At 36.5% G+C, this 144,179-nt stretch overlaps 3 protein-coding genes and 4 long non-coding RNA genes across 18 annotated transcripts in view; 2 read left to right on the top strand and 5 right to left on the bottom strand.

Annotated features, from left to right (window-relative positions):
* Window positions 1–18,047, bottom strand: part of LOC114317368 (protein EMSY-LIKE 3) — an 18,653-nt gene extending 606 nt beyond the window's left edge. Inside the window, exons 1-7 of the mRNA XM_028264069.2 lie at window positions 17,036–18,047; window positions 15,397–15,587; window positions 15,126–15,235; window positions 13,564–13,756; window positions 1,347–1,577; window positions 157–231; window positions 1–30 (exon numbers count right to left, since the gene is read on the bottom strand). The exon at window positions 1–30 is cut by the window's left edge and continues 28 nt beyond it. Of these exons, the coding sequence (XP_028119870.2) occupies window positions 1–30; window positions 157–231; window positions 1,347–1,577; window positions 13,564–13,756; window positions 15,126–15,235; window positions 15,397–15,587; window positions 17,036–17,069 (864 nt within the window). The 5' untranslated portion in view covers window positions 17,070–18,047. The remainder of the gene's footprint in view (window positions 31–156; window positions 232–1,346; window positions 1,578–13,563; window positions 13,757–15,125; window positions 15,236–15,396; window positions 15,588–17,035) is intronic.
* A 10,339-nt stretch (window positions 18,048–28,386) lies between these two features.
* Window positions 28,387–34,136, bottom strand: LOC145801274 (uncharacterized). 11 transcript variants are annotated; one of them, XR_014342495.1, is made up of 10 exons: window positions 34,018–34,134; window positions 33,534–33,676; window positions 33,377–33,448; window positions 32,270–32,312; window positions 30,671–30,746; window positions 30,456–30,528; window positions 30,226–30,297; window positions 29,860–29,999; window positions 29,618–29,664; window positions 28,387–28,771 (listed from the first exon to the last, which is right to left on the bottom strand). XR_014342495.1 is itself a non-coding variant. In XM_082892120.1 (9 exons), exons 1-8 carry the CDS (start codon window positions 34,109–34,111, stop codon window positions 28,978–28,980), a joined length of 594 nt encoding a protein of 197 aa, XP_082748246.1. In that variant the 5' UTR covers window positions 34,112–34,135; the 3' UTR covers window positions 28,387–28,771; window positions 28,937–28,977. The 11 variants fall into 11 exon arrangements, 3 of the variants coding, with proteins under 3 accessions (XP_082748246.1, XP_082748248.1, XP_082748247.1); XR_014342492.1 differs by lacking the exon at window positions 29,618–29,664 and adding an exon at window positions 28,937–29,617; XR_014342499.1 differs by lacking the exon at window positions 29,618–29,664 and having other exon boundaries at window positions 29,860–29,931; window positions 34,018–34,136.
* Window positions 34,137–45,889: 11,753 nt separating this feature from the next.
* LOC145801275 (uncharacterized) lies at window positions 45,890–48,398 on the top strand. The gene is made up of 2 exons (XR_014342504.1): window positions 45,890–47,189; window positions 48,175–48,398. It is a non-coding gene; the product is annotated as an uncharacterized LOC145801275 (long non-coding RNA).
* A 6,988-nt stretch (window positions 48,399–55,386) lies between these two features.
* LOC114317370 (uncharacterized) lies at window positions 55,387–77,878 on the bottom strand. Of its 2 annotated transcripts, none has more exons than XR_014342502.1 (5): window positions 76,818–77,878; window positions 75,740–75,782; window positions 72,531–73,092; window positions 56,407–65,120; window positions 55,387–56,310 (listed from the first exon to the last, which is right to left on the bottom strand). It is a non-coding gene; the product is annotated as an uncharacterized LOC114317370 (long non-coding RNA). The 2 variants fall into 2 exon arrangements; XR_014342503.1 differs by having other exon boundaries at window positions 72,796–73,092.
* Window positions 64,560–75,208, top strand: LOC114317371 (uncharacterized). The gene is made up of 4 exons (XR_003648557.2): window positions 64,560–64,699; window positions 74,160–74,563; window positions 74,640–74,738; window positions 74,835–75,208. It is a non-coding gene; the product is annotated as an uncharacterized LOC114317371 (long non-coding RNA).
* On the bottom strand, window positions 65,499–72,476 carry LOC145801276 (uncharacterized). The gene is made up of 2 exons (XR_014342505.1): window positions 72,436–72,476; window positions 65,499–65,903 (listed from the first exon to the last, which is right to left on the bottom strand). It is a non-coding gene; the product is annotated as an uncharacterized LOC145801276 (long non-coding RNA).
* Window positions 77,879–84,892: 7,014 nt separating the features above from the next.
* On the bottom strand, window positions 84,893–142,601 carry LOC114317367 (uncharacterized). Its single transcript, XM_028264068.2, has 10 exons — window positions 140,552–142,601; window positions 138,394–138,619; window positions 138,126–138,283; window positions 137,865–138,010; window positions 128,977–129,039; window positions 128,788–128,880; window positions 100,005–100,166; window positions 99,745–99,836; window positions 88,233–88,417; window positions 84,893–85,419 (listed from the first exon to the last, which is right to left on the bottom strand). Exons 1-10 carry the CDS (start codon window positions 140,652–140,654, stop codon window positions 85,097–85,099), a joined length of 1,551 nt encoding a protein of 516 aa, XP_028119869.2. The 5' UTR covers window positions 140,655–142,601; the 3' UTR covers window positions 84,893–85,096.
* Between the last annotated feature and the right edge of the window lie 1,578 nt (window positions 142,602–144,179).

Raw genomic sequence — 144,179 nt, 5'->3', positions numbered from 1 at the left:
AAGCACTTCAAGGATTGCTACCTCGTGCTCCTAGTAGATTAGAAGTTCACAAAGCAGTTCTACCATTAATATATGACAATCCAGACATGAACTGTTGTAACTTTGCCAAGAACAACGTAGTATAAGCAATGCTACGGAAGTGGGAGCAGCAAGTACCATGAGGATTGCCTTCGCCTTCTCCACTTGAACAGGGTCAGGATTGACTTCCCTTCCACAGATCATACTCTCAACCTGCAATAGGGATTAAAAAACTAATAAAGATGAAACTCATGAGAATCTACACTTGTTTTATAAACCAAAAACCTAGTTGAATTGAAATATCAAGATTCTTCCTTGGATCACCATAACTTAGAAAACTTTAGGTAAAATCCATTAAATAGGTATAGTACATGCGATTGAAACCCCAAGGCCCTATTTAATAAGCAGTTTGGAGGAGGGCTTGGAGGCACGATTGGGATTGATAATACCACAGGCCCATGTGGGCCCTGCATGTTTTTTGTTGTCCCCTAATAATGCATTTGATTGGGGGGAAAAAAGAGTGAGATTGGTAGTACCATCGTATTACTAATCACCCCATTCAATGGTAAAAAATAATCCTCCTCTTACCCCATGTTATATCCTATCCTAATCAATGTACGAGTACTCCCATGGTATATATAATCTTATCCCCTATCGTACATATTTACCAATCCTGACTTCAATCCCACAGTATTACCAATCCCAAACAGTGCCAGAAAATCTAGTGTGTATCAAACATTGCCTAAAGGTTGTGGTCAGTGCACAAGGTTCCCACTTCTACAGCAGTGTAAGAGATGAGCTCCCACTTCTACAGCAGTGTAAGAGATGATGAAGGCAGCCTTCTCTCCACTTCACAAAGAGGCTGACCCCATGACTCGAACCCACGCCACAACACTAGGGAAAAAGAGCATTGCCATTGCGCCAAGTCATAACCTCTACATTCCAATATTTTTTTGGGTGGGTTACATTCCAATATTAGTTATTGCAAATAACTAGATTTAAAAAATAAAATAAATAAATAAATAAAAAATCCTACATCAACATCGCCGATGAAAAAAGTATTATTTGCGATGGCAAATTAACCCAACACACCCCAAACAAAATTGTTTCTTTCAATATCTTTTGCAACAGCATTTTGTTGTGGCTAAAACTAGCATTTGCCATCACAAAAAATGGCAACGGCAACTTTGTCATCGCAAAATGTTTTTGCCATCCCAGCATTTTTTACCCCCCATTTGCAATTGGCATGTTGTTGCAAATACTTTTTTTGACGACATGTTGCCAATGCAAAAAATCATTTTTTTAGTTGTGAGCTTATCTTGCTGCACCTTATGCAGAAGCTTATTTGTTGCACGGATCTTAATTATATCAGATGTTTTTTGGAGATTGTCAACATCAGCAACATAAAAGCCCATCTTTGATTGAGGTTTCACTGGCCCTCTATTTTTGCTTGCAGATGGGGCCATAACATCAGGAACAACTGCTTTCATCGGCTGCCCTGCATTGCCGGTGGAGTAAGTAAGCAATCCTCCAATACTTTGACCATTCCTGTACTGTGCCTGGATAAATTCGATAAACTTTCAGCACTGTATAAAAACATAAATATTACAAATACATAGATGACACAAATATACTCATTTACGTTCCAAACCCTAGTGAAGCAATTAGAAAAACTAAAAGGACTACATGAAATTCTTAGTGTTATTGAAATACAATTGACTAGGTGGCACTACAGCACAGGTCCAAAAGATCTGCCTGTTTTCAGTTTCATTCAAAAAATAAAGAAGTGCACCCCACTAGCAAAGAGTGCAATTCACCAACAATTAGAAACCAAGTCATGCTAAAGTAACAAATTTATTTTCATAAAAAAATGGCCCACAGTTTCCATTTCTTAGGCAACCAACACAAAACCAAAATTTCAGGGTTTCCACAAAACATCAAAACTGATGTAGCAAGAACTTCTTCAGATTGTCCTAAAAAACTAGAAGGGCAAATTAATATGTTGATTTGTTTCATGAGAAAGAGATAGAGGCAATGAGAGAAAGAGAAGAACATAGGAAAAGAAAGAGAATTCAAAAAAAAGAAAAGAAATGAAGATTAAAATAAATCAATAAATAAATAAGGAGAAGGATAGACGGAAAGATAGAGAGGAGAGAAAGAGAAGAGGGGAGAGAGAGAAAGAGAGATCGCATGGCCCCTACAACTATTCAACTTTTATACGTCTTCAGAGTTATTCCTTTTTCCACAGCAGGCCATTTTTTAGGCCTTATAATCCCGAACAAGTAATTACTATACAAGGCTAGCCCTACCCAATATTATTATACCAGCAGAAGCCACAAGATTCACCCCCAAAACCCTAAAAATACAAAAAAAAACAAAGAAGTATAATAACATAATTAGAAAATGATTTTGATGGCTCAATTGAAAATTATAATTTCAATCTTGCATCAACTTGGTTGCATCAAAAACAATTGAAACACACCCAATAGTGAGTTGTTTCGAAATCTATCAAGATTACCTTAACAAAAGTTATTTCTACTATCCTTTTTTCTTTTTGTGGATAACTTTGTAAACCTTATTTGGTTGGAGCTTGTTGGAGAGTTTGATATGCATTATTTGACCCTTTTCCTAACAACTCAAGCATTTGGAACTAGTAGCTATCTAATATGGTAACAAAGCTCAGGCTAAGTGAGGTCTTGGATTCAAGTTTCTTTGTCTATATTTGTCCCCATTTCCATTATGTTTCTCTCTATGTTTGGATGATTGCATCTCCATGTGCAAGACAGACTTGCACATGAGAAACGGTGCTGGAGAGTTTGATATGCATTGTTGGGCCCTTGACTATAACAACTTAAGCTTTTGGAGCTAATGGTAATCTAACAGAATCTAATGCACATTTAGAATAATATACACTTAAAATGGAATCCAAAAGCAAAGCAATTCTCAAATTGAGAGAGAGAAGACAAATGCCCCAATTAGGAAAACTTATTCAATGCTCCTGGAGCGCCACGTGTTCATACTCTTTTACTAATCATCATACACTATGCCCCCTATGTTCCTCAATCACTCGACACAAAATCATAGGCCCTACCTTCTCCAGCAATCACGACACCTTGGAGCACCACATGGCCATGCTCCAGGAGCACCCAATAACCACTCCCCTATTAAGGGCTAGAGAGAGAAACCAACCTCTACTCCAATCACAATGTATATTCTTTACTCAAAAGCTAAGTACAATAGTATTAAATCACCTATTTATAGACTACAAGTCTACAACTAAACTACAACTAATAGGCCACCTAATCAAACACTTAAGATATTTATTCTACTACATCAGTACTCCCCCTCTTGAAGAAACTTGACCTCAAGTTTAAGAAGCCACTATGTGAACTCAATGTAACATCACTTTTGTAGTCATAGGTAAGGAAGAGGTGCTGCATTTCCTTGCTCAACACAAACATGGTCCTCACAATTCATTCGTCTATGAATACATCGACCTGCTTCCTTGGTTAAACAACCATAGGTGCAACTGACAACTCCAGTCATGTCCATACCCTCTTGCTAAAGCTTGGATAGACTCTCATTGTCCCATGCCTTTTCACCTCTGACTTGCAGAATGGTGCACAAGAGTACTCTTCCTGTTGAAACGAGACCACTAGGCTGGCAAATGATATCTTCCAAAAACAAGGCTGAAGGATGTAACAAATTGACAGGATTGACTTTAAACCCACTAGACAAGAATGACTTGAGAGAAACTGATCACGAGCTGGACTCACTCCTTTCTTCCTTTCTTCCTTCGAACACAATGGCTAATTGAGCATCACAACAAGCAACCCCACATGACTCAAAACAACTTCCTAAAGAGGCATGAAAGGTGTACCAAAGATAAGCTTCAAATAAACTCTTTGAAGCTTTCAAAGATTTCAATGTCGGCTTGTAATGCAACAAGTCATCCACTCCTTTGTTTCAACTCATCTCTTTGATTATGAGTTTGATTTGAATTAGCATCATTGCTCCTTCCAATTGAGAGATTCATCTCTGTTCTTCACCTAAATTCGCAGCGAAAGATCTGTCTCAGAGACAAGGTTATAGGCCAATCTGCAGCAAACTGATTCACAGTACACTAACACAATGCATTCAACAAGACTTCAGAATAGTGTGACAAAAGCACCTTCAATGCAGTACGAAGCAGAGCAGTCCAACCAACAGAATATTCGAATTAACAGACTCAAGAAATAACAGCAAAATTAAATCTCGCACAATATCGAAATGTTGGCAAACCCAGTCCTCAATCAAAGACAGGCACTAACAGCTCACAATACCAAGAATCCAAGAACAGATCTAGGTCAAAGCTCAATCTATGAAGTTGAATCCATATCACAAAACCAAATCGCGAAACCGAGTCCAATAGTAGAAGACAATTCACAAACACGTTGAGAAATCGAAGTGAAATCTAAAGAACCAGAATCGCGACTGTAACTAGGGTTTCGAATTGCAGTTTGGATTTCAAATCGAGTTTCAGATCTCACCTAGGATCTTCAGATTGAGTTCAAATCTTCAACTTGGTCTCAGATCGAGTTTGGGTCTTCAACCTGGATGTCAATTCAAGTTTGGATCTTGACAAAGAAACTATCGAATCGAGGTCGCAACTCAACTATGGCGTTAGATCAAGGTCAATCTAGAGTCACGATGCTTCTAGAGCTGGTATTCTCAGGTCACGAATTAGATTCACAAAATCGAAATAGCAAAACTAAACCTAGGTCGAAATCAGATCACGATGTCGATTCACAAAAGCTGGCAATGGAATCGAAGTCAACAAGAGATCTATTAAGCTCTGCGAAGTATCTGAGGCACTGAATCTAAGTCAATCTCAGACTAGAGTCACAATCGCAACAAGTCTTGAATCAAATTCGGGGTATTTGATCGACACAGACGTAAGGAAAATTAGGGCTTGTGTTGCTGCAAATTACCAACCAGGTTTAAGCTACGAACTGAGTGAACTCAATTCATGCAATCATCACATGAATAGGAACAAAGAATCTGAACTGAGGCTCTGATACCAACTAATGCAATACAAATGCAAATCAATGATCAAATTGAGAGAGAGAGAGAGAGAGACAGAAGACAAATGCCCCAATTAGGAGTAAAACCATCCAATCATAATGTATATTCTTTCATAAAAAACTAAGTACAATTATTAAATCACCTATTTAAAGACTACAACTAAACTACAACTGGATAGGTCATCTAATCACACATTTATTCTACTACATCACTTTTGTTTGACAACATTAAGTTAATGATTTGTGGTCCACATTGACATTTACTTCCAGATTATACGCTTGAGCAATTCATGTGAAAAGGGTCGTGTAGCATGTTTAGTGGTCTAATTATATAACATTTCTATCAATTTTGATTTTATTTGCAAACATTTCCATGCATTTCCAAACTTGTAGCCTTTTGCGATGTGTTTCCAAAATATTTCCATTTCCTAGCTGAATGAACCAACACACTGAAATGAAGTTTTGATCCCAGTCATCAAGCTTCAACTTGACTCTATGAAGATGTGAATGTCTTCCTCATTTAACCCTAAATTAGGAGATTGAGACCTGCCATCTAAAGTATCTACCCCCAAGCACAAAGTAAGCCTTTAGTCTAGCAACAGACAAGGCTCCTTAACTGTGTTTGGATCATAGATTTAGATAGTGAAAGGACAAAACAAGAGAATTGGAAAAAAAAAAAATGTTAAAACCTACCATCACCTACTATACCTACCACCACCTACTACCACCTACTACACACCTACCACTACCACCTACTACCACCTACTCCACTACATCTCCTATATAAGGAGCCCCTCACCATTTGTAATTAATAACATACAACAATCAATAATACAATCATTTCTCTTTATACATTAAATTTCTACATGGTATCAGAGCAAGGTTAAAGATCTTGGTGTTCTCGGTGTTCTCCGCCTTCCAGCGGGCGGTAACCTTGCCTTGACCGCCCGCCGGATCTCAACCAATTGGAACCTCCATCAACTCCAGCAAGAGGCTCACAGGAAATGATCCATACCAACAACATCATAGCAACTCTCGTCATGATCGTCACGATCTGAACGGCTTTGATCCTCTGCATCAGACATGATCCCTCTCCCTCATGGCCATGGCAGCTACATTTACACACAGCAGCAGCTCCTATCACACAACTCACAGTTTTATAGAGACAGAAAAAGAGAGCGAAATGGCATCATCACCCACAATGGAGTCACTGATTCTGCACCTCCACGACATCTCCGCCGTGAAGTTCGGCAACTTCAAACTGAAATCCAGCATCTCCTCCCCAATCTACATCCATCTCCACCTCCTCCAAAATCCCCATGCTCATGCGCCGCAAAGAAATCCAAGACTACGGCACTTCCAAACGCCATCGAAGGCTCCTTCTCCCCCGGCCAGATCTGCCTCGTTGTTGAAGATCTCGTCACCAGCGGCGCCTCCGTCCTCGAAACCGCTGCTCCTCTCCGCGCCGCCAGGATCAAGGTCACCGACGTTGTCGTCCTGATCGATCACGACCAAGGCGGGAGCGACAACCTCGCCGACAATGGTATCGCGCTTCCTGCAATGGGTGTGATGATACGGAACTGCAAATACATCCCATCGCCGTTGATATGTTGCCGGCGGCGGATCAGCAGGTGAAATCGTTGCAGACTGTTAAGGATGTGCTTAAGTTGGAGAAGGAGATGTGGGATAGGTTTTATGCTACTGGCTTCTGGAGAAGTCCTTCTCAGAGACACAATCCTTAAAATAAAATAAAATAAAGTAAATAAATAACTACTGTTTTCAAACAAAAACAAAAAACAATCTCGAGCAAATACATGGTGGTAACTTTCCTTTTCCTTTTTTTTTTTATTCGTTTTCTTATTATTATCATCCTCATCATCATGTACCCCACTTTCTCTCTCTCATTTTTTCACTTTCCCACCCACCGGGCACATGCTTTCGCCATTAATATATTCTTATTATTATTATTAAAAAAAAAAAAAAAAAAAAAAACACCCATTGCAGGTTTTCACAAAACTGTGGACCAAGAAACCCACGTGAACCACTCTCTTTTTCCCTCACTCTCTCGTTTTGATTTCACATATATTCTTATTGTTTCTTTATCTTTTTTTATTTATTTTTCTTTCACTTTATTTTTAATCTTTTTTTCATTATTATTTCTTTGAAAAAAAAAAAAAAAAACAGACGAAGCAGACGACCTGCACACCAAACTCATTTTATTCATGTCGAGGCTCACCCCGATCACCATTTTACACCAAAAATAAAAAAATAAAAAATAAAAAATAAAAAAAAAAACCAACCAACAACCCATACCAAAACAACCACATCCACAGGCGGGATTTTTCTTCTCTACTCTGCCGTCGGTCTCTTCTTCTTGCCTCCGTCTTGGGAGGCCCTTGACGGTGTTGCCTCCGTGTTTCCCACTCCACTGGGCACGATCACTACTCCCTGTTCCTCCACTGCAGCATATGGCGGACCTCCAAATCGGAACATAACGGTGGCCTTCCGCTTCAGCTCCTTATTTTCCGCCTTTAGCAGACTTATCTCTACTCGCGCATCCTTATACATGCGTTGGAGCAGAGCCAGCTGGGCGTTTAACTGCTGCACCTCATTTGTCCTACTTTGCAGCCGGTGCGACAGGTTTGTGACCGCCGTCATGGTCTCCACACATGACTTCAAAGTATACTGATTGGCCTCAATATCAGTTTGCACCGCCATTTTTTGCTCCACCGACCGCATCGGAAAGTTCAACGGAGCAAAACCAGAGGCGCTTGGTTGAGGTTCACTGGCCACCGCACCAGTTATCTCTCTTGTTGACTCGTTGAGGTCGGGAAAGAGAGTGAGCAGACCACGGGACGAAGAGGCCATATTCTGGGTAGCTAAACGGGAAGACGAGGCCATGTTATGGGTTGCTGAGTGTTTCAGAGAAGGGTTGGTTACAGAGTGTTTACAGAGTGTTTCAAGATTTGCAGCTCTTAGCGACAAGCTCTCAGAGAACGAAGAGGTTTCAACTGGTTTGTTATGCTTCCAAGCCTCAGCCTCAGCCTCCGCTTCGGTTTATAAAGACCATGATGAAGAGGCAGACACGCGCATCATGCGCCGCTCGGCGCTAGACGACAACATGGGCGCGCCTTTTGATGGCACGCCTTTTGATGACACGCCTTTTTATAGATTGGGCACGCCTTTTGATGGCACGCCTTTTGATAGATTGGGCACACCTTTTGAGGGTGCGACTTTTTAAGGGGTCCGACAAGACTCTGTAAACTGTCCCGACATTGATTCCGGTTAGCTCCTTCATGGGTCCGACAAGACTCAGTAAACTGTCCCGACATTGATTCCGGTTAGCTCCTTCATGGGTCCGACAAGACTCTGTAAACTGTCCCGACATTGATTCCGATTAGTTTCTACAAGGGTCCAGCAAGACTCCGTAAATTGTCACAACAACTGTCACAACATTGTCTGCTACAACGGTCCGACATGACCCCATAAACTGTCTTTGTTAGAATTTACCATCACCTACCACACACTCACCTACTCCTCACCTACCACCACCTAACATACATCTATATAATCAATCAAGTGTAACAGAATCAAACAATCAATCAGATATCAATCAATAACACAATCAATTTTATCCATTGAATTTTAACATGGTATCAGAGCAGGTTTAAGAATCTAGTATTTTTCGCTTCCCCGGCGGGCGGCAACCTCACCTTAGCCGCCCGCCGGACCTCAACCTAGTCTGCTTGCAGCAGCTCTCCAAGTATCAACCAAGTTTTTCCAGACCCATCCTCCACACAGACCACAGACCAGCAAGACTCTGTAAACTGTCCGACATTGATTCCGGTTAGCTCCTTTATGGGTCCGACAAGACTCTGTAAACTGTCCCGACATTGATTCCGGTTAGTTTCTACAAGGGTCCAGCAAGACTCCGTAAACTGTCACAACAACTGTCACAGCATTGTCTTCTACAACGGTCCGACATGACCCCATAAACTGTCTTCTACAACGGTCCGACATGACCCCATAAACTGTCTTCTACATCGGTCTGACACCGCCATCCAGTGTCCTCTACACCGTTATGACACCACCATTCAGTGTCTTCACCAATGGTCTGACACGACCATACAGTGTCTCCTATCCTTTTTTATTTTTATGTATTTTCTTGTTTATTTTTATGTATTTTCTTGTTTTGTTCCTCTCTTCAAACTCAAGTTGGTTAGTTTCTATCCTCCTTGAGTTTGCGGGGGGCTGTTAGAATTTACCATCACCTACCACACACTTACCATCACCTACCACACACTCACCTACTCCTCACCTACCACCACCTAACATACATCTATATAATCAATCAAGTGTAACAGAATCAAACAATCAATCAGATATCAATCAATAACACAATCAATTTTATCCATTGAATTTTAACAGTCTTCTACATCGGTCCAACACGAGCCAGTGTCTTCTACATCAGTCTGCCATAACCATACAGTCTTCTACAACGGTCTGACCCGACCATACAGTGTCTCCTATCCATTTTTTATTTTTTAGATTATTTTCTTGTTTTGTTACTCTCTCCAAACTCAAGTTGGTTAGTTCCTATCCCCCTTGAGTTTGCGGGGGGCTGTTAAAACCTACTATCACCTACTCCACCTACTACACCTACCACCACCTACTACACACCTACCACTACCACCTACTCCACTACATCTCCTATATAAGGAGCCCCTCACCATTTGTAATTAATAACATACAACAATCAATAATACAATCATTTCTCTTTATACATTAAATTTCTACAAAAAACTAAAATAAAAAATTAACTTCTATTTCATTCACATTTCCCTCACTTTTTCCTTTTCCTTTCCCTTTCTACATTCTTTCACAAATCCATAATCCAAACACAACCTTAGAGAACCACCTAAGTTTAAAATGGAAATGTGGAAAATATAAGATCATGTTTGTCATGTCCCTTGATCTTACAACAAAACACAACCTTAGCACGCAATATAAATTTCAATACAACAAATAGTAAAAGAATAATAATAAATTAAACCAAGTTAATTTTAAAAAATAAAAATAAAGGAACAAATCGCAAGAACCAATAAACTATCAATATTGCACCAGACACCATACTACGGGGGTGTTTGATAACCTATTTTAGCACTTAAAATTGAATGTATTAAGTGATAATCAATCAAACTTGTTTGATAACCATAATTGATATTACTTAAAATTTAAGTGCCTATCAAAATGTAAACTAAAATTAAAAAAAATTTAAATCATATGAAACTTACTTAATTCTAACCAAATTTATATATACTAAACATAAGTATCAATATACACTATTATAAACTCACTACCACCACCACCATCACCATCACCTTCACTACTGCTACCACCACTATGCCACAGCCACTACCACCATCACCGCTACTATTACCACCGCCGCCGCCGCCGCCATGTCACCGCCGCCATAACTACCACCACTACCACCACACCATCGCTATTGGTACCACCACTGCCACCACCATTAACACTACCACTACCGCTACCACCACCATCATACCACAACACCAACACCAACACCAACACCACCACCACCACCACCACCACCACTACCGCCATCACAATATAAAAATTGAAATATAGAATTTGAAAATAACAAATTTTAAATTTGATATCATACATACAAACAACTTATTTTTAGTTCAGCAGTTAAATTTTTATCAAACAACTTTTCAACTTAAAAAATTCAACATTCAATTTTTAAAACTTAATTTTCAGTCTTTAGTCTTCAGTTTTACCAAACACCAAGTCTAACTCAACTCATAGGTTTTAGTAATAAAATTTATCAGCCCCAAATAAAATTCAATGGTGTAAATGGACTAGTATTGTGGTTAGAATACCAAAAAAGATAAGATCAAAAGTAACAACCCTTTTCTCTTTAATACAAATCTAATATTCTTAAGATCCAAAATTGAATCTCTTGTCCGTGTCCGAATTCACCCAAAAAAAAAAAAAAAAAGAATCTCTTGTCCGTGGAAATCACCATTCCTAGTCAATATTCCAAATTTAAAATGCTGATTTTACAAACAAAACTTGGGTCTCCATTGATAATACAAAGTTTACTACTTCATACATTAAATTATAGGCCATCTCACATGTATAACATAAAAACCATGATAGAAAACGGAGCCTTCAATAATGAGTCTTTGACCATTTCCCTACTAAGTAGCACAATCAACAGGTAGATTTTGGTTCTTTTTTTCTTTTAAAGAAAAATAAAAATAAATTAGATTTAACCTATTATCAAAGGTAAGCTATTGATCATTAAAGGATGAAAATTCATGTTCAAGCCAGATTATAGACCATGCAAGGACACTATCCACACACACACACCAAAGAAGAAGAAGAAGAAGAAGAAGAAGAAGAAGAAAGAAAGAGAGAGAAGACTAAACTAGAATACTTGGCATTTATGAAGATGGGTGCAAGTGTAAATGATTTGCAATCAATGGACCATCTCCCACATAATATCAAGCCATTTGGGCTTATTTAGGAATATTTAACAATTTAATTTTTTTATTCAAATTATTTCATTCCCTCAAAAGCCATGTTTGACCTATTCGGGTATTAAAGAATTGGCATTATTTTGCAAGGCCAACTATCGTTCTTGGTCAACCAATGTTCTCTGACCAACTTCAATAAATTATACAAATGAATTATTTTTTCTTTTGTAATAAATTCAATGGGTGAACCCTTTTTTAAATGAATTTTGTACATGAAACCCATGAAATTTTTGTTCTAAAATTTTTTTCTTAAATAATTGATGAATTTTTTGGGTAAATGAAACAGCATTTTGGCCAACCATGTTTGACCAGCATTTTGGCCATCCATGTCATTTGGCATTTGGATGTCATTGGCTATCCGAGCTAATAATTACAGGGCATGTAATCCTCTTTGATCTAGTTCGACAAACAAACATGGCCTAAGGCCATATTATACACTCACAGCATTTTGACTGGGAAAAGAATAAAAACTATTCAATATTTTAGTAATTTTGCAAAAACAAATGTCTCAAATAAAATCAATACATTAGCAAATGGTCCACTGAGGCAGATTGCTAGGTGTGGACTTGATACAATCCTAACCTTTGGCAATATTTGCATATAGTAGTCGTCCTAAGAGACACACCCACATTCTTGAACTTGACAGCCAATATTCTACCTAGAAGAAAATATAATTTACTATATCAATATAAGGATACATAATGGTTACTCTACCATGTATTCTTGGGGACTTGCTTTTTACAACGTTAAAATTGGCATAACCTTGGATGATGCTCTTCATCACTAGAGAAATCAATATTCAAGGTTGGCACTTATCACTAGGGAAAATCCATCTCTTGTTTATGTCTAGGACTCTAGGAACATATGGTTATCAGTCTAAATGTGTAAAATGTCTACAAGCACGTATAGTCCTGTCTTGAACGGTAGTTAAGTTCATTGTGCTATGATGGTGCCCTAAATAAAAGACCCATATAGCAAGTTTTAAACATCTTCCTATGCTATGATCACAAGTCATATCATCATATGAAACTTATCATGAAAAAATAAAATAAAAATATCATCATACTGCAACACCAAGATGAGACGTTAACTGTAGGGTCAATGATTTGTTCCCATGTATCCAGCAATAAGAATTAGTTCAGATGCTATAATTCCATGAAACGTAAACCTAAATCTAGACACATGGCCCCTTTTTTTTTTTGCTTACATCATCTTATAAAAAACAAATGAAATATTTGTGAAAGAAACAACATTTGCTTACATCATCTCATAAATAGGTTCTTCTTGGGAATAGACAACACATCTTATGCTTCATATTTTGGTTGGATAAGAATCTACAACGCACTAGAACGCTTCACATTATGATATCTTTTTTATTTTTCAATTCAAAAGCTATATGTCACTAGCAACTGATAGGAGCAATATTTGAAAAGGGAATGATATAATTGACAAAAGGAAATTTTATTCCGCTTAAACTAACACCATGCTTTTTCAGAGAAACTAGATCTATGCACAATTTAACAGCAAATTCAAGAAGTTCGTAACTCCCACCCCACCCCACTCCACTATTTACTCGTTTGTAAAGCATACACACCCCATTGTCGTTTGTTATGGTAATGGGGAGCTCCACTTCTTCTTCTTCTTCTTTTATTTTTAAATTTAAGACGATATGGAAAACTGACTAATTTTTAATAGTATTACTTCATACTTGCCTACCATCCAGGATCCTATACATATATTGTGTGCCACAAATCTATTAAAAAGTTTCCACTAAATGCTGTGCTATATGCTCATATTTTGGAATGTTAAGCTAATCTAGCCAGTGTACCTTGTATATATAGTAAATTTGACCAAGAAAATTTAAGTAAACAGATGCATATTGCATTCCATCTTGAGCTTCTGCTCTCTCTACTTACTGGAAATGAAGAAGGATTAGCAGCTGAAGTAGGTTGACTATGAGACACATATCTCTGTAACATTGAAACATCAGGATGGGAAGTCATCGATATTTTGTGAGAAGCATTGCTCATAGAACTAGGAACAAAGCCAGGAGCATCCATTCTACTGGAAGACAATTCTTGGGCATGGCAGGTGCTTTTTCGCCATTCCCTATTGCAAGTAATAAATCGTCCATGTGTTCAGTCATAATAACTAAATAATCAGTTAAACAAACACAAACACACAAATGCAGGTGAACAATACAATTATACAATAAAATTTCTCTTTTCTGTTGCTAATCAAAAAAATATATATATATACAATTATATAATTCAATATGCAAATGAATATTGCAAATTAGGTCTGTTCATGGTATCTGCGAACCCACCAAAACCGTCCAGCCCAAACCGACCAGTAAAAGTACAGATGGTTTCAAACAGACAGGTGTCGGCTGTGGTTTTGTTCTGTGAGATTTGGCGGTTCTGCAGTCAGTGGTGGGTAACTGGTTTTTATATTCAACCAACCTGATCTGATCTAAAAAAATATTAGTTATATATTTAAATCTCGTGCTGTCATACGTTTTTGACTCTCGGAAAGGCAAATATACATTTAAATCTTCTGGTCGGACTCATTTTTGGTTTTTGGAAAGGCATTAATTTGACTCCATGTAATTGACATAAAAGCTGTGTATCTGTTTCTCATAAACACACACTCTCTCTATCTCTCTCATAAAAATAATGTGCATCTATCTATTTCCCATAAAATCACTCTCATAAATAAAAAATTAACAGAAGACTAAGAGACTTCTCTGTATTTACTCTTGGGCTTATCTCTCTTTTCGAAATTTCTTGTCTTTCATCTTTGTATCTATTTCCCATACTCTCTCTCTCTCTCTCTCTCTCTCTCTCTCTCATCAAAATAATGTGTATCTATCTGTTTCCCATAAACTCTCTCTCATAAATAAAAAATTAACAAAAGACTAGGAGACTTCTGTATTCACTCTTGGCCTATCCTCTATTTCCCTTCAAAATTTCTTATCTTTGCGTCTCTCTCTCTCTCTCCCTTCTCCTTACCGATGGCGGTTATCGACAACGTGTCGATGATGAGCGCTAGCGATGGGAGAGATAGTGAGGGCAGTGCTGGCGGCAATGAGCAATAGAGAGGGTTGTGGCATTTGGTGACATGGTATCCCCTCTTTCCTTTCCCTTTTCCCATTTTATTTCCTTCTCTCTCTCTCTCTCTCAGATATGTATGAGTTTAAGTTATTGTGAATTTTGAATTTCATTTCCCCCATATTTTTCTTCCACTGTTTTTCTCTAGCAAATCTTTAAAATTAACCGATCTGACTGCTAAACCGCGTGCTTGTTCTAGGTTGATTTCGATGATGACCAGTTGGCAACAGTTGAGTGATTTCCCAACCTGATCGTGTCAGTTCAATTGACGGATTAAGAGTGAACCCGAGCCGAACAAACCCATGAACACCCCTATTGCAAATAATGACTATATATAACTTTGTCTATAAAAATAGAACTATGACCACCTTATCATTCTGGCAAACTCATCTGACTGAATCTCAGTGAGGAGCTTTCGGTGTTCCTGATCTGTAACATTTAGCTCTCTACGCAGCTCAGTAATCAGCCCCTCTTTGCCCTGTAATAATGTGCAACTATTACTTTGGCAATTCTGTTAGCATCCATAAAAGGTTATGTTCACACGTAAGAGACAAAATAACCATACAGTTGAAGAGCTAAAAGTAATACTATTAAAAAGTTTGAATGCAAAACAAGCAGATCAATGTTAAAAAAGCATACCCAAGAAAGAACATCAGATTGAGCCATGAAAGCCCTCAAGACAGCAGTGTATGCCTCTTTCTCGATACACTGAATTCTAGACCTCACAACCACAGCATCAGTTCCATATGATTCTGTTAGCGGAGGCATCCTTGGAGCACCGACCCGCAAAGAATTATCAATACTTTGAATTGGAATATTTGAGTGAGACCCTGTACAACACCAAAATTTGTAAGTGCCTACAATTATTTAAGCAACAGAAACATAAATAATTAAATAGACTAACAACAAACAGACTCACTCGCTAGGCAAGTTAGTGAGTGGCCTAAGGCCCCGATTTGATAAGGGGCCCCATTTTTGTATGTAATCTAGATGAATTGCTGCTATAATAGGCCTGCAATGTGTTTGTGCAGACGGTTGGATGACATGGGACAATAAAGTATGGGTAAATTACACTTTTAATTTTCATAGTTTGATCTAAATTTCACTTTGATTCTTATTATTTAAGTTGACCAATTTGGTTTCAACACATCAAATTTAATTTTAATTTAGTCATTTTGTTCAAGTTAGTAGTTAAAATTAATGATTTTGAGGCACTTGTTAATCTCCTAAAGTTTATATAGAAAAAATTAACAAAAATTTGGTCTAGATTCATTTCCAAATACATGCATTGCTTATAGAATATTATTAACAGCATCACTCACATTAAATTGTGCAGAAAGAAAATTTTCAAAATTAAAATTAGCAAAAATCTTACCTAAAATTTGCTATGTCACAAGAAAAAATAATTGGATTAGGCATAATATCAATTGAAAAGGATATACTTGAAACACTCCGAATTAGTAATTGGTTCACATGAACTTCAGAAAGCAACATTAGCATTATAATAAAGTAAAAGATATAAAACATTCAAAACTTCAAACCCAAATAATACCAAAGTGGTTTTCTTATTATTTAAAAGCTCTCTTTATACATACATACAGAGGCATATACAGATACATATACATATACATATACATATATATATATATATAGAAATACACATATATAACCCTAACTAGCTTTCATTTCATACCGTTTCTGCTTTTGCAACCCTTTCTTTACGCTGTGTTTGGTTGAGAGACTTGGGAAGGGAAAAGGAAACGACAGGTAAAATGTGAATAAAATATACTACATTTTATCTAGTTTCACATACATTTTCCCTTTTCCTTTTCAAATCCTTTCCCAAATCCCTAATCTTTTTAAATTTCTTTCCAAATCTCCAACCAAACACAGACTTACACTGTGTTTGGTTGGGAGATTTAGAAAAGGAAAAGGCATGTAAAACTAGGTCAAATATAAGTATGTTTTATTCATATTTCAAATCCTCCTCAAATCCCTCTACCAAACACAGAATTAGGGTTTTTTTATTTCCCAAGCTTCTATATGAAATATACATATACAAAGGAAATTCTCTCTGCTTACAAGTCGTTCTCTCTAGCTTACAGAAGAACGTTTAAAAAAGCTCTCAACTCACTCTCACTCTCACTCTCTCACTCTCATTCCAAACCATGTTTTTATCAGGTAAGAATTGCAAGAGACGAAGGAAAAAGATTTGAAGAAATGAAAAGAAAAACAAAGAGATAAAAAATGGAATAAAATAACGAGTAAGCATTTTTACCAATGCAGCGGTGGTGGTGACAGGTGTAGTCCATGTTCACTGACCTCTTTTCCTGGGAAACTCAAACAAGGAGAGAAAGAAAGAAAAGAAAGGCAGCAAAAACAAAACCCTGTTGTTGCCTCACCCTCCCAATGGTACCACACCTCACAATCAAATATAATTTCAATGAATTTAAAAAATAAGACAAATTATACTTTATCCTCTCAACTAATTTTTTATTTTACTGTTTCAAACTAAAAATTAATATAATATACTTTTTTTCATCTTTTAAAAATTCTCAATTAAACTTTTATGTCTCAATTTTGTTAACATAAAAGGCCAAAAATGTGTATGTATTGTGCACATGTTATATTTAAAACAAATTTTTAAAGTGCACATTATATCTATATTTTCTATCTATTTTGTTAACAAAATTGAAACATAAGAATTAGATTAAAACTTTCAAAAAATGAAGAAGGTACATTGTATTAATTTTTAGTTTAAGAGGGTAAAATGAAAAACGATAATAATTAAGGGGATAAAGTGTAATTTGCCTTTTAAAATAAAGGTCCCTCTCTAGTGAAGTTTAAATGGTTTCTGAAATTATTTAGCCCTCTTTTGGGATGAGCTTTTTTAGTTCCACTTTTTAACTATTTAACTATTTTTGTGAGAATCTGTATTTAATTATTCTTATAAATGTATTATATACTATGAACAATAAATGTAATCTTATCCAAACTACTTAATAAAATCAATATTGAGTAAATTAGGTAAAAACTATTCCAATTTAAATCACAAATAAAAATATTACTAAGGGCTGGTTTGGTATAGCCTAAAAAAGACAAAAACTCAAAAAGTTATTCAAAAATTAAAAAGCTATCATTATTCACAAAAAAAAATTAAAAAATCAATTTTCTAAACAAAAGTACAACTTTGATATCATCTATGTGCAGCTGCTATGCTGCGTTTGTTGACAATAATGAAATGATTGGGTGTAATTTTAGGAATTGGGATCCTCCCCTTGAGTCCCCTCCTTAATTCCCTCCTTGCAGGGGCCTTCGGGTCCACTTTGAGTCCCAGTTTTGATAATCCGAACCGTTAATATTTTTAGATTTATTCAGTATATCATACCTGTAAAAAATCAAATTGATCGAATATCATAAAGTATGTGTTCGGAAAATTGTTTATTAAAAAATAGTTTGTAGTCCCAATTTTCTGAACGCATACTTTCTGATATCCGATCAACTTGATTTTTTACAGGTATAATATACTGAATAAATCTAAAAATATGAACGGTTCGGATTATCAAAACTGGGCCTCAAAGTAGACCCGAAGGCCCCTGCAAGGAGGGAATTAAGGAGGGGGCTCAAGGAGGGGATCTGGACTCGTAATTTTAGATGGTTGTTGTTCGGCTTGTGGGGGCCATCACGGGTCCCGTTTTGATAATCTGAAGCGTTCAATGTGTAGAACTCGTCGAGTACTATATGCCTGTAAAAAATCACATTGATCGGATATTGATAACTACATGATCAAATCAGTTATGTACAACAAATGGATGGTGTTATAATTAACGATTGAAAAAAAATAAATCTAATCAAATAGCTATCGATATCCGATCAACGTGATTTTTTAGAGACATATAGTACTCGACGAATTTTACACATTGCACGGTTCAGATTATCAAAATGGGACCCGTGATGACCCCCACGGGCCGAACAAAACCGTCCAGTGCAATGTCCGAAAAGTAGGGGTGCAACTCGGGCGGGTTCAACCCGAGCAACCCGAGCCCAGCCCGAGTTTTTTTAGGGCTTGGGCAACTATATCTTGTAATCTGGACGGGCTTGGACAGATTTTTGATGCCCGAATTGCAATTCGGGCCGGGCTTGGGCAGAACCAATGGCCAACCCGAGCAACCCGAACCCGAATTGAATTTAATATATTATATAAATTATATAATATATAATATATACATAATTTAATAAATTATATAATATATATAAATTAAGTAAAAGAGTTAGTCTTAATTTTTATTTATTTATTTATTTTTTTGTTAGTCTTCTATTAAGTAAAAGAGTTAGTCTTAATTTTTATTTTTTATTTTTTATTTTTTTTTGGTTAGTCTTCTACCATTAGATTAGCATCTTTTATGTCTACCCTTAGATCTACCTACAGGTTTCTGGACTCGGACAATTCGGGCAATTCGGGCAATTCGGGCTAACCCGAGTTCAAAATACAAAGCTTGGGTCGGGCTTGGACAGCAATGCTCGGGTTCATGGTCGGGCTTGGGCGGGCTTGGGCACTGCCAAATACAATTCGGGTCGGGCTTGGGCAGACCCCCAACCCGACCGAACCCGCCCGAGTTGCACCCCTACCGAAAAGTAGCCAATAATTTCTTACTCCCATTTCACTTGTGCATTGTACGGTTGTGGCCCACACCTCTTCAATTTTCTCCTACACACTTCTTCATACAATTTTTTAATACACATTTTTCCATAAAAAATCAAAAAGTTAACCCAAATATCGATATTTTTTTTCTCAACTTTTTAGTCCAAAAAGACAAAAAGTGTACTTATTTAAGACACCCCTGTTGGAACAATCTTCTGTGTAAATGAAATAAATAAAAACAAAGCCAAACAAAATAAAATAAAACTTACAGAATTTATTTTGTTGAACCGAATTTAAAAATTAAAAGACCAAGTCGAGTGTGCGACACTCTGTCCTTAAGACAGATTCGCCCCGCTACGGTGTTTACGGTTATGTGGCGTCTATCTCCCAGGATACAATGATCTTAACCAATTTGTAGTAGCACTCCAAAACAAATTATTCGGCGAACAAAACCTGTGTTCTGACTCTCTGAATATTTATTCCTAAAATTATATATGAAGAATAATGCACTAAAAGAAAATGGACAGCAAAATGACAAAATTTCAGACTCAATGTTTTTTCCGGATATAGACTACTGGAAAAGTGAGATGTGTATATAGCCCACTTGGTGACCTTTTAAACATACCCGAACAGGTATTTATTTGAAAAGAAAAGGTGCACCACTATATCAAACAAGGTTTGACCGTTGCAAAAAATTTAAACAATTTGGAAAAAGTTCCGTTAGTGGAAATTTGAAAAGTTTGCCCGTTAGTGCAACTTGTTCCAAACTGATGAATCTTTATTAATTAAACTATATGGAATATATATATATATATATATTAAACTATTTGAATATATATATATATATATATATTAAACTATTTGAATAGTTTAATAAATAATGAAAGAGGTATAAATTTTAAGAAATCATTTAGGAACTTAAAATTTGAATTTAGAATTAAATTAAATTCTCACAATTATAAACTTTTAGGAAACCACTTAGGAACCCAAAATTTAAATTTAAAATTAAATTAAATTCCCACAATAATTTTTATTGAAAAAATTCAAAAGAATTTTTATCTAAAAAATTAATGTTAGACCTGAAAACGACGTCAACTCCCCATTCACTCATAAATGGTTTTGACGTACCATCTTCACCGTGTGACTTGCCACGCGACAATGAACACTGACGTTTGGGACCCACTCAAATTTGGGCTCAAAAAATATGCTTATATTAAACCATTTTTCCAACAATCCCCCACATGAATGGAATTTGACGGAGAGAAAATGTAACAACATGATCTATTACAGAGAGTACATAAATTGAAAATATTCTGCAAAGGATAGGTAGCTTTTGGCTTTGAACCTTCCCTTGTGAGATACTATCGGATTTACTAGCTAACCAGTGAACATAATGTCTTGAACTGTTCAGCCGTTTGTGTAAACCAAGACAATAAAACTCACACAGTATATTCTCAGACATAGTTTAGTTCTCACTATTGTGTTCATTTTGGCCCTAAACAACCTGGTCTTTCATGAGTGCTCTAAAGACTTGTAGCCTTTCACAAATCTTATAGAACCGGCCCAGTTCACACTCACATAGGTGATTCTTATGAAGAGTATCCTGCTATACTCCACTGGGTTAACCTAGGTATAAGAATCATTAAAAGTTTTACTTATCCTAAAATGCTGCAGACATCACTATTTCATCATAGAAATGGGTAGGAGTTAGACTCCCCAGTGATCCTTCTGAGTCATTCACAACTCGGTTGTCCTTTTGAACCTAGATCTTGGGATCTCCAGACAACTAAGTTGGGTTGCCGTTGTGGTAACTCTTATTTAATAGGCTTAAGTCTCATTCCTCTCGATGAATTCTTAACTAACTCTCTTGTTAACCCTTTGGTTAGTGGATCCGCTATGTTGTCTTTAGACTTAACATATTCTATGGAAATAATTCCATTAAAGAGTAGTTGTCTCACGGTGTTATGTCGACGACGAATGTGTCATGACTTACCGTTATACATATGACTCTGTGCTCTACCTATAGCTGATTGACTATCACAATGTATGCATATAGCAGACACCGGTTTTGGCCATATTGGAATATCTTCAAGGAAGTAGCGAAGCCATTCTGCCTCTTCCCCTGCTTTGTCTAAGGCTATGAATTCAGATTCCATAGTAGACCTAGCAATACAAGTCTGTTTGGAAGATTTCCAAGATACAGTCGCCCCACCAAGAGTAAAGACATACCCACTGGTGGACTTCGAGTCTCTAGTATCCGATATCCAATTTGCATCACAGTATCCTTCAAGTACTGCTGGATATCTAGTATAATTTAGCCCAATGTTATGAGTGAATCGGAGATATCTTAGAACCCTTATAATTGCTTTCCAGTGTTCTACTCCTGGATTACTCGTATATCTACTTAATTTACTTACTGCTTAAGCTATATCCGGGCGAGTGCAGTTCATCAAGTACATTAAGCTTCCAATAATTTGGGCATACTCTAATTGAGAAATACTTTCCTGTATATTCTTTAAAAGATACAAATTAACATCTACAGGTGTTCTAGCAAGATGATCATCATCTTTGCTAAATTTGTCAAGTATTTTCTCAATATAATGAGATTGTGACAAAGCATATCCTTCTGATGTTTTGGTAATTTTCATACTAAGAATTACATCAGCAATATCCATGTCCTTCATGTCAAAATGTTTATTCAACATTTTCTTAGTAGTTTTAATCATGTCATTATTACTACCTTTGATGAGCATATCATCTACATAAAAACATACAATGACATAACTTTTGTCTGTGTTTTTAATATAAACACATTTGCCACACTCATTAATTTTAAATCCATTTGACATCATTGCCTTGTCAAATTTCTCATGCCATTGCTTTAGCGCTTGTTTTAAACCATATAATGATTTAACCAATTTACACACTTTCTTTTCTTTCCCTGGAACAGAAAACCCTTCTAGTTGTTCTATGTAAATTTCTTCCTCTAACTCACCATTTAAGAAAGCGATTTTTACATCCATTTGATGAATTTCTAAATTGTATAAAGATGCAATGGAAATTAGCATTCTAATGGATGTTATTCTAGTAACCGGTGAGTATGTGTCAAAGTAATCAAGACCTTCTTTTTGTCTAAAACCTTTGACCACAAGTCTTGCCTTGTATTTGTCAATTGATTCATCCGCTTTCATTTTCCTTTTGAAAATCCACTTGTACCCAAGAGGTTTACAACCTGGTGGCAAGTCCAATAATTTCCAAGTGTGATTTTGCAAGATGGATTCAACTTCATTGTTGACAGCTTCTTTCCATAAATGAGCTTCAGGACTGGACATAGCCTCTTTAAAAGTTAAAGGCTCATTTTCTAACAAATATGTTAGAAAATCTAGACCAAAAGATTTTGAGGTTCTAGCACGTTTACTACACCTAAGTTCCTCTTCCTCATTTTGATATAACTCTTGTTCTTGATCATGTTTTTGATCCTGACTAGTAATAGCATTATGAGATCTTTTATTGTTACTAGTCTCTTGTCCAATCTTATTTGGAAACACATGTTCAAAGAAATATGTATTTCGAGATTCAATAATAGTATTTACATGCATTTCGGAATGTTCTGATTTATGAATCAAAAACCGATATGCACTACTATTCTTGGCATAACCAATGAAAATGCAATCAATGGTCTTAAGACCTATCTTAGTCTTTTTAGGACTAGGAATAGCCACTTTAGCCAAACACCCCCACACTTTTAAGTATTTGTAGGATGGTATTCTTCCATGCCACAATTCATAAGGTGTTTGATTTATTTTCTTTCGGGGTACTTTATTTAAAATATAATTAGCAAAAAGTATTGCTTCCCCCCACAAGTTCTGAGGTAATCCAGAATTGATTAACATGGCATTCATCATTTCTTTTAAAGTCCTATTTTTCCTTTCAGCAATTCCATTTTGCTGAGGTGAGTAAGGAGCGGTGGTTTGATGAATTATTCCATGTTCTTTACAAAATTCACCAAAAAGTGATTCATATTCACCACCTCTATCACTTCTAAGTTTCTTGATTTTCTTACCAAGTTGATTTTCACCTTCATTCTTATATTGAATGAAAGTTTCCAAAACTTCATCCTTGGTTCGAATTAAATAAACATAACTGTATCTAGTATAGTCATCTATAAAAGTGATAAAATACTTTTTCCCACCTCTAGTTTGAATTGATTTAAAATCACAAATGTCACTATGAATTAATTCAAGTGGTTCCGTACTTCTTTCAATTGAATGAAAAGGAGTTTTTAATGATTTTGCCTCAACACAAATTTCACATTTATGATTTGAATCAATTGCAAATTTAGGTAAACATTCCATATTAATTAATTTACGCAAAGATCCATAATTAACATGTCCTAGTCTACCATGCCATAAATTTGAAGACTCAAGCAAGTAAGAAGAAGATGTATTATTATTAATAACTGAGGGTACAACGGTCATTACATTTAACTTGAAAAGGCCATCAGACATGTAACCTTTTCCTACATACATCCCATTCTTAGTAAGTACAAATTTATCACTCTCAAATACTAGCCTAAACTCATTCTTACTCAACAAAGATCCGGAAACAAGATTCTTGCGAATGTCCGGTACATGTAGTACATTGTTGAGAGTGAGTTCCTTTCTTGATGTCATGTTGAGTACAATCTTTCCTTATCCTTCAACTTTGAAAGTTGAGGAGTTATCCATAAAAAGTTGTTCACCATTGTCCACTGTAGAATAAGATGTGAACCTCTTTTTGTCGGCACAAATATGGCTAGTAACACCAGTGTCCACCCACCATTCTTTAGGATTTCCGACAAGATTTGTCTCGGAAACAACTGCAGAAAGATTGATGTCTTCGACACCATTGGAAATATTGTCCACTTCGGTCATATGAGCTTGAGCAGGCTTCTTACTTGTTCTTCTTTTGCTTTTGCCTTTGCTACGTCAATCTTTGGCCCGATGTCCCTCTTTGTCACATATGTAACATTTTCCATTAAACTTGTACTTTTTATTATCCCCCCTTTAGAGCCTTGTGATGAACTTTCTCTAGAAGACTTTCGTTTCTTGGTTTTTGAAGCATGTTCCACCACATTTGCCTTAGACTCCATAGGATGCTTACCAGCCCACTTTTCAGAATTGCGGTTGTCCTCCTCAATCCTTAAACGCACAATTAACTCGTCCATAGAAATTTCTTTGCGCTTGTGTTTGAGGTAGTTCTTGAATTCCTTCCAGCCTTTTGGTAATTTTTCAATTAAGGCTGCAACTTGGAAGGATTCACTGAGACATGCCTTCTGCATGAATGTCATGCAGAATGAGTTGGAAATCTTGAGCTTGGCTGATCACAGTTTTTGAATCAACCATTACAAAATCCAAGAATCTGCCAACCACAAATTTCTTTGAGCTAGCATCTTCCGTTTTGTACTTTTTCTCCAACGATTCCCAAAGTTCCTTTGCTGTCTTGATTGGATTGTAGACGTTGTATAATGTGTTGTCAAGTTCGTTCAAGATGTAATTCCGGCAAAGGAAATCGGCATGTTTCCAAGCATCAACCGCAGCAACCACTTGCCGGTCGGTTTCATCCTCTTTCAAGATAGGAGCATCTTCACGGAGGAAACGAGCCAGGTTCAGAGTTGTAAGATAGAACAACATTTTCTGTTGCCATCTTTTAAAGTCAGTTCCTGAGAACTTCTTTGGCTTTTCACCGTAATTTACCGGTACTGTTATAACAGGAGAGGGGGTTGGCGTCATTGCAGCCACCACAGTAGTACTTGTTTGGGCATTAGTTTCAGTAGCCATCAATTCTAATTTATAAAACAAAATTATAATTAGAATTTACACTATACAGAAAATTAAACCAAATTCACAGAATTAAATTCTGTAAAAATAAAAGAAACAAGAATGTAACTTTTATTTTTCAATTAATTTAGAAATAAAATAAAATTTTATTCAACCAAATTAATTCCACACAGGAAATTAAATTCTGTAAAATAAAAGAAATAAGAAAATAACTTTTATTTTTCAATTAACTTGGAAATAAAATTTTATTTAACCAAATTAATTCCACACAAGAAATTAAATTCTGTAAAATAAAAGAAATAAGAAAATAACTTTTATTTTTCAATTAACTTGGAAATAAAATAAAATTTTATTTAACCAAATTAATTCTACACAAGAAATTAAATTCTGTAAAATAAAAGAAATAAGAATATAACTTTTATTTTTCAATTAATTTGGAAATAAAATAAAATTTTATTTAACCAAATTAATTTCACACAGAAAATAAATTTCTGTAACACTTCAATAATTAAAATACTAAAACAGAATTTTAAGTAATGAAAATTCAGAAAATAATTTCTAAAACCCAAAATTAATTTCTGAAAAAATTCTACAAAAATATATTCTGAATTGTTAATGACACCAGTATCGTACTACTAGTTGTCAAAGAAAAGAGACAGTATATTACTACTATCTGTCAAATAGCATATAATCACTATTTATTTTTCTAACCAGAATATTATTTTGTAAATTTACAGAAAATAATTTTCTTAAAAGAAGAAAGAGAAAAGGAAACAAACGAAAAAATTCTGTAAACAGAATAAATTCGAATTTGTCTTAAGATTGTTGGAACAATCTTCTGTGTAAATGAAATAAATAAAAACAAAGCCAAACAAAATAAAATAAAACTTACAGAATTTATTTTGTGAACCGAATTTAAAAATCAAAAGACCAAGTCGAGCGTGTGACACTCTGTCCTTAAGACAGATTCGCCCCGCTACGGTGCTTACGGTTATGTGGTGTCTATCTCCCAGGATACAATGATCTTAGCCAATTTGTAGTAGCACTCCAAAACAAATTGTTCGACGAACCAAACCTGTGTTCTAACTCTCTGAATATTTATTCCTAAAATTATATATGAAGAATAATGCACTAAAAGGAAATGGACAGCAAAAGGGCAAAATTTCAGACTCAATGTTTTTTTCGGATACGGACTACTGGAAAAGTGATATGTATATATAGCCCACTTGGTGACCTTTCAAACATACCCGAACAGGTATTTATTTGAAAAGAAAAGGTGCACCACTATGGCTTCGTTTGGGAAGTTGCTATTTTAGTAGGCTATCTTAGTTTTTGGCTATTTTAGTAGGCTAAAATTTTTGTGTTTGGGAAGATGATTGGATTTTTTTATGGTTAGATGTGATGTTTGTGAGAGAAAAAGTGAAATGATTATGGGTTTGATGTAATATTTTGTCTTATTAGCTATTTTAGTCTATTTTGTTTTTTTGTGAATTTTAGCCTAAATTAGGCTATTTTTTTTCTTCCCAAACACCCCCTATATCAAACAAGGTTTGACCGTTGCAAAAAATTTAAACAACTTAGAAAAAGTTCCGTTAGTGGAAATTTGAAAAGTTTGTCCGTTAGTGCAACTTGTTCCAAACTGATGGATCTTTATTAATTAAACTATACGGAATATATATATATATATATATATTAAACTATTTGAATAGTTTAATAAATAATGAAAGAGGTATAAATTTTAGGAAATCATTTAGGAACCTAAAATTTGAATTTAGAATTAAATTAAATTTTCACAATTACAAACTTTTAGGAAACCACTTAGGAACCCAAAATTTGAATTTAGAATTAAATTAAATTCCCACAATAATTTTTATTGAAAAAATTCAAAAGAATTTTTATCTAAAAAATTAATGTTAGACCTGAAAACGACGTCAACTTCTCATTCACTCATAAATGGTTTTGACGTACCGTCTTCACCGTGTGACTTACCACGTGGCAAGGAACACTTCACCTCTTCGAACCCATCCAAAAGATGTTTGGGACCCACTCAAATTTGGGCTAAAAAAATATGCCTATATTAAACTATTTTTCCAATAACAACCCCTTAGAATAATAATTTTATAGATATTTAATGTTTGTCGTTTATAATTATTTTTGACAAAAATTCAACTTAATAATTATTATTATTAAACTTAATTAAAAAATCTTAATTAATTGATTTTAAAAAACTCACATAAATACATAGGTTTATAAATTTATCATTCAATAAAAAAAAGGGAAATTTAGGTGGCCGGTGGGGGTGATTAGTCACCAGACAACATGTAAAGCTTGTACGTAAAGTTAGGGAGTAAGGTGATTGTGAGCTTTAGACAAAGGAGATTTGATGTCATATGATTAATGACTGAGATTTGGCTTATATCACTTGCATATAGGAGTTCAGTGGTGATTTAGAGCACTAGTAAAGACATCTATTTTGAAAATAAAATAAAATAAAATAAAGAAAAAAGACAAAATATAAAGGAAAAAAAGATAAATTAATGTTCCTTTAATGCCCCTCTTTTAGTGGTTTAAATCATTTTTTATAGGAGTCTGAACCTTTCTCTTCTCTTGACTTCGGGGGGAAATGTGAGTTGAGTATAAAAAATATATATATATTAGTGAAAACAGGTTAAAGTTAGGAAGAAGAAGAAGGGAGGCTATAATTTTTCTTGCTATTTCACCACCTCATACGTATCATCACTGCTGGAAATTGGGTTTTTAGCGGCGTTTAAAAAACGCCGCTATAGATATCAAAAACGCCGCTAATTGTTTTTGTGACGTTTATTACCAAACGTCGAAGATGCGGCCGTCGCTATAACTTGATGACGCTTTAAAAGCGTCGCTATATTTATTATAGGCGGCGTTTTAAAAAACGCCGCTAAATATGCTGCATAACGGTACATTGACGTCACGCAATATTTAGCGACGTTTTGAAAACGTCGTGGTAGATCTTTTTTATTTTAAAAATATAACCGTCGACATCATCTATAGTGACGTTTGAAAACGCCGTCATAGCTTCAATTTTTTTTTTTTTTTTTTTTTAAAATTGTGCTAATTCTGTGAAATTTAACTAAAACAAATTACCTATAATAAAGATGAAAAAATATTCAATATATTAACTAAATTTAGGTAAACATAATACTAGATCAATTCATGCTTCTCAATAAATAAAAATATTTCAATTCCAAGATGAAATAAAGTTAAACTAGTGCCTAGTGATAAGTTGAAAGTTATTACAAAACAAATCAACACAAAAAAAAAAAAAAAAGGGGAAAAAAAAAGATCAATCATGTACCCTTTACAGCTCGGCACAAAACAAATTGGCACAAAAAAAATCAAGATATTTAAATTGCATGGATGAATGTCTAGCATAAAAAGAAGGGGGGGGGGAATCAACTGTATGCTATACAATACAATTGCAAGACTAATCATGTACTCTTTACAGCACTGGGAAGCAATTTACAGCACTGGTAAGCAAGTTGAAGGCTTCATCCTCTTCTTCCAACTTCTTTTCCTGTTGACAAAAAAAAATCCCCGGACTTAGTAAGAACTGATGGTGATAAAATAGTATCCAAATTCACATGTTTTGAGTTCCTATGCTGCCTTGACAAATTCAAAACCACCTTGAAGTGAACAAAAATAGTGCACTCAAAAGAAATGTATGTAAATAAACCTTTACCAGTACAATTGATGGCAAAGGATGATCTAGGATAGAGTGTTTCAGCATTTCCATCTTTTATCTTGAGGGTTAAAAATCATACAATAAGGATACTCTTATGCAATTTGAGAATGAGAACACAAATCAAACCATACATATATATATTATATGGAAAATCTAAAATCAGTTATCTGGATGCTGCTGTAAAATATTCTCACAAGCATATGGATTTTTAATAAGTCATGGACGAGGCAGAGAATATGGATTTTTACATTTAATTTTTCCCTTTTCCAATTTGCATTTATGTTAAAATGTTCACATAGATGGTTCAGGGAATATGAAGTAAATATAGAAAAACATGGAACCAAAGGCTGGATATTCACTTCAGAGACTTGAGTTGAAATCAATCAGAAAATCTGTCCATTGTTTTTTTTTCTGTTTTTCTTAGCAAGAAACTAGATCTTATCATAAAAAATGGACATCATAAAAAAACAAAGAAGGCATACCCCTAAGATAGAATTACGTGAAATTGGTCTTCAAAATGTCATAGATTACCCAAAAGGAACTAGCTAGAAAACTCACAGCCCTGACTCATATGACTAAGATTTTCAGCAGAATATTCAATCAACAAGTTGTTCTTTCTCTAAGCCCCCAAAGTTGACTTTATTCCAGGAAAATCAATTCACTGTGATGGAAGCATACCTTCTCACATCAAGAGCAACAAACAGAATAAGCCGTTCTGAAAGAAGCTGTGCAATGATCCGAAAGAAACACAGCATAACTACTCTTAGACAAAACATGATAAACATACATCCGTACATAAACTGCTATCTTTTTTTTTCCTTCTTTTTTTTTTTTTTTTTTTTTGGGGGGGGGTAAGAATCCATAAATAAACTACATTAATAATAGATCCACCATAACAAATGATTTGAGGGGGCACTTACCAATCAGTCCTATTAAAAGAAAGGGACTCGTTTGACAAAATTTTCTGCATGATCAAAAGATCCTCTCTAAAACTGCATCATCCAAGAGGGATGGTCAAATGGTCTTAAATTTTGAGCAAGAAACGAGGTCACAATAGCACCTGAGAATATACATTTTAAGTATCATGTAATGTAATGATCTTGTTTGTTATTCACATTAAATTAATACAAATATAAATTGATGAATGGAAGTTTAACGGCAATTCAGCAGTTTGTCATATGTAGCAAAAGACTATCAGCTATTTTCAAAATGACGTGTGCATCTTTGAAATGTAAATCGATCAAGAAAATGAAGGAAATTGAAAGAATTACAAAGCAAATACTCACAATTTCTCCGTGTAGGTCAAATTTCCTAGAATAGGAGGGATAGGTCCACTCAGGATGTTGCAGCTTAAATCTCTGGATCAAAATCAGGATAACGACACAGTTATAAGACAAACAAAACATTGAACGCTGGGTCTGTTGAGTTAGTAGTAAAACTCCATAAAGGTCCCCTCAAATAAATTCAATTTTGTGAAAATACCAGATTGAGGAAACAGCAAAATTAAAGCACTTACAACACAGCAAGTGCCTGCATCAAGCCAATCACCGATGGGATTTGTCCTGAGAGCTGTCCTTATCGGCAAGGGCCTGTTAAGTATATGAAAAGTAAAAATAAATTAATTTAATCCTATGAGAAATCTGCTAAATAACGAAAAGGATAAAGAAGGATGAATAATTAAAATATATATCAGAAACAAATAATAAAAACAAAAATGGAAAAAGAAGATACCTGCAAACCAGTTGCTTTGTTAACTGTACATAATACTTCAAACAGAGCAGAAGCAATCGCACGTGTCTTATTCTCTCTGTCAAGATGTAACTTGAGAGTTTTCATTTTTTTAACTGACAGAAACTAAAAATATCCCATAAACTTCATATTAAAAAAGGCACAACATAATTCCTACAAGAGCATAAACAATTACATGTTTTCAAGATTGCAGTCTCCGACATGTTTGATAATGTATTCCCTGTACATGTGATAAACACGCCTGAGTTCACGTATATCACTTTTTTCCTTCCTTTTTCTAATAGTAAATTCTTCATCCTATGATAACCAAAGTAGAAGAAAAGCAAGAATCTGATAATATAGGAGACTAATTGGAAAGAATCTGGAAAAGAAAAGAAAAGAAAAAAATCTAAAAGAAATCTCAGGTATTTTTCCTCATAGTGAATATGGTAACAGTACACATTAAAAAATTACTCAAAAGTAATTATAAGTAATTAACCGTAACAAACTAATTAGAGTAATGTTATGGAACAAACATGATATTGACAGAAAGAGCACTAGAAACCATCATAAAGAAACCATAAATAAGATAAAATAAAATTCAAAATGCACTAAGATAATTGAGAGTAAGAGATAAATCCAGTATGTATTTATTGTAGAAAAAAAATAAAATAAAATAAGTTCAGGCACATACCAAATGTAACTCCAAATGCCGTTTGCATGGTTCCAACAATGCAACCATAAATAATCGTACTCATGCATATACTTCGAACATTAGCATGAAGAATCCCATCCCACAATGATGGTTTCAACCAATTCCAATTCACAAATCATTTGGACATTCATATATGGACTTTCTTTCTTATTAAGTCCATATTTGGCCTTTTTGAAACTAAATATATGCTTCATCAAGACCTTTCTCTCTCCTCTGTTTTTTTTTCCCCCTTATATATTCTCTCTTCTCCCTGTTCAACAACAGATCTTTTATCTCTCAAACTCCATAGATATAATATTATTCAATCATAAATGGTGGATGAATTGTAATTTCTATGAATGAGATTGAGGATTTGCATTTAAATTCCTAAATTTCATATCTTTTTGGTGGAGGGCCTGTTTTCACTTTAATCAATCTTTATCATAATAAGCAATCTAAAACAGGACAAGCAAATCCACAAGCTTATATTTAAGGAAATCAATGAAGTCAAAAAAGAAGTCAAGTAGAAAGTAGGTCAAGCTAACCCGTTTACTCAATTAACTGCCTCAGCAAGAAATTATAGATTTGTTCACTTCATTGCATCAAACAATAGTGGGGAAAAAGAACAAAAAAATTAAAAGAAATGCCTAACAGAAATAAGATTTCAAAGGCTCAATCATCTTTAGGCTTAAATTTGACTCCAAAGCAATCAGAAAACACATGAGAATCAAAAGAATTTAGAACACAGATACACAACACATATAAGTTAACGTATATGTGTATGTATAGGGAGAGAAAAGAAATGGAGAAGATTCAAAATTAGTCGGCTTTTTCCCGGTTATAGCAATCCCGATTATAACAAAATTCTTCAATGAAATTGTTATATCTTGCTTCATAAAAAATTATACCTTTTAAAACAGCATGAACACCATGAGGGCCAATCAAAGATGTCTGCATAGCAAAACTAATAGTGATGATAATAACAACAAATAGCAGTAAGTATTAATTAATTAATAAATGGAGCAATAAGCAATTTTCATGAATCATCTTTTAGCAAATAAAAACCTACAAAAAGAGGAAACATAAAGAGTGAAAGAAAAACACATAAATCTTCTTAGCTACCTATTTGTAGAACAAACAACCAAAACTATGTAAATAAAATACAGTTACAGATCAAAGCCATTGAAGCCGATTACCTGAGAGAACTAAAACAAATAAAAGAGCTATAGATCCCATACTTGAGAAGAACAAAAACATAGGTTGAAATCAAAATCATCCAAAACAAGCTTGAGTCAGACCAATAAAAGAGACAAGCACCTAGATCAACAATGGAAATCGAAACGCTAAATAAGATTTCAAAAAATAATAATAATAATAATTAGAAACGATTGAGATAGAAGACCTACGGTTTTGATCTACAATAGACTTGAAATCCTCATCATCAATTGCTTCGTCAACGTCTCTAGAGAGAGCTTCCTTCGTGCCATTTTAGATCAAGAATAATGTTGGAGAAGGAGAGAGAGTGGTAAGTCTGTGATGTTTGAAAAAAACGAGGCCTCTATGAGGTTTGAGTGGTAGAGTTTTTTTTTTTTTTTTTTTTTTAACTCATTATTAATTGGTGGAGTTAAGTAACAGCGAAGCGACGTTTCTTGAGAAATGAGAAATGAAGACGTTTTCAAAAAAACGTCATTTTCTAAGTGCCGTGACAACCAATTTTTCTTGTAGTGAGTAGAGAAAAGAGACAAGTTAGAGAGAAAAATGTTCTATGGGCTGGTGGCATTTTAAAGAAGGAAATCTATTAAATGGGAGTAAAAATTAATGAGTCATGCTAGGATATTAGTTTATTAAATTTTTTATTAAACTTTTTACATGGGTGTGGTTTCATATTTATGTGAATTAGCGAGAGATCTATTATCCAATGGTCACCAACGAGAACAACCTAATAGAGAAATCTATTATCAGAAAAAGAAGCAGATAACAATAGACTAGAAAGTAGCATACAAAGACTTGTTTACCTGCTTCACGCCAAGAACCAAGGGAATAAGACACTCGGGCTCAGTTGCTTGAGTAGATTCATCAATAAGGACCTATAAACAGATTGAAAGCAATCATGTAAACCAGAGAAGAAAAGATTGGCAATCCTTTATGACAGTAAAATGTTCACAAACCAACCTGGCGAAATCTAAAATTAGCCAATCGAGGATCGCCAGCACCAACACATGTGCAACAAATGACATCAGCACTCTGAGATACCTCCCTCTCTGTTGCTCGCTTCAGAGCTTTATATTTCTTCTCATCACTGCTGGATAATTCTCCTGTATATGTAAAAGGAAAGCTCCATTAACGCAAATCCAGGTCACAACAGATATCATTCCAAGTTTAAATATGCACCCACCCATAAACATAAAAAAACACTTTAGTCGGGTTAGTTGCAAGGCAGAATTTCTGATGCGTTAAATAATAATTTTATTATCCACACAGACAAAAAAACATACACAAAGTCCCATGCAATGGTTGTCATGACAAATTTGAAAGAAGAAAACAACAAGATATATACGAATTAGCAACCAAAACATAATTCAGCTAAAACACAATACAGAACAACATTGGAAAGGATGACTTGGCATGTTTTTCGAAAAGTTGAAAACCACTCAACTGAAAAATAATCCTGCAAACTGGAATTTTAAAGAAACCTGATAGTGAGAAAAGAGACAAGTTAGAGAGAAAAATGTTTTATGGGCTGGTGGCATTTTAAAGAAGGAAAAATGTTCTATGGGCTGGTGACCAATTAACAAGTAAACAAACCTGATAGTGAAGAGTTAAATGCTCCACGGGAGAACTTCCCTTGATTTTGCACAGAGCCTAACAACCTGGTTTAATTAAAAAAAATTAAAAATCTCACATCAATGAAAAACGAAAAATCAAATATCTCAAACGGAAAATCAACATTTGTCCTCATGTTAAAAAAATACATGAATAGACTAATGTTGATTGGGAAGATGATTGTCTGAACGATAGACCAAAAGTTATACCACACAACTTTGGATTAACAAAACAGTACATACACAAAGATTCTTGTATAAACTAATCCAGAAGTAGAATAGATACTCACGCAAAGGGATAGGGCTCAACAAAGAGAGCAGTTTAGCGAGGCCTGGAAATAACACATGGATATAAAGAGAACATGAATATGCGACGTATTTATAAAACGTTGTTAAATATTAATAAACGTGGCGTTTAAAAAAACGCCGTTAAAAAAACGCCGCTTAAACCCATTTTAGAAATCACTTATCTTTTCATTATAACATGTTAACAGTGAAGAGCTTAGTTTCAACAATTAAAACTCATACTGCTTGACTAAAGTAGAGAGCACATATGAGTAGGCTTGAAAGAGTACAAACCTGTAACAGTTCAAGACTTCAAAAAATATGGTTTTGTTAATTAAATATTTATTATATGACTTGAATTATTGTCATACATGGATATAAAGAGAACAGGAGACAGTAAACTTTGAGGTAATTTGAACCACAGACAGTAGACTTGAATTAAATAGTACTAATTTCGTAGTATGCAAGTTCAACATGTGGCCATTGAAACTTCAAAATGTGGGTCTGCTTCTTACATAGTTCATTTACTTTAGTACTATTTACCCTTCAGAAATAATTATTTTCTTTGGCACTCCTTTTTAATCATGCAATGTATTGTGCTAGTTTGAAAATGAATTGACTCTATTAGCATGTTTTAATCATGCAGGGGGTGGGGGTCCAAACGAACCTATATTCACAAGGCCTCTTGTGTTTTGATGTGGGATGATGGGATCATAACACAAGCTCCTTTAAAAAGACGTTTAAATAAGAAAATGGAATTTGATGCATCAAATTGCACTGGCCATTACAACATACAAACAAAAGATTGCCCTGTAACATAAAGTCATTGCCCAAATAACTTAAAACAGGACAAATATCCAAATAGGTTTGATTATTGATGTCCTATAGTGGCCTTATATGAGTTAATTGACTCATTTCATAAACAAAGATCATCTCCACATCATTACTCTTCACTCTTCAGAATCCTTTGAATTGTAATATGGATGTTTGATCAACTTTAAAAATGGAGGGCCAATTCAAAAAAAAAAAAAACTTCGAAGATGGAAGGGGCATCAATTTAAGCCATTAAATCTGCAAATGGCTCTCTTTGAGACAATTCAAGAACACCAAGAAAAGGGAAAAAAAAAGATAAAAAAGAAAAGGAATAGCCAATCTTTGACCAAAATTACATGCTTCAAATATTGTATGTTCACTAAATCAAACATACAGCAGAAAAAAATGTATCCAATCCTTGACATATACACACAAATTTCACATGCACAAACAAAATACATACAAAACACTGATGATCATGGAAGAGAGAGAGAGAGAGAGAGAGAGAGAGGGTACCTCTTTATTCAAAATTATGATGCTGCTCTTCTCACAGAGATTGAAGGCCCTAAAGAACAAAATCCACAAAAATATCAAAACGCCAACCCCCCAAAAAAGAAACGAGAAAGAAAACAAAAGAAGAAACAACACTTGAAAAAATAAATAAATAAATAAATAAAAATTATAATCTTGAGTCACGTATCGATTTTTTCTTTTAACTGGAATCATAGATCGATCAATTTCAATTTCATAGTTCTTGGTTACAATTTCAATTTCAATAACCAAATCGAGAGAGACGGAAGGAAGAGCATGTGAGAGACAGAGAAATCGGTACCTCGCTGGTGCAGATGGTGGTGGCGGTGGAGCTTCGAAATCAAAATCGAAATCAGAGATTCAGATGAAATCGAAATCAGAGAAATCGAGCCGGTGCAGACGGTGCTGGCGGTGGAGATTCGAAATCGAAATCGCTCTGAATCTCAAAGATGAATCTGTGAGAATGATAAGGGCTTAGAGAGGGTTGAAAGAGGCGAGATTTGAAGCCGTGAGGATTCCAAATAAGATGAACTTCGAAATCAAAATCGAAATAGCCAAGATGAATCACCGAGACTGTATCATTCTGAGATGAATTGATCCATTGAGATGAATCGATTCATTGAAAGGGTTGAGAGAGAGAGAGAGAGCGAACCAGAGAGTGATTGAGTAAAAGATTAGGGCCACAAAATGAGTGATTGAGAGATTAGGGCTTCAGAGGCTCGCCCATTTAAGGGAGAAAGAGAGAGGACATTTGGAGGCGCTTTTAAGACGCCTTCTGTTATTGAAACGGTACCGTTTTAATATTTTAAAAAAATGACGTTTAAAAAACGCCGTCGAATATTATAAAACATGGCGTTTAATAAAACGCCGTCAAATAAACGTCGTCAAAACCCACATTTCCTGTAGTGCATATTACTGTGTAGAGCTGCACAAGGAATCTATGAAATTCGAAATCTGTGAAATTTAAAATCCGATCCAGTCTAGTCCAATTTGATAGGTCTAGATTAGTTTTTTGAATCCGTGATTCGGTTCCGGATTGAAGAATTAAAAATCTGTAGTCTAGGGATTGGTTCCGGATTGAACCCCACAGTTCCGGATTGGAATCGATCCGAACTATATACAAATAGTCTATATTTTTATTATACATCATCTCTCATAGTATCTTCTCTTATTCCATATAAAACCTAAACTCAAACCTAAACCCGCATAATATCTTATTTTATTACTTTTGTTTGTTAGTTTTTAATTTTAATTTGTAACTGTCTAAATACTTATGGTGAAACTAGTTTTATTGTGGTTGTTTAAATTCTAAAACAGTATGTCGCTATTATAGAAAGATATTTTGTTATTGTAGAACTAATATAGCGCTATATTTATTGTTTTATGAAATTAAAGTGTTATATATATTTTTTTGTTATTTAATTATGTGAATCCGTGGTCTTAAACCGATCCAATCCGTATTTAAATAGATTGGTTTGGATTGATTACATGATTTAAACGGATTGAATTGATTCCAATTTTTCAGGAACCGTAGCTAACGGATTGGTCCTAGTTTTATCCTAATCCGGTCCAATCCGGACCATGCTCACCCCTATTACTGTGTAAGAAAACTCTCTCATTCTTTTTATTTGTTCACATTTTTAGATTATATTTATATGCTAAAATGACTAAAAACTTTAAACAGAATTTTGTGTGTAGTTGTATGTAAATTTGTGATATATATATATTAGATGTTTGAAGGTTATTTTTTTATTAGTAGCTTTAAAATCATGATATAATCTTGGATTTAGACTTACATGTGTAGTTTGTGACATTAAGTAGATGATTGAAGATTTTATTTGGTTTGATCATATGGTCCTTAAATTTGCTAGAATTTTATACGAATTTTTAAATAATTTTATACTCTAAATTTCGATATGATTTCTTTTACAAAGTTGTAAATAATGATAACTAGTTCATCCAGAAATTTTTGTATCAATTATTCTAGCTTTGTACGAATTTATATGAAATTTTAATTAAATCTAAAATTTTAGACAGATTCTACTGCGTGTTTGAAAAATTACTAGAAATCTTATATTAGACCAAATCTGGTATTTTCTGAGTTCAAAATGAAATTTGAGAAGTCAAATTTCATACTGAATTTTTAGATTATGGATTTGATTTATGAATTTTAGGGTGGAGTTATTGTAAGAAAATGTGACGAATCTATGTTATGTAATTTCTTGTAATTTTATAGAATTATTTATAACTTATTTTTGGGAATTCTTTTTGAAAAATGACCATATGTTTGTTGAACATTCCAGATAATTACATGAATTTTAGAATTGTCTAAATAATTTATTTGTAATTTTAATTATGAAAATTATGTTCTGAAAATTCTGGCAGAATATTAGAGAACCAATATTACCAGTTCAATTATTTATTAGAATTAAAAATAAGTGTTGTGCTAGTTTATTTAATTGGATCTTGTAAATTATAGTTCATGCATGTGTGTGTGTGGGGTTGTGGTTCATATTAAGTATCTAAAATTATTATTTCACATAATGGCTTAATTTAATTGTTTACCATAATTTCGTACATTGATTGATTACTGTAAAACACATATGTAATATTTTATGTTGAAAATTGTAATAAAATAGTATAACATTTATGGTGATTTAATTTTGTAATTATTTGTGATTATTATGGAAATTAGCTAAAATGATTAACAACATGTACGAAATTAACGGTTGACGATTAATACCGGTTGTTCAAGGTGAGTCCTGATTTTTGAGATTTTTTTTTTTTTTTACATAATTTTGTGGCGAAACCTTAAGATGGCACGAGAGTTATTTGAACCCTTATCGGTATTCGGTTTTGGAATAAGGGTGGATGTGCCAGTAGCACACAAGGAGGTTACATACCCCTAGCAGACCGTTTCCTTGGAACAGGCCAGAATGCCACGGCTTTGGTATGGAACTCTGGGTGTGGGTATCCTAACTAGTTATAGTTGGTAACACTTGAATATTTGATCAAGGAGGAGTTTTCAAATTAACCGTAGCCATAGCTTAATGGTTGGTAAGTTAAATCTCTTGCGTGAGATTTTGAGTGTCACCTAAATTATTAAAATTGTTAAAATTATTTTAATGGTTGTTATATTGTTATATCATGTTTATAATCTTATTATTTTCTCTTAAAAAGAAAGGTAAGTTTATTGTATTTTCTTACCATGTTACAAAACTCATGGCATACGTTTTGTTGTCCTGGTGTTTTATGCCACATTTTGACAAGGAAGGAATAGAAGTTGAAAATGGAGCTGATGCTAACATAGAGCCTTCGCTAACTTGAAGCCATGACTATAGCAAAATAAAATGTTATTATCTTATGTATTAATAATTAAGGACATTATAATGTTGTTTAATGTTGTATTTGGACTTTTTAAATTTTTATTTAGTGTTGTTTAAACTTTTGGTTGTATGAAAATTGTAATTTCCTATTAAGATGTTAAGTTTTTAATTTAATAAGTCATTTTGTTTAATTTAAATTCCTTTGATGTTCTAATTTTTTTGGGGGGCGTCACAATTTTATCCTAGTTAAAAAAGTTGTGTTTGGGATGATAATTTGCATTTTTTGTAATGAATTTGATGGTTGTAAGAGAGAAAAAAAATGAAATGATTATTATTTGAATGTGATATTTTGTCTTATCGATTATTTAACTTTTTTGCCTTCATTGACTATTTTAGCCAAAAAAGTTTATGCGAAACAAAGCCTTAAATTTTTGTCAAGTTCAATTTCTAATTACATTCACCTCACCTGAAATTTTATGAATTGTTAAATTGACTAAAACTTTCTTTAAGATTTAATTTTTAATTACATCAACCTTTCTTGAGGTTTAATGAGATGGCAAAAACCTTCAATTAGATTTGTGAAATGGTAGAAACTTTCTTTGAAGTATAGTGTTTTATTACAAAATTTCTATTTTGTTTCGTTATTGTAAGAAATTATTAAAAAAAATTGACATTATCAAATAATTTAACAACCCCGCTAGGTAGCTCAAAAAATTAGAGGCTTGAGTGGCCCGAAATCACAAAATGACATCGTTTTGCGCCCTTTTTTTTTTTTTTCCTTTTCTTCTTCCTTTCCATAACTTGCAGAAGAAGAAGAAAGAAGAAGAAGAAGAAGAAAGAAGAGAAGACGAGAGGAGAGGAAAGAAATAGAGTAGAGAGATTCAAATCCAAAAATCAAAACCAATACAAATCAAACCCACAAATTCATGAAACACACACACACACACATACAAATCTGGAAATCAAAAGCCAAATCCATGAAACACACACACACATTTATACTTATATATACTTATCCATTTATACCTATATATAAGGAACATAAAATTGTTAAAAATAAAAAAAATTCCACACAGATTGGGTCATCCATCCCCTCTTTGAGCAAGAGCACAAAGATAACAAAACTCAAAAGAGAAAGAATATTAATTTATAACACATACTAGTAGGAAGTTGTATAGTATTAGACAATCAGCATAGCATAGCAAAATGTCCATAGCCTTCTCTCAGCAGAGCTTGCTAATCAACGCTCTCACTCCATCCCATAAACCCAACAACAACAAGAACCTGATTCCTCTTAATTCCATACCCATCCATGAAACACACACACACACACACACACACACACATATATATATATATATATATAGAAAAAGAGAAGAGAAGAAGAGAGAAGATCGGCGACGGTGCAACAGTGACGGAAGAGGAAGAGGCAACGACGACGACGGCAACATGAGATAATCAGCTCCCCCTCCATCTTCTCTCTTCCTTCTCTCTTCCTCTCTCTTCTCTCTCTCTCTCTCTCTCTCTCTCTCTTCCTCCCTCCCTCTATTTCACAGATAAAAGAGAGGGAAAAAAAATAAAAACGACGTTGTTTTGAATTCAGGGCCACTCGAGCCTCAACAATTGCGAGCTTTGAAGCATTTTTCATAATTTAATTACATTTCAATAATAAAGAGAGAAAATAATATTTTTATTTTATTTTTAATTTTTTTGTAATTAATACAATTTTAAAAAAGTAAAATTAGACATGTAATTAAATTATATAATAATGTCAATATTTTTTGTTATTTGTTTCTTACGATGTCAAAGGATTTTGGATAAAAGAAGTACAAATGCAATCAACAGTAATTGTAGGCATACTAAAGTAAGAAAATAGATTGATTTTTTTTTTTTTTGGTAATTGGACACAGTTTTAAAAGTTAATTGAAAATGTAATTAAATTATTTAATGATATTAACATTTTTTGTTATTTTTTTACAATAAAGTAACAGAAGAGAGAATATGTAATTACTAAACTTTAAGGGACGTTTTTGTCATTTTAAAAACTTTAGAGTAGGTTTCTACAATTTCATTAAACTTCATGGGAGGTCATTGTAATTGAAATATAAATTTCAATTGAGATTTTTGTCATTTCACAAACCTCAAGGAAGGTTTTTACATTTCATTAAACCTCATGGGAGGTTTGAATCATTTTAGAAACTTCAAGGGAGGTTTATACAATTTCATCAAACCTCAAGAAAGGTAAGTGTAATTTACCCTAAAATAAATAAATTTTGCTATTAGCTCCAATCTATTTTCTTAGGATTTGGACCCCAACTCTTGTCACAACTGTCTCTTTGGCAAACACACTCTCTCGCTACCCACATCTCTAATTGCCTCCACAACCGCCTCTGACGGTCCTTCCCAACCCTCTCCACCACCACTCAACCATGTTTCATACATCCATCATCGCTCAGCAGTTGCACTTCTTCACCCAAGTAATCTTTTTCGAACATCATTTTTTTTTTTTTTTGGTAGTCCAATTTAGTTAAACAAACTAAGTTTGTTTGACTGGAAAGCCGACCGAACAAGGAAAAATTGGCAAAATTGATCATGTTCGAACTTAGTCGTCTAAACAACCTTAATTGGCTACCAAAGGCCTAACAATCTTAATTAATTTAGTGAATTAGAGCAAAACAAAGCTTTGACTCCATTTTTTTCAAAATCGCACGAAATACCTCAAAATGATAATCAATCACACCTAAACATCTCTTAAACACCAAAATCTTATATGTAATTTATTTACAATTATCATACATAGATTTGGACTATAATTTTTTAATTTTTATTTGTTATCATCTTTTTCATGTTTTTTATGGTAGTTACTTTTTGAGGAATATGAGAGTTGTCGGTGAAAGGGGGCTGCGGTTGGCAGTGAGGTTGGTGAAGAGTGGGGGTGGCCACAGGTGGTGGTGGTAGTGGGTGAGGGTTAGAGTTAAAGTTTTGGGGGTTAAGGATGAGGATAAAATTGATATTTCGTGTAAGGAAAAAATTTTAATAAAAAAATAAATAGAGAAGGGGGGGGGGGGGGGGGGGAGGGGGGGTATTAGCAGTCTCCCAAAAATTTAGATTAAAGTACCTTTAAAAGAAAGGGAAAAAAATGCTCAAGAGTATGTACCATGTGCAACTTATGACAATTTAATGTCATAACTAAATCACTTTTAGTCATAAATAAAATAAATAAAAAAACACATAATGAGTTAAAACCAAACACTACAGCCTTGTTTACTAACGTTTTCAGCTTGTAGTTTTTTATTTACAAAAAACAAGAAACAAGTTTTCATTTATTTTTGTAACAAATCAAAAAAGAAAACTTATTTTGTGATAACCCCACCACCTAACATACTTATATTTATTTAATTTTGAATTGTGAATTATGTGTTTTGTGATTAATTTGTGTATATCTATTTGAATTGTGAATTGTCTATTATGATTTATGTTCTGAATTTAAAAGTGAAAGCCTTGATGACTTTAGAAACTGAAATTGACAAGTTTAATTAGGATGTCATGATTTTTAGAGCCTATTGGGAATTTGATTAAAAATTGATTCAGGTTAGTAAAATTAAATTTTGATTAATTAAGCTTAAGTCCTAATTAATTAGCCTAATCCTTAATTAGTGTATTAAGCTAATCACGGGTATAATATATGAGAATAAGAGTTGAATTAGCTCATGTTTACAACATAAATCTGCTGGAGCATCATTTGAGAGAGAGAGAGAGAGAGAGAGAGAAGCTAGATGATTGAAGAGGAAGAAGAACCAAGTAAGGATTGCTTGTATATCATCTAATTCAAAGCTCTATGTATGAAATTCAACCTTAATTCATGAAGATAACTTACCTAGCTTATGAATTCAAGAAGAATATGAGAATAAATCACAAGAAAATGGTTTAAAGATAATGAATTTGAAGGTAAGCATACATGCATGCATAATTTTGCGAAGTTTCATCATTTTGAGCATGATTCATGTTATCTAAGTTGAATTTGGAAGTTGAATTATACATGCATCTTTGATTTACAATGTTTTAAAGCTTAATCTCATGATTTGAGAGTTATGGAAGAAGAATTTGAAAATAATGTCTACATGCATGAAGTTTCAAGCTTCAATTTGGTGAAATCATGGAGTTTTTAGCTAAGGGTTCGGAATTGACTATATACTCATGTTTTTTGAAGTGTTTTCATGGTTTGGTGTGTGTCATGCAAGGTTTTACATTTTGGACTCAAGTTTTGAAGCTCAAAATTCTGTTTTGAAAACCCAAAATTCAACCGCTTCACTCGAGCGATGAAGTTATCGCTCGAGCGCACATTTCATTCATCCAGTAGTTTTGTAGAGTTTTGCATACTGCTCGAGCGGCCAAGTGTTCGCTCGAGCGACCTTAATTTTCATTGCACTTGGCTTGAGCGATCATCGAGTCTAGATTTCAAGCATCCGGTACTTTTACAAACCGCTCGAGCAACCAAGTGACTGCTCAAGTGAACTGTCCTGTTTTAACTTATTTGAAAAGTTGCATTATGTCCATATTCACATTCTCATTTCTTTCTAAGCATTCTTAGGCATGAGATGAGCCTTATGAATGACTTAATAAATAAAAATTGGACTTAAAGGAATTAATTAAGAAAAGAATGATTCGATTAAGCAATGTGTTCCAACATGTGTATATGTTTATGTATTGTGTAGGTTGATCCATGGAGACGTGACAACAATTTAATAGTTGTGAGTAATATCTTAGTAAATATATTTTCATATATTCCATTTTCTAAATGTTTCAATGTGGTAAGCTTTTCTGAACTTATGATTTCGTAAATATGAATGAGCTTTCTATTTGTCCGATCAACATGATATCTGTAAATGTGATTGACAAAGTATGAATGTGTATAATGGACCCACGGTTGTTCTGTATATCTAATAACATAGACCTAAGGTCATTCCAAATGTCTGATAAGTTTGAGATATCTGTTATGTGTTTGACCAAAGGGTCATTCTATTAATCTGATACAGCTGTAATCAATTGGACCCAAGGTCATTCTGTCAAGCTATGATCTATTCTGTTCTAAACATCTATTATGTCTATAATATGATGGACTTGAGGTCGTTCTGTCATGTATTGGACCAGAGGTCGTTCCTCTATGCAATGAATTTGATATGGAAATGATTATGATTAAGCTTTGGAACTCATTCATGAAACCCTTTACTTGGATGTTAGTCACTGGGCTCTAACTCACTCTTATATATATGTATATAGGTGAGTAGTGGGGTGTTCAGCCTTAGAGATGTTTGATGATCACCTGAGTTTTTGTGAAGTCAATCGAAGTGTGCCTCCTGATGAGGCTTTTGCTTTTACTTTTACTTTTGTTTTTGTTTGGTCTTGTATGACCATGTTTTGTATATAAGCCTTTTTAAGTTTTTGTAAGAAGATGACGACTTGTACTCCATGTATGGTATTTGAAGTAACTATGTATATAAGAATGTATTTTGGATGTGGGTTTTTAACTTATAAGTATTCTGAAACTACATATATGCATAGCTCATTGGACAAATTTTTATCATATCATTATCTGCTTCCGCTTCTGGCCGATATAATTAATTATGTTTTGAATTTTTGTCTGAGACCGTAGGTAATCTTATGATTACTGGTCGGTTATGATCCAAACCTCTAGGGGTGGTTTCGGGTCGTGACATATTTGGTGTACAAAAATATTTTGAAAATAAATAAAAATAAAAATAAAGAAATATATTTGATGAGTTGTCAGAGTTAGTGGTAGGAAATGGAGGCTGGACAAATGTGGTGCCCAGTAATGGCAGGTGGCTGGAGGTGTTCGCTAGAGTAAATGTTTAGATGTTGCCGAAGGTCACAAGGGGACAGAAGGATGCCAAAAGGTGGTTAAAGATCACGACGGTGACTGCTTACCAATCGGAGAGTCGCCGAAGGTTGGCCAAAGCTCTCCAACTAGCAATAGGTGGTGTTGGTTGGTGGTGGTGGTGGTGGTGGTGGGTGAGAGGAGAAAGTGAAAACTTGTTTTAAAAACTAGTGAAAACACATTTTTTGTGTTTTCAAAAATTTTGAAAATTTTGAAATCAATTTCATTTTTTTGAAAACAAAAATAATTTGTTTTCAGTTTAAAAAAAAAAAAAAAAAAAAAAAACATTAACAAACAACCCCTACATAAGGTATAACCAAAGGCCTTTCCAATTATAACCAAAATAATAATCACAATAGGTCATAATCAATATCACAACTTAGGGTGTGTGCGGTGTAGTTCGGACGGTTTGAGAGTAAAATTATAAATCGAATTAGTGGATTAGTGGATTGGTAGATTGCGGTTTGAGCGGTTTTCGGCAGATTGGCGGATTGCAAAATATTCTAACCAATTATCAAGCCTTTGCATAATATATAACATTAATTTGCATAATATTTTTCATATATATAACACAAACTAATTTTACATAATCTTTTTCATATATATAACTACTATTTTGTAATAAATTTCACATATTAAATATCTGTCATACTCATTTTTATTTTGATATTTCATTATAAGTTAAAAAAATATATATGTATTAATTACAACGGAGCAGAGCGATTTCGAAGGCGGAGTTTAAACCGTAGTTAACAGATAGAGCGGTGCAGATCGATGTGGATCGGTATGGTTTTAGTGGATTGGGTGATATTTTGCACAGCTCACAATAAGTTATAACTAATATCACAATGAATCATAATCAAATCATAACTAACACCACAATTAGTTATAACCAAAGACCATAAACATCAAAACTGGGCATATAGCCAAATGAGGTGTGTATTATAGAACTTTCCTTCAATTGAAACTTTGTCTTTTTAAAATGATAACAATTGTAACTCTCCATACATTAGCTAACAGAAAAAAGAAAGGAAAAAAAAGTACATGCGGCACGGTTCTTTAGTTATTTCAAGTTGATGTAAATTTAGACTTTGAACCTTGACCATACCAACTCCATCTAATCAATCATCTAAGAATACCACAATTGTTCATCATTTAACATTAGAATGCACTTTGCCACATATTCATCCCTCTCATTCCCATACATTTTCGTCTTCTTCACCTCTGTCATTAATGCTCCTCCCTTTCCTTTCTCTCCTTTTTCTCGTTCTCTCTGCTACCTCCATCTTCTTCAATTTTCCAATAGTTGTTGCTTTCCCTTCTCATTTCTATCGTCGCTTATCAAACTTAGGGTTTTCGTGAAAATACAAGTGATGGAAACCATGATAGCAGTGAGCATCTTTGTACATCGAAGTTCCCCCTCTCAGATCGAGCTCCACTCCTCACCACCAATGCTGTGAGAATCGAGCCAATTTGACCCTTTAATTTTTATAATTAAGACTCCTTTCCAGATGTTTGGAATCTTGATTGCTCTATTAACATGATGTTTGGACAAGATTAGACCAAAAGCCCCAAATTCAGGCAATCATTTTTTACTATTTTGCACTCTTTTGCTCTTTCTACATTTTGAATCTTGATATGAGGTCAAAATTATTGGAAATCTTATTTTTTGAGCATTAATTTTGGACACAAATTTTTGTCCAAAACGGAGTTCGGATGAGGTAGTTTTGCTTGTTCAAAGTTTGAGCACCGAAGTTGTCATTATTAGTTTGCTCGAATGGTCAAAAGTTAGTTCAATTGGTCTAGATGACTGAAAACAGTCTTAAGTGTCAAAAAATAGATCGTGCAAACGTACATTAACCGCTTGAGTAGTAGAATGTTCGCTCAAGTGATCTGTTATTTTTTTGTGGAAAAAAAATATATTTTTGTCAAATTTATGGGGGCTTAGGGCTACTTTGGCTCAACACTTATGTAGGAGATCTAAACTTTGTCTCATCTCACTCACTCTCTCTCTTTTTGTATTCTATCTGTTGATTTAGAGCACTTGGAGGGATTTTCTCACAGAACTCGGAGCATTAAAGTTTTTCACCTCTCTGAGCTCTTCACATCCATCTAATTGGAAGTTGATTTTTCTACCTTTCTCAAGCTAGAATTTGTGAGTTCTTCTTCATTGAGCTAGGATTTATTTCTCTCTTGTCAACATGTGTTTTATGGTGTATGTGTGAGTTGTTTATATAAAGATGATACCCTTTTTGCTCATGCATCCATGTACAAGTTAGGGTTTCAAATTGATGCTTCCAAATTGATCAATCCCTTATTTCTTTTACTTTATTTTGAGAATATATCATTGTGCATTGTGTCAAATAAAAAACCCCAAATATTTCAAAACCTAGTTTATAAATTGAGAGTTATTTAAAAAGATTGTCTTATATTACTATCATATTGTGAAATTGTAGAGATTTCTTATGTTTTGTCACATGTTTTGTAGCTTATGGACTATGTTTTATGTACTCTTGTGAAAGTCTCACCAAAATTTTCATGGAAATGATGATTTTGCTTGAGTCATGAAATTATGAAAATTTGTTCGAAATGTTGTAAACTTTGAATGAGTAATATTGAAAATTGGGAATTAGAATTGGGGCTATATTTTGCAAATGGATTGGTTTTGAGAACCATGGATTAAATCTTTTGAGAAAAAAAAAAAAAATTTGAATTGAGAAAGAAAATGGGTTTTTTAAATAATGGTGAATTCAAGGTAGTGCATAATGATTGATGAAATGATTATGCTGGGTTGAGACTCTACGGTGAAAGATTGAAAACCTACACAGAGTAGGTATCAAATTTTCTTTCAGCTAGTAGCTGGTAAAGTAGGAGATATGTGAATCTTCTGATGGACCACTGGCAAATATATGGCTTGAAAATTCACATTAATTAATTGGATGTGTTTGTGGATAGAGAACTTGGAATTTGGAATGAACCTTATGTAAGACAAATGGTTGTTTTGGAAATAAACTTTGATTTTAAAATTTGAGAAATATATCAAGTATTGCATCATGATCATGTACATTGTTGATTCATGTTGTTAGAGTAGAAGCATTATCTACTGGATTTTTATTCACCATTTATTTAAACTTTTTCAGGTATTGATGATGGACCGCAGCCTTGAGTTTTCATGGATATTGGATGTGGGCTTATGTGCTCTTTTATTGACAGTCTAGGACCTTGTTTTATATGGCCACGTACCATTATTTGTAAGCGTTAAATCCCTATTTAGTTTATGTAAGCCTTGGGGCATTTAAATACATTGTATGATTATTTTGTGACATGTTGTATATTTAGAAGACTCGTGTAGCTTTGAATATAAGATGTGTGGGGAAGTATTTTATGAAAGACACCACATGGCTAAGGTGGCACCGACATGCCAGCCGAGGTGCCACGTGGAACTGATCATGTTTTATCGAGGTAATCACAGCATTGCCGAGATGTTCTACAGTAATGCCTGAATCCTGAGATATTTGGATAAGGGACAAGAGTCCTAGATCAGAAGAGGCTTTCGGTCTGGATAAGAATAAGGCTCTTGAGGAGTATATCTCTATCTAGCCAAGAGTCCAGGATAAGCATTGAGCTTAAGTCCTACGAAGTGAGACTTCTAGGGGACTAGGTCACTATTGGTTATAAAAGTGAGGCCCCTCGTAGGTCTAAGGTATGCCTTACTTATGAGTTTAAGTACTGTTTTGATGTTTGTGAGAGATAAGATTTACTGACTTAATTGTTGGAGTGCCCCTGGGTGGACGAACCACTGTGGTATTCACATTGTCTTGTTGGCAGGTTGTTGGTTCAATCTATTCTGTCGGTACTCTCCAGCTAAGTTCCCTATTTGGTTGTGTGGTTGGAAATCAACACCCACAATTTGGCGCCATCTGTGGGAACTTAGTAAGGATAGATGGCCAATAACGGACAAGAAGTGAGAATTGGGGTCGACATCCACAATGAGGAGGAAGAACATATGGACCCTAACGCTAGAGAAGAGAACGATAATGAAGAAGTGCAGAACCTGAATCTTGGGATGAATGATGTCGACAAGGAGTGCAATGGCCTGAAGAAGGGAGGCTGAGATAAGTATTACCATGAAGGCGATCTACATGTGTGGAAGGATAGGTACTTGAGAAGAGACGAGGAACTGAAGAGGATAGCGGACAAGTTGACAGACCTACAGATGGTAGTCAACTTCATGATGCAAAATAACGTGATGCAACCATCGTTCCCATTACAAGACACGCCGGCACCAATAATCAAAACTGATGCCCAGAAAAAAGGACCAAAGACAGTCCCAGTTGTCCCACGGCATGGCAAGGGACAAGGAAACTTACATCAGCCATCATGGGATGTCGGGCGAACAGAGTTAGTACAAGGCGAGTCACAGAGGACACCATGGACCAAAGTGACTTATGTTAGGGGATCTCTACAGATCTAAGGGCAAGGCCTCTATTTTGACGATGCAATGGACGAAGGGAAGTCCAAGAGAACATACAATTACACCGAAAGCAGCGTGCTGAAAAGTCTGAAGTCTATTGATAGCCAAGCCCTCGGATGAACAAATGAGGACCTAAGAGATTACCTTTAGAGAAAGCGGCACAACACCGAGATCACATCCAACGCCCAGCCGAAGGCACCGTTCTCGGTGGAGTTGGCTGTGTTCAAGGTGCTGAAGAGGTTTAGCATGCCGAGGTTTCAAGTTTATGATGGTAAGTCTGACCCAAAGTTTCATGTTGACTTATATTTAAATTTAATGGCTTTATGGAGTGGGAACGAGCAACTGTTGTGCAAAGTATTCCCATCGTCGTTCAAAAAAATAGCATCATATTGGATCCATAAACTGCTGAAAGGGAGTGCAAAGAGTTGGGAAGGCCTGGCCAAGATGTTTGTGGCCAGGTTTGTTACAAACAAGTTGCAGCCACTGAGGGTAAATTCCTTATTCGCTTTAAAGATTAGCGATGGCGAAGGCCTTAAGGCTTATGCCAAGATATAATATGAGGTCTACAACTGGATCCCGGCTTGTAACCAGGAGTTGACGGTTGTTTTTTTCAAAAACGGCCTAGATGATGATTGCCCGCTTCGGCAATCACTTACAAAAACCCTACTGAAGAGCATGGAAGAGCTCATGGCACGGATTAAGAAGTATACTAGAGGAGAGGAAGACACGAAAGTGAAGAAGACACCAAAACCAGAAAGGAGAAATGACTCATCGAAGTGAGGCCGAGGGAATACCAGCGTTGACTGGCCAGAAACAGGAATAAGGGCTATGCAGGCAATCAACACAGTATTCAGGATTTCAATCTATAAGTTTTTGGAGAGGATCAGGAACCAGCCATACTACAAAGCGCCGGAGAAGGTCCTTAGAGAGTACATGGGCAGGAGCACTGGGAAACATTGTGCTTACCAAGACGAGAATGAATACATGACTCAAGGATGCAGGGCTCTAAAGTCACACCTGGAGGATCTGGTCAGACAGGGACACCTGAGAGACCTAGTAGATAAGGCGAAGACAAGGGAAAAGCACACGAGGCTTCCCTAGGCACCAGCAGCACCACCTCCACCACTACCATCGTAGCAGGCAGATGGACCCTGGGTAATCAATGTATTCAATGAGAATGAAGTTTAAGGGAAGACCTAGAGAGTAAAGCACCTGCAACATGTATATTAGGTCCAGCAGAAGAAGCCAAGAACAAATGAACATTAAGGACTGATGATCTCTTTTACTGAAGTGAACTTGGATATGGTATAGCATCCGTATAATGATGCCCTAGTGGTAACTTTGAAGATTGGAGATTGCTAGGTGAAGCACATATTGATTGATCAGGGCAGGTATTGTGACATCATGTATGTCAGATGTTATAAGGAGCTTGGCCTCCACAAGGATGATTTAGAGTAATCTGACAGCCCTATGGTCGAATTCAATCGGACGCCGACATGGCCTCTAGGAGCCACGAGTCTAGAGGTACAGGCAATGAGCAAGAGGGTAATAATGCAATTTACTGTGATAGACACTCTCTCCCCATACAATATCATTTTGGGAAGACCTTGGTTGTATGTAATGAGGGTTGTTCCCTCAGCGCTGCACAAACTGTTGTGATTCCCAACTGAACAGGGGATTGAAGAAGTAAGGGGAGACCAAGTACAGGCTTACTCCATGGTGGTAATGAAGTACACCTGCAATGTAAGGGAAGTAGAGAGTGCAGAGATTGAAAGCGAAAACCACGAGGTCTTGGATGATATCGACAAAGAACCAGTTGACAAGAGAGAAGAACCCTTAAAAAAGGTTCTGTACAAGAAGGACATGAGAAATAATTCTTTCTCCTCAGCGCTGGCTTAGCCGAGGAAGATAAAAGAGAATTGGAGGCTTTCTTGAGGGAGAACATAGAGGTGTTTGCCTGAACACCCTATGAGATACAGGGAATCAGCCTCGAGGTCACCAGTCACAGACTTGACGTGGATAGGTCAGCTAAACTTGTCATTCAGAGAGCAAGGAGGCCGACATTGATACATGTACAGGCAATTGAAGAAGAAGTGGAGAAGCTACTAGAGGCACAGGCCATCCGAGAAGTGAAGTATCCTACTTAGTTATCCAATACGGTAGTGGTAAAGAAGAAGAATGGCAAGTGGAGGGTCTGCGTAGACTTCACAAGCTTGAACAAGGCTTGCCCCAAGGACAGCTTCCCACTGCCCAAGATTGATCAACTGATGGATGCCATATCAGGGCATAGGAGAATGAGTTTTCTGGATGCATATGGAGGGTATCACCAAATAGCAATGTATGCCCCAGACGAATGAAAGACAGCATGAATAACCCCCAAAGGACTCTATTGCTACAGAGTAATGCCCTTTGGGCTGAAGAATGCAGGAGAGACATACCAAAGATTGGTCACCAAGATGTTCAAACATATAATTGGAAGAACGGTGGAGGTTTGGACTAAGGAACCTCAGGATCATTTGGCCGATCTGAAAGAGGTCTTTGACATATTGAGAACATATCGGCTTCGACTCAATGCCTCAAAGTGTGCATTTGGAGTTGAATTCGGTAAGTTCTTGGGATACTTGGTAACCAAGAGGGAAATTAAAGCGAACCCAGATCAGATCAGGGCCACCCTTGATCTGAAGAGCCCGACGACAGCGAAACATACCCTGATTTTGACCGGCAAGGTGGCAGCCTTGAACAGATTCATCAGCCGGAGTTCAGATAGGTGTAAAATATTTTTTCAGTTATTGAAGAAATCTATAGACTTTCTGTGGATAGAAGAATGCGAAGTTGCCCTGGCCGACTTGAAGAAGTACCTGACAACCCCACCAGTGTTTGTACTTGGCAGTTTCGGACCACGTTGTGAGTGTCGTAGTTATCCAAGAAAAAGAAGGAGAGCAGAAGGCAGTGTATTATGTGAGCAAGACCCTGGCAAATGTAGGAACCCAGAACCTGCCTCTAGAGAAGTTAACATTAGCTCTGGTAATGGCCTCGAAAACACCGAACCACTACTTTCAAGCCCACAAGTTTGTGGTGCTAACCGAGCATCCACTAAAGTCTCTGTTGCAGTATGGAGACCTGACATGCAGAGTAGCTTGATGGGCTGTAATTCTAGGTTAGTATGACTTAGAATTCATGTCGAGCACAACAATCAAGGGCCAAGTTTTAGCCGACTTTGTGGAAGAATTTTCTTTAGGTGCGATCCCAATACGAGCACCGGTGAGCTCTGGCCTAGGATGTCCAGGAGAGAAAGAGAAAAATCAACTGGGGCTAAGGAACCCCACGCCTGCAGAACAAAAGAAGAGAGAAGAAAGGCTAAAACCCTGCGATATTACATCGGCGACTCCTTCCGTCTCTTTGTCAATGGCAGTTCAAACCGACAAGGAACGGAGACAAGAGTGGTTTTGGTATCGCCAGATGGGTGAATGATAGAATAGTCCATTCGTTTAGGATTTAAGGCCTCAAATAACAAAGTAGAGTACGAAGCACTGATTGGTGGACTGAAACTAGCAGCAATTGTGGAAGCCGACGATATGGTAGTCTTCTGTGACTCCAAGCTCATTGTAAATCAAACAACGAACGAGTACACAGCCTGAGATGAGAGGATGATAGCCTATGTCAAGGAGGTTGTCAAGTTGTTAACACATTTCCAAAGTTATCGGCTACAGCACGTTAGCCGAGATGATAACAGCCATGCCAACGCCCTGACTAACCTTGCCAGTGCGATGAAGCCAGGTGAGGCAAGGACAATAGTGGTGGATTATCTATCAGGCTCCAAGTGTCGAGCCTTTGATAACAGAGTATGAAGCAATGTGTGTGGAGATGGGCCCAAGCTAGATAGATGCCATAGTGGCATTCCTCAAAGACGGCAAGCTGGCAGAAGATAAAAAAATTGAAGTCTACCAGATTCTTCCTGTCAGCAGAAGGCTATTTGTATAGGAGATCCTTCATGGGACCTCTTCTGCGATGTGTGCACCCATCCCAAGTAGAGGACCTTTTGTATGAGATCCATGAGGAAGTACGTGGAAGCTATGTTGGGGTAGCTCACTTGCCCACAGGGCCATATCTCAAGGATACTGGTGGCCTTATATGCAAAAAGACGCTGAAGCCTATCTAAGGAAGTATAAAAAGAGCCAAAGGTTTGCACCTTTGATACACCAGCCAACTGTAGATCTGAATCTAGTATTCAGTCCTTGGCCATTTGCCCAGTGGGGCATGGATCTAGTTGGGCAACTGCCCCAGGCAATTGGACAGAGGAAGTTCCTACTGGCACGAAGTGGGCAGAGGCTGAACCCCTAGCCAAAATATGAGATATGGACGTGAAGAATTTCATCTAGAAAAACATAATCACCAGATTCAGAATCTCAAGAGCCATCGTGGCAGATAATGGCACCTAATTTGACAGTAAGCTAATTTAAAACTTTTGTGCAAAGTACTAGATCAAGAATTACTATTCTACTCTTAGCTTTCCCTAGAGTAATGGTCAAGCCGAGACATCCAACAAGACCATCCTAGATGGAATCAAGAAAAGGCTGGAAGCTGCTAAGGGCAAGTGGATGGAAGAATTGCCCAATGTCCTGTGGACATATCAGACTACGCCAAGAAGGTTTATTGAAGAATCTCTTTTCGCCATGGCATATGGCATCGAAACAGTTATTCCACTAAAGATTGGCATCCCAGGAATCAAAACCCAATGAGCGGAAAGTGGAACAAATGAGGCATTTCTTGCCTGAGATCTTGATTTGATAGAAGAAAGAAGAGAAAGAGCAGCAATTTGGCTCGGGGCATACCAACAGTAATTCGGCTCGGGGCATACAACAAAAAGGTCAATCCCAGGGAGTTTCAGATTGGTGACCTCGTCCTAAGGAAGGTTGTCGACAATAAGAAAGATCCTAAGGAGGGCAAGCTTGGCCCAAACTGGAAAGGACCATATCGCATCATCTCGGTTGCATGCAATGGCGCTTTACCGGCTTGAAGACACTAATGGCAAGTAGTTGCCAAGACCCTGAAACACCAGTAATTTGACGTTTTTCTACCATTAATTTCTATTTTTTCAGTTTCTTTTGTGTAATAGATTATTAGCCGAAGTATTAATGAAATACTAGCTTGATTTTGTTTTACAAGAATGTTGTTGAAATTTGTACGATAAGACTAAAAAGTCTTAAGGCAATGTTCCTATGGTGAACATGATGATTAGTTTAGACTTGCCATGACGGTAGAGTTAAACTAAGTCAGCGACGTTTTAGCATGAAACATGACGATTAACTTAGACTTGCCATGATAGTAGAGTTGAACTAAGTCAGTGATGTTTCGGCACAAAACAAGGCGAAATTGGCCTTGACTTGGTCAGTTTGTAAGAAAAATCGAGGTAATTAGTACTCTCGATGCACTAAGGTTAAGCCTTAAGTGCTTCATTTGGGCGAGCCAAACATGATGACCTCGGCCAAAAGTATCTAAGTAATACTTAGGCGATAACCAGGCGATGTATCCTTAATGTGAACATAAGTGGTACTTAGGTTCACATTATAGGGGAGGAAGTAGGATTGAACATAACACTTGTGAAAATTTTAGAAAAAATTTTAGAAGTTGAAGTTATTCGAGACAATTGAATGAAGGGAAACTTAAGGTATACTCGCGATAACTGACCAGGTTGTTAGACTTGGAAGGGTGAAGTCTTGCCAGAAGACAGTAAGTACAAGTAACAACACTTGCAAAAAGTTTTTTGAAAAAAATTCTCTAAGTAAAAGTTGGTCGACATAAATTGACACGAGTTGTTATCCGAGATATGTCAATCCGAGATGATTTATATCTGGGGTATGCTAATACAAGGTGATTATTCAAGTAAGTTGCACTTAGAAGTATTTCAAAGAATGTAAGTATGGAAACAAACAAGACAGAAAAGATACACAAGGCTTAAAGAGGCAAGCATGCAAGACTTACAAGAAAAAAGACTACTTGCATTAAAGAAAAGTTGTTCAAGTACACAAGAGGCCCATCGGCTCGACCAAACATATATTGTTCAAAAAGACAAAAGTAAAAATTCAGAAGAAAGAAAAAAAATCCTAAGTACTAGGCTGAGGCTCATTGTTCTTGCCTATCTTGGCCTCGGCTTTAGCAGCGACCTCGGCATCAATCTATTGTAGTGTTTGGTCGAGACTCCTCTCAACAGCAAGGACCTCGGCCTCAGACGTTATGGTTTTCTTCAGCAAGGTGCTCTTGGAGACCTCGTCCCTGTCCATCTCAGTCAAATCTAGGATCTGATCATTTAGAGTTTGGGACTTAGACCCAACAACAACCTTTTTGCTAGTACCTTCTTCGGCATCTTCGGCGCCGGCCTCTTCATCTTCCACTTCTTCTTCGGACTTGGTAGGAGATAGAGGAAAGGACACCTTGAGTTGGTTGATGTCGTGGAGTGGTGAATCCTCGGGGACAGATAGCACTTTGAGTACCGCCATCCAACCAAGATAGTAGCCTTTGTTGCAGGGCAGATTTACTTGCTATTTGTACTAGTCCCGGCATTGACTGCCCTAACATTGGTAGCCTTGGCATTGGCCTCGACAGCCTCGGCAGCAACATCCACAGCTTTGGCTTTAGCCTCGGGCCTATTTTGAGCGGCCTTGGCGGCACTGGCCTTGTCCATCAAGTTCTTAATCTGGTCCTCGGCCTTGTTGAGCGAAGAAAGAAAACTCGCTGCTTCCTGAGTCTTTTTGACGAGATCCTTTTTCACCAACTTGGCCTTGACCGTATGGGAATAAGCGTACTGGATGGAATGCAAGAAAAAGGAACAAGTTAGAAAATTTTACTAAGTATAGGAACTAAAAAGCAAAAACAATAAAGAGGAAGTTAAGAAACTTACCAAGACTGAGTGGTGCATCATCATCGCGAAGTTCTCATACTGGTTAAACTCGATGAGTTGGTTCATGTCAGCCGAAAGAAGAACAGCCGTGGATAACACGACGTCGACTTCGAGACTTTCCACAGCACTGTCGCTGGCTTTGAGGGGCCTGTTACCAATAAGGACCTAGGGCGCCCAAGTACGGCTGGGGTGAAAACGGGTCCCATCCTCTAGGCTCTATAATCTCGACTTTTTTGGCGATGACGCTTCAGATGACTCGGCCCAGGCCGGCCTCTTCTCAGCCTCAACTAATTTTGAGATTAGCAATGTATCCTCTGAGTTTGAAGCAATGGTGGTGACTTTGGCCTTTGCCTTAGTCTTCTTCACTCGTTTTGGTTTTTGTTTGGGCTGGGACTGAGAAGGAGATGACTGAACAGTGACGACGGCTGGTATGTCGGCCAGCAAATCTTTGACCACGACTTGTTTGTGGCCTATTTCTTCGGATGTGGCGGCGACAATGACTTCAGTGCCAAACCTAATGGCAGGAAGGGCAATAGCAGGATTCTCAAGATCGTACGTTGGCGTGTTTGAACCTCGGCGCTTGCGATTTCGGGTTCTGTCGGCCGGAGCATTCAAAGGTCGGTGATAGCATTAGCACTGTGATGGTGGAATGAGTTGTGTTGGAATAGAGGTGGATGGCTGGTTCACAGGATCAGACGTTAAGGCTTGGTCTGGTATCGAGGAAGAAGTGGCAGGTGGAGTTGACACAGATGGTGGAGTCTTGGCCCTCCTTGGCACGTTGGGAAGCGAGAAATGGTAGGTTGGCATGTAAGTTAATAGGATTGGGGCCTTGCGGACCTCGACGGGTAGGCCGAGAAGCCGGATAAGATCTCAGCTTGGGATGTACGTTTGGTAAAATTTTTTTAATGGATGAGGAAGAGCTACATAAACAATAAGAAAACATTAGTATAGATAAGAGAAATAAATGCTAAGTGTTGAAAAGATATGGCACTTTGGGTGACTAGGTCCTTACCCTCATCTTCACTAAAGACTCCTCGACGCAGTGGGAAGAGATAAAGATCGTTGTCTGACGTGAATTTCCAGTTTCCTGAGACAATTAAATAATCATCTCCAGCGCCTTTATTGGAGTCGCGAAGGTTAGCTATGAGCTTGTACTTGGTGGATCTGGGTTTGAGGTAGTATGTATAGTCGCTAGTGGATTTAAGGCCACACATAGTATAGCAGTATTGGATGTCGGACAAAGTGATCCTAGCTTTTTGCCGACGTACCAATTCAGCTATACCATTGATGACCTTGAAGGTGTTTACGGTTAGTTGCATGGGATTGAGTTTATAGAAATGGATGACTTCTCTGAAGATGATGTCCAAGGGGAAACTAACTCCACCCTCAATAATGGAAACTACTAGGAATGGCATGTAGTCCTCTCCAGGCATAATAAAGTCCTCCTTCCCAGCCAACCTGAGTTGAACTTCAGCTGGGATAGAGAACTCCTGATGGAAATATTCTAGTTTGTTGGGTAAATTGACTCTCTATTTGAACATGCCCATGACCTCAGCTTGGGTTGGTTGATAACAGATTTCTGGGAAAGGTGATTGGTTTGAGTCTGAGAACCTCGGCTAGAACCTAATGGCACCAGGGAGAGGATTTCAGAGACCTATGGAAGACTTGGTTTCGGTTTACCTAAGTACACAATGTTCTAAGACAAATCCCAAGCCTAGAACTACAAGAACAAGAATCAAGGGCAAGAATCTGGAAACAAGCAAGAAAAATAGAAAATAAACATGATTTAGAATTAAGAAAAAGACAGAGAAAAGCAACAATGTGACAAGTGCAGTGGTGTGAAACGATGATTCAAGAACATAGGGGCAAACTTAGAGCATTGATAGATTCAGAATGCAAGGAAAGAGAGTGAGCTAGTGTGTGAAGGTGTAAATAAGGCATGAAGAAAATTCGAACAAAAACAGAACAAAAAACCAAAAACGTAAGGAACATTGAATGAATCGATGCATACACATATAACATGACAAAAACTTGAATGCAGATGCAGTGTGCAATGTGTAACAATACAGGAGAAAAGTGCATTCAAGAATAGTAAGAAATTGAAAATGAAAAAGAGGAAATCGAGGACTTACAGTGTAGAACTGAAGAAACGAATGCCAGTATGAAGTTAGCCGGAGTTAGACGATGTAGATGACCGAAATCAAATGATGGAAAGCTCGCCAAAGGTGATGAACAGACCACTGCAGATAGCTTGAAAGAACGGCAATGGCAGTTTGGGAGTTCTAGAGAGAGAAAATCTGAGATGAGAGAGAGTTTGAAGTTGTGAAAGTGAAAAGACGAAGAGAGAGAGAGATGGAGGGAAAGTTTTGTCAAAAATTAAAAAGGCGGCAAAACATTGTGAAGTTGCCTTGCACAACGTGCCTATCAGGCAGCACATATAACCTCGATGTGACTTGATAGCTCATGCTTGGTATGAGCCAATAAGAATGGGACACGTGGAAGAAACGGTTGAAATGACAGTGCGTGACCGCTCATGCACAGTTAAAACTCTTGAAATTCTTGAACTAGTGGGGTAATGACCTCGGCTAGCTAAGCGATCTCGGTTGAGAAGAGTGATCTCGGCTGAGATGATGATCTCGGTTGGGATGTTGAAAGAACTCAGTTCTTGATTCTTGATGAAATGGACATTTGAGTCCTTGTTACTTGGCGCCAACGAGTAACGATCTCCGTCAGAGAAATACATGTGTAGGTTCCATCACCTCAGATTGCCGAGGTAATAGAATTTAGGGGGCAGTTATGGGGAAGTATTTTATGAAAGACACCACGTGGCTAAGGTGGCACCAAGATGCCAACCGAGGTGCCACGTGGAACTAGTCATGTTTTACTGAGGTAATCATAGCATTGCCGAGATGTTCTGCTGTAATGCCAGAATCCTGAGATTTTCGGATAAAGAACAAGAGTCCTAGATCAGAAAAGGCTCCCGGTCTGGATATGGATAAGGCTCTTGAGGAGTTTATCCCTATCTAGCCAAGAGTCTGAGATAAGCATTGAGCTTGAGTCCTATGAAGTGAGACTTTTAAAGACTAGGTCACCGCTGGTTATAAAAGTGAGACACCCTTATGAGTCTAAGGTATGCTTTACTTGTGAGTTTAAGGTATGCTTTGCTTGTGAGTTGAAATACTTTTTAATATCTGTGAGAGATAAGATTTACTAACTTGATCGTCGGAGTGCCCCTAGGTGGACGAACCATCGCGATATTCACATTGTCTTGTTGGTAGGTTATTGGTTCAATCTATTCTGTCGGTGCTATCCAGTTAAGTTCCATGTTTGGTTGTGTGGTCGGAAATCAATACTCACAAGATGCATGTTAAGTGGTTAGACCATGTAATGTACGTAATGAAACGTAGTACGGGTGATGGGTTTTCATTTTATCATGATATGATGTTTCTCTCTTCAATCCCAATCGTTTTTTTATTCACTCATGATTCAATTATTCCCTTAATTATCCATTGTATTCTATTTCACATTCACGAGTTCCAAGGTTTTGAAAAGCGGTTACGGTTGCGGTTGCTGTAATGGTGGCAGTGATGCGGTTGTGGTTGCAGTTGCGAGGTATAAAGGCCGTAACTTAACGGTTGCGGTAACCGGAATCGTGAATTTTTTTTTATTTTTCGCACAATTTGAAAAAAACTTACCGGTACACACATTTTTTTTTCCATAATCATATTTATTGGGTTTTAAAATAAATATTGATCAATTATTGTAATTTTTTAAGTATGATTCAATTAATATATTTCATATTTTTAAATCACTATAAACTGAGTTTTTTACATTTTATTTTAATTATTAATAACTTTATATATTGTAAATCCATATTACGCCAGTGGCCAAAAAAAAAAAAAAAATTGTACTTAGATGTATAAAATTATTATTTTTAATTATTATACTTGTGGAAGCATATGCAAATTTTAACTTGAATAGTTTTAAAAAATAAATTATACATGCTAATGTAATCATATAAAAATTAAAAAATAAATTATAAAGAAATTTTTTTTTGAGTTTGGATCACTTTAATATTCATTCTCTTTTTAAATAACTTGTAAATAAAAATAACATAAACTAATCAACAAAAATTGACACAAATAGTTTTTAAAATAATAAGCTTTTTGAGTTTTGATTTTTTTTACTTTTATAAAATATAAAATTAATTAATTATAACATAAATAGTTTTTAAAACAATAACCTGTAAAAAGATGATCTTAAAAAGTGTCATTGAAATTTTAAACACACAGACCTATACATAATATAATAAAGATAGCTATTGATTTCAAATAAAGATAATATTAAAGGCCATTCTCTTTTATTAAATTATGAAGGTTCTGGTGAAAGTTGGAAAGAGCAACAGAGAGAGCTTTAAATAATAAATACATAAATGCCATTATATTATAATAAAGACTAGTCATTAACAAGAAGTCAAAGAGCCTCATTTCTCTATACTCAAAGATATATATATATATATATATATATATGTAGAGAGAGAGAGAGAGAGAGCCCAACGAGAGACAAAAAAATAGAGAGACAGAGCACATGAAAGAGAGAGGAAGAAAGATACCTGCAAAACCCTAAACATCGAAGATCGCAGCCTAGATTTTTTTGAATTTCGAATTATACTTCAATTGTATGAGCAAAAGAATTGTATTTCTCAGTATGTATATTTGATTTGAAGCATTTAAGCCAAATTTCCTTTGTTTCCTATTTTTCCTTTTATTTTTTTGGTAATCCAGTTAGGTGTCGTCTCCTTGGAAAAAAATGTTCAGTACGCAAGATGCGCACTTGAGGCATTCAACCTAGACCTATTTCCCCTATTTTCAGTATTTTTTTTTGGCTTTTTTCGCAAGAAACAGTTCTGAATTGTTACGTAACAGGTCGTTACAGCCGTTACGGCACAGTTACAGCCGCTACAATAGCCGTTACAACAGCTGCTATGGCCAACACACCTGTGAATCTTAATCACACTGCAAAAGCGGGAGTAACGCATAGTGCCTACGGTCGCAACCATTACGTAACACCGCATTTTGAAATCTTGACAAGTTCAGATCCTGTAAATTTGGAGGGTGACAAGTGCCTTCTCTCACTCGTAATGCCTCCTCTCAGATTTGGCTCTACCTTTCACTACCGGTACTACCCTCTTTAAGAAATAGCTCTAGCCTTCACTGCCAATGCCTCACCCTCTCAAATTTGGCTCCACTCCTCACCATTGTCATATCTCATTCTTTGTGCCTCCCTTCTCCTTTGGTCGTCTTCTTCCCTCTTCCATTTCCCTTCCTCTACAGCCTAGTACAAATGCTTTTGTGTGTTACTTGCTTTTGGATTTGGTTTTACAGATTGTTTGTGAAGGAAATAGGATGATAAATAAGTAGCGTAAGGTAGGGATGTGATGGAGTATAGGTTAGGGCAAGTGGTAATGGTTTAGGAAAGGGGGTACCGTGGTAGGAAAAAGGAAAATGATGTCAATGATACTGGTGGTAAGAGGTGGATAGGTTGTGGTAGGACGTCGTGGTGGTGAAGGTTGTTAATGAAGATAAAAAGACTAATTTATCTTTTGTTTAGTTAGTTTAGTTAATAATAGTAGATGAATTTTTGGGATTGTTACCATTTTAAAAGTCAGGTTTAAATTGAAACAATTAGAAATTCTGGATTGAATTTATTACAATGGTCAAATCTTGGATTTTTTTTTTTTGTAATTTCTTTACAAATTTAAAGACAAAAATAAAATTGAAGAAATAGAAATCACCAAAAACAAAAAAAAGTTTGTTTTTAATAAACATTTTTTAGATTATTTCAAAAATGCTTATTTAGATCCTTTAAAACTAGAAGGATCTTAAAAACAAAAATATCTACAGCAAAATTTTAAAAATTTCACGTAAGACAATTTTTTTTTTTTTAATTTTTAAGAATGACCTTTTTAACCTTTGCTAAACAAATACCACATTTGTTTTTCTACCTGTACATACCACGCCTTTCCGCACACCTACACGTCGGATTTTTGACCCTTTTTTAATAAATTGAAAGAATCGTCACTTATTCTTTGCTGGGAAACTAAGAAACTATTTGACTCCGAAACATTTGGATACTAATCCGTCACAATCAAGGACTTGGTTCAAGAGTTTAGGTACGAAAGATGAAGGTCACTGATGTGAGCACTTTCACCCAATCAATTGATTGGCCTCTACTAGTCTTTATTTTGTGAGATTTATGAAATTATTTGACTTTCATGAACTCAATTAACTGTAAATCCTTTAAACTAAACTACCATCTATGTGATTGAATAAAGGGAAACATCACTTTAATTGGAAATATAAACATTTCGTATTTGCCAAGATTTGGTTTCAAAAATAGATTTAGGAAAAATTGAATGTTTCCAAAAATAATAGACTTTCTTTCCCAAAATGGATTTAGGAAACTTTCCATAATGGAAAGCATCTAAAACCAAAAAATTTGTTTCCAAAAATGGACTTAGCAAATATGGCGATGAAAACACTCCAACTTCAAGCAATATCTCAAAACCATGCAAAACAAACATAGATATAGCATATACGCATCAAAACTTGAATCATTGAAGAATGATGCACAAAAGCTAGCAATATAGAATGAAGGAAGAGAACTTACCGAGTACTCCTCAGCACCACGCCATAAGAAATATGCAATGATATATAATATACATGACCTAAAACATGGTATCTAATGTACAAATACACAATATGAACCTAAAGCCCGAGTAGGTAGCTAATATGATAAATACGCATCAAAATCATGGATTTAACACATAAAACATATTTAATTTGGGGGGGGGGGGGGGAACACGACTGTAAGATCATGTATACGCGTGAATTGACCAAGTCAATATGCATGAAATGTGATGTAAACAACCTAGAACAACTATACAACGCAAACATACATTAAAACTAACAAAATAGTATAGAAATTTAATCTAACTAATATTACAATATGATAGCATGGAAATATACTAACCATTATCAAACACATAAATCACTGAAAATAAAAGGAAAAAGAGGAAGTACCTTACGTTTGATAAACAAACCGAAGAAACGCAAGCAAAAGCAAAGAAGGATTGTTTGAATGCTTCTCTAAAGTTTTGTGATGTGTTTGGCTCAACTTGTTTTGACCTTGAGTATGATTGAGCACTGTTTAGATGCCATTTGTATGTATGTTGAGTGTATATTTTCGGAGCTTTAAGATTAGGGGAGTAAATTGGGCAAGGGTTTTATGTTATAAGTTCTCTCTAAAAAAGGAGGTGGGGGTACTGTAGGCATCCCATTTTTGACTGGCCTTAAGACTTAGACACTCTACGAAAAGCTCCTAATGATGAAAGCAAAGATTAGGTCAAACACAACTCGATGATGAAGAAAACCAAACATTCCTACACCCGTTTTGGTCAAAGAGTTTTCCAGACCTTCAAACCTATTTTGAAACATTTTTTTAAGGCAAGAGAGACCTTCTCAAGCATTGTAACCTTTTCTAGCTTTGTGTTTTTTAAAAGTGTCGATCTATTTTCAAAGAGACAAGCATAGGAAGCTGGAATGAGTGAGAAGAGGGGAATATCCTTTTTTAGAACAGTGTGGCCAAACAAAGTAGTGGTCGGTTGAACAAAAGTGTATTGGCCGGATTGTTTTCAAGACTGACCAAAAGACAACTTCTGTTTGCATAAGCACACCCGAAGAGAGATGAGAGGTTGGCCGGATTGTACTATGAGAGGTTGGTCAATTTGAAGTTGGTCAATTATGGGAGGTTGGTCAATTTGAAGTTGGTCAATTATGGAATGGCCAGGGATGAGAGGTTAGTCAATTTCTGACTGATGGATAAATATGGAACGGCCGTACAATCTTTTGTCCAACTAAGCACTATTGACAATCGCCAAACAACTTCTAATGAGGTGGTCCCCTAGCATCTTGGAATATGCCGTCCGGATCTTTGGAGCCCAAATGGCATATTCTAAGCATCTTGAGCCTATTTAAACCCTCCCTTGTAGAGAGATGAGAGGTTGGTCAATTTGAAAGATTGTTAAATCTTGAGACTGGTCGTTTTTTAACTCTAAGGCAATCACTCTCTCAATTCTCTACACTCATATACTCAAACACTCATACACTTGAGGTTTTCTTCATCTTCTTGGATTAAAGACTTGAAGATTTGGAGCTAGCCTTGATCATCAGCTTGAGAGAGTTTGGACTAGAGTTTGTGACCAGCTTGGGCCCTATCACTATTGGGTTTAAAGGTAATCCCTACTTCCATAGCATTCTCTTTTCATTTTCCACCTCTCTCTCTCTTCTTGATTATTCATGAGATATTGATAGTGTAGTTGGGTTGTTTTTGATTAATTAATTGGATTCTCTCTCTCTCTCTCACGCCCTCAATTTTATTTCATGGATAATTTACCAAAATTCTTTATAAAAGTCCATTTTTCAATAATAGTTATAGAAGCAACACAAACTAGATAGGATAAATGAGGCTCTCTCTCACATAATTACAATGATAAAAATGTTCTACAAATATTCACAAAACATGCCTTAAAGGCATACATAAAAGATTAATTACATAGAAAAAACCACCTCAACACCACTACCCTTTAATCTTTCATTTACAATTTACACAACATGGACTTCTTGGTCTTCTAACTGTTGTACTCGACTCTGTCTCTGAAAAATGGTTAGACATAGGATGAACATGAGGTCTAGTAGGGAACTACAGTGGTTTTCAACAATAATAATCAATAGATAAATGTGACCATAAGTGCTATTAAGTGATACATATATAAATAATGTGTCCTTTTATATGCAAAATAGATTACACAAATAGATACTCTTCACAAAATTCCACTTGACATTTCATAGAGACCTCCTTTGCTAACTCTTTATCTTATCAAAATTCTTTCGAATGATTTCCTTAAATTTCGTTTCCTTAGATAAAGGTTTTAAGCCGACTAATCATTTGCTACTTCTAATCCATATTTTACACTCATTAATTACGCCACAATTCGTCACCTTACTAATACCCACAAAACACCAAGCTCATACATATGTCAATATATTTCATATAATTGGACTATAACAGTCAACTCATTAACAACATATTCCACATTACACGCTTCAAATCTACATCTAACAATTATCACAATCATGTAACGAAATTGTTACAAGAATTCACAACGAATATCCACCTACCAACAACCGGCTTCACCAAGCCATATCAACACAAGTTATTGAGCGCTATTCCGGAAGGAAAGCTGGAACCTATCTCAAGCGCTATGCTTTAGCGGTGGCTATCCGGAAGGAAAACGGAACCTCCATATAACCCAACAATCCACACGCTTTACTGGGTGCTACTCCAGAAGGAAAATGGAACCTCTATCAAGTGCTACACTTTACCAGTCATGAGCTGGAAGGAAATGAACCCTCTTTCCAAATTTTAACCCATTAATCCTTCATTTCAATCCAGAAAATCACACCAAAATTCATTTAGCAACAAAAGTAAAGTTTCTGCTTTATAAACAAGTATGACTTATTTTTCTACAATGTTTCCCCATACCTCAATATGAACTCCCTTCATTTGAATTAATTAACCCATTTAGTATCATACACTTTCCATAGTTTGTACAAATTTCCATCACCAATTACCATACCACGAACCCATCCCGCAAGGATTGTTCTCACAACATCTAATAATCAACATTCATACTCAATTTAACCAAGCATCAAATCAATTTCAAGAATTTAAGGCCAATTAAAGAAAACCCCATGTTTAAATTATATTCAAAACTAGGGTTTGGACAAAAGTGAGTTTTTCTCCAAAATGCATAATCATATTTCAATAGCTCAAAGCTTTCATAATCAACTTTAAGTCATAGGTTAACTATTTTGTGTTAGAAACCCTAACATTTCTCTACATGCTTTTCAAGAAAATCTCACGCAAGGTTTTATGCAATAAAAACATACCACCCATCTATCTATACGAAAATATTGAAGATAAGCAAGGAAATCCCTACCTCTGGCAAGGAGAGAAAGAGACTCGAAAATCCAATGTCGATGAAAACACGATCTGCTCAGATTAATAGAAAGCCCTCTTCGTGCTCTTCATTTTTGTATAAGGTGCTAGGGTGAGATTCTCACTCTAAGGAGATGAAATCCAAGTTTTAAGGAGGTTTGGAGCTCAACAATGGTAGAAAAGGAGAGGAGAGAGAACGAATATGAAAAGAATGGATAAAATGGGCTAAAAATGACTTTTTAAAGTGCTAATCCCAAACAAACCACTTGACCGAACATTTCACCGCTCGAGCGATGAAAGCAATCTTTCAGAAGTTTTGCAAGTCTACAGTGAAAATACTGGAAGCCTCGCATCTCCGCTCAAGTAACCACGTGACTGCTCGAGCGGCCACCCTAGACACAACTAGTCACACAGCTCAGTTCCTAAGGCACTCCCAGCACATCAACCTTATTTCCACATGTAACCATTTAAATAAATGCTTTCATTTAACCTCTTACATTTATATTTCATTTACTTAAGTTTACAATGTAAATAAGGAAATACCCCCTCATTTGGATTCAAAGAAAAATAAAAAAAAAAATTAAAATCTAATTAAATCAAAAAAGTAACTCCCTAATTTTAGTACAAAAATAATTTTCTGACTAAAATTTCTAAGTTTGACGTTGACTAAAGTGATTAATATCTCGTAGAAAAATTTCATAAAATCAAATTGGACTATTTAATATATAAGGAACAATTACTGCCAAATATTATTTTCAAAATTATAAATTTTGAAAAATTCAATTTTTTAACATTTAGAAAATTTTCAAACTAAGTCCAATTTTTGATAGAAAATTTAGATCTCAACCTGAACCGTTACACTTTCTGTAGTAATTTAGGGCCTGTATAGAGACTTTGGCCAACTCCAACTTGTTTTTCTTTCTTGGGATAGCAGCCCAGGCACGGTTTCCTATATTTAGAATGGATTGAATCTCCCCTCTCATCATTTTTGTTCATGGACTTAGGTATTTCATACCTTTTTTCATGTGTTTGAGGGATAGAGTCTCTCCATCCTTTCTAGAGTTTACATCCCTTCATTATTTTGGTGATTTTGTTATTTTAGAAGCCCGGGTACGACTTCCTCCATGAGGATAGGTTGAATCTCCCCCCTCGCCACTCTTTCTCATGGATTTGGGTAGTTTATACCCTTTTCTATGTGTTTAAGGGGTAGAATCTTTTCTATCCTCATTGGAGTCTTCCTTAATTCTTTAATTTTGTTCATTTGAGAAGCCCAGGCACGACTTCCTTCATGAGAATAGGTTGGATCTACCGTCTTAGAATTCTTTTCATGGATTTGGGTAGCTTTGCACCCTTTTTCCATTTGTTTGAGGGTTAGAACCTCCTTATTCTCATTGGAGTTCTCATAGTAGTTATTATAGGTGATATACTTGTTGCGTGTGTTAGAGTGTGTTTCTTTTCTCCCTATCGTTACTCTCTCTTAGTATAGCTTTATCCACTTTACTTAGATTTTATGTTGTTATCATGACATTTAAATGAGTAAAATTAGGATCATCCATTCGAGCCAGATTATTGTTTTAGTAGATATTGTTGTTATGTGGTGTGCTTTTCTTGATGATTCACATGCCATCCTTAGTAGCGACCAGGGCTTGTAGGATTCATTGCATGTGTATTTTGCATTTTGTAGAGTATCGCAACTAGAATCATACATCTTTTTTAACTATTTCTTTTCTGTTGCACTTGGTTGGAATACTCGGTAAGTGTTCTTTTCGTTCCTTTGCATATCATCTCTTAGTCTACCATACCTAGGATCTTGCATTGTTTTCTAACCCATTATGCTCTTGGCATGAATCAAAGGAGTACTAGGTGAGTTTCTTCATTTTTCTTCATCACGTGCATGTATTTACTATGTTCGACATGCTACTATGAGGTTATGTGCTTATGTGCTATATCTCCTTGTTTGTCAATTGTTTAGAGGTCATATTGCCTAAGTTGGGATAATTTTGATCTCTTTGCACATGAGTTATCCCTCTTTTTCCTGGGATTCTTGCTCCAAAACCCCTTTCGAAATGCAAGAGATCATAACATTCCAAAGTAGGTGATTTGGTCTATTTGCTTGTTCCACGTAGTAATGTTAGCATTAATAATTGGGTCAGATGATCATATTGTGTTAGTGCGTCTCATATCAAGACTCAGTAGATACTGATCGTTAATTAGGTGAGCATAGGTGCTCATTTCATGACATTCCTCCCTCTTAGCTAAACTTTCGAGCTGAGACACATTAGTTACAATGGACGATGACTTTTGGCACGAGTCAAGGTTTCATAGTTTCTCCATAAAGATTAGGTGGCGACTCCATATCTCTTGATTGATCTATATTTAGCACTTCATTTGATAAGGGGATTTTCATCGGATATGCTAGGTATAGACCATTTGCTTATGTCTCACATTGCATGTCTTCCGAGAGATCTCACAGGCATATATAGACCAAAAAGCCTTAGGGAGCAAGTGCATACATATTAGGGCTAAACCTAATGTGTATACACTCTATCCCGCGACACCTTTCTCCTGATAAAGCAACAAGATCTTTCAAAAATTAAATCTGCAAACAGTGAGATTCTCATGTGGCTACACACCTCACTTCCACATGTGCGGCCATGAACCTATAATGCGGCCGTATGTGGAACTTGAGGGTGAACCAAAGATGTAAGGCCGAAGGTAGAAAAACCTACGTGCCCACTAGGTTTTTGGGTCCACACTTCAACTCTCGGACTATCTTGTTGCATAGGAAAGCCCAATCAAATTTCAATTGACATTATGGATCATAAATTTAGCTATTGTTTGTAAAATTTGTTAACTCAAATTTATTTAGGCCAGCCTTATTCTCCTTTTTCTAAAAGATACTAAAAGGAAATTTTAGATGACAAATGTTTTTTGGGTATGGAAAGTGGGGGCTTTTTCCATATTAAGCTTATTTTGTATCTTAATTTTCAAACTAGGCCTAGTTTGGACAGAATTCCCAAATTAAGCTAAAGTGCTATTATAAATCGCGCTTTCACTGTTTGGAGCCCAAAATGTGATGAATAGTGAAAGCGCTGTTGAAAATCACGCTTTTAACATAAAAAAATTTTCTGATGAAAACGCTATTCGAAATAGCGCTTTCACTGTACATTCGTATTCGCTATTTGAAATCGTGCTTTCATTCACTGTGCGTATCTACTTTTTTAAGAAAATGTTTAAAATATATTAAAATGTGACCAAAGTAAAATACAAATGCTTTGTAGCACAAATGGTAGTGTGCTTGTTTTGCACCACAGTGGCGTGGGGGGTTCAATTCGCGGGAATTGCTACCTTTCAATTATGTTCAACTCTTTTTTTTTTTTTCCCTTCCACTCACTCTATACTTTATATATTTATTATGTAATTTTTTTATCAAAAAAAGTAAAATGTTTGTTTGGTTAACTAAAATTTTTTTCTATAAAATACAATTTTTTTCAAAATGTCAACATGATTATTTAAAAAGTATTCAGTGTGTTTTGTTTGAATTTTTTGGATTTAGTTATTTGAAAACTGAGTTTTTTTATTTTCATATTTTTTATTTTTAGTGAATATTTTTAAAATTTTAAACTTTTTTTTTTACTTTTTAAGATGCACCTTAGTTAGATATATCTAAAAAGTAAAAAAATTGTGAAAAAATATTTTAAAAAATTAATAAATACATAAAAATACAAAAAATGTACTAAAAAAATATTTTTGTATTTTTAGTATATTTTCAGCAAATTATCATTTTTTTCAGCAAAATGTGCTCAAAAAAATATGCATAGTGAAAGCGTACTCAAAAAATATTTTTTCAGCAAAATGTACGTTTTTAAAATGAACCAAAATATTTTAAAAGCGTACATTTTTTGATTACATTTTGCTGAAAAAATTAATATTTTGTATTAATTTTTTCAATACATTTTTTGTATTTTTGTATTTTTTGTATTTTTTTCACTCACTCTATACTTTATATATTTATAAAAAAATAAAAAAATGTACGTTTTTAAAATATTTTAATACATTTTAAAAGTGTACATTTTGCTAAAAAAATATTTTTGGAATACACTTTCACTGTGCATATTTTTTTGAGTACATTTTGCTGAAAAAAAATGATAATTTGCTGAAAAGATACTAAAAATATAAAAATATATTTTCAGTACATTTTTTATATTTTTATGTATTTATTAATTTTGTAAAATATTTTTTCACAATTTTTTTACTTTTTAGATACATCTAACTAAGGTGCATCTAAAAAAGTAAAAAAAAAATGTTTAAAATTTTAAAAATATTCGCTAAAAACAAAAAAATACGAAAATAAAAAAACTCAGTTTTCAAATAACTAAATCCAAAAAATTCAAACCAAATACACTGAATACTTTTTAAATAATCATGTTGACATTTTAAAAAAATTGTATTTTATAGAAAAAATTTTTAGTTAACCAAACAAACATTTTACTTTTTTTTGATAAAAAAAATTACATAATAAATATATAAAGTATAGAGTGAGTGGAAGGGAAAAAAAAAAAAAAAAGGAGTTGAACTTAATTGAAAGGTAGCAATTCCCGCGGATTGAACCCATGCCACTGTGGTGCAAAACAAGCACACTACCATTTGTGCTTCAAAGCATTTGTGTTTTACTTTGATCACAGTTTAATATATTTTAAACGTTTTCTTAAGAAAGCAAACATGCACAATGAAAGCGCGATTTCAAATAGCATTTTCTCCCAATGAAAGCGTTATTTCAAATTGGCGTTTTCCTCAAAAAAAAAATTATGTTAAAAGCGTGATTTTCAACAGCACTTTCTCAATTAAAAGCGCGGTTTGCAATAGCGCTTTCACTATTCATTACATTTTGAGATCCAAACAGTGAAAGCGCGATTTGTAATAGCGCTTTAGCTTAATTTGAGAATTCCGTCCAAACTAAGCCTAGTTTGGAAATTAAGATACAAAATAGGCTTAATATGGGAAAAGCCCCTGGAAAGTGGTTCAAAGAGCCCAACAGTGGCCTAAACATTCTCTTTCATCAAAGTGCACCAATTTTATCATCGGGAAGCATCCAAACACCTAAGTCGAGTGTCTACAATTACTTCTTTTTTTTTTTATATATTTAGAACTTGAGTAGTCATAGGTGACAGGAGTGAATGTCAAGGCCTTGAGACCAGCCCAATTGGCAAGACAATAGGACGTAAAGCGAAGTGTCCAACAAACAAGCAAATGATCGTACCTAACAAGTTACCCATGTATCATCATTTGTAAGGAATCAGATTAGTGTGGTTCTGGGGCATGTAATATGTGACAATCAATGTGCAAGTGTGAGTGGAGTGCTCAATGGACAATATGCAACAATTACCAAGCATGCAGTGTAGTAAATAAGTTTGAAAACAGAGATATATTGAAGGAAACAACACCTAATCAAGTATATTAAGAGAATGCACAAGGAAGAAGAACACTTGTCAAGCTCATCTAGAAATGAACAAGGGAATCAACACCTATCAAGTGCATCCGGGAATGCACAAGGAAATCAACAGTTCATAATAAGTACACCGCTGTGTGGTTAGAACAATGCAACACCCATCAAATTCATCCAGAAATAAATATGGAAAACAAAATCTATCAAGTACATCCAGGAATGCATTGGGAAAACAACAGTGACAATGCAACAGATTCAACACCTGTCATGTTCATCTGGAGATGAAACATAAACAAAGCGACACCTAATCATGTTTATCCAGAAATAAAACATGGACAATCAAACAGATGTATTGTAACCAGAACGACACCTAATCATGCTTATTCACAAATGAAACGTAGAAATCAACATATAATGTAATCAAAGCAACATCTGGTTATGCTCATCCAAAAATGAAACATGGAGTTCAAAACGACAGCTGATCATACTTATTCAAAAATAAAATATGGAATTCAAAACGACACCTGATCATGCCAATTCAGAAATAAAACATGGAAATCAACACTTGTCGAGTACATTCGGGAATGTATGAGTAAAACAACATAAGTAATAAACTCACAACAGTTTGGTTAGAAAATGCAACAATTATCAAGTTCATCTGCAAATGAACAAGGAAATCAACAGATAAATTAAGTATGATTTAAAGTAGGCAACACGCAACATAACAACTGGGGTGCAAAATGCTCATATGAGAAAAGAAAATGCATTACAAGATAGGATAAGTGCTGTTAGTGATTGACAATGCAACAAGAGTTTGAATTGAGACAAGAAGGGAATAACTTTGGGAAGGCAAACTCATGCTTGAGCTTGAGTTTAAGACATACTTGGGCCTCTAGGGGTTGACCCCTAGAAGAAATGGCCGAGTCGCACATGGAATGGGCCTACCCACACTTAGGGCATTGGGCTGCACATTGTCATTATGCGGCCACATGTCAGATATGCAGTTGCATTATTGGAGGCAGAGTCGGGGCAGATTTGACTTTTTGCCTCTTGAAACCTGTAAAAATATTTCAAAACCCCTCCATTTCTTCTACCACTTTTCTGAAAACATCTCTCTCTACCTTCACTTTTTCTCTCTAGCTTTTCTCTCTCTCTTTGTAATGCCTCGATTTCTAAAGGATCTGAATAATAATATAAAAAAAAAAATTGATTCTTTATTTAATTTCGGGAAAATATAACTTTTAATATTTAAATAAAAACATATATGTAGAAAATTCTTGATTGAATCGATAAAATAGAACGAACCACTCTCCAACAATGCATTTCATTCACTTCATGAAAATCTAGGAATCTCAAACATTTCATATTCAATCACTACGTAGCATGAAGATAAAACATGCAAAAACATCATATTTAACATTGCTTGATTATTCAAATAAAGTGCCATCATTGCTGGGACGTATGATTTACTATTTCAATTCATTTCTAGTTTTTTAACCGTCTTGCATCAGCTTGCTACTGTCATGCATCAGTTTATGCCCCCAGCATGCATTGTCTTTAAATTGCTTTGATCTGTTTGCCCCAATTTGAACTAAGTAGAGTATTGAATCTATAAGTGTGGAGCTTTGAGTGCTTTAGAGTGAATACCCCTAGAGCTCAGGGTGTGGATGTGAACATTGTTCCATGATCCCAACTGTACTTTTGTAAGCACCGCAACCCTGCCCCTAGACTATCGAGCTTTTATGAGTTCCAGTAGTTCTTTGATATAGTGACCTCGCGGTGTAATTTTGGCCCGGCCCGCCTTCGGGCCTTGTGGGCTCCCACCAAAAATCAGGTCAGGTCAGGTCGGGTCGGGTTGGGCCTACTCTCGCGAAATCTCGGCCTAGGCCCAAGTCTAGGCCCTAGGCAAATTCAGGCTTGGGTTGGGGCTTGGGGCGGGCCCGATAGCTATTTATTTATTTATTTTCATTTTTTTCATCAAAATAACTTAAAAATAAGGTTAGGCCTCGGGTGGCTTCAGAGTGGGCTCGGAGCAGGCCGGACCAGAAAACACATGGCCCAAGCCCGGGGGTTCAGATTGGGCTAAAGCCTGGCCTAACCGGGCTTAGTCGAGCCGTGGGCCATTTTTACACCCCCTATAGTGACCCCTAATCAGGTGATGACTTTTGTATTCCCTAAGGTCTTTCATTTCAAATTCATTGTACTTAAAATGTTCATTTCTACATTCTGCTCTTTGTCATGATTACAGGTTACTTGGATGCCAGAGGTGGTAGACCTCTACGCGCTAGCTCACGACATCACTAACCATAGGATCTTGCTCTTTATCGTGGTACCTGACGATATGAGGTATGCTAAGGCCTTTTGTCCGAAGGACATTGTTCCAGCGATGGAAGGTACTGATGCGAGATAGCTCTTAGAGGGAGGCGATTGCTTTGAGTTTGTTCGAACCAAGCTGAGAGGTCCTCTAATTGCGCAAGTTGCTCCTGCCATTGTTACTGCTATTGGATGAGGCGAGGTGCCCCAGTTGTGGATCCAAGATTGCCAAAGGTGCCTACTTCAGTCACCATTCAATCTCCCTCTAGCAAGCTTGAGAATGTAGCAATCCCAACGCCCTCGACTGTGCCGATGAGGTTGGCGCTCAACATCCATCAGGCAGCACTTGTCTTGCTTCAGTCAATATTTTATTTTCCTTTTGTTCAGTACTCTAAACACTATGCTTTCAATATAGGTTTCCTGGGAGCATGCTGAGGACTGCTACCGAATGATCATCGACTTAATGATACTGGTACATTAGTATGCCTCTGGAGGGCAAGGTCCATCCCCTCAGGTACTACTTGCTTTTCCGCCTCTGAGAATTGCCCCTTGTCTATTTAATACTACTTGATCTCTATACTAACACTTTAATGTCAATCTGTGTTATAAGCTGCACCTAAAGATGGGTCTTCTGGCAGTTAGAGAGCAGCCAAAGTGATTCCTCCTCCTGCCTTGGCTGCTGATATGGAGCAGAAGGATAGTGATGATTTGGAGGAGAGCAGCGAGATGGGCTCCAGAGAGGTAAAAGGTGACGAAGAGGATACCCCAACCCGCACCAAACAGGATGGTGTAGTGATTGGCTAGTAGTCATTGACTACCAAAGGCTACTAAACGAAAGCAAGTCGAGCTCTTTAATATAATTAGGGCAAAAGTTCTTTTATAGAGTGCAGAAGCCATTATTTGTTTATGTTGAGTCCATTTAAAACATCCCTTCAAAGCAGTGTATATCTATATGAAATGAAAGCATACATCATTATTATCTTACATCATTTCAAATCTTTAATAATGAAATCGAATACAATATATATATATATATAAGATCAGCATAAGCACATAAGACCGGCTTCTAACCAACTTCTCTTTATACTTGAACTCTTTGTCACCTACATACATATATATATATATATATAAGGGAAATGGTGAGCCATTGCCTAGTGAATAGTAATACAGTAAAGGGGTAAATGAATGAACACCGATAAATTTTATTAAAATCGAGCACAAGCTCATTTTGAACATAATATAACTTGTCAGAACAAAATATGCTCATCTTGCAACATATACATAGCGATGAACATTCTCAGGGCACTTCGAGTCAAGAATTCAAGAGGCCACAATGGGTGGCAAAGAGCTTGGTTAGCTAGAGGTTATTGGCATGATTCCCAATAACAAACTTGTTCCAAGATGTCATCTTAATACATGATACAAAAATATATAACTAAACTTTCATAAACATAGCATAGGTTTGCATTTCAAATCATAATTTTAATGACATAACTTTACTATACTACTACTCACAAATGGCTCTGAGAACGAGGGTGTAACTTCTTCAAAGCTTAACCTACAAAACAAGAGTAAAGCATTGAAATTCCAAACTTATACGTGTACACATAACAAATCAATTGTCTAATTACTTAGTTAAGTGTTTTCTAACTTCTTTCCAAACTTGATCAAGGCTTGGTCATAACTTAGCTTATAAGGCTCTAGATTAATTAAAGTGTTCTAAGTGGTTTAATGCTTCCTAATTCATATTCAAATTCTTTAGCGTTTAAACTTTAAATTCAAGTGTTAATCATGGTATAGAAGCACCTAGTTCACACGTACAAACTTAACAAATCGAATACCTAAACTTGACTAAACGTTTCTTAATCTTTTCCTATATGCCACGTGTTATTAAGCTTAAGTCAAGTCTTATACAAGCACTAAACAAGTGTTGAATGCAAGTATGGAAGGGTCCTAAGCAAACAAGGCTTGAAAAACAAGATTTGGTCTTGGAGCAAGGGTGTCGCACGTGCCGAGAAAAAGGGTTGATCGTGCGGTTATTCCAGTAGCCAAAATGGGTTCTGGAAAGGCTAGCCACATGTGTGGGAATCCCCACCGCACGTGCGGTTCTGGGTAAACTGTACCTGTCCAAAAATTTGCTATAATGCAAAGCTTTCTTCCTCCATTTATTGGGTTAGGGCTCATGGAAACTTGATTTAAATCATGCAAACTTGGAAAACATGAAATTATAATCTTTTCAAAGTCAAAAACATCAAAACTTGGCTGAATTTCAAGATTCATATATCAAAATCACAGTTCAAATTAAGAAATCCTTGAACCTAGCTTCTTTTAAATTCTTTTCCAAAACCCTTCTTCCTTTCCTTTAAAACATGAATTCAATTATGCAAAACTCTTGAAAATCAAAAGAATATATAGAGATAGAGGTTCAAATGCATCAAGGATATCAAAAACTACTTCAAAATGATAGAATTTTAAGTTTAAACCTTTCTCATTCTTTTCATCATTTCCTCATTTTAAAACCAAATTAATCATAACTTTTTTTGATCTTGGATGCTAAGAAGGTCTATTACAAGGATTAGGATAGAAATCTTACCTTAGATTTGCTAAAAGATGAGTTTTGGTACAATTTTCCTTGAGTTCTTCCTTTTCCTCCTCCTTTCTCTCTTTTTCTCCTCTTTTCTCTCTTTCTCTAGCTTTCTCCCGATGTCTCTAGGCCACAGTAGATTTCTTCTTCTCTTGTTTGGCTTGGTTTGGCTTTTATTCGGTGAGGTGGGGCAAAAGGGAGGTGTATGCATTATTTATTTGTATACCTCACCAATTTATCTAATCTTATTTACTTATCTTAGTTAATAAATTTTAGTTACAATTAATCAAGGTTGGCCTTTAAATTAAGGTTTAATTTAATCTTACTTAGCTTAGTTAATCTCAATTAGGATTCACTAATCCTAATTAGCAAAATGTCATATAGTATTAAATCGACAAGTAAATTAGTCTAAGATCTTTAAGCTTCTCAATTAGTGCATAAGCACATCCTAGCATTTGTAAATCTAAGCTCAAGGCATCCCCTAACTCTCAATAATAAATATTTCTAATCATGGGTTATTTTATTGAAACATATTTCTATTTTCAAATTGTCTTATTCATTAATCACAAGGATTCCTAAGTTCTTTCTTCTTTAACAGTCTTTCTTTTAAGGCTTTTTAGCTATTTACTTTTATACTTTATTTTAAATATTCAACATAACAAATTTGTTGGTTTGACTCAGGGTATTTAAGGATGGGTAATAATATAATTATGGCATGTGGCATTCTTTGGAGCATCACTAGGGGCAACTCTACAGCCACTATTGGGTGTTCAATAATTGAACACTATGAAATTTTTTATTTTTATTTTATACATATATATAATTCAGTCCAAAATTTTATGTTGAACACCTTAATCCATCTTCTTAAACACGTAACTCAGTTGAACACCTAACCCAATCCAATCCAATCCAATCCAACCCAACCCATAACTCTTTAATCAATATATATGCTTTGTGAAGTGAATACACAGTATGCTTTGGAGTTTTGCTTCCATGGCTTGTACAAAGTACCTCTTTGACAAAATTGTGTAATTTTGCAATTCCCAACAAGTATACCACTTGAAAATTAATGCTGATCAATCGTTTTATTGCTTATCTCAATTTAAATTAAAGGAGCTTTCTTCATTTTTTTTAAAAATCATGCTAGCAATAAAAACAAAATATATTTATGTAAATTTTTATATCTACATTTTATTTTTTGAAACAATGATATTAATATATTGGAATTTTATTTATTTTATTTATTTGTGTGTGATTTGAAAAGTTTAAAAAAATTAAAATTTTAAATGTTTATCCTAAAAACAATTATTGAGGTATCCACAGTGAACACCTTGAAAAAAAATTCTGGACTCGCCACTGATGGGAGATCCACTGCGTTTTTACGTTGCCTTTTGTGAAACAAGAAGTTTGTCAAAAAGGAAGCTTTGAGATCTCCATGTTTTTCCTATATATATATTGAGCGTATATTCACTCATTCCAATGAACAAAACACCTCCTTAAGCATTAGGTTAGCCCAAAAAGTTCTCTCCTGTCATCTCCTCTTCATCGTGATGTCTTCGCGTGGCGGTTTGACGACTTAGATGAATAGCCTTGATGGTGTTGAGAGTATTAACTTCAAGAACTATAGGTTGAACACCTTGTTTTCCCTGAGTACAGTGCATCTTATTGGCCCTTTTTTCGTGTGAGCGTTCATAGGACCCAAGCATTCATGTATTTTGATTTGGGCATCAAGAGCTTTGCCCAACCTTCGAAGAATTCCAGACATTGATGGATTGTCCACCATGTACTGATGTGGTACAACCAGTGCCATTGGTTGGCTATGCAAAAGTGCTAGTGGAGATCTGTGGGTTGCTCTCGAGTGAAGCCAAAGCTTTTCTATGCCACAATGAATTGTCCATTACCAACTTGGTCGATAAATTTGTTCACAGGAGGGGTTGAAGTGACTTGAAATGCCAACGGAATAGGCAAAATGCCTAATAGATATATGCTTGTTGGCTCAGTTTCTGCTAGTGCCTTGCAATGGAGTAGTGAACCCAATTTTGGTGGAGGTCACCAAGCAAGTTAAGGAAGGTAGGAGCTTCATCGACTGAGTTGTGGCAGAGACCTTGATGGGTTTAGAGAAGGGTCATGATGGAGAAACCGCTCACTTTGCCGGTAGCCTTTTGCTACTTCAAGTACATTCGTAACTTACCTTTTCCTTTCAGCTCACACCTCTCTATTCTTTTATCTCTCTTTTATTTTGCACACCCCTAACTCACTTTTTCATCTCAACTTACACCTCTCTATTAATTAATCTCTTTTTTGTTTTGCTCTTCCCAGATATGGCTCATGGATAAGTTGATGGTGAGAAAGGCTCCGACTCAATACTTAGTGAATTCTTATCACGCTTGGCCCCAAATAGTGAATCTAACCACAATTGCAGACTGGCATGACTGGATGTGCAGTAGAACTGATAGAGACATTGTTTGGCGTTGCCTCTGGTTGATGCTCCCTACAATGACTTGTGCTATGCTCCATTTTTCTGGTGTGGAGTTCATGGGATTGACCCGTGTTGCTTACTACTTCCCCAATAAAATTCTTCAGCAAATTGGTCAAGAGCAAGTGATCCCCTCTAACATTAGGTCATATCCTCTATCCTTTGCATTCTGGGCTCCGCATTTGAAGGCAAAGTACAAAGCTTGGTAATCAAGGGAATTCTTGGCGGCAACGGACACTTTCAGTCGCAGATTCACCAAGTATATCTAGTGGTTAAAGAAGAACATTCAGTGGAACGAGATATTCAACCAAAAAGCAAACAAAAGACAAAGGACCTGACTTTGACTCCACTCAGTGGTGCCCCTAGTTTAGCATTTCATCCCCCTCCCCCCTCTCATGTATTTTTTTAGTTTTCAGAACTTTCATGAAGTAGGCATTAGTTGGACATGCTTTTGATGTTATGAAGTAGGCATTAGTTATGTTTTGAGATTTATATGAATAAAATAAGGCATTATGAATTACTCATGTTTTAAAATGTGAATGGTCAAATAGAAAGTAAAACGAACTCACTCATCTTTATTAAAAAATACTCAAATAAAACCTTGTAATGAATCCACAATCAAACATAATTTGAAATTGAATCCCATGAGCTGTACAACTAGAACCCCTCAATGTTATAACTCGACTCAATAATGCCATAATTATGAACAAGTGCAAGGGTTGAATGACCATGTAAGATTGGATGAGATAGGGCTGAACTTCAGTGTAAAGTTGCCTATGTATCCCAAGGATAAGAATTAGGCCGTACGAAATTCATGGTAAGGGTTTACTCGGGAGTTAATTCTCTCCCCTAGTGCTCTAATTTTTGCAGATGTCACCATTTTGGGTTTTTGACTTTGCAAGACCTTTCTTTTTCACTTTTCATTTTTATTGCTCTAACTTTTGCTAAGATAGTCCATTCGGGATTTCGTTCCAGCGAGCTCTCTCAAAGATAGTACTTCTTCAATTTGTACATTTTAGTAAGTTGTGTGAATTATGTCCCATCCAAATCCATGAGAATGATTGCTCCCCCTGATATGATGGTCTTGATGATGAATGGTTCCATCCAATTTGGTTTGAACTTGCCCTATGATCATGAATCCTCAGCTCTTCTTAGGCACAAGGTTTCCTTCTTTTAAATTCATGCTTTCACCTTCTTGTTGAATGCTCCGGCAATCTGATTTCGATATCCCTAAACATGGTACAAGGCCTGAAGTCTCCTCTCATCAAAACATCAACTCCGCAAACCTACTTTTCTGCTAATTAGTCTCTTCACAATGAAATTAGGTTTTGAAGTTGTGATTTCAATCGAAACTGCACCGCGATTTCAAATGTGACATATTTTCCTAAATAGTTGTTTTTTTTTTCCTTCTCAATTCAAAAATGAAATAAAATAAAATAAAAAATTCCGTGGACCTTATTCTTGAATTAGACTTAGCGCATAGGGGTGAGCATGGATTGGATTGGTTCGGTTTAGCCGCAAATCAAGACCAATTGATTACCTACAGTTTCATCAAATTTAGAACCAAACCAATCCAAGAAAATCTTGGAACCAATCTGAACCGAACCACTAAATCATGGTTCGGTTCAGTTCGGAACCGTAGATTTAAAAATATTATCATTAGTCACAATGTGATCACAAAATATTATTCACAACTTAAAAATTATTCATGTAGTTCTATCACTATAAAAAAACATACTTATAATAGTAGAGAATTATTATATATATATATTTGATACTAATAAAATATTTTAATATTTACATTCGGTAACAAATTATATATACAATCTAAACAATCCGATAAGGCTGAAAACGACTCGAGCCAGGCTAAACTTTGCTGAGTTCAAACTTGACTCGTTTGCTTATGGAGCTCGTTTATTGAGTTCGAGCTCGACTCGATAACTAAACTGGACTTAAGCTCGATTCGACCCGACTCATTAATATTAATAAAACTCGAACTCGGCTCAGCTCGGCTTGATAAGATTTTTTTTAATTATTTATATTATTTAATACATGAATAATGTATTCATGCAATAATTTTTATATATTTATATATTATTTAATATATAAATAATATATTTATTACATAATTTAAATAAAAATAAATGAGTCCAGCTTATTCGAACTCGAGCTCAACTCGTTTACTAAACGAGCCTAATATTCGAGCTCGAGTTCAGCTCATTTAATGAGTTGAGTTGAGCTAGCTCGCGAGTAATTCAGTTCATTCGTAGCTCTAAGTCCAACTGGATTCATAACTATAAAACTACAGACTCTACTGTGAAGAACGGTTCGCCTATTTCAAAAACCAAAACTGAACCTGTAAGGACCCACATTCATATCTTAGTCATGCTTGCATACATTTATATAATCCTGTCTTGCTAAGTTTGAATTCATGAATCTTGCCTTGTTTTGCCTAAGTGTGTTGCATGTTTGTTTCCTTTCTTGCTGCCTGAAGCCTAAGTCATGCCAAGCCTAGGTTATGTCTAGCCGAGGTCATGTTACGCCTAGGTCGTTCCAAGCCGAGGTCATCTTCAGTCTAGAATCATCTTGGAAACCCCTTTGTTCGACCCCCACCCTCGCCCTGACATATTAGCCGAGATGTCATTATCTAGGCCGAGGTGTTCATCACCAAGGCCGAGATGTGTACCATCTAGGCCGAGATGTTACCTTTGCACCTAAGTGATCTTGTCCTGGAGTGGTATGACCTAGACCGAGGTGTGGCACATCTAGGCCAAGGTGTGGCACAGCTTAGTCAAGTGTTGTCCTTCCTAGCCGAGGTCATTGGGACCTTAGTTGCCGAAGCCTTGTCCTTAGTCGATGTCACCACTTGCCGGAGTGCCATTCCGAGTAGCTTGTTAGATACGCTTTGTCATAGTCTTGTCTTGTCAATCTATCGCCTTTTTGAGGAGAACCAACCAACCGTTGCCACGTGTCCGAGCTGAGAGTTAAGTCAGCCAATAGAGAGAGAGAACCCATCATTTTGTTGTATACTTGTTTCGAAGAGGAGAGAGAAGCTCTAGGAGAGGAAGAAGAGTTCTTGAGAGAGAGTGGATTTCTAAGCTTGATCCCTAGAGATCGAACCGTTAGATTCGTATTCTAAGGTTAGATTCTTGATCCGCTCTTGTTGTTCTTTATGTTCATGATATTGCATTGCATGATTGAATATGATTTGTAAGCCATGCATTGCTTTGAAGCTCGGTTTTAGAAAGAGAAAATAGTATTCATGTGTTCTTTAAGAAAAGTCATGTTTTGATCCGAAAGCTCATGCCTAGATCCATGTTTTTGTGTTTGTTTCCTTATGATTTTCAAGTGTGGGTACCCAAGTCCATGTTTTCGAACTCATAGCATGAAAACCCAGATTTTGTAATAAAGAAGTTATGATTTTAGCATTCATGTTCTTCATGATCTTCATGTTCATGTTCTTCATGTTCTTCACGGGTGGAAACCCAGATTTCCAGACCTCACCTCCTGAGGTGTAGTCGCCGAGATCACTCTTACCTAGACCTCACACTTAGGCCAAGCATCGTATCTCACCTTGGCCTACCTTGCATGATCACTTACACCTTTAGTCTGTCTTGTGCACACCTCGACATGCAGCCGCATGCCGAAGCCTAGGTAGCCACACCTCGGCCAGGAGGTGTGGGACCTCGGCAAAGACCTGGTTGGTACCCAGCATGTCTTTCTGACACATAAAACAGTGTTTTGACTTCCAGCATGTTTTCCCGAGGTTAATTGCATGCATGTAATACTCGTTTTGAGAAGTGCATTCAGTATGCTTTGCCATGTGTTTGTAAGACTTGGACCTTTGCCTTGACCCCGACGTCCCAAGAACTATGTGAGTGGTATTTCTGATAAAGTTATGTTATCAAGTTTTAATAAAGCTTTGCCTTGTTTTGATAAAAGTATTTTGTTAAGCATGAATGATATCCCTATTTTTATGTATCAAGTATAAGCTCTGTTTTAGATGACATTTTTGGGACCGTCCTTCCGTGTTAGGGGACGTTAAGCCTAAGTAACACCGTCCTTTCGTGTTAGGGGACGTTAAGCCTATGTAACATAGTCCTCCCGTGCTAGGGGACTTTAAGCCTATGTAGCATAGTCCTTCCGTGCTAAGGGACTTTAAGCCTAGGTAGCACCGTCCTTTCGTGCTAGGGGACATTAAGCTTAAGTAGCACCCTTGTTAAGATATCGGCCACCGACGGACTATGAACGGGTGTGCTCGATGCCGAGGTTATGCTTTTGTTTTGCCTAGAATGTCATCACCCCATGTTTTAAGCCGATGTATGTTAAGTATTCCAAGCAAGTTTTGAAAGACTAAGATTTGATTGATGTTTTGTTACAAGTCAAGCTAAGCTACGTTATGTATGGTTTTGATGATGATATACTATGTATTGTTTTGAAAGGATCTCGGGTATCATTCATTTAACCACTTTATTACTTATACCATTCACTAAGTATCCAAGCTCACCCTCCCTATGTATATATGTAGGTAACAAGCAAGAAGTCGGCTTCGCCGAGATGTGTGTTTTGCATGTATGTTATGTCGGCAGCAAGGATGTCGGCAATCTTGAAACTTATGTATTTTGAACACGTCGGCTCGAGAAGCCTTTTGTCTAAATATAATATGTATTTTTGTACTTCAATTTATTTGTGTTCAAGTGTTTAAGCTATGTAAAGATGTTTGCCATTCCATTTGACTTATGCACTGCTCTTATGGACCACTTGTATTTTAGATTATTGCTTCCGCACTTGTGAGCCCCATATATTATATTCTGACTGTGTGCGAATTTTGAAAGTTGGCCTTCGGTAATCTCGGATTACTGGCCATCACGGCACCAAACTACTAGGGACGGTTTGGGGTCGTGACAGAACCATACATTAAAAAAATGAAACTACACCGTGCAATTTGATTTGGACTAGGCCAGTTTACGATTTTTTTGGTTTGTGTGCTCAACCCAATAGCGCAACAGCCGCACGTTGCCATTGGAAATAAGTTGCCCCACCAAGCCAATGGATTGCAAAGTGCGTTTGGATAAGCATATTAGGAGATGCCGTGGAGAATTTCTCTAAGCACCTAATCTCGAAGTCAACATCTCATATGTTCTCATCCCCTGTTGCTCAACAAAGGTAAGTAGATTTGTGGAGATGCCTAATTGGCTTGAGTGTCGCCTCACGAGACTAATAGGTGTCCCAGGTTCATGGAGATTATTATGTGGTGATGAGGTTATGGCAATGACATGTCATGCCACGGTGCCACTTAGAAGATTATAATCTTTCTAAACTTTTCCAAAAGGTATAAAAGATTTTGCAGCAAATAAATTTAACTCTGAGTGAAACCGTATCTGAAATTTATCTAAACAAACAATGCGTGCATACCTAAACACTAGCCAAGTAACAAAGGCCGGTAATAAACTCAAAACTAATTTTTTTAGCCCAAGCATACATATGATTTGGTCCCAAAATGAGTCAAAACAATTGACAATGTGGTTTTCATGCGCCATCGAAAATACTCCAGAAATCACAATTGTGCCGTCCCCTAGCCTCCATTATGAACATGTAGAGAGAGGCCTTTCAAGGGAAGAAGCATATACTAAAGCTGAAAGTGTAACATTACATAGATTTTTGCAAATTTTTCACAAGATCCACAGTAAGAGGAAATAACCAAAAACAAATAAAAAAAAGAACGAATTTGAGAACTATTCCTAACCCTCTACATCATGTTCTACCACAAATGTCAATATCAAATGTCTAATTCCCGCATAACTAGTTTGATCTACAACTTTTGGTGCTGCCATTTGAATAAACCAAATTCGTTGCAGCTCTCTACAGCATTCTCATCAGTGGAATCTGACCCGCTTCCAAGTGTTTCATCTGAAGTATCATCTGGAAGGAGTTGTATCCTGTCCGCATGCTTGATCATCCAATCAGTAAACTCTGGGGAGGATGCCAACTCTGCCACAGCTTCCCGGGTTGATTCCTTTGTGAAAGTCTCCCACTCTTTTTTCGACATCTTCCTTCTAGTGGGTGTTTTGTGGAAGGTTGAATAGTAATCCTGCTGATTTCTTGTCACCCTATCAGTGGGTGAAGATATCAAACCTGCAACGCCAAGAAACAAGCAAATTTAAACCTTGCCATGTGTGCAAATAATACAATAGCACCATTGTATATATAGAAATCTTCATGAAGAATGCATCAGCATGGATCATCCTCTACAAGATTGATCTTCCCAGCTTCCTTTTATTTTTATTTTTGTATTATTATTATCTTTTTATTCTCATTACTGCTTCATTGTGAAATCCAAGCTATAAATTATGAACAATAATTCATCATTCTTGTCATAGGAGTTGTGTCTGTTTGACGCTAAAATAGGCAACATGTGCCAATTAATGTCTGGAACACGAGCATTCCATGTCTAAGATATTTCAAAAGAAAATATTTACCATGAAAAAGAATATAGTTCTAAGGAAACAAACTAGTAGCAGCAACAATTCTGAAAATCATGTTCCAATGCTTGTTGACCTTTAATTTCCAATTATGCAATTATTAACAAACAAATCTAAATAAATTAATAAAATTTATTGATTTCTCCAACATGAAATAATATATTTTAAGTAATTGACATGTCCCCAGAGCATTTATATCCTATTTTAAAAAAAATTACATGTTGATGCATCTGTGTTGTCATGTCCACGTCCATGCTCCATAAAAACCATAAAACATAAACCTCAATAGGGTATTACCAAAGGAAATTTGGGGGTTTATTTATGCGACAGACCATCAAAAAGTCTATCAAATTGCATGCCTACTTTTTACCATTTGAGTACAGACAGAAGATTGTGTTTCCTCGACTCTTTGCTGAATCATTTAAAATCGTGATAAGTAGTCCAAATACACAGTTTTAGAGAATACCAAATGAACCCGAAAGAGTTGGCTCAACTACACCTTTCTGAGGTAGGACAACCAAAAATCATCTTGAGCAATCCTAACTACTGGATGCCAATGAATCCATTCCTCCACTCTCTCTACCTTGTCTAAGCCATCTCTGTCTGTCTTCTCTCTAAATTTTTTCTTTAAGCCTTCTCTTAATCTTTCTAAATTGTCTATATCCCTGTCTCTCCCACTCTCTCTACATCTTTCTGTTTTTCTCATTAGAAGATCTCTCAGATCTCTCTCCTTCTACAACTCTACATACACTTTCCCTCTCTAATAATAGATAACTATTGTCCACCCTACATCTCAACTTTCCCTCCACCCCTCTCTAACCAAACCAAAACCACCACCCAAGTGATAAAACTGTACACCACCTGATGTAGCACCAAAACCTATGAAGCACGGACACGGACACGCGACACGACACGGACACGGCACGGACACGCCGACACGCAAATTTTCAAAAAATGGGGGACACGACACGCTGGGGACACGTTCAATATATATAATTAATTTTATTTATTATATGTCATAAAATTATTAAAAAATAATTAAAAAAATATTGAAATAACATAAAATTACATTCCATCAATACATAACATGTCATTTGAAGCTACCAACCATCATTTGTTACAAAATGCATGAAAACCAAACCACAAAATATAAACAAAACTAATTAATATATTAAAATTAACAAAATTAATAAAATATATATATATATATATATATTAACAAAACTAATAATATATATATATATTCTGAAAAAAGAAATATTAACAAAACTAATTAATAAATATATATATATATATATATTCTGAAATAAATACATATTATAAAAAAAAGACTTATTTCAACTTATTAACAAAACTAATTAATATATATATATATATATATATTCTGAAGTAATAGAAAAAAAAAAAAAAAAAAAGAAGACCGAAGTTGTTTATATATATATATATATTTCTGAAATAATAGAAAAAAAAAAAAAAAAGAAGACCGAAGTCGAAGACGGAGGAGAAGACCAGAAGGAGAGAGAGAGAGAGAGAGAGAGAGGAGAGGAGACCTCGACAGACACAGAGAGAGAGAAAGGTGTACCTTACGACGACGAGCGACGGCCGAGGAGCGACGACGAGCGACGAGCGACTGACGAGCGACGGACGAGCGACTGACCAGAGACCAGGTTGTCTTTCTCCTCTGTTATCTGCCTTCTCTCTTTCTCTTTTTGATCTGCCTTCTCTCTTTCTCTTTTTGTTCTCACTAACCTCTTAGATCGATTTAGGGCTTTTGATTTAGGGCAAACAGAATTTTTTTTGCTTTTTTACAGATTGACCCCAAAAATATTTTATAAATTCTGAAATTGACCCTAAAAATGTTTTCTAAATTCTGAAATTGGCCCCGTGCGTGTCCGAAAGTGTCCATAACGTGTCCTGGACGTGTCCGGCTTCAGAAAAAATAAAAAAAAAATTGGATACTCTCTAGTGCGTGTCGGACACGTGTCCACCGCGTGTCCGACGCGTGTCCGTGTCCGACACGAGTCCGACGCGTGTCCGTGTCCGACACGAGTCCGACACTGGTACGGAGCCCTCGGAGAGGTGTCCGTGCTTCATAGACCAAAACAATATAAAGAGAAGAATGAAGAAACTGGGAATCACAATCCCAAATCAGTATCTCAATAATCAATAGTCAAATCCCCATCACTACTCTTCTTTCCCTTTCTCAATCTAACCAAACCCCAATGTCATCTCTCTCTCTCTCTCTCTCTCTCTAAACACATACTCTTTATTTGAAGAGAGATTTCTAGTGACGGAAATAACAACTTATGCTAGGGGAAGAAATTACAGACGGATGAAGCGGTCCATGATATTAAGGGAAAATTAGAGCAAAACAAAAGGTTGTATAGAATATTGTAAACTTTTTTAGAGATTGTATAAAGAGAGACATTAAGAAGAGAAAATGAAGGGCATAACAAAAATGCATACCTTTAACAGGAGAGTCAGACCAAGCAGACGGACTCCTTGGGCTGTTCCAGAGTGTTCCTCGTGGGCCGATTTTCCCTGACATTCTACGAAATTCAGCATGATTGTGTTTTGCAGTTGCCCATCCTCCACTCTGCCAAGGACTCCCATTTCCCGAGTGCCTTGAATTCTTAAAAGGAATCATAGTTCTACATACAAATAATTATTGAAGATCTCATCAATACAAAATAAATGTAAGGTATCGAAATCCATTCTATCAACTGAGCACCCTATCTTAAAAACTGCAGAGACAAACATATATACATCATTCATATCACATGGCTTTAGACAAGGCAACAAAACCAACCAATTTGTTTATCCATCTAAGCACTGATATGTGACATATGACACGATTAGAACACCACTGACAAGCTGACATGTCAATTATTTAAAAATGCACAACACAAAAAATATGGCACAAAAATATTTTTTTTCATTTCATTTATAATAAAACGATGGGCATTAAGTGAATGCCACTCATGTACAAAAGAGAAGCAACAAAACACCTCCATATCCCCACAAGAATCAAAAGGCTCTACCAGAACCTAAGAATTAGTCAAGAGAAGGGTTACTCCTCACTTCCAACTATACAAAAAAATTAGTATAAATATGTATTAGTCTATACAAAGTACCTCTATACATTCTTTTTAACCAAATGATCCACAATTCCACATAATGTATAATGGAATCAAAACCCACACTTTCTTCCTCCTCTTCCCTACTAGAGCCCCTTGCTAACCATGAAAAAGCTCCACGACTCACATAGGGAAAAGCCACTCCATACTAAACCAAGAAAGATCTGGAGTCCACAACACACGGCCAACTTGGTAATGAAAAGCTGATGATTCACCAATTTGCTATCATGTAGGGGTGTTCACGGGTCGGTCGAGGTTGGGTTCACCCCTAGCCCACCCACCGACTGAACATGGCGGGTTGGAATACTGATCACCCATCACTGACCATCATAGTGTTCGAAATTGACCAAGCCAAACCATTCGGTTTGGAGGTTGGATCAGATGGTGATTCACAGAGTTTTCCCTCTCTTTCAGCCTCTCTTAGCAAGCAAGCAAACAAACCTCAAAATCGAAGATACATTCAACTCACATACTTATATAATGATTCAATTCAAATACAACATCCACACAAACAAATATGTGATATAGAGGAAGGAAAAAAAATTGAAAGATGAGACTCACACCACCATTACAAATAACCAACCACTAGGCACGAGTTCTAGGGCTCGGCAACCACTTAGAAAGTTTTGGAACCAATTTAGGAAAGAGATTTCATTAGAGAGAAAATCCCAAAATGGATACAAGAGCTCTTAAGCATTGAAATATTCAATATCAAAATATCATAGACTGAATACTAGAGGCCGAACCACCTATTTAAAGGATAAAAGACCCAACTAACTCTAACTAACTCTTAAAGTACTAAAACATAACAACTATACTAATCCTAACTACATCAGACTTCCCTTCTAAAGAAAAAACTTGTCCTCAAGTTGGGACTACAACAAAATGACTCAAGACTATGACTCATGGAGGCGTAATGGACATGCAACGACAAACAAGACCAAGTAGTTGCAAGTCCTTATTTAAGATCATTCTAGCAAATATCATTCCATCAAAATGAGTTTTCGTTTATGCACATCAACTGAAGCCATGTTGAGGTGTGAATAGGCGACCCATGCAGCATGCCGTTTTGAAAACAAGATGTCATCAAAATAATGCTTCTCACATGGTCCCAAAATAAACTCATTCTTCCTCCACGAAGCCAGGCTGGGTACCAAATCAACACAAAGTGGAACAAATGGCTTTGAAGATAGCATAGGAGGCATTTCTCGGAAGCAAAGATCATCCAACACCCATGAAGCTTCAACTTCATGACACTCCATAATTTTCTTGGAATCTAGAAAACAGATTGCAACCACTTCCTTCATGGGAAGCAATGTGAGAGCTAAACTTGCCTCATCTACAAAACATTCTTTTTCTTCAAGTATACCTTCACTCTTTACAAGAAGGTCATGTTTGTTTGACAGAGAACAAAACTTAGTGAATGAGACAATCATTCATTTTTATATTAATAATATGTAGCTTACAATGGAAGCTTTAAGGCACAAATAAGGAAACTATAGCCAATGACAACTAATATAGAATAAGAAATACATAATAACCAAGATATTATTCTAACACTCCCCCTCAAGCCGGTGTGAAGATGTCTTTCATGCCTAGCTTGCCAAGCACATCATGAAATGGTTTGCTCCAAATTCCCTTGGTGAGAATATCTGCCAGTTGTTCACCCAACTTCACAAAAGGAGTATATATAGTGCCACTAGTGAGTTTCTCCTTAATGAAGTGACATTCAATCTCCACATGTTCCGTTCGGTCATGTTGAATTGGATTGTGAGCTATGTCAATAGCAGCCTTATTGTCACAGTATAGTCGTATGGAATTAGTCTGACTAATTCTCAGATCACTTAACAACAACTTGATCCACAAGTGTTCACACACATCTTGTGCTATGGCTCTAAGCTCGGCCCCTGCACTAGACCGAACGACTATATTCTGTTTCTTGCTTCTCCAAGTAATCAAATTACCTCCAACAAAGGTACAATAACTAGATGTGGACCTTCTATCAGTTGTTAATCCTTCCCAATCAGCATTTGTATAAGCTTTCACCTAAGATGACCATATTTGAAAAAATAGAGACCCTATCCTGGAGAGGATTTTAAGTATCTAAGGATGTGCATTACTGCAACCATGTGTGTCTCATGAGGAGCATGCATAAACTGGCTAACCACACTAACTACAACAGCAATGTCAGGACGAGAATGGGATAAGTAAATGAGTTTACCCAGTAGTCTCTGATAACTCCTATTGTCAATAATAGCTCCCCTACTATCATCACTAAGTTTCTAGTTTGGCTTCAGTGGTGTATCACAAACTTTACTCCCAAGCATTCTGGTTTCTTTCAACAGGTTAAGAACATATTTCCTTTGCCAGATGAAAATTTCATCCTTGGACCAGGCAACCTCAATACCTAGGAAATACTTCAAATTCCCCAAGTCTTTTATTTCAAACTTGCTTGCCAAATATTTCTTCGACCGGAATATTTCCTCACTATCATCTCCTGCAAGCACTATGTCATCCACATAAACAATGACAGTTGTAGTCTTACCATGTGAGAAATGTTTCACAAATAAAATGTGATCAACTTAAATCTATTTGAAGTCATATTTGAGTATGGCCTGAGTGAATCTCTCAAATCAAGCCCTTGGAGACTGTTTAAGACCATATAATGACTTCCGAAGCCTGCATACTTTACCCTTTGTTTGATGGTCCTCAAAGCCAGGAGGAATGTCCACATACCTCTTCTTCTAGATCACTATGTAAGAAAGAATTTTTTACATCAAACTGATGGAGTAGCCAATCCAAATTAGCTGCAAGAGAGAGAAGTACTCTTACTGAATTCATCTTAGCCACTGGTGCAAAGGTCTCTTGATAGTCTACTCTATAAATCTTAGTAAAGCCCTTTGCCACAAGTTAAGCCTTGTAACGCTCAATTGAACCATCCGCTTTGTGCTTCACAGTATACATCCATTTGCATCCCACAGGTCTTTTGCCCTTAGGTAACTCAGTTAATTTCCAAGTGCCATTCTTATGAAGTGCTTTCATTTCTTCTGTCATGACATGTTTCCACTCAGGGGTAGCAAGAGCATCCTGAAAATGATTGGGTATACTAACAGAAAAAACTTTGGACACAAAGGCTCTATAAGAAGGAGACAAATTAGAGTAGGACACAAAGTTAGAAATATGATGTTTAATACAAGATCTCACATCCTTTTGTTGAGTAATAGGAATATCAAGATCACACAGGAGGAATAAGAGTTTCAAAGTTACCTGGACTCTCATCAGAAGAAGAAGATAACAATGGAGGATCAGAAGTGATCTTTTGTATCCAAGTAACTTTCTGTCTATCTTTGTCCCTACATAGACTTTTCCCTCATTCAATTCATTAGATTTTGTATTTCCACCACTAGTAGCTAGTTCTCCTTCTATATTCTCAACCACTGGTGATGAGCCAGGAATTGATAAAGACCTAGGAATCTCTTCACACCAAGGCTCCCCCTGAAGGGAGGATTGGACACCGAGGAGGACAAGAAATAGGACTGTGACTCAAAGAATGTGACATCCATGGATACAAACCACTTACGAGATGGAGGATTGTAACACTTATCACCTTTTTAAGTAGGAGAATAACCCAAAAAGACACACTTCAGAGAGCGGGGATCAAATTTAGCACAAGGAGCCTGATTTTGGGCAATATAGACACATCCAAAGACAATAGAGAACGCAGACTTAGAACCTAAGAAAATCTAGAGAGGAGATTTTTTATGCGACACTTGGGTTGGGAGATGGTTGATGAGATAGGCAGCAGTCAGAATTGCTTCCCCTAGTAAGACCGAGGCACATGCATAGAAAAAAACGTGCAACGAGCCATATCAAGAAAATGATGATTCTTACATTCCGCAACCTCATTTTGTTGAGGGGTGTTGGTCAAGAAGTGTGATGAATAATGCCATGGGTGGAAAAATAGCACGTTAGTCCGGAACCAATATACGCACCCCCATTATCAGAACGTAATATTTTGACAACTGCCTCAAATTGAGTACAAATCATTTGATGGAAGTTACGAAACACAAAAAAGATCTCATTTTTGTCTTTCATAAGATACACCCAAGCAGTACGAGAAAAATCATCGATAGAAGTAAGAAACCATCTATGACCATTTAAAGACACAACATGAGATGGACCCCAAAGATCATAATGAACTGAGGAAAAATATACTAAACTTTTATTAAAACTTGGAGTAAAAGAAGCTCTGTGTTGTTTCCCAAGTTGACAAGACTCGCAATGAAACTTAGAGGCATTATTGTTTGTAAAAACATAAGGAAATAAGTCATAGAAACGATGGGTGCCCAAGACGCTGATACCACAGCCACAGGTCTTCCTTGGTGGTTGGAAACTTGATGGAATGATGTGCCATCTGGTTCGCCTAATCCAGGATATAGAGACCATGTTCTACTCTACCACTGCCAATTGTCTTCCTCGTGACAATGATCAGGAAAGAAAGTCACACTATAGTTCAGGTCATGAGTAAGATGACTCAATGATAAAAGATTAACAAAGAAATTGGGAACATGCAAAACAAAAGATAATTCTAGAGGAGTGACATGGATTAAACCTTTCCCAGAAAAAGAAAAAATAGTACCATTAGCAATCCTAACTTTGTCCTGACCTGAAGAAGGCTTATATTCCGAGAATAGATCTGCGGTACCAGAATCAATAATCCACGATAAAGATTTATGAGATAGAAAAGCACTCAGAGAAGTGCCTAAGTTACTTTAGTCAAAAGATGAGGATACACCTGATGGAGCAGTAGAAGAACGGGCAAAAGATGGGCAAAATTTAGAGTTAATTTTCTATTGGCTCCATCACCTATAAAGACACCCTCCTATTCATCTTAATGGGAAAATCAAGTCCTAACATCCAAACTTTGTCTCACCAAACACCCCTATACACTAAGCTCTAAGTTACCAAAAAATTTAGAAATCCCAAGGTCAGTTCTGAAGCATTAAAGCATATGAAGTGAAGAAACAAAGACACAAAAGGCTTAAAAACCCAATAAGAGCACCCGGGGGGCTCTACCCTTCGATTTTCTTTCATTTTATTTGGTTTTAACTTTCAAACCAGAGGTTAGTAAGTTTCTAGCCGCTGTTTAGCAGTGTTTTGATCATGAGTTTTATATTTGACATTGGGTAGTCAGGTCTCATGCATATCTCTTGATTTTAACACTTTGTAATGTCACCGTCACGTTTTCCTCATCTTCTACTTTGTTCACTTTGCATCTATAGTTTCACAATATAGCATATTTTTAGTGCGTTTAAGGCCCGAATTAGCCATTGTTTATACATGCTTGAATCTGTTCCTCAGTTTGTTTATTTGATTTATACATGAAAAATGGGAGTTTGTGTTAGAATATATGTTAGAATTATTCTATTATGTGTTTTCTTATTTAGATTATATGTTTGATTCCTTATTCAGTGCCGTAGGATTTCATTTCCTTGTAATCTTCTTGGATTAATTAATATAAAAGGGTGTGATATCATTATCACCCCTAAGTTTTGATTTCTCCTAAAACAAACATGGTATCAGAGCCATAAAGCTTTTACCTCACCACCCATCCCTCCGACAGTCACCTATCATCATCTGATAGCCACCCAGGTCCAGGCAACTGCTCCATAGGTCTTGTCGATCCTCCTTCAGTCTTTCTAGAGCAAGTCCAAAGCCCCTCTGGCCCTTTCGGCCCTCCTGGAGTCTGCCTAGGGCAAGCCAACAGCCCCTTTGGTTGTTCAGCTCTCCTGCTTCACCACCCAGTGCCGAAAAAGCCATTCTATGGTTTGAGAGTCCTTTTTGGTATTTGTCTCTCACCTGTTGCAATCGTTGTTGGTCTGGGACTCCTAAAATATCTGTTTTGATTGACCCGTGAGTTTTTCAATCCTTTTTTGTTTTTTTCTTTTTCTTTTTTAGTCAATGTATGGCTCTATTACTGGGTTTACCTCTCCCTCCATGATTTGTGATTCATTTTAGGTGGCTTGATCCCAATTATTTGTTTTTAGTAGTAGTGATTATTGCCGAGTGTTGTTTAGATAGTAGCATTCTCAGATGGCAGAAATTACCAATGAATCCACCATTAGTTCCCAGCCACCTATAAGGGTGAGTCCCATCATGGCTACTACATTTGAAAACCTCAACCCTAGCCTTAAAATCACCACCTCTATTTAATAGTCAGAACTATTTTGCTTGGTCACAGATAACACTTTTTTTACACAGTTGAGGGAAGATGGGTTTTGTTGATGGGAGAATCACATCACCTAGCATCACTGATCTTGGTTATGATCAAAGGGAAATTACTAATTCTCTGATTATGGGGTGGCTCATCCACTCAATGGTACCGGATATTGGTGAGGGTTACTTATCTATGGATACAACAAAGGACAGTTGGGATGTTGTGGCTGCTACTTGCTCCCGAAAAGGGAATTTTTCACCAACCTTTGAGTTACACCGCTCAATTGAGCGCACAATACAGGCGAGATGACTATCCTTCAGTACTTTACCTTCCTCAGTAATGGCTGGAAACATCTGGATCATCTTCAGGACTACAAACCAGTCTGCCCGACTGATTCTGTGGGGTACCACAAGTTTGTTGAGTAGGAGGGGGCATTCAAATTCCTAGATGGTCTCAATGTGGGGTTTGATCATGTTCAAAGTCGTGTACTTGGTATGGATGTTCTCCTTTCCTTTCAGGAAGCGCTTGCTTATGTTTAGAATGAGGAGAGTCGCCGCTCAGCTATGTTTCTTTCTGCCTCCACAAAGCGCTCAGTCTTAGTCTCTGTCCATTCTAGGGATGGAGATTGTCAATCCCGTGATACCCGCAGTCCTTCTAAGAAGGATACTTTGTTCTGTGACTACTTTCGTCGGCCTAGACACACTCATGAGACATGTTGGAAGCTTGATGGTACTCCATCTGGGGGTCGTGGTAACCGCGCTGGTAGTCGAGGGGACCGATTTGGACAGTCTACAGGATGTGGGTCTAATCCATGCGCTCGTTATTCTATTGCGGTTAATACACATGACTCTGCTCCAACTGTCCCATCTACTGATGCTGGGTCTAGTATGTCTTCTTCTGAGTTTGAGGATGCTTTACATCACTTGCTAGACCCCCAGTCTTCCACTGATGCATCTTCCTCTTTGTTTGTCTATTCAGGTAACTTAGTCTCTTCTCCTAATGCTTTCCTATCCCATTAGTCTTTACCATGGATTATTGATTTTGGTGCCTCAGATCATATGTCTGGGTCGTCTGATCTTTTCTTGGACTATAAGCCCACTTTCGGTCAACATAAAGTTAGGATTGCAGATGGAACTATTTCTTCTGTTTCGGGAAAAGGTTTAATCCGTGCCACTCCTATACATTTGTCATTCGGTTTACATATTCCAAATTTCTCTATTAATCTTTTATCATTGAGTTGTCTTAGGTTCCTAGTCTCTGTTTTCTATTTCCCCTAAAATCTTTGGTTGCATTTGTTTTGTCCATAATCATTCCCCTACTCAGGGTAAGTTGGATCCTCGCTCTCTCAAGTGTGTTTTCCTGGGGTACTCACCCACTCAAAAGAGGTATAAGTGTTATCACCCTCTATCTCATAAGTGGCTTGTCTCCATGGATGTCACATTCTTCGAGTCTCAGTCCTACTTGTCCTGTTCGATGTCCCAGACATCCCTTCAGGGGGAGCCTTGGTATGAAGAGATTCCTATTGTTCCTGTTGCTCCTGGATCATTACAAGTTGTGCAGACTGATTAGGGTGAACCAAATGTTATTAAGGACAAGGAAGGGCAAGTCTCTATCAGGGACAAAGAAAGAAAGTTATTTGAATGCAAGAGACCAATTCTAATCAGCCACTGTTGTCTCTTTCTCTTGATGAGAGTCCAGGTAATCCTCGTGTTCCCCTTGATTCCACTGATATTACTATTCCTGAGCCTACTGATCTTGATATACCTTTTGCCAAACGAAACAGTGTGAGATCTTGTACTCATCATCCAATCTCTAACTATGTGTCCTATTTTCATTTGTCTTCCTCATATAAAGCCTTCGTGTCAAAAATTTTCTTTGTTAGTATACCTAATCATTTTCAAGATGATCTTATTATCTCTGAGTGGAAACTTGCCATGGTAGAGGAAATGAAAGCATTTCGTAAGAATGACAGATGGGATTTGACTGAATTACCTAGGGGCAAACGAATTGTGAGATGCAAATGGGTGTATACTGTGAAGTACAAGGCAGACGACTCAATTGAGCGGTACAAGGCTCGAGTTGTGGCAAAGCGTTTTTACTCAGTCCTATGGGGTGGACTACCAAGAGACATTTGCTCCAGTTGCAAAGATGAATTCAGTCAGAGTACTTCTCTCTCTGGCAGCCAATTTGGATTGGCCACTTTATCAGTTTGATGTGAATAATGCTTTTCTACATGGTAACCTAGAAGAAGAGGTGTACATGGACATTCATCTTGGCTTTGAAACTCTTCAAACTAAGGCCATGTTGTTTAGCGAATTAGATTGGATGAGATTGTTATTGAGATGATGATTAGTGAAGAGATTGTTAATGTGGAAATTGTTAGTGATGAGATTAAGTAAAAGTGTTTGTTTTGATGATAGTATGGGAGATAGTTAGTAATGGGATTGTTAAATTATTTTTATATAAAATAAATTAAAAAAATTATTTCTATATTAAAAAAAAAAACTAAAACAAATATAAAAACAAACAGATGCACTTGGTAAAAAAAAATTTTTTTTTATATAAAATAGACTCAATCCACCCATTATTTTCCTAATCCTACCCAAAACCTAGCCAAGCTAATCCCCCTACTGAGGGGGATTACTAAGCCTCTCACATTATCAATCCTCCCTCCCAAATCATCACCAAACACGCTATGGGTGGGACCCATAGTCATAACAATCTAATCCGGCCACCTACGCCAGTAAACAAACATGACCTAAGGGTAAGGTGTGTTGACTTTGGAAGCCATAATATAGTCTCAAACAGTCCCCTAGGGCTTGGTTTAAGAGGTTCACTCAGGCGATGCTGAAATATGGCTTCATATAGAGTCAGGCTGATCATACTCTATTTATTAAACATTCCTCTAATAGTAAGGCTACCGCTCTCATTGTATACGTGGATGACATAGTGCTTATAGGAGATGATGTTAATGAAATCCCTTTGCTGAAGAAGTATTTAACAAGTGAGTTTGAAATCAAAGACTTAGGGAACCTGAAGTACTTTTTGGGAATTGAAGTGGCTAGGTCCAAAAACGGGATTTTCATTTGTTAGAGAAAATATATCCTTGACTTGTTGAAAGAAACATGGATGCTTGGAAGCAAAGCCTATGACACACCACTAGAGCCTAATCAGAAACTTAGTGATGATAGTGGGGGAGTAGTTGATAGGGAGAGTTATCAGAGACTAGTGGGTAAACTCATTTACTTATCTCATTCTCGTCTTGATATTGCTTTTGCCGTTAGTGTGGTTAGCCACTTTATGCATGCTCCTCGTGAAATACACTTGGATGCAATTATGGGAATCTTGAAATACTTGAAATATTCTTCTGGAAAAGGTCTTTATTTTTTCAAGCATGATCATCTTAGTGTAGAAGCTTATACAGATGCAAATTGAGTAGGATCAGTAACTGATAGGAGATCCGCTTCAGGGTATTGTACCTTTGTTGGTGGCAATTTGATTACTTGGAGAAGCAAGAAACAAAATGTGGTTGCCAGGTCTAATGCAGAAGCTGAGTTTAGAGCTATGGCACAAGGTGTGTGTGAGCTCTTATGGATTAAGTTGTCATCGAGTGATCTGGGAATTGGCCGGACAGACTCCATGCGGCTATATTGTGATGATAAGACTGCCATCAACATAGCTCAGAATCTGGTTCAACATGACAGGACAAAACATGTTGAGATTGATCGTCACTTCATCAAAGAGAAGCTCACTAGTGGCATAATATGTACATCATTTGTGAAATATGGTGAACAACTTGCGGATATCCTCACAATGGGAGTTGGGAGTAAACCGTTTCATGAGATTCTTGGCAAGCTGGGCATAAGAGATATCTTTGCACTAGCTCGAAGGGGAGTGTTAGAATATATGTTAGAATTATTCTATTATGTGTTTCCTTATTTAGATTATGTTTGATTCCTTAGTCAGTGCCTTAGGATTTCCTTTCCTTGTAATCTTCTTGGATTAATTAATATAAAAGGGTGTGATATCATTATCAACCCTAAGTTTTGATTTCTCCTAAAACAAACAGTTTGTTGCATATTTGGCATGCATAGTATACTCTGAGCCTCTAGGTTCATAAAGTGTATGTTAGCATTAGTAGTGGCATCAACGGATCATATGTATAAATCGAATAAAAAAGAGTGTATGTTAGCATTAGTAGTGGCATTTAGCCTTGGCACGCCCTTTATAACACTATCTTGAGAAAGAACATGCATGTCATCATTGTGTCTAGAGTGTGTCCTGCAGAAAAAAAAAAAAGGATGTATGACTGCGTGTCTGACACGGGTCTCTTGGTTCTTCTTAGATGTCCATCAACCATGATTTTGTACCAAAGGGTTTGTGCACGAAATGTGATGAACATTAAAACCATCCCTTCAATCATAACCATTATTACATTCAACAAGCAGACCATCCATATAATATAAATAGATTCCTAGTTAATTGACTCAAACATCAAAATTAAACAACTCAATTATACAACACTGAATAAATTGAATGAGGTGCTACTTATGTGACAATTTATTTGGTAAAAGAATTACATGTCAACTAGCATGGTAAGAAAGCGATAGTACAAGGAACTTACTTTGGACCATTCCACTTGAACAATGTGATAAACAAGTAGATTGCCAAACAAGAAACCAATGCTCCCATTGCTAGAGGAGTATCAAGAGTACTCTGACAGAAAATAAGAATTGGAGATTTAAATGCATTGCAAAATTGTAAACGTGGAAAGAAATTGCAAGGATGCAAACCAAATTGAATGTAATGTGTGACATCCATTGGATCCAGTGATACACTACTGTAACATCATCACATTATATTCTATCTTGCATAATAGACCACCTGGAAAATAAATGCGGCTGCAATGACACGCATGGCCCATTTCACAAATTGAGCTATGCCAACGTCTACACTTCCATCGTCTGAAATAACAAATTTCCGCACAATCCAATATCCTAAAGCAGCTCCTGCAAGGACAATCCCAAGTAGTACAAATACAGACACCTGAACCCAAAAACAATGTTAATAGTTTGGAGAAATGAATGAGGTTTAAGTTGAAAACCAGATGTACTCAAAGAAACAATTTAAGGTTACATAGTTGTTTATGCTCCAACTATGCTATTATCATACAAACGAAGATATCCATTCATTCTATGGCTTTGATTTAATGATATTCATTGGGCTTTAGCTCAAGCCTCGTCCCTATACGTATGTAGGATTAAAAGGAGGATGACGCTTGTGCCAGCTTTGTCTACATGTGTATATGATGTGAAGATCTGCATGTTTTTCCTTCTTGAGAGAGAAATGTGTTGTCAAGACCTTTGTATATAACTGGTTTGATAAACATGATGTATAGTTCTTTTGTTTTAAGTTGTACTCCATTGTGACTCAGTCAGAATGTTGTAATAAATAAAGAAGTTTCATTTCATCTATCTATGCACTTGCGCTGAATGGATGTTGTGGGATTAAACAAGTTAAAGAATTTGAAGGCTTCCTCTATTTGTGATGATTTTACCCCAACTTTTAACTACAGGACTACAAGATTGTTCAGCCAAGCCTTTGGTAGTCAATGACTACTGACAGGTCACTACCCTATCCTAGTTTGGGGTGGATGGGGTCATAAAGGAATTGGTATTAGAGCACAAGTATATTTTACTTTCACGCAGTACATCCTTCAGAGCAATAGGTTCTTTTATAATGTAATTTAGAGTTGCCTTTGAAAACTCTGTCAAGCCTCGCCCAAATTATGGGTTATTCAACCAAGTTTTATATCAAGTTGTATTATATGTAAATGTGTATACTACGGGCAAAGTGTCATATTATAAGTCAAGTATTTTCCTAATAAATACACATTATAGCAAATATTTTTAATTCATGTTTTCTGTGCATAGAAATAAAGTGAAGGGAAAGGTAAGGAAAAGGCCGAACCTTCCACTACACAAACGGACAGGTTGGAAAGAATGCTGGAGGGAAGAACGGAGACCTTACAACAGCGTTACAATGAACCACCAGTTCAATGAAATCAGGATAATCAGAATCAAAACCATCAAAATAAAGATCTACCCAACCAAGGACAACAGAATCAAGAACCACCACCAGTCCCAGTAGATCAAATGGAGCAAAGACCACGTGTGACAATCAAAGAATTCAACATACAGTCTCTAGCAATTGAAGGTGGACTTGACCCTCTAAAGGTTGAAGCTTGAGTAATGGGGATTTAGAAGATCTTTGAATTGCTTCCATGTTCTGGAACGCAGAAGATTTCACTTGCTACTTATATTTTGGGTAAATTACAAATTCACCCCCTGATATTTGCTTAAAATACAGATTATCTCCTGTGGTTTTGGAAATTACAAATACCCCTTTGTCAAAATTTGTCATTTAATATAATTGATAGAAAAAAAAAAAAATTCCTAACTATCCTCCAATACAACAATGAAATTACCAGACCTATTAATTGAAATATATTGCAAACATTATTAAAAGCTGTTAATTAACTTAATAGTTGATTAATGAAAGGGGTCATTTGTTATGTCATTAGAAATTTTAAGGGGCAAGATGTAATTTTTCAAAATCACAGGAGCCAATTAGTATTTTAAGCAACCCTCAGAGAGTGTATTTGTAATTTACCTTATGGTAAAGCATCTAGATGCTGGATAATGGTAAGAGATTAGAATTCAAGAGTGACTTGGAACAATTTCTTGAAGATCTTTTATAAGAAATACTTTTCTCAGATTATTAGGGACAAAAAAGGGATGGAGTTCATGGCATTAATGCAAGGTGGAAAAATTTAGTAGAGTGTGATAGTGTACAAAGTTAGCTTGTTCTACACCACATATGGTAGACACAAATTACCATCGGGCCAAGAAATTTAAGGGTGGTTTGAGGGGGATTACCAAAGGCCGGGTTGATGTTTTGAGGCCATCTACCTATGCAGGAGTGTTGGACAGAGCACTTATAGCCAAGAAAGACATTGATGAGCTGGAGAAGTCAAGAAAGTGGCAAAGAAAGGAGCAAGGGTTTGAACCAAGAAAAGCACAGTTAAATACAACAATTAAGAAGCCAAGTGCAGGAGAATCGAGTACTTCTAATCAAAGTGGCAATACTCCACGGGTTTGCTCAACATGTCGAAAGAATCATTGAGGGTCTTGTCATTGGAATATTGAAGCATGTTTTAGATGTTGGCGAATGGGGCATCAGCTAAAGGATTGCCTTAAAGCTCGGAAAGGCACCAATATTGCAATAGCTAGTATATTTGATTCAGCCCAAAAACCTGCCCCAAGGCCTAAAATAAAGAAGCCAACAAGGCAAGGGAGAGTGTTTGGACTTATCCCAAGAGATACTAAGAATACCGACTTAGTGGTTTCAGGTATACTTCCTATTTGCACTCATCCCGCTTATGTGTTGATAGATTCAGGTCCTACTCCTTTGTTTCAATTCAGTTTGCTGATAAATTAACTAGACCACTTGAAACTTTGGATTATATGCTATTTTTTTTATTGGCACTGAGGTGTCCGAATCAAAACCCGACTAATCTCCAAGGGTGCACATGCCCTCTCCAAGGAGTTACTTGCAAACTTTATTTTATTTTATTTTATTGGCACTGAGGTGTCGGGATCAAAACCCGACTAATTAATTCAAGGGTTTGAAACTTTGGATTATATGTTGTCGGTATCTACTCCCCTCTGGAGGCTCTATGACATGTACATCTATCTACAAAGTGTAATATAGTGGTTGGGGATGTAAATTTAATGGCTGATTTATAATACCCTTGGAGTCGAGTTAAGGTAACCATTAAGAACAAGTACCCATTGCCAAAAATAGATGATTTATTTGATGAATTATAGGGAGCAAAGGGTATTTGCAAGGATTGATCCCAGATCTGGTTATCATCAATTTAAAGTCAAAGCAGAGGATGTAGAGCAACTACTTTCCAAACTAGGTATGATCACTTCACTATGAATTTCTGGTTATGCCAATTGGAATGACAAATGCACCTGTTGCTTTTATGGACCTAATGAATCTTGTATTCAAGCCATATCTGGATGATTTTCTGGTTGAGTTTATTGATGAAATTTTCATCTATTCTAAAAGCAAGGAAGATCATGAGTACCATTTGAGATTGACACTCCAAACTTTAGGGGATAAGAAGCTTTATGCTAAATAGAAGAAATGTGAGTGTTGGTTGACCAGTGTATTAGTTTGGGCCATGTGATTAATGAAGAAGGTATTGCTATTGATCCACAAAAGATTGAAGCAATTTTGAATTAGTTGAAACCAACTAATGTGATGGAAATACACAGTTTTCTAGGTTTAGCTAGTTACTATAAGAAGTTCATGAAAACTTCCCAAAATTACTATTGACACAGTTGACTTAAAAAAGGGGTTTTATTTGAATGAACAAAAGAACAGGAAGCTTCATTCCAAGATTTGAACATAAGACTTCTTATAGCACATATTTTCATTTTGCCCTAAAGTACGGAAGGTTTTGCAATTTATAGTGATAATTCTTATTTTGGATTGTGTTTTGAGGAAAAATGGTAGGGTGATGGCGCAGCCATTGACTATTTGGAAACCCATTATCGGATTTGGAAGCCAAGGGTGAAGCACAAGCCTGAAGGTGTTTTGGTCTCACAAATGTAATTGGTAGAATATTATTATTAGTACTTAGATTTAATTACTCAATATTAGCATATGATTTGATTTGGTTTCCCAAATAATATCAGGAAAGTTTCCAAATTAGATTAGGGTTTTAGTCCTATATATTAGGAGGGTTCTAACATTGCCATTATCTATAGGACTAAAAGGTGTTAGCATATTATATTAGCCGAAAGGTACACTAGGGTTTGTCTGTAATTATTTTTTGCACTCAGGGATAGCACTCAGGGATCATCTTGTAAATTGCCTTCCTTGTAAACCCTAATCTTCATCTATAAATAAGGGGTGATATTCTATCATTCCTGAAGCTGGTTACCCAAGCTTCATGGTATCAGAGCTACACCTCTAGGGTTAGGGTTCAAAACGTACCTAGTTGGATCATCTGCTAGGTCGATCTCCTCCAGCCATCCTCTGTCGTCTTCGTCTTCGTCTGGGTCGTCTTCGTCTGCTTCGTCTTCGTCCCTCAGCTCGTCTGCTTCGTCTTCGTCTGGTCGTCTGCTTCGTCTGCTTCGTCTTCCTGCCTCAGCCCGTCGATCTCCTCCAGCCGCCATCGCCCTTGTCGTCTTCGCCTCTCTCTGTCGACATCGCCCTGCTTCGCCTCAGCCCGTCACTCTGGTATCTCACACACTTAATATATAAATATAACCTGATATATATATTTATATATATATAAATATATGTATATATAAATAACTCAAAAAAAAAAAAAAAAAAAAAAAATGGTTTCTTAAGTTTTTGTTATGTCTTTATAGTAGTCATTGTGCCTGTTATCTCACTACCACCTTCCGGGTTTGTGATTGTCACTAGTTTTGTTGCGGGTTCGGTAGTATTGTATCCATGACAGATTCCACCAGTGTCTCCCCTTCTTCTCAAACACCAAAGAGTGAGAGTCCCATTCTACCTACTACCATGACTGAGAACCCCAATCCTAGTCTGAAAATCACCACCTCTCTATTTAATGGTCAAAACTACCTAGCATGGTCTCAAAGTTTGACTTTGTTTTTGAAAAGCAGAGGAAAGATGGGGTATGTTGATGGCAGGATACATGCACCTAGTACCACTGACTCAGGTTATGACCAATGAGAGATTACCAACTCTTTGATTATGAGTTGGCTTATCCATTCAATGGTTCCAGAACTTGGTGAGGGATACTTGTCTATGGAGACTGCCCAGGACGTTTGGGAGGCTGTGGCTGTTACCTATTCCCGCAAAGGAAATTTTTCACAGGCATTTGAGTTGCGCCGCTCTATTGAGAGCTCACTTCAGGGGGAGCAAACTGTTCTTCAGTACTTCACTTTCCTCACCAACGGCTGGAAACGCCTTGACCACCTGGAAGACTATAAGCCCGTTTGCCCTACTGATTCTATCGGGTACAAAAAGTTCATCGCACGGGAACGGGTCTTTAAATTTTTGGCCGGCCTAAATGTGGAGTATGATCCAGTTAGGGGTCGAGTTCTGAGTATGGATACTCTTCCTTCACTTCAGGAGGCATTTGCCTATGTACAAAATGAGGAGAGTCGCCGGTCTGCCATGATGTCCCCTGTCTCTACTGACCGTTCCGCATTACTGTCTACTCCTCGAGATAGCCTCAGCCTGCCTCCTCCGTCTGCTCATAAGGAATCTGTATTCTGTGATTATTGCAAAAAGCCGCGGCATACTCGTGAGACGTGTTGGAAGCTTCATGGGACTCCATCCGGGGGTCGAGGTGATCGGTCTGGTTCTCGAGGAGGTCGGTCAGGCCAATCTAGAGGACGTGGTTCCTATTCCCGGGCTCATCAGTCTAGTGCCGTCGATACCCTTACTTAGAAAATATGAGGAGGAAGAAGAACTCCGAAAATATGAGGAAGAAGGAATATATTTCTGTTATATTCAAAACTTCTTATTTTACAAGACCAAATGACACTCCTTATATAGGAGATATTACAAACATCATTATAACCCATTATATGCCACTTACATATTATATATTACCACTATCTACCACTATCATATTATATGCATGCCACTATCTACCACCAACACCACTATCATATTCTATACATGCCACTATCTACCACCAACACCACTATCATATTCTATACATGCCACTATCTACCACCAACACCACTATCATATTATATACATGCCACTATCTTATTATAACACAAATTTCTAGCACTCCCCCTCAAGCTGGTTTGAAGATATCTTCCATAGCCAGCTTGCTAGTCAGCTTATCAAATTGCTTCTTGTGTAGTCCCTTTGTTAGCACATCAGCTAATTGTTCACCTGTTGGAAGGTAGGTCATACAGATTATGCCAGCATTGATTTTCTCCTTGATGAAATGTTTATCCACTTCTATATGTTTTGTGCGATCATGTAGAACTGGATTATGAGCTATAGATATAGCTGCTTTGTTGTCACAATAGACCTTCATAGGTGTCGGGTGAGAAAGCTTTAATTCTTCAAGAATTCTTTTAATCCACATTACTTCACAGATTCCATGGGCAACAGCTCTGAACTCTGCTTCTGCACTACTTCTAGCTACCACAGTCTGTTTTTTACTCCGCCATGTAACTAGGTTCCCACCTACAAAGGAGCAGTATCCGGATGTTGATCTCCTGTCTGTAACACTTCCTGCCCAGTCTGCATCTGTGTATACTTCAACTTGAAGATGTCCATGTTTCTTGAACAGTAAGCCTCTCCCTGGAGTTCCTTTCAAATATCTTAAGATCTTATAAACGGCCTCAAAGTGCTCTGCCCCTGGTGAGTGCATGAACTGACTTACCATGCTGACTGCAAAGGCAATATCAGGCCGCGTATGAGACAAGTAAATCAATTTCCCGACAAGTCGCTGATATTGTTCCCTCTCTTTGACTTCTTCAGCCTTAGCAGCTTGTAACTTCAAGTTAGGCTCGATCGGAGTCTCCACCATCTTACAACCAAGCATACCTGTTTCTCCAAGGAGATCAAGAACATATTTTCTCTGATTAACGAATATACCTTCCTTGGATCTTGCAAATTCCATTCCGAGGAAATACTTGAGGGCTCCCAGATCCTTAATGTGAAATTCTTTTGCGAGTTTCTCTTTGAGGGCTGCTAACTCTGCTTCATCATTACCAGTTAAAATGATGTCATCAACATAAACAATCAAAATTGCAATTTTACTGTTTTTTGAATGTTTATAAAATATTGTGTGATCTGCTTGACTCTGCGAGAAGCCACAACTGATAACTGCCTTCCCAAAGCGTTCAAACCACGCTCTTGGTGATTGTTTGAGTCCGTATAATGACTTGTTCAATCTGCATACTCTGTCGCTTCCAAGTCTCTGCTCAAATCCCGGCGGTAGGTTCATGAACACCTCCTCTTCAAGATCACCATTGAGAAATGCATTTTTAATGTCAAGTTGATGTAGAGGCCAATCTGAATTTACTGCAAGAGATAACAGTACTCTGATGGAATTTATTTTAGCAACAGGAGCAAACGTCTCCTGATAGTCGATCCCATAAGTTTGAGTGAAGCCTTTAGCCACCAGTCTCGCCTTGTATCTCTCAACGCTTCCATCTGCGTTACATTTTATCGTAAACACCCATTTACACCCAACTGTTTTCTTGTCTTTGGGTAGATCAACTATCTCCCAAGTACCACTTTTCCTTAAAGCATTCATCTCCTCCATGACTGCTAATTTCCAATTCGGATCATCCAATGCTTCCTGTATATTCCTTGGAACAAACAAGTGTGAAATCCTAGATGTGTTTTTTGTGTAGGATAAATGACATTGGGGAGCGGGATAGAAATATCCCAAAAACAGTCTTCTACTCCACTTGTCTCCCCCTGAAGAGAAGTGTTGGGGAAATAGGATTTTGTTTCAACAAATGACACATCCATACTCACATGAAATTTCTTGGTTTGAGGATCGAAACACTTATACCCCTTTTTGTTTGAGGAATAACCCAAAAAAACACATTTTATAGCACGGGGGTCAAGTTTTGAACGAAATTGGCTGGGAACATGAACATAGGCAGTACATCCAAAAACTTTGGCGGGTAAATCAGAAAATAACCTCGTGTCAGGAAAAAAAGTTTTGAGACAATCGAAAGGTGTTTTGTATGTTAACACCTTTGTAGGCATCCTGTTTATCAAATAAGAGGCTGTTAAAATTGCTTCACCCCATAAATATTTAGGAACATGCATGTAAAACATTATAGCACGTGCTACTTCAAGTAGATGCTTATTTTTTCGTTCTGCAATGCCATTTTGTTGAGGGGTATCCCGACATGTAGATTGATGAAAAATCCCCTTTTTTTCCAAAAACTCACCCAATTGCTCATTGAAATATTCTGTTCCATTATCAGAATGTAAAATACCAATTTTGGTTTGAAATTGGTTTTCAATCATATTGTAAAAATTTGTGAATAAATTTTTCACGTCAGATTTTTTATTCATCAAATAAATCCAACATAAGCGGGTATGGTCATCAATAAATGTAACAAACCATCTTTTACCAGAAAGAGTAGTGATTTTAGAAGGGCCCCAAACATCACTATGAATTAAATAAAAAGGTTTGGAAGCCTGGTAAGGTTTTGGCAAATAAGTAGAGCGATGAAATTTTGCAAAAATGCAACTTTCACAATGAAAAGAAGAACAATCAATCCCTTTAAATAATTCTGGAAATAAATGTTTCAGATAAAGAAAACTAGGATGTCCTAGCCTATAGTGCCATAGCATTATTTTTTCTCGAACAGAGATTGAACTAGTACTATTAAAGCTCTGAGCTTTTTTATTACTAACAGGTACTTCATCAAAGTAGTAAAGACCTTCAAGCATCCTAGCACGCCCAATCATCATCCCCGAGTTCTGGTCCTGAAATTCACAATGGGATTCAAAAAATGTAACACGACAATTAGAATCCTTAGATAGTTTACTGACAGACAAAAGGTTACAGGCTAAGTTGGGGACGTGAAGAACAGCATTGAGATTAATTTTCTCAGTTAGTTTAATAAATCCTTTTCCTGCAATAGGTGAAAAACTACCATCGGCTATTCTGATTTTGTCATGACCAGAACAAGGGAAATAGGTACTAAATAAATGGGAAAAACTAGTCATGTGATCGGAGGCACCGGAATCTATGATCCACGGAGAGAAGTTTAGGCAAGAGAAGGCTTTAGGATTTCTACCTGTTTGTGCCAACAAAACACTAGGAGTACCGGATGAGGAGTTGGATTTTATCAGCTTTAAGAGTTGATCAATCTGCTCTTTGTTGAAGGGACCTGAATCGGCTTCATTAGCGGTAGGAAAGCCACGATTCTTCTCTCCTTGTTTGCTGCTTTTCCAGTTGATAGGTTTGCCATGGATCTTCCAACACGTTTCGCGTGTATGGCGAGGCTTGTTGCAAAAATCACACCAGACCCTTGGCTTATCATCAAACCTGCGCTGGTAATTTGTAGCCTTGTTGGCCGCAGCATCGCTAATTAAAGCAGAAATTTCAATTGATTCACCAGTACCTTTTTTCTTAAGCATGACGCTCCTTCGGCTCTCTTCCCTTCTGACTTCGGCAAATACTTCGCCAATGGATGGGAGAGGAGGTCTGCCAATAATTCTTCCTCGCACTTCATCGAACTCAATGTTGAGGCCGGCAAGAAACTTGTAAATACGGCTGTCTTCCACAATTTTCTTGTGGTGGTTGCAGTCGTCAACCGATTTCCATTCGTATGTGTTGAAGATGTCAAGATCCTGCCACAACCTTTTCAACGAATTGAAATATTCGGTGACGGAATCATCTCCTTGACGAATCTCTCCCAACTTCAAAGTTAATTCGAAAACTTGAGATTGATTTCCTAGGTCAGAATACATCTGACAAACATTATCCCACAATTCTTGTGCAGTAGGATAGCACATGTAATTAGAGCTTATATCCTCCTCCATGGAATTGACCAACCATGTCATAACCATGGAGTTTTCAGCGTCCCAACTGTCGAACAGCGGATCATTAACAGCAGGAGCCTTCTTGTCACCAGTGATGTAACCGATCTTTCCTTGCCCACGGATATACATCCGGACAGATTGTGACCAGCGGAGAAAATTATCACCATTTAGGCGGATGGTGGTGATTTGGACAGAGTGAGAGTTGGACGTTTTCACCGGAATGGCAGCGGCAGGGGTTGAAGTGGTTTCGGACGTGACTTCCGACATGGCTATGACGGTTTTAGGGCTACTGTGTTTTTTGTTGCTCTGATACCAACTTAGAAAATATGAGGAGGAAGAAGAACTCCGAAAATATGAGGAAGAAGGAATATATTTCTGTTATATTCAAAACTTCTTATTTTACAAGACCAAATGACACTCCTTATATAGGAGATATTACAAACATCATTATAACCCATTATATGCCACTTACATATTATATATTACCACTATCTACCACTATCATATTATATGCATGCCACTATCTACCACCAACACCACTACCATATTCTATACATGCCACTATCTACCACCAACACCACTATCATATTCTATACATGCCACTATCTACCACCAACACCACTATCATATTATATACATGCCACTATCTTATTATAACACAAATTTCTAGCACCCTTGATTCTAATTCTACTTCTGTTACCCAAACTTCTGATACTGAGCTGGAGGATGCATTGCGCCAATTGTTGGAACGCCGATCTTCTACTGCTCTCAGTACCGCTTCCTCGTCCTTTGCCTGCTCAGGTAACTTAGCATCTTCTCCTTGTGCTTTCCTGTGTCATACATCCTTGCCTTGGATTATTGATTCTGGTGCCTCAGATCATATGTCTGGCTCCTCTGATCTTTTCTCTGTCTATAAGCCCTCTTCAGGTCAGGACAAAGTTAGGATTGCCGATGGTACTGTTTCTTCCATTTCTGGAAAAGGTTTAGTCCAAGTCCCTCCTACCATACATCTATCTTCTGTTCTCCATGTTCCCAAGTTTTCTGTTAATCTGTTATCCTTAAGTCGTCTTACCCAAGATTTGAATTGTAGTGTGACGTTTTTTCCTGATCATTGTCTTTTTCAGGACCTTGTCACGGGGAGGACGATTGGCAGTGGTAGTGCCGAAAATGGTCTCTACTTCCTAGATCAACCGGACAAACTTGCTTATTCTTCCACCACATCTTCTACTACCCCCGCTGATTTATGGCTGTGGCATCGGCGTCTTGGGCACCCCTCATTTCATTTACTTAAGCATTTATTTCCTTCTAGTTTCGCAAATCATCATGTGTCTGACTTTCTTTGTGAGTCTTGTCAACTTGGAAAACAACATAGAGCTTCTTTTGCTCCCAGTTTGAATAAAAGCTCCGTTCCTTTTTCATTAATACATTCTGATGTTTGGGGTCCCTCTCGTGTTCTGTCTGTAAAAGTTCATCGCTGGTTTGTTACATTTATTGATGATTTTTCTCGTGCTACTTGGGTGTATCTCATGAAAGATAAGAGTGAGGTTTTCTCTGTGTTTCGCACTTTTCATAAGATGATTTGTACTCAGTTTGGGGCCACTATCAAAATATTTCGTTCTGATAATGGCGGGGAATACATCGATTCAGGGTTAGGGCAATATTTCTCTACTCATGGCATTATCCATCAGACCTCTTGCACCAATACCCCTCAACAAAATGGGGTGGCCGAACGCAAGAATCAGCACCTTCTTGACATGGCTCGGTGCATGTGTTTTTTTATGAATGTGCCTCGGCCCTATTGGGGCGACGCTGTTCTCACCGCTGCCCATCTTATTAATCGTCTCCCTACCCAGGTCTTGGATAAACAGGCTCCGCTTCATGTCCTCCTCGGTTCTCCGTCTTTGTTTTCTATTCCTCCCAAAATATTTGGTTGTGTCTGTTTTGTCCATAATCACTCCCCCTCTCGTGGTAAGTTGGACCCTCGCTCCCTTAAGTGTGTTTTCCTTGGTTACTCTCCTACTCAAAAGGGGTATAAATGTTACCACCCTTCTTCTCGTAAGTGGTTTGTGTCCATGGATGTAACTTTCTTTGAATCCCAGTCTTTTTTCTTGTCCTCTCCGGTGTCACCGTCCTCATTTCCGGGGGAGCCTTGGTGTGAAGTGAGTCCTGTGCCTCCTATGGTGGAACCAGTTATTCTTGCACCACCCTCTGTGCCTCCTATGGTGGAACCAGTTGTTCTTGAACCCCCCTCTTCTACTGGGACTATAGAACCCACTGTCACCAAGAATACAGACGGGCATGTTTATGTCCGGGACATAGACAGAAAACAAGTTAACTGGATACACGGGACCGTTTCTGCTACCCCACTGCCATCTCCTGCTTCTGATGAGAGTCGAGGTAACTTTGAATCTCTCGAGTCCATTGATCTTGATGTTCCTATTGCCAAGAGGAAGGGTGTGAGATCTTGTACTCAACATCCTATCTCACAGTTTGTATCATACTCTCATTTGTCATCCTCATATAGAGCGTTTGTGTCCAATATTTCCTCTGTTAGCATTCCTAACCATTTTCAGGATGCCCTTGCTACCTCTGAATGGAAACTAGCCATGATTGAGGAAATGAAAGCACTTAGGAAGAATGGCACTTGGGAATTGACTGAATTACCTCCGGGCAAACGACCTGTGGGATGTAAATGGGTATATACTGTGAAACACAAAGCAGATGGGTCTATTGAGCGTTACAAGGCAAGACTTGTGGCAAAAGGGTTTACTCAGACATATGGCATTGATTATCAGGAGACCTTCGCACCCGTGGCTAAAATGAATTCAGTCAGAGTACTTCTCTCTCTAGCAGCTAATCTAGATTGGCCGCTTTATCAGTTTGATGTCAAGAATGCTTTTCTCCATGGTGACCTCGAAGAAGAAGTATATATGGACATTTCTCCGGGTTTTGAGGATCATCAAACAGAAGGCAAAGTATGCAAACTTCGGAAGTCATTATATGGTCTCAAACAGTCTCCAAGGGCTTGATTTGAGAGATTCACTCAGGCTATGTTTAAATATGGCTTCAAACAAAGTCAGGCAGATCACACATTGTTTGTGAAACATTCCTCACATGGTAAAACTACAGCACTTATTGTTTATGTAGATGACATAGTTCTTACAGGCAATGATAGTGGGGAAATACCTCTGTTGAAGAAATATTTAGCTAAAGAGTTTGAAATCAAAGACTTGGGCAGCTTGAAGTATTTTCTGGGAATTGAAGTTGCTCGCTCTAAGGATGGGATATTTATCTCACAGAGAAAATATGTGCTTGACCTATTGAAGGAAACTGGGATGCTTGGCTGCAAGGCATGTGCCACCCCCCTGGAACCCAATCAGAAATTAGGAGATGATGAAGGAGGAGAAGTTGTGGATAAGGGGAGCTATCAACGATTAGTGGGTAAGCTCATTTACCTATCTCACTCCCGTCCTGATATTGCTGTTGCTGTCAGTATAGTTAGTCAGTTTATGCATGCTCCTCATCAGATTCACCTTGAGGCTGTCATGAGAATCTTGAGGTATTTGAAGTCTGCTCCTGGTAAGGGTCTGTATTTTTCAAAGTATGATCATCTTCGTGTAGAAGCCTATACAGATGCTGACTGGGCTGGGTCAGTAACTGATAGGAGATCAACTTCAGGGTATTGCACATTTGTTGGCGGCAACCTAGTTACTTGGAGGAGTAAGAAACAGAATGTGGTTGCCAGGTCAAGCGCAGAAGCTGAGTTTAGAGCTATGGCACAAGGTGTGTGTGAACTTTTATGGATCAAATTATTGTTGCATGATCTAGGTATTGCTCAGACAGACTCCATGCGGTTATACTGTGATAATAAGGCCGCCATCAACATCGCTCACAATCCAGTTCAACATGACAGGACAAAACATGTTGAGATTGATCGCCACTTCATTAAGGAGAAACTCACTAGTGGTATCATTTGTACTCCCTTTGTCCAGTCTGTTGAACAACTTGCTGACATTCTCACCAAGGGGATTGGGAATAAACCATTTCATGACATATTAGGCAAGCTGGGCATGAGAGATATCTTCGCACCAGCTTGAGGGGGAGTGTTAGCATATTATATTAGCCGAAAGGTACACTAGGGTTTGTCTGTAATCATTTTTTGCACTCAGGGATAGCACTCAGGGATCATCTTGTAAATTGCCTTCCTTGTAAACCCTAATCTTCATCTATAAATAAGGGGTGATATTCTATCATTCCTGAAGCTGGTTACCCAAGCTTCAAAAGGTTGTGGCCCTTTGTGTTTCCTCCTCTTCTCCTATTCTATTCTCCATCATTTTGGTATCCAAGCACAAGCTCCGAACCCCCTTTTTCTCTCTCCCCCTTCCTCTCTCATCTATCATCTAAATCAGTGGAAAATTATGAAGCACAAGTAGCGGTGCAGATACTGGTATGGGTATGCCCATACAGAAAGACCCAAAAAAATATGATACAGGTAAGACTAGGGTACATCAATAATTTTTATATTTTTTTTATAGTTTGAGATTTAATCGACAAATCAAAATTCAATACCAAAACTAAAAGGAAAAATTACAAAACCAAAAGAGAAATCATAATTCAACAATAACAATACCAATACCAAAGCAAAGTCCATAAGCTATTTTAATGCCATTAATTAGAAGACATTACAAAACAAAGTTTCATTCCAAAAGCAAGTTAAGCAAAATTTGGAAACTTGAGACCTTAATTTTCGCTTCCATCAACTTCATCATTGAATAATACATCTTTTATCTCTGACACATCAAGTAAAGGATTTGCAATTTCAAATAAATCAAAACTCTCTAATAAATTAAACGTATCTCCACCAATGTCCCATAGTTTGGTGTATCCCTAATGTACCCATCCTGTACGCATGGAGTACCCAACTACCAAAGAATGTATAAAATGTACCCGGTACACATGCAAACCTATCAGTATGTATACCAGTACCCGATACAAGTATGGCAACATTTTCGGAGTACCCGTGCTTCATAGGTTGCAAAAACCATACCTCTCGGAGTTATCTGAACCCCAGCTTCGCGAGAGCACCATTGTCATCATTGTGATCCTTTGTATCACATAAATCACGGAAACATCTTATTGCAGCCCTCGTGATCTAGTTGTTGTCGCCTTCGCAAACCGAGACCACAACAAAGAGCTTTGTCATCGTCATCGTACACTAATCGTCTCAACAAGCCCATCTCCATCACCGCCAACTTTGGCAGTCATTGTCATTCTATTCCGTTTCCATTTCCGTTTCCGTTTCCGTTTCCGTTCCCGTTCCCGTCACCTGTCGTTGTCACTTTCATTGCAACTAAAGCCTCGTTCCTCACATCGTCGTGGAAGACGATTGAATCAGGTTCTAACACTCCAAATTATTTACTCGAAACACCACCACTCAAATAACCCATAATCCAATCCATATACCAAACCCATACTCATTCAATTAACCTAGTCCAGCTAACAAACCCAAACCCAGCCCAGTATATTATTCCAATCCTCAATCTTCCAATACCTACCCAACTTCTTAACCTAGCCCAATAAAGTTTTAGTCAGCCAGCCCACAAAACCAGCCCAACTTGTTGTAACCCTTGCCCAACCAAACACTTACTGCTTAAGCTAAACCGCACACCTTAGCTGCCCAATCCAGACGGGAAAAAAACAAGCCCGGCAAAGAACTTTTATTAAACCCTTTACCTAAGCCCAACCAAGAACTTGTTGGAATTAGAATTAGAATAAAATATCTTGTGATTGTGCAATCACGGGATAGTAGGCAATATTCTTGTAATTATGATTTCTTTCCTATTTTGTATATTCTCCATCAATATAAATATATGGGCTAGTCTCTATTCTAGACAAGCCATTCAATTCATTATATTTAAGTTGGTATTAGAGCCTCTCTCTCAGTCTCTCTCTCTCTCTCTCTCTCTCTCTCTCGGCACTCACCCTTCCTCCTCAACCTGACATACCTTCCTTTCCCACTTTCTAGGCCCCTCTACCCTTGGGTTAGAGTCAACAGCCCTCCCTAGGCTGTTCAGCACACCCAATTCAGGCCGACAGCCCCTTTAGGGAAATTCGGCAGTTTGTTCGTGTGACAAACCAACCATTCATGCATAACACATATCATATCATTCTTGTATTGTATGCTTGCTGGACTAGGACTTGTTAAGAATTAGAAAAGGTGAAGAAGTTAGGTTGAGACTTTAAGTCTATGAAATTAATTGTTTCATGCTTTGAGTTAGGGGATTACTCTAGGCTTGATGTGTATGATAGGATGTGCCTATGCACTAATTGAGGAGCTTAAACACCCTAGTCTAATGTGCTTGTCCATTTCATGCTATATGTTATTTTGCTAATTGGGACTACTGTTAATTAAGCATGATTAGTGAGCCACAATTAGGATTAATCAAGTTAAGCATGATTAAGTTCAACCTAGATTAATTAGTGCTAACCTTGATTTAACCAAGCTAAGTGAGATTAAGGAAATTTGGGGTGTGTTTGCTTTGTATTTGTAGAGTAGTTTTTGAGATAAAAAGTATGAAAACTTGTTTGGTTTTCCTTTTTTCAGAAATGGTTTTGGAAAATTGTTTTGGGGAGAGAGTTTTAAAAAAAGTGATTGATTTGATGTGTATGAGAGAGAGACTGATTTTGGAAAGTAGTAACCAAACAAAATTTTGAGATTTTTTTGAAAAAATTTGTTTGGTTTGATTACTCTTGAAAATTTGTTTATAGATAATTTTTCCCAAATTTTTTTCTGAAAAACAAACCAAACAAGGCCTTGGTAAAGCACACACCCAGGTGATACATACGCCTCTCCTTTTTGTCCTAATTTACTCTTTGTCCTATCTTGACCTCAACAAAACCAAAAGAAGAGAAGGAAAATCTGCAGGAGAAAGAAAGCAAGAAAAGACTAGAAGAAAAGAGAAAGAACAAGAGAAGAGAGAGGCAAGAAAAAGAGGGACTTGAAGAACTTCAATCCAAACTCATCTTTTAAGTGTTCTAAGGTAATATTTCTAACCTAATTCTTGTAGTAAACCTTCCTAGCATCTAAGATTCAGAAGAAACTAGGGATCAATTTGAATTAAGAATGAGGAAATGAAGAAAATAATGAAGAAAGTTGAGATAGGTTGAAAAACTAGGTAGATGGCTTGGAATTTCATCATCTTGATGTGAGTTTTGATGTTCCTGTTATGGAAAGAATCATATTCTCATGTTTTCCTTTGATTTTCAATGACCTTGTAAGTTAAATTCATGTTTTGAAGGAATGAAAATAAGGGTTTGAGTACAAATTTGAATTGATGGAAATTTTCAACAAAAACCTGAATTTTGATCCTTAAATCTTGAAACCAAGTTGTGTTTTGATGTTATAGATTTACAAAAGACCTTACCTTCATGTTTTCCCATTAATTTTGCACGTTTTACAATCATTTTTCAAGGACCCAAGTCAAGGAAATGAGAGGGGAAAAGAAAGAACTAAGCTGCATTTTCGAATTCTGCAGAACAGCCAAAACTGCATGTGCGGCTCCAACTCCCGCACGAGGGGCCAGCATTCAAAACTCAAATTTTGGTTCTGAAAAAAAAGGCACGTGCCGCCCACACGTGCCCTGCCCATACCGCACGTGCGGAAAACCCTGTTTTGCCCTTTTTGTTATTTTTGCAAGCCTCTTTCACCTGGAACACTCCTTGCATGAGTTTAACACTTGTTTAGGCACTTGTTCAAGACTTGAATTAAGATTAGAATAGTACTTGACATGTAAGAGAAGTTTAGAAAACGTTTAGCCAAGTTTAGACGTTCGATTTGTTATATTTGTGCATGTAAGTCAAGTACTTCAATGTTTGGTTCTTGCTTTGTGTAGGTTAAGCTTTGGAAGAAGTATACCCTTGTCAAGGAGCCATTTGTGAGTAGTAATTTTGTTAAAATCCACCTACTCTCCACCTACTTCACCCACTTAAACCTACTCCACTAAACCTAACCCACTACACCACTACCACCTCACCTACTCCACTAAACCTAACCCACTACACCACTACCACCTCCACTTCACCTACTCCTCACCTACTACACACTCACCCTCTCCTATATATAGGAATCATTGTAACCATAACATCAATATCAATCAATAATACAATTCTCTATTTCTCTTTATACATTAAATTTTCTACATGGTATCAGAGCAAGGTTAAGCACTTAGTATTTTTCGCTTCACCGGCGGGCGGCAACCTCGCCTTGGCCGCCCGCCGGACCTCAACCTAATCTGCTAGAATTTTCTACACATACCTTGAAATTTCTTCGAGTCCACCACCATTGCCTCTCCTCTCACTGTTGTCCTCCCATACACCACCGTCTCGATTGTCTTCATCTACAATGTTGCAGTGAAGGATCTCAAGCATGGTTTTGTTGCATCCAACTCGAAGGATGATCCAGCCAAGGAAGCTGCAAATTTCACCTCCCAGGTTATTATTATGAATCACCCGGGTTAGATTGGTAATGGGTATGCTCCAGTTCTTGACTGCCACACCTCCCACATTGCTGTCAAGTTTGCTGAGATTGATCGTCGATCTGGCAAGGAGATTGAGAAGGAGCCTAAGTTCTTCCGTGAACATGCTCTCCTTCCTTTTACTCTTGGAGTGAGGCAGATGATTTGCTGCTGTAACAAGATGGATGCTACCACTCCTAAGTACTCAAAAGCAAGGTATGATGAAATTGTGCAGGAAGTCTCTTCCTATCTGAAGAAGGTTGGTTACAACCCTGACAAAATTCCTTTTGTCCCCATCTCTGGTTTTGAGGGTGACAACATGATTGAGAGGTCCACCAACCTCGATATGATTACACAGCCCAAGAGGCCATCAGACAAGCCTCCTCTTCTCCACATTCTTGATAACACCAACAGCAACAGTTTGACGCATTTATTAGAGAAAAGGTCCAAAGGCAGCTCCTGTCAAAGCTGATGCTCAGCAGGCTGTACCACCTATTGAAGTGCCAGCACTATCCTTGCACATGGGGGGCACCCACTCATTTCTTTATTGTTTTCTTTTACTTTTTCCAATTCCCTTTATACCATATAGCTTTGCACACCAAATCATATTTTATTCATCTCAGGGATCAACCCCGATCACAAAAAAAAAAAAAAAAAAAACCAACAAACAAACAAACCACCACAACACACCCGCACCCACAGTGGGATTTTTCTTCTCTACTCTGCTGCAGGTCTCTTCTTCTTGCTTTTCTCTTGGGTGTCCCTTACCGGCGCTGCCTCCATACTACCCACTCCACCGAGCACGTTCACTCCACCCTGCTCCTCCACTACAGCATATGGTGGACCTCCAAATCGGAACATCACGGTAGCCTTCCGCTTCAGCTCCTTGTTTTCCGCCTTCAGCACACTTATCTCTGCTCGCGCATCCTTATACATGCGTTGGAGCAGAGCCAATTGGCCGTTTAAATGCTGCACCTCATTTGTCCTACTCTACAGCCGGTGCGACAAGTTTGTGACTGCCGTCATCGTCTCCACACAGGACTTCAAAGTATACTGATTGGCTTCAATGTCAGTTTGCACTGTCATTTTTTGCTCCACAGACCGCATAGGAAAGTTCAACGGAGCAAACCCTGGGGCGCTTGGTTGAGGTTCACTGGCCCCCGCACCAGTTATCTCTCTTGTTGACTCGTTAAGGTCTGGAAAGAGAGTGAGCAGACCACGGGAAGACGAAGCCATTTTCTGGACAACAGAGTGTTACAGAGTGTCTCTCTCAGAAATCTCTCTCAGAAAACAGAGTGTTACAGAGTATCTCTCTCGACAACAGAGTGTTACAGAGTATCTCTCAGAAATCTCTCTCAGAAAACAGAGTGTTACAGAGTATCTCTCTCAGAAATCTCTCTCAGAAAATGAAGAGTTTTTCAGAGTTTTTCTAGCAGGTTTTTGTCTCTGCTTCCAAGCCTCAGCCTCCGCTTCGGTTTATAAAGACCATGACAAAGAGGCCGACACGCGTTCTGTCGATCAGGTGCATCGCCGCGTGTCTGGCGCACCTTTTGATGGCACGCCTTTTTATGGATTGGGCACGCCTTTTGATGGCACGCCTTTTGAAAACATGGGCACGCCTTTTGATGGCACACCTTTTTATGGATTGGGCACGCCTTTTGATGGCACGCCTTTTGAAAGATTGGGCACACCTTTTTGAGGGTGCGACTTTATAAGGGTCCGACAAGACTCTGTAAACTGTCCCGACATTGATTCCGGTTAGTTTCTACAAGGGTCCGACAAGACTCTGTAAACTGTCCCGACATTGATTCCGGTTAGTTTCTACAAGGGTCCAGCAAGACTCCGTAAACTGTCACCACAACTGTCACAACATTGTCTGCTACAACGGTCCAACATGACCCCATAAACTGTCCTCTACATGGTTATGACACCCCCATAAAGTGTCCTCTACAACGTTATGACACCACCATCCAGTGTCTTCACCAATGGTCTGACACGACCATACAGTGTCTCTTATCCTCTTTTATTTTTATGTATTTTCTTGTTTTGTTACTCTCTCCAAACTCAAGTTGGTTAGTTCCTATCCCCCTTGAGTTTGCGGGGGGCTGTTAAAATCCACCTACTCTCCACCTACTTCACCCACTTAAACCTACTCCACTAAACCTAACCCACTACACCACTACCACCTCACCTACTCCACTAAACCTAACCCACTACACCACTACCACCTCCACTTCACCTACTCCTCACCTACTACACACTCACCCTCTCCTATATATAGGAATCATTGTAACCATAACATCAATATCAATCAATAATACAATTCTCTATTTCTCTTTATACATTAAATTTTCTACAAATTTAGTAACGCTATGTTTGATAAACTATGTATCAAATGTAAGACTTATTTTTGTTTATGAAAGCTATGCTATGCTTCGTTATGAATGAACATCATATATTTTTATATCATGTATTAAGATGACATCTTTAGAGTATTACCTTGCCGGGGGTTTTAAACCGGGTATGACCTTACTAGGGGTTCAAGCTCGGTATGTCCTCGTCGGGGGATTTATACTGACGTCCTTATTGGGGGACTCATGCCGATATCTTTGGAATGTCCATTGCTTTGTAAATGTTTACAAGTCAAGTTTTGAATTATTCATGATCAAGTTATATTATGTTCAAATTATGAATTATGCCATGTTTTGTTGAAGGATTATTGGTGTTCATTCATTTACCGCTTTACTTTATTACTATTCACTAGGAAATGGCTCACCCCTCTCCCCTATATGTATGTAGGTGAAAATGAAGAACACGGTCAAGAGGAGAGGTCGCACTAGAAGTCTTGTCTTTTGGAAGTTGTAGTCTTAAGACAATGGTTTTGTTTTCGAGTTTTGATCTTGTATAGTTATGTGACTCTTAGTAATTAATAGACAAATGATTCCGCATAAGCCCCAATGTTATTAGTCTAGTCTTGTCTTGTCTTGCTAGGCCTTCAGTAGTCGGGCCTTAGTAGCAGGAATCGTTCATGTTGCTCACGATTCTTCCTCAGAAGCACGATTCTGCGCTTTTGACTCAAATTCGTTGAAGAATCGCGATTTTGATGCAAAAGAAACGCGAATCTGATCACGAATCTGTCTTCTTCTCAATTGGAGCTCCATCACTAGCCATCACAAGACCTACACAGGCCATCGTAGACTTCTCCTTTCCTTCTCGCTAGTCTTCACGAGTCATACACAGGCCATCGCTACTTCTCTCCTCTTCGCTGGTCTTCGCAACGTCTCTCTCTTCGTTGGTCTTCGCGAGTCGCACACAGGCCATCGCGACTTCTCTCTCCTCTTCACTAGTCTTCGCGTGGCGTCTCTCCCTCTCTGATCTTCTCTTCTCATCTCAGATTAAAGATATATATATATATATATATATAATACGTATTATGTATATATATATTTTTTTCTAAATATATGTCTTTATTTATATATTATATATAACCTTTATAAATTATATATACATATATCTATTTTAATTTATATATTATCTTTATAAATTTGTGTATTTATTTATATATTATATTTATTGAATTAATGTTATTATGCTATTTTTTTAAGAAAATAACATTAAAAAATAATTTTTAACAAAAATATTTTAGACTAAATAGATAAAAAAGTAACAAAAATATTTTAGAATAAATTTAAAAAATTCTAATAAAAGTATATAATTAGAATATTTTAACATATAATTTTTTATAATTCTTATTTATTTATAACACGTATAGTCCCATAAAAAAAATATAATCTTACAATATATTTTTATATATTATTTAAAATATATACAAACGCTCCCAACTAACGATTCTTGAAATGTCTACGATTCCCCGCACTCGCTCCCGCTCTCGCTTCGTGCAACTAAGAGTCGGGCACTACTGGCTGGTCACAATACTATCCTATTTGGGACGGGATGGAGTCGTGACAGTTTGTCCTTGTTTCAGGACTTTGTGTTGATGTGGTAAGCACCTTTTTTGTTCTTATTTATTGGTAGGCTATCGGTTTGTTCGGTAGCACTGGTTGGTTATGACGTTTGTCTGGTGTGTTTCCTCTGTGATTTTAGCTATCTTGTTTATGGGACTACTTCATGTACTGTTTTGAATTGTTAATTATACACATCACTTGTTTCTCTGTAGATATCATACCTGATCCTACTCCTAATGTTCTGCTAGAGTTCCATAGTAAGCCGATTCGTTCTGATTTTTCCTTGTCTTAACAAGCTCTTGTTTATCCCATTACGAGTATTTTGTTGAATGGGAAAATTTTCACTGCATGGAGTCGTTCCCTTAAACTCTATTTAATGGTAAAGAGGAAGGCTTACTGACTCTTGTCTACAGAAACTCAACCTGCAGATACGGATTCCAAGCATAGTCAATGGGATATTGACAATTGCACTATTTTGGGATGAATGTTCAATTCCATGGAGACTCGTATATACCACATGTTTATGTACTGTGACATTGTTCCTCATCTATGGTGTGCATTAACTCAGATGTATATCCATGCTCATAGTGATGTTTGCATTTTTGAGCTTTACTAGGACATCTCTCATGCGTTTCAGTCAGCTTTGGGTCATTCAGTAGCTGAGTTTTTTGGGTATTTATAGGCTCGTTGGCAAGAGTTGGCTCAATATGAGCCATCGAGTGATTTTCCTGTAGAGGTCGCCTCTATTGTGACCAAGCGGCTTCTCGTCAACACACCTACCAGTTCTTGATGGGTTTGACTTCTGAGTTCGAATCTCTTCGCATTTAGATTTCAAACACAAATCCTATGCCTCCTCTCTATGAGGCCTTTTCCATTATTGATAGTGAGGAGCGCCGAGCGCCGCCGTCAGTTGGTTCAATATGTCTCCTCCCGAGTTTCTGAGCCTCTAGCTTCCTCTAATCAGATGGCTCTTGTTGAGAGTTCTGGGTCTCGTCCTTCAGCTGGGAAGATAACTTGTCATCATTGTAGAGAACCTGGACATGTCAAGGCTCACTGTTTCAAACTTCGTCCTGAGTTGAGATAGCATTTCTCCCGGGCTTGTCCATCTGGCACATCTCGCATAGCTGCTATTGCCGAGACCATCTCAAGCCCTAGTACTCCAAATTTGTTCAAACACAAATTGGTCAGCTTTAGGCATAGCTTGATTCTCTGATTTTTCCTGCTCCAGAGCCATCCTCATCGACTGCCACATTAGCTACAGGTACTCCTACTGCTTTCCATGTTCGCTCTGCACGTCCTACTTGGGTTTTGGATTATGGAGCTAATGATCACATGACGGGTGAGCTTTCCTATCTTTCTTCTCTAATCCTTTCTATTGTCCCCACAGTGTGTCAAGCTGATGGTTCTACCACCTCTGTTCGTCATTGGCGTGGTGTTACTTTACCTCCTGATATTACTCTTTCCTCTATACTTCATGTTCCTAACTTTGCATATAATCTCCTATTTGTGAGTTGCCTTGCCAAGGCCTTTCATTGTGCTGTCATTATCTTACGCATTTCTTGCTTGTTACAAGACCTAGGTTTGAAGAGGATTTTTGACAGGGGATATGAACGAGATGGCCTATACTACTTTGGAGATCCACTGGACCAACCACCTCCTCTTGCTAGTTTTTCAGCTTCTATGTTACTTGAGGATTCCTCCTCTTACGTTTTTTCTTTTAAGACTTTAGCATTGTGGTATGCCCGTCTAGGTCATGCAAACTTTCAATATTTATGTTTACATTTTCCCTCATTTAATAAGGCTCGTCAAACTCATAAATTTCAGTGTGTTGTTCGTGAGTTAGCTAAACATACTCGTATTACTTATATTTCTCGTATGCATTGTGTCCCTTATGTGTTTGATCTTATTCATTCTGATGTTTAAGGACCTTAACCTATTCCCGCCTTGTCTGGACAAAGGTATTATGTGACATTAATAGATGACCACACCTGTTGTACTTAGGTTTATCTCATTAAGCGTAAATCTAATGTTTTTCCCATATTTGTTCAGTTCCTTCAGATGGTTAAAACTCAGTTTTGCACTGTTGTTTGAAACATTCAGTCTGATAATGGTGGGGAATACCTCCAATGTTTTTCTTTCTCATCTTAACTAGGCTGGTATACTTCAACAACTCACTTGCCCTCATACTCATAAACAAAATGGGGTTGCAAAACGAAAAAACTGTCACATAATGTCTGTTATTCGGTATCTTCTTCCGGGTATGAATGTCTCTAAGTCTAATTGGAATAATGTTGTCCTTACCATTGTTTACCTCATTACTGCACTCCTTGGGCCTGGAAGGGACTTGAGCCTAGGCGCATGCCTAGGCGCGCCTTATCGAAGTCGCCTGGCCTGGAACACTACAAGGCGCAAACCTTGGGTCTGGATGGGACTTAGGCCTAGGCGCACACCTAGGCGTGCCTTTAATAACACTGGCCCCAAGTAGTCCAATGCACACCCAACACCTTTGCGTTCGCGCGCACGCCCGCACTTGCACACTAATGGGTGTCAAGCATGCCGTGGTGGCATTTCCATAAATTATAAATATTTGGATAATATTGAGAATTATTTCATTATTTCATTATGACTCCTCAAACATGTGGAATGTTTCCTTGTGCCAGTCAGAAAAGGGATTCAGTTGCTATTATAAAGGGGCATGGTCTGTTTCAGCTTGTCTCCCCAACCAGTGAGGGGTAACAAATAAGCAACCTTTGGGCAACCAAAAGGCGGGCCTCTGACATGCTATTGAGTGTTGTCTTTGGTCGCCATGTGGGTTTGGGAACCCCATGGACGGTGTCATTGAAGGGTATGAGTGATGACATTACGCACTACTTCCTAGTGGGAGGTTTAGGCACACTTGCTATGCTACTCGTTGCAGCATATCGTGGTGTCATCTTAGATCGAATGGATTAGGCTATCGAGGCATGCCATCATTAAGGCCTCATGTGCCAACTCGTGAACATAGGCTTGGGTTCAGCCGTGAACACGAGGGTCATGTAGCCTAGTTAGCGGTTTGGTGACAATGCCGCTACTCGTGGGAACAATTGAACGTCACAAACCATTGCCATCGTGTGAGGCACATTGTGTGAAGCTTTTAGGAAGGCGGAATGCTAATTGAGGGCTATTGACATACGATATCATGTTCATGCTACATGCTAGTGCACGCCTTGGGTGCACAATGACCCTTGGTAGATGGTTTAGCATGTCAATGCGTGCATGAGGATTTCAGCTGTGGTCGCGTATGCAACCTCAGTCACCTGTGGCTATTCGAGATGGACGTAACAAGAGACCCTATTCAAGAGAGGGAAAGCTTGTCAGCTAGATTGAGGGTTCTAGATCGGTGCACGGTTGGGCAACATTGTGTTGGGTCAGTTGTGAGTCATGCTGACATTGGATGCCTTGATTGAGTTGGAGCTCAGTTCGGCGAGCGCCTTGCTCAAGGGCAAGTTTGGTGCCATGAAGAGACATGAGCCGCGCAACATGCACTTGCCGGGGTTTAGCCTACTTGTGGCATGGAAGTCAGAGCTTCCTTGTGGGAGTTGTTCTTGCTAGACATAGCATTTGGGCTTGTTGGGCTTGTATTTCACACGAGGAGTTAAGTTTCAACACTCGATGGTCAAGGAGAGTTTAGGCGGGCTTGACACTTGGTGGAGTTCAAGGGCCTCACGGGCAAAAATGTTCCGCTGCGCCTCTAGAAAGTGCCGGCCCATGACACCTTTCCCTCCTCTAGGTCTTGCATCCTGTTGGGACTCTTTTTCCTTTTTTACCCCAGGTATTTGGGTGTACTTGCTTTGTCCAAAACCGAAGTCTTACTCGGACGAAGTTGGATGACAAGGCCATTAGGTGTATCTTGCTATGATATTCCACTATGTCGAAAAGGTATTGGTGTTATGATCCTGACACCCGTCAGTGCTATCATTCGTGTGATGTTACTTTCATGAGGAGCTTCTCTTTTTCGATGCTAACACTTCTATACGGGATTCCTCTTCCACTACCATACCATTAGTTGACTCTAGTGCTAGGACTCTACCTATTTTTTATGAGGTTGAGGTTGGTTCCACCGAGCCTCCGCTTCTTTCACCTCCTCCATTGCAGGTTTATTCTCGTCGTCCTTGTCCTCTGCCAGCATCCTCTCCGATACGTGGGTTAGGTAATTCTTCATTATTGCTTCTTCTCCTCCTCGTCGTTATTCCTCAAGTAATTCTTCACCTTTAGTTATTGCTTCTTCACCTCCTCATCATTATCCCACTCATGAGAGACATCCCTCCGACCGTTTTGGTTATCTTAGCAATACTAATCATCCCATTTCCCAGTATCTTTCTTATGACAATGTTTCGGCTTCTTATTGTTCCTTTCTTGGCAAGCTCGAGTTGTACTCTATTACTCGCTCTGTATCAGAGGCTTTTCAGAATCCCAAGTGGGTGGTTGCTATGCAGGCGGAAATGGCCGCTTTGGAATAAAATAAGACCCGATAGCTTGTCTCTTTATCATCTAGTGAAAAGACTGTTGGTTGAAAATGGGTTTTCAATATTAAGTATCTTATGGATGGCATTGTGGACCGCTACAAAGCACGGTTGGCTGCCAAGGGCTTTACACAGGTTCCTCACAAGGATTTTGGGGCTACCTTCACACCTATCACCTAGCTTACCTCTTTCCGTCTCCTTGTTTCTTTTGCTGCTTCTCATTCTTGGCCTCTCCATTAGCTAGATGTCAACAATGCATTTCTCCATGGAGACTTACTTGAGGCGATTTACATGGATCCTCCACCCGGGGTGGAGGGCGAGTATGCGGGGAAAGTTTGTCGACTATGCAAAAACTTTATATGGTTTAAAACAGCCTCCTCCAGGCCTGGTTCAGCCGCTTTAACTCTGTCATTTTATCCATGGAGTTCAGATCATACTCACTTCATCCGCCAGAATTCCACTGGTCAGTGCATTGTTCTGCTTGTGTATGTTGATGATATCATTCTCACAGGTAATGATTCAGTCAGCATAGCTCAAGTAAAGAGGGATTTGAGTCAGGCATTTGATATAAAGGATTTGGATCCTCTCAAATATTTTCTAGATATTGAGGTTGCTCGCTCTCGTCAAGGGATTTCCTCATCCCAAAGGAAGTGCGTTCTTGATCTTCTTCAATACAATGGTATGTTAGGGAGCAAACCTGCTCTACCCCTATGGATCCTAATCTCAAGCTTACACCAGAGTCTAGCGAGTTATTAAAGGATCCAGGCATGTATCAGCACCTTGTTGGCCGCCTCGATTAACATTAGACCTGACTTGACATTTGCAGTTAGTATTGTAAGTTAATTTATGCATGCACCTCGTGCAGAGCATCTTGATGTTCATCACATTTTGCAGTATTTGAAGACTTCTCCTGGTCTGGGATTATTTTTCACGGCTCTCTTATTTCACTGACACAGACTACGTAGGGTCTAGAACTAATAGATGTTCCACTTCTGGTTTCTGTACTTTTATCCTATATCAAGGAAAAGTAAGAAACATGCAATTATTTCTAGATCTTCTGTTGAAACTGAGTAGAGGGCTATGGCACAAGGTAAATGCGAGGTTCTATGTCTTCGTCTATTCTAGCAGAGTTAGGGTTTGAAGAGAATGCTCCTTCCTCTTTGTTTTGTGACAACAAATCAGCTATTACATTATCCTCTGATTCAGTATTTCATGAGTGGACTAAACACATAGAGATTGACACATTTCATTCGAGAAAAAGTTTAGACTGGTATTGTGAGTCCATCCTTTGTCTCCTTTTCTGAGTAGCTAGCTGATATGTTCACAAAGTCTGTTGGTCCAACATTACTTCAGTCACCTATTGTCAAGCTAGGTTCGTTGAATGTCTTCGCACTAGCTTGAGGGGGAGTGTTGGAGTTAGAGTTAGAATTAGAATAAAATACACCGTGATTGTGCAATTACGGTATCTTAGGCAACATTATTGTAATTATGATTTCTTTCCTATTTTGTATATTCTCCATCAATATAAATATATGGGTTAGTCTCTATTCTAGACAAGCCATTCAACTCATTATATGCAATTCAAACAACGCATCTACCTGGATTGTACCCTCTTGGACCTTTCTTTACAAAAATAAATAAATAAATAAATAAAAAGAGAATGAAAATGAAGAAAATCGATCACTAAAATAGACCAGTCAATAGTTCCAATTCATGTATGGGAAATAGATAACTTTATAGAAAAGGAAAAGACATGAAAATGAAAACATCATCGTAAGTGTGACACATGGAAGGAAGTGCAAAGTAGTCAATTTCAGAGATTAAGCTGCCTGCAGATCAGAGGGATTTTCAATTTCTTTTACTGACTTGGGTATAATAGCAAGAAAGTTAGTATGACAGCGTGAAACTCCAAGGAGCATATTGACTTAAATGGGTGCATAGCAAAAACTGGTCATCATCGGACTGGAGTAACACTTAGCACCAAAGACAAGATCTAAATTCAAATAAAGTACGCAAGACCTAATGAAGCTGATGACAGTGGTAAACAGGTCTTTATTGCATAAACAAACAGATTGCTAGGACTTACAGGGTTGTGCATCTCTTCACTCAGCCCAAAATTGACAAGAATTGAATTGACAAACGTTGACAATTGATGTAACAGAAAAGATCCTGCTCCAACCTGACATAAAACAGGAGATAAGTTTACCGACATAAGACATTAAACAAAAATAAGAATAACTTCCTAACAACACTGCTAAAGCAAAAAAGCACTTACCACTGATCCATATAAAGTGAGGTAGAAGACATTTTTCCTGCCAGTTGGTAACAATTTCATCCCCTAGATCATATTTCAGCAGTCCGTTAAGATATGGTATACAGGAACAAGTAGTGAAACGAAGAATCACAATTTTAATGAAATCATAGCACTTGCATACAAAACAATCACATGCTTCAATAAAAATAATAACATTAGGGTTTCATTGTCAGTTTTGAGCTACAAAACAGGCTAACATACTGGAAACAAGCATGCACTAGCACAGAAGCACCCGTACCAAAATAAAATTAGTGAACCTGAGCCCCTTTCAATTCCAACAAATCTAATGTGGGAATTGCAATTTCCACTTGTCAACACAAATTATAAGAAGATGCTTAAACATAAACAACGGATTGTTGGATTCTTATGAAGCCTCTGCACAGATGACATTCTTCTCAAGATTCTGCCAAGAACCTTTAATTAAGCTTATCATAAGAAGAGTTGGAAAGCTACGCATTAATACCAAACTGTGAAGCAATTCAAAACTGTCCATGACAAAGCTGGAGTAAATTAAATATCTGTAGAGGGATTCATGGATCTGTTTTCTCCAGTTGACTATTCAAAACCATTCCCCAGTTGACTATCAGTGACAAGCTTTTTTCTTTTTACATCACTAATACTACTAGAATCTTGCTATTTCTATGTTTTCTCTTACGGTGGCAAACCTCTTTGCTGACAAACCCTCTAAACCTTTTTGTTTATGAGCACTTCTAATAATCATGAACCTTTATTGAACCTTAGTCTTGTTCAAAATAAAAATAATAATAAAATAAAATAAACTTTTAACCTTATTTTCTCATAGAACCTTCCACACCATGAAAACCTTTAGACCATTGTTGGTTATTAATATCATTATTTTTGTTATTTTGTGAAAATTTTGTAAAACCTTACTTGGTTGGAACTTTAATCCCTCACACCTTTCAGCACTACTTGTGGTTGTGATCCCTCTTTCCAACAAGAGCATATACAATTCCACTCTCTTTACTTTGCTCCATAAAGTCATTGGCATTGAGAAGCAAGAATCAACACCCCTTTCTAGTGCTTGTAACATCATCATCTCTCATGTGTTTTCTTCTTATCACTGTCTTTCACGAAGAAAGGGTTGGTGTTCAAAGTACCATGCATTGTACCTTAGTCATATCGCCAAGGATGTCCAAGTAAAATATGGCATGCATCCATGGGTATCACATCACAGTACACAACATCTTTTAAAGATCCCATTGATAAATTAACATGCCATCTTCAAGAAATAGTTACCTCATTCCCTTCGTTGAACCAAAGAAAATGATACGGTTGCAGATGGCTATCAGTTTGAGTATTAACTCATCTACCATCTCTTGAGGAACCATACTCTCACTACTTACACTATCAATAATCAGGTTGCGAAGCTTTCTTCCTGTTATAAAGTGCATTCAAAAGATATTCTTGTGAAGCCAACCATACTTATTGTTAATAGGTGGCTGAAGCATCTGTTGTCTAATCACAAGTAATTTGCCAGCCACATTACCATCAATTCCTTCTTCCTCAACATCATTTGATTCCTTAAATTCAAGATGTTGATTCCCATCTTCAATAAAAGAGACATTTTCCTCAAATATTGCTTCTTCATCCTCAAGATTGACACTAATTTTTGGATACTCATTGACTTATGTGTAATTTTGAAGCATGGATAACACTTGTTAGTCATTTGGCCTTGAAATTTTTGTTGTGTTTGGACAGCCTTTTCCATTACCAGTGTACATTTGTTAGTTTGGAGTCTAGACACATGGAAGGAATTGTTTGCCAGCTTCGAGCAAGATTATTACTCAACTACTTGATGCACCACTGTTGTGACCATTACTAGGCCTTTCTAATGAACCATGAGTGAGCTGAGCTTCAACTTTCAGTGCAAGCTGATAAGCATCACTCACTTTATAAGGTTGTTGCAAGCGTACTTGGTCTAGGATCACTAATTGAATACCATCTCAACTAACCCTTTTGGCTCTCAATTTCAGTAAGATTACTTCTTAACGACATTATTGAAACTCTTGAGCGTCGTTTTAACTTGCAATATCGGCCACCATAACACTGTTGTAGTGTAATAGTACTGGGAGTATCAACCAATGTGTAACGAAAATGAGAAACCGAACTCCTGAATTTTTTTCAGGCACTAGCAAGCGCCTAAAAACTCCTTGATAAGCATGTTCTGACCTTATTTATCACAGTTTGAATGTTTGCAATAGTTTCTAATCAACATTGTAACACCTAAAACCATTATTTCTAAAAGATATTGATTTTTTCTATTTTAGCAATAGAGCTACTATAGAAATCATTGCCAAATACCGCCCAGTATAATGTTAGTTTTAAGGCAAAAACTGGAGAATATCATCTAGTAAGGGAATTTTACTCTCTAGAAAAAGATAGAAATGCTACTAAAATAGATAATTTATAAAACTAATGAAAACATATGCCAATATGAGTTGGTACAAAGGTAATATAATAATAAAGGCAATAATAGTGGCCAATACAAGGCATGCTACAAAATACTACCATCTATACCTTATTAATTCATGTGTTCACACCCACAAAGGGAATGACGTAGAGGATCTTGATAGAGTTCATATGTTTAACACTTTTTTTAATTAATAGAATACCATTTAAAAGTTCATAGTCTAGATTTTAGTAAGATAGATTAAGGAAACTACGATTAACAATTAAAGAATATGAATATGAAGAATTAACAAATATATAATATAAAAGAACTTAAAAATATTAGAGTTAATGTTTAAGAAAGATTCATATATATTAGAGTTACTGTTTAAGAAAGATTCGAATATTTTGACTTAAGAGTTTAACTTTTAAATATTACCTTTAATAGATAACAAAGATAAAAAGGAATATATGTTACTGTAATAATGTTCAAAAGGAAATTGAAACGAAATTTTAAAATATATAAAACATAAAATATTTTTAAAAACAGTGGTTGTAAGTGTCATAATGGTGATCCTCCTATTGTTGAGGCCTTTCATCACTAGAACTATCACTTTCTCCTCCCATTGCCAGAACTATCAAAGTGATTCTCACCTTCAAACTTTGAGATACAAACATGCACCATACTTTGGAATTTATTAGAGCATGTACAAAGTTATCCTCCCGTTTGAGGGCTTTTATGGCTAGAACCTATGAAGCACGGGTACCCAAAAATTATGTCGTACAAGTGCCGAGTACGTATCCAATATAGGTACACATACCGGTACAAATGCACGTGTACTAGGTACACGAAATACGTATCCATCACTTTAAAGAAAGAAATTAAATGGTAGGTATGGCCCAAGTATGGCATAGGTACTTTTTTGGGTTAATCAAGGCATATCGAGCCACAAATGTTTTTTTTTTTTAAAGGGCGAATTACACTAACAGTCCATATAGTTTGGAACTCGTGTCATTTTAGTCCATGATTTTCCAATTGTGACACATTTGACCCTAAATTTTAAATTTTGTTTTAAATAAGGACAATTGAAGATACCATTGCTCAATTTCAATGGCAAAGTCGTCAATTTGATAAAATATAACTAATTTGACAAACATAAATGTCAAAAAATATTTTTGAATTTTTAAAAATTATTTCTACCCACCAAAGATAAAATTATGTAAAATTGATAAATTTTTTACACATTTATTTATTTTACTTTATTACAAAATTAATTTTTATTATGTGCTTGGATGATGATCATGTAATGGGTGGTTGTAAGGCTTTTAATATGTAATAAATATTTTAATATATGAAATGTTTTTAGTTTTAGATTTTTTGATTTAATGGATTGGTTTAATAATGATGTCAAAATTGTCGTCATATTTGACTTTTGGAAAAATAGAAATTAATTTAATGAAAATAAAAACAACAATCTATTATATGATCATCTATTCTTGGAGAGTCGAAAGGAAAGAGACTCAACTTTAGGGAAACTTTGGTGGTAGAGAGAGGAGGTCCAAGCGGTAATAAAGACAAAAAAAAAGAGAACTTTAAAAGTGGCAGAATGATAAAACTGAAGAAAATCTTAAGCGCTACAAATTAGCCAATAAGGAGGTCAAAAAAGTAGTGAGAGAGACTAAGTTGAAAGCCTATGATGACCTATACACTATACTAGATAGTAAGGGGAGAGAGAAGAGGATATACAAACTTGCTAAGATAAGAGAGAGGAAAACAATAGATTTTAATTAGGTTAAATGCATCAAGGTAAGGACTCCAAGGTATTAGTTAGGGATGAAGAGATTAAGGAGAGGTGAAAGAACTATTTTGAGAAGTTGTTAAATTAGGAACATGGAGGTAGGTCAAAAGGGGAAAGTAGGCAGTAATAAGGAACATCAAGACTATAAGTTCTATGGTAGGATTAGGGACTTTGAAGTGGAGTTTGTACTTAAGAAGATGAAATTGAGTAAGGCTTTAGGACCCATGATATACCTATTGAAGCATGGAAATTTTTAGGTAAGAAGGGGGTTGTTTGGTTGACTAAGAAAATGCTAGAGGAGTGAAGGAAGAGTACTTTAATGCCAATATATAAGAATAAAGAATTGCAACAACTATAGAAGAATCAAGTTAATATGTCACACAATGAAAGTGTGAGAGAGAGTAATGGAACATCAATTGCGAGATATACCAGAGGTGTCAGAGAATCAATTTGGATTTATGCCTGGTAAGGTCAACAATGAAAGCGATCTATCTTTTAAAGAGAGTTATAGAAAAGTATAGAGAAAAGAAAAGCGACATTCCTATGGTTTTTATTGATCTAGAGAAACCATATGATAGAGTGTTTCGGAATATCATCTAGTGGGTGTTAGAGAAGAAAGGGGTGACAAAATTTTACATTGATGTGATTAGGGATATGTATGAAGGTGCGGTGACCACTATTAGATTGCCTGCTGGAGAGACGAGTGAATTTTCAATTACTGTAGGGTTACACCAAGAATCGACTTTAAGTCCTTATCATTTCGCTTTAGTTATGGATGAGTTGACGCGCAATATTTAGGATGATGTGCCATGGTGTATACTTTTTGCAGATGATATCGTGTTGATGGATGAGACTAGAGAAGGAGTTAACACTAAGTTGGAGATTTGGAGAAAAATACTCGAATCTAAAGAATTTAGGATAAACAAAACTAAGATAGAGTATATAGAGTGTAATTTTAGTAACAGTCACAATAGAAGTAGAGGAGAAGTGAAGATTGAAAACTAAGAACTGCACAAGAGTGAACATTTTCATTATTTAAGATCTATTATCACAATGACTAGGGAGATTGGAGCGGACGTGGTCCACATAATTAAGATAGGGTGGCTTAAGTGGAAGAATGCACATGGAGTATTATGCGATAAACAAGTATCCATTAGACTAAAAAAGAAGTTCTATAAAACGACTGTTAGACCAGTGACGTTGTATGGGACGGAATGTTGGGCAATTAAGAAACAACATGTAGATAAGATGAGTGTTGTTGAGATGAGGATACTAAAGTGGATGTGTGGCAAGACTAGGAAAGACAAAGTTAGGAATGAGTATATTCGAGAATGAGTAGGAGTAGTACTGATAGAAGATAAGTTGAGAGATAATAGATTGAGATAGTTTGGTCTTATACAACGGAGATCAACAGAGACAGTAGTGAAGACATACGATACAGTGATGGTCAATAGTAGTGTTAGGAGAAGGGGTAGATCTAGATTGATGTGGACTAGTGTAGTGAATAAAGATATGAATCTTCTTAATTTGACTAACGAAATGGCCTTGGATAGAACCGAATGGAGAAAAAGAATTCATACAGCCGACCCCATTTGATGGGACTTAAGGCTTGGTTTGGTTTGGTTTGGTTTGGTTTTGTCAAATTAGTTTATATTTCATCAAATTGACGACTTTGCCCTTGAAATTGAGCAATGGTATCTTCAATTGTAAATATTTGGAACAAGATTCAAAATTCATGGTCAAATGTGTCACAATTGAAAAGTCAAAGACCAAAGTAACACAAGTCCCAAATTATAGGGACCGTTAGTATAATTTGCCCTTTTTTAAATAGAGGGATATTGGAATAAATATAGTCTCTATACTTTAATACTCCAAAAAATAAAGGATATTTTTGCAAATATCACAAATTTGAGAGAACTCTTAACATTCTTTTTGGTCTCTACGGATTGAGCAATTGTATCTTTATCTATCAGTTGAGTTTCAGTCTCTCTCTTGATAATATCCCTCTGTCAGTTAGCATGATACTCTAGTTTGCACCTTACTTTAACTACTATATACATTTGATTTCTAGTTATTATATATCATGCACTACTACAAATTATAAAAACATATATTTTTTTGGACATATCCTAACTATACCCATATTCTCTTTCTTTTAAGTTTTGTTGTATCGGTGTACTCGTATCTGTGCTTCATTAGCTAGAATTATCACTTTGTCCACCCATCACTAGAATTATCACTTTCTCCTCCAAACAAGAGATTGAGTTCATTCATTCTCAACCAACCTAACACAATTAGATTCATGGTTGCTATCATTTTTACGGTTTCAATCTTTATTTTCTTGCATAATGATGCAACAATAAAATGAATAGTACCCAAAAAAAAAAAATAGAGGAAAGAGAGAGGAGAAGAAGAATAAAATTTTGCCCACAAAGAGAAATATACGCAAAAACTGTGTATTTAATAATATGCCAATATAAAGCCATAATAGTTCAATATAAATCCATCCCATCCATATATATAGGCCTACAAGCATCACCCAATAAGAAAACACAAAAAATAAGAATAAAAATCCTAATGAAATCAAAACTCCCAAATATATTTAAAATTCCTAAATAAACCAAATTTCCTAATATATATCCAATACATTGCCATTCCCCATCATATAATCAAATTAAGTTTTGAATTTGTTCCTGCAGCCCTTCAACCATTTCAATTGTTGCATATCTACCTCCCCACAACCACAATCAATGCCTATGAGATAAGAGCAAAACTTTCACAATGTTTGCTCCTTAGGATGTCAGGATCAAATTTAGGCTTCAGCTGATCTCAATAATCAATAAGACCCTCCCCAAAAAGTTTAGTCAATAGTTTGGTTTAAAAGAGGATCTAAACAAAACCACACCAAACAACTTTGCTTATTAATGATGTTCATTTGCTTCAAGAGTGTCTGGTGTCAAAATGGGTAGTGAAACAAGTTTAAAAGGTACAAAACTGAGCAATGGAAGCTTTTATGCCAAGAAGCATGAACACTTCTGCGAGGTAAACATGTCGTGTTTGACACTTATTCAACATGTCTTAATTAAAAAATCAAATACATAAAATAAAAGTTTTACCAACACTTCGCGGGCGCTTCAACAACACTTCTTGAACCATGCAAACATGTCCTATGTGATGAATCCCTTTATAATAACAACGTTTTGAATTCTTCATAATACAACTTATGTACTCTAATATGTTTTGAAACATTTATAAGGTTAACACATTATGTGTATTACATAATTGTTTTGCATTGTGTAGAATATAATTGTTACTTGAATGATATCTTGATGTTTAAGTTATGAAATATATAACTTTTTAATGTAATTAGTGATATGCTACATATTTTTCATTATACTTAAATAAATTATTCATATATATATGACAATTAATAATTTGTAAAAATATATCATTTTAACATGTGGCAAGCGTGTCATTTCCTGCATATTTTGAAAATCGACGTGTCAAGGTGTCCATGTCATGTTTGTGTTTCTGCTACTTAGCTTTTCCACCTTGCTTTCAACTTTGCAATTGGCGGGGAATTAACAGATACTAACTTTGAAGCATTACAGCACAATAAATGGAAATAGCTAAACCACTCTATTCTCTATCAAATAAGTGGCAAACGAAATTCAATCTCCACCCCCAAACAAATAAGTAGCCAAGGAAGTTAAAGATGAAAGTACAAGTTCCATGAACACTACGAGAATATATCATATATAATTGAGAGGCAACACAAGGCATTCCACTTGTTATATTCTCACCCTCCATCCACAATCCACCACTAGTAATCTCAATTTGTTTTTCATATTTATTAGTACACCGCACTACAGCTAGCAGCCCCTTTACTAGTGATTGGTTTTCCATAATGAAACGAAATGCTTATCTTGGGAGGCGATAATAAGATTATCATTTTTGCCAATGAAATAAACCCCAGATGTTAAGTAAAGACTTTGAAAGCAAGACACAAGTAGAGACGGACAGAGGGAGTGCAGAAGGAGAGAGGAGATAGAAGAAGTCACATTGACTCCACTGTTTTAGACCTTATTGTTGAATTTTGAAAGTAAAATGGATTCATGGGAAAATATGACATTCTAAAGGCATCTAGCAAGTAATAAAATTGCAGTAAACAGTACTCATTTGGCAAATATTCTTCAATATATCGAAAAGAATACTTTTCCATTCTCTTTATCTTTCAATTCTAAAGCTAGAGAAGGTCAAAAATCATAACATTATTCTTCTTCCCATCTCTTCTCCCTTGAAGCTATCATGAAATTATAAAATTAAATAAAAATAAATATTTTAAAATAAAAAAAAGGGCCACACAGGTTACAAGATTTTTTATAGCATTATTCACATTGCCAATACAACCAGTGAACACCAGTCTACTTTTACTCTTAACCAAGGTTCAATTTTCAAAAGATTTCGTGATTTCTGTACAAGTAAAGAAGTCAATTTTGATATTTGATGTGCAATAAAATTAAGTTTAAAACCTTACAATCAAGAGGTCGCACACCATATGAGAATAAAGAAGTTAGAGCAAGTTGAAAAGAAACAGATCGAAAAAATCAACTACTGTACAATGCCACCAAATCCAAATACCTGAAAAAGAAGGATTATAATGACAAGCAAGACTCCAATAGCCATTGAACTGCTATAATAGAAAGGAACCCAACTGCTGACCACTGGTGCCAACAGCAATAAAACAAAGCCAAAAGCAAGACAAAGTAAACGCCATCTTTGAAAAACTGCACAAACCATAAAAACCATAGATAAACATCGAGAGAGAGAGAGAGAGAGAGAGAGAGAGAGAGAGAACAGAATAAGAATTTAGACCCAAGAACCAGGAAATAAATGCCTGACCATCTTCAACTGCCAATGTGACAGGACCAGAAATTTCACCAACGAACTTAACATCAACATATCTGTCCTCATAAGGTGACATGACAGAGCTCCAAAGCCCCTTCTGGACAGCTTTCCATTCATCCTTTTCACATTGACATAAACCACGTGAAGCATTCCTGCAAAACACTTCTTGAGTGAGACAATATTCTCAACCACCATAATTACTAAGATATCAGAGATAGAAAGAGGAAGCTCAAGAGCCAAAAGTCCAGGACAATTCACTCACTTGTGAAAACAAATCTGAATTTTGTTATGTGATCTCTCGGGAATTACTACAGATGGGACCAGAGTAACCTGATATGCACTAGCGTAACTCCCAAGTTTCAATCTTGATTGACCAGCAACTCGAATGCGTTCACACAATAAAACATCATTAGAACCATGAGAAGACGATGCATAACCAGCAAGAAGAGATGGAATGACATCAATATTTGGCTTTTCCACATCAATGCCTGCATTTCAACATTTGAGGCAATTAATTTTCAAATAAGGACATAGACAGTAAATATAAAAACTGAGATAAAAAGGAAATGAGGTGTTGCAAGATTTTGAGAAAAAAACACAATACTTAAATAAACCTCTCATTCGGCCTTTGTAGTATATTATATCCAAATATAGACACTACAAGTTTAGATGTGCTATTAATGTTGACTTGAGGAGGACTTATGATTCCATTATTTGAAGTTTCATTATGGCTGCTCTTGAGGCTATGAAGTTTGCTGCTAAATTAATCACCTGGATTAAGGCCTATATTAATTCCCCTGAAGTCTCAACCAGTATTAGTGAACTTCAGGGGTATTTCAACAGTAATAGAGGCACAAGGCAAGGAGATCCTATGTCTCCTTATCTTTTCATTATTGTTATGGACTTCTTTCTGGTATGTACACAAATTGTGCAGGGACACACCTTTAGATATCACTGGAGATGTGGTAACGAGAAAATCACCCACCTGTGTTTTGCTGACGATTTGATCTTATTTTGTAAAGCTGAGTTAACCTTAACCTCTACAGATGTGATAAGTAAAACCATGTCCCAATTTAAGGAGCTATGTGGTTTGACTCCTAATCCAGAAAAGAATGATATTTCTACATCAGCTGCTGACAATGAATTCTATTTTTGACTGTTTGAGGGTTCAAAGAGAGTAACTTCCAGTTAGATATCTTGTTGTCCTCATTTCAAATAAGCTGAAGGTTGATGATTCCAAGCCCCTCATTGAGAAGAGTGCAAAAGGAAAAATCTTGGACTAATAAGACCTTGCCTGGGGCCATGGGCTGCCTAGAAATCTTACAAATGGACCATTAGATTCTTGGTATAACTCTTATTACTGCATTTCTTCTACTCTATTTGGATAAAAAGCAATGCTATAAATTTTCAGAATAGCTGTAAGGACATGAATACACTCGAAGGACAAGATTGGCCATGTTTGAGATAGACGGAGTAGCCTTCATGATTTTGTGTGTGTTTTTTTTTTTTTTTTTTTTTTTTTTTTTTTTTTTTTTTGTATTTGTAGGTTTTCAAAGTCTTTACACTCAAATGACATGAGTAGAATGAATTTTGCAAAGCTTGCATGGATTTTTTTGAAGAAAGGATTATCCAATCAAATTTAGGAATAAAATCTAGAATTTTCGAATTGGAATTTCTTTGCGCAGCAGTTGGTATTTTGAGCATATCCCCTTATTACGATATTGGATGGAGATGATTCCAGCAGCATTGGGAAGCTAACTCAAAGGGATACAAATCATTATCTCATAATAATTTCTTAATTCAGCCATATTTGAGATTAAAAATGAAGACCAATTCTGCACACAGGACAGATTGCATTCCCCAACTTTGAAAAATCATATTTCATTCGTTTCAAATCCAAACCATGCAAATCTTGTGTCTAAATTGAAACTCTAGATATCTAGTTTCAGATGAAACTAGCCACATGTCAAAATTTGAAGTGTAGAGTGAGATATCAATGAAAGATCATATATGACTCAATGTTTTCAACAACTAACCACTAAAAAAAAACAACGAATCTCTGCTAATTTTTAAACACTTTATTCCTAAAACTTGTTGAAGATCACGCTTTTATTGCATTTTATGAGAAATATGAATTACATATCGAACCCGTGTAATGCACACACAAATTATAAAATAAAATAAAATAAAAAAGCAAGGAATCTCCTATAATTTTTAAGCACTTTATTCCTAAAACTTGTTGAAGATCACGCTTGTATTGCATTTTATTCCACTGCACTAAATCGATTATAAAACGAATTGCCAATAAAAAACCTACAATAGCAGGTTTTCCATCAATTGAAAGAGGACAAAAGAAAAGTGGAGTTTTTCTGGGAAAACAAACGAGAGGGTTTGCGTGGGGAGGAGGAGATGCGAAATACCTTTAAATGTAGTGACGGTACTGGAGCACGATAAGAAGAAAGAGAGCAGAACTGAGAGAGAGAAGAGAAGAGAGGGAGGATGCGGAAGACCATAAGAGCCCATTTCTTCGCTTGCTCTTCTTCACCGCTCTCACTTTCCTTCTCTTTCCTTTTCCTTTTCCTTCCTTAGAAACCAAGGAGAAACAAAAATACGCGCGCTATTGGGTTGTTAGGTTATCATTTTTTATGTTTTATTTGGGGAACCGCCTTCAACCTTTTGCGTCGCCACCAAGCATTGTTCCTTCTAAAATTTTATAAATCCGTGTGATGATAGGAGTTAAATCACCACGTGGCACTGGCGTAAATTCTTTATCATAAATGTGTTTATGTTGTTTTAATAATGTGTTTATGTTGTTTTAATAAGAGAATATGAATTAAGATATTGTTTATGTTTAATTAAATAATTTTTTTCTGTATTTATATTAAAAGGTACTTATATATAAAATTATTACCAAGAAAAAAATCTCCATGCATATACAGGTGGTTTCATTTGGGCAGAAAATTTTATTGAGAGAGTTAGCCTTCGTTTGGTTAAAATTTCAAATTATAGTTTTATCCATTGATTTGAATATGTTGTTTGTTTTGAGTTTTTAAATCATAATTTTATATTTATTTTTCAAAATTTAATTCAAAATATAATCATTATTTTTGAAAACTCATAACCAAATACATAATTTAAAACTCTTTTCAAAACTTAATTCAAATCAATATTTTAATTTTTTAAATATTTAAATATTTTAAAAATATTTTAATTTTGTTAAGATTTTAAATATTTTAATATGTTACGATTTTTTTAATTTTTTTAAATTCAAAATATTACGATTTTAATTTTTTTTAATTTAAAATATTTTATAAAAATAAATTCAAACTCTACTTTATAAAAAATATTTTTAATATTTTAATTTTGTTGTTATGTATTTGGTTACGATTTGAGTATAGAGTTGTGAAAGTAGTATGAAATTTCGAGTTATGTGTTTGGTTATGAGTTTTAAAAATAATTTCTTAATTGAGTTTTGTTTTATGTGTTTGGTTACGATTTGAGTATAGAGTTATTTTTAAATTTAAAATATTAACATTTTAAATTATTTAAATTTTTTGAATATTTAAATTATTTTTTACTTATTAATTTTTTTAGATTATTTAAATATTTATGATTTAAATTTTTTGAATATTTATTTTGAAAAAAAAATTATTTCCTTTATAGTATTTTCAATTTAAAATTTGATTAACGTTATTTTCTGTTAATAATAAATTTTTTTAATTGAATTTTAAAAAGAGTTTAGTTATGAGTTTTGATCAGAATTTTCAATAGTATGAAAGTAGTGTGTTTTGTTATGAGTTATAACAATTTGAATTAAGTTTTGAAAACTCTTTTCAAAACTCATAACCAAACAAATTTTCTTACTTCACATGTCAAATCAAACTTTCAAAACTCAACTCCACACTCAATTCAAAACTCAATTTAACACTTTATTCAAAAATCATAACCAAACAAATTTTCTACACTCGAATTATAACTTCACAACTCACAAACTAAAAATATAACTCATACTCTCAAATCATATTTACAAAACTCTACCAAACGCAACCTTAGTTTATATAGTTTTAAATGAATAATCTAAAGAAAAATGTTTGGTATTTCAAAAATTTGTGGCTTAAATCTATCAAAACGATGTCATTTTACATTCAAAACGATATCTAATTTGAGCCATTTGAGCCATTAAATTTTTAACTACCTAGCATTGTTGTAATTTTAAAATAGGATTGCAAATATATAATTTGTTATAATTTTAGGTTTAATATCGTCTGTATTAATTATCTTTTTTATTTATTTTTAATGGGTTTTGATAACCAAAAAAAATGACAAAAAAAAAAATAATTAAATTAAACAAACAATTTTTTTTAGTTGAGAAAAAGAGTTATAGTTAAATATCAATAAGTATATATGATTGAGAATTATGTTTTGCTGTGAAGAAAAAAAATTAAATAAAAAATTCTGTTGCAACCCACACACACAAAAAAAAAAAAAAAAAAAAAAAAAAAAAAAAAAAAACTTAATTAAAGTTCTTATCAAAAAAACAAAAAAAAACAAAACAAAAGGGCAAAGCACCAATAAATCTCAAAATGTGGTATTATGAACGATTTAGTGCTCTCTTTTTTCTTATGTACTCAAAAGTCCCATTAAAGTAAAAATAACATAAAAAAGATAGTCACTTACAATTTTGGGTTTAATTTTTTAAGAATAAAAGTGGGTTTCTCAAAATATAAAATCACACATTTGGACAATCTCCACTATAGAAGTTTTGGATTTTTCTTCATTCTGAAACAATCTCATATTATGAACAAAAACGTAACGCTCTAATGTAACACTCTAATAATGTAACACTTCAATGTAACAAACTAAAGAACTCCATGATATACTTTTCTCAAATGTAATAACGTAATACAAAAAAAAACTTATTAGTGTACTTTTTACAAATGTAACGCTTCAATATAACACACAAAAAAAAAAAACTTTTTAGTGTATTTTTTCCAAATATAACATTCCAATCAATGTAATTCCAAACGTAACGCTCCAATATAACACTCACAAAAATACTAAAAAATTCCTTAGTGTACTTTTTTCAAACGTAACACTCACAGATTGAAATTATACATTTGCCCTAAACTTATTAAGGAATATTTGTACTCCTTTTGGAATAGTTTGAATAATCCCACATCTTTTTTTTTTTTTTTTGAGTGTTACATTGAAATGTTACATTTATAAAAAGTACACTAAGAATTTTTTTGTATGTTACATAAAAGTGTTACACTAAAGAGTTTTGTGTGTTACATTAAAGTGTTACACTAAGGAGTTTTTTTGGAGTATTATATTAGACTGTTACGTTTGGAAAAAATACACTAATAAATTTATTTATTATTTATTTTGTGTATTACATTAGAGTGTTACACTAGGAATTTTTTTTGTGTTACATTAAGAAGTTTTTATAGAGTGTTACATTTAGGAAAAATACACTAAGAAGTTTTTTTTTTTTTTTTTTTGTGTTACCTTAGGGTGATACACTAAATTTTTCTTTTGAGTTTTACATTTGAGTGTTACATTAGAGTATTACAGTTTAAAATTATACATTTGGCCAAAACTTACTAAATAGTTTTTATACTTTTGTGAAAATATTTGAAGAATTGGATATCCTTTTGGAATGTTTAAAGAATCTTATATTTCAAATCATTTTTGTATTGATTTTGAAATGTTTTTCAAATAAAAAAATTTTCATATAAAAATTAATCCAAATTTGATCCCATACATTGTATACTTTACCCTTCTAGCACCCAAAAAAAAAATATACATAGAAGGAAACATAATATAAATAAATGTATAACCGTAAATCTAATTTTTAAATAATATATTAAATATGTCTTTCTAAAATCAATGAAACTAATTGGTGTATAAGAAAATTCTTAAAACTAAATAGATCACCATTCCTCAAGATAGGATTTATAGGTAAATTTAAAAAAAAAAAAAAAAATTCAATACCAAATGTAGAAGATAAAAATGCATTAGAATTGCATAAAGATAAACAAAATTAAA

This window comes from Camellia sinensis, chromosome 10 (genome assembly GCF_055761805.1).
Source record: "Camellia sinensis isolate YWXY chromosome 10, ASM5576180v1, whole genome shotgun sequence".
In the NCBI taxonomy this organism is placed as follows: domain Eukaryota; kingdom Viridiplantae; phylum Streptophyta; class Magnoliopsida; order Ericales; family Theaceae; genus Camellia; species Camellia sinensis.
This window is presented reverse-complemented; position numbering and strand designations above follow the sequence as displayed.

Bases quoted from the DNA above. Each gene is read 5' to 3' on its own strand.
- LOC145801274 (XM_082892120.1), bottom strand. From the start codon at position 34,111: ATGCCACCAGCCCATAAAACATTTTTCTCTCTAACTTGTCTCTTTTCT. The intron at 30,747-32,269 runs GTATAATTTTTT...ACATCTTGACAG, and splicing joins TGTTCATGCTGTTTTAAAAG to AGAGAATAAGACACGTGCGA. The intron at 30,529-30,670 runs GTATCTTCTTTT...TATACTTAACAG, and splicing joins ACAAAGCAACTGGTTTGCAG to GCCCTTGCCGATAAGGACAG.
- LOC114317367 (XM_028264068.2), bottom strand. From the start codon at position 140,654: ATGGGCTCTTATGGTCTTCCGCATCCTCCCTCTCTTCTCTTCTCTCTC. The intron at 138,284-138,393 runs GTGAGTGAATTG...AGTGTTTTGCAG, and splicing joins ATTCAGATTTGTTTTCACAA to GAATGCTTCACGTGGTTTAT. The intron at 85,420-88,232 runs GTATGCATTTTT...TTGGCGTTGCAG, and splicing joins GTCTGACTCTCCTGTTAAAG to GTTTGATATCTTCACCCACT.